This window comes from Manihot esculenta, chromosome 7, assembly GCF_001659605.2.
Source record: "Manihot esculenta cultivar AM560-2 chromosome 7, M.esculenta_v8, whole genome shotgun sequence".
NCBI lineage: Eukaryota > Viridiplantae > Streptophyta > Magnoliopsida > Malpighiales > Euphorbiaceae > Manihot > Manihot esculenta.
Genome location: NC_035167.2, coordinates 25,571,447 through 25,710,611, shown reverse-complemented (window position 1 = coordinate 25,710,611; position 139,165 = coordinate 25,571,447). Strand labels below are relative to the sequence as shown.

The 139,165-nt window shown below is 36.4% G+C and overlaps 2 protein-coding genes and 1 pseudogene across 4 annotated transcripts; 2 read left to right on the top strand and 1 right to left on the bottom strand.

Annotated features, from left to right (window-relative positions):
- The first annotated feature begins 27,208 nt into the window (after window positions 1-27,208).
- LOC110619364 lies at window positions 27,209-106,436 on the top strand (annotated as a pseudogene).
- On the top strand, window positions 34,589-36,711 carry LOC122723946. Of its 3 annotated transcripts, none has more exons than XR_006351146.1 (3): window positions 34,592-35,174; window positions 35,260-35,334; window positions 35,447-36,697. XR_006351146.1 is itself a non-coding variant. In XM_043958033.1 (2 exons), exon 2 carries the CDS (start codon window positions 35,635-35,637, stop codon window positions 36,229-36,231), a length of 597 nt encoding a protein of 198 aa, XP_043813968.1. In that variant the 5' UTR covers window positions 34,589-35,174; window positions 35,260-35,634; the 3' UTR covers window positions 36,232-36,711. The 3 variants fall into 3 exon arrangements, 1 of the variants encoding a protein (XP_043813968.1); XR_006351145.1 differs by having other exon boundaries at window positions 34,598-34,957; window positions 35,041-35,174; window positions 35,260-36,688; XM_043958033.1 differs by having other exon boundaries at window positions 34,589-35,174; window positions 35,260-36,711.
- A 23,751-nt stretch (window positions 106,437-130,187) lies between the features above and the next one.
- LOC110619672 (B3 domain-containing protein Os01g0234100) lies at window positions 130,188-135,004 on the bottom strand. Its single transcript, XM_021763210.2, has 7 exons — window positions 134,752-135,004; window positions 134,582-134,668; window positions 133,065-133,096; window positions 132,793-132,955; window positions 132,494-132,700; window positions 131,280-131,370; window positions 130,188-131,187 (listed from the first exon to the last, which is right to left on the bottom strand). Exons 1-7 carry the CDS (start codon window positions 134,857-134,859, stop codon window positions 130,442-130,444), a joined length of 1,434 nt encoding a protein of 477 aa, XP_021618902.1. The 5' UTR covers window positions 134,860-135,004; the 3' UTR covers window positions 130,188-130,441.
- Between the last annotated feature and the right edge of the window lie 4,161 nt (window positions 135,005-139,165).

The following is a 139,165-nucleotide window of genomic DNA, read 5'->3' as shown; positions in this document are numbered from 1 at the left end:
AGCAAACATAACACATAATCATATATACATGCATAACTCATCAAAACCACTATTTCTCACTTAACCATGCATCTCTCTCCCTTAACTTCCATAAACCCTTCAGACAACACATAAACAGGATCAAGAGCATTACTTACCTCCTGTAACAAGAAGCTGAACACTCTGAACGAAGAAAAACGGACCAACTTTCCTCAAACTCTCACACTCGCACAAACGGAGCTTTTGCTTCAAAACAGGCAAAACCTTGTGAACTATCAAAACACTCTGCATGAGCTGCTCAAACTCAGCAAATAAACCAGGGGAGACGTGGCCAACTTCTGGACATGATCTGGTGATCACACCTGTCCAAAACGCTGACTCAGGGATACCAAACTGCTGGCTAAGCAACTCAGCTTCGGCTGCCGAATCGCATGCAAAACCATGCAACATTCGGGGGCCGAACCTGAATTCGGAAGCCGAACATTGGGCACTTTCGGCGGCCGAACTTACCTTCGGCGGCCGAACTTGGCTCCTCTGCCTTGGTTCATTTCAACTCAAAACTCACTTCCATGAACCTTAACACATCATCACAAATCACATTACGGCGTAAAACATAAATATAGAATTCCGACACCCCGGATTCCACCAGACAACAGGAAGTCCGGTGCCGGATTCGAGCCGGGTATTACAATTGTCCTCAATATATAGGAAATATTAAAATGCAAAAGAAACTGAGTACTCCCCTGGGTGTGGTGTGCATGGTGCGATCCACTTGATCAAGACTCAAGTAATTGGGGAAGGAAAAAGAGTCCCAACTACATTGAGTAAAAAGTATAGCACGCCCTCTGATTTAGTCATAGCCCATCCTATTTTTTCCATGTACTCATGAAGTAACATGATTAGCTTCTCCTCTTTCAGATGAGGTGTGCCTCTAGCCCGTATGTTTGCATTTTTGTGCACTTCTAACTTCAATTCATATTTCTCCATAGCTAGCTGCAATTTAGTGCTGAATTCGGGCAAAACAAACTCTACCTTATCTGGAGGTTTGGGAAGGCATTGATCTGCATGGTCCTTTGGTTTAGGTGCTTGGAATACCATTTGTTCCTTGTGAGCATGGGCTGTTTGCATTGGATCCATGGCTGAATTGGTTTCAGTTTGCTCCTTCTGCGCAAAATTGGTCTGCAATTGAGGACTGGAAGGAGTTTCATGCAATGGAAGCTGAAGAGGTGCGATGGAAAATGTTGCAGGGCTGTCCTGTGATCCAAGTTGAGGTGGTTCGGTTGGAGTTCCTTCTGACTGCGCGAGATTGATCTGAAGAGGTTTGGTTGGCTCGCCTTTGTTCTGCGCATATTTGCAGTCCACCTGTTGGATGCAACAGTCAGTTTCTTTCAGTTCTGGCTCTTTCTGGCTCTCTTCCCTGCAAGGCTCATTGTTTAGTATATCATCTTGATTTATACAAAAAATATCTTTGCTCAAATAATTAATGACATCTAAACTATCAACAGGTTCTGTTTGACCAGGTTATTTGGACAAACAGTTTTCTGATTATTTCTCTTCAGCAGCTTGCTTTTGTACTTGTGAGCTTTCATCATCTGTCTCATCATCTTGAAACTCTTCCTCTCTTCTCAACATGTTTGCATTTGATGCGGTGGCAAATTGTTCCACCCGCTGTTGGAGGTTTTGTATAGAACTTGCCAATGTTTCCATCATCTTCTCAAGGCGCTGGTTTGTACTTGGAGGTTCTGGTTAGGCTTGATATCCTTGATAATCCTGGTAGTTGTTAGCCTCTGCATAACCGAAGTTTGGATAGGCTCCCCAACCTGGATTGTATGTATTATAGTATGGATCATGTCTTGGCTGTTCATAGAATCCTCCAAATGCATGAACTGGTTGGTCATTGAATCTCCCAAATGTATGTCTAGGCTGACTATTCCCATAAAGCATAGGACATTGATTAGTTAGGTATCCTACATATGCATAGGTCCCATATGGCCTTGGTGGCTGAAATGCTTGAACCTATTGAACTAGTCTTATGGCAAAATCTTTCATAAAAGATGTCAGTTCAGAAAGCTGAGAAGAAGTGTCAGGTGTACTTACCTCATTTACTCCTCTCTGCAGTTGCTTTTCTTCTCCATATTGCCTAGATGAGGCTGCAAGTGTAGAGATCAACTCTCTCATCTCTCTAAGTGTCTTGTCTGCAATGGATCCTCCACAAGCTACATCAATGAACTTCCTTTCTGATGAGAGCAATCCTCCATAGAAGAACTCTATGAGGGACTTATCTGACATGTCATGTTGTGGACAACCTGTACACAGTCTTTCAAACCTTTCCTAATAATCATATAAATCCTCAGTTGGTATCTGTCTTATGCTAGTGATTTCTCTTATTATGCCAATGGCTTTAGATGTTGGGAAATATTTGTTCAAAAAAGTTATAACCATATCATCCCAAGAAGTGATAGATCCAGGTGACAAATAAAATAACCAATCCTTAGCATAGTCATCTAGTGAAAAAGGGAAAGCTCTTAACTTAACATGATCTTCAGAAATACCTTGAGGTCTCATAGATGAATAGACAATATTGAACTCTTTCAAGTGCTTGTGTGGATTTTCATTTTGCAAACCTCTAAATTTAGGAAGAAGATGGATCAAACCTGTTTTCAGTTCAAAGGGAACTGTCAGAGGTGGATAGTTGATACAAAGTGGTGCTTGATCACCTATAGGTGTTGCCAACTCCCTCATGGTTCTTTCTCTTGGCATTGGAGCTCTATTTGCTGGATTTTCTTGAATTATTTGGTTATGGACAGCCTGTCCATTTTGGGCAGCATGTTGTGCATTAGGTTCAGCCATTGGTGCGGCTTGATGGTGCGGTTGGAGTGTTTCAGATGAAGCTTCTGCGTAGGGCACTCTTTCAAGTGCGATGGGGGCTTCTTCAGACCGAATGGCTAGCTTTCCTAATCTCCTGATGGTGCGTTCAATTTCCGGATTGTAAGACAGGGTGTCCCTACGTTCAGATCTGGTCATGAAAGAAAAATTAATAAGTTAGAACAATTCCCCGGCAACAGCGCAAATTTTTGACTCGCGGTTGTCGAAGCCGGTCAAAAACAACCTTTCTGGTTATCAACAATTTACAACTGCAGATAGTGGTGAAAGGATCGAATCCACAGGGAATTGAAAACTTACCTATTTTCCTTATCAAGACCAAGAGAATAAACTGAAACAAAAATAAACTGAAAGCAAAGTAAACTGAAACGAGATAAACTGAAAGCGAGATAAACTGAAAGCGAAATAAAAATAAATTGCAGTAAAAGTAAAATGGGGGGGTTTGAGATTGATTTGATTAACAAACTACTCAAAGCAATTAAAATAAGCGAATAATAAAATAAAAGAGAAATAAATAATAAGAAAGCTCTAGTTGAAGAATTGGATTCACTTCAGTTGTTGGGATTGATCATTGACACTTAGTTTCTTTTGATTGATTCAGTAGATTAGTTATGAAGATGGAAGACGCTTCTTACCATCATGTCTCTCATTATGATTAAACCAATTAGGGAACGTTCTCTAATTAATTACTAATTAACAAATTGCCAAGGAATGTCCTTGGACCTTAGGCATCAAACAATTGTTAATTGCATGAAGAAAGAGAGAGATCCAATCCTAACTACTCAAACGCATGAGATGTTGCTAGATCATACAATTTCCTTGATTTTTACACCAAGTGTTCTTATGTTTGAATAATCCAAGCAATTATGGACTTAAATCACCCAAACTAACATATTATTACCTTGCAATCAAGAATCAATTGGCCATATTGATCAAAACAACAAAGCAACAATGGAATTAAGCATGAGATTGTATGAATATTGAACAACAAAAGATAAACAATGTTTGATCAAGTCTCCCAATCCATAAAACAACTAAAGCATCACCTAATCTTCAACTAGAATAAAAGATTTCAGCCTCTCATGGCTGAAACAAAAACCAAAAATAAAAGAAAAGAAGAAAGGTAGAAGAAGAGATGTGAATCCCGTAGGTGTCTCCCAAGGGGAGTGTAAAGAGCATGCGGAGGCTCCTTATGTGTCTTTTTATAGTTGAAAAGTGTTGCCCTAGGTCATACTTGCTTCCTTATTAGTAAAGAGGCTGCCTAAGGTGCTGAAAAGGAAAGAATCGCGTTGCAAACTCTTCAGAAGGAAGGAGACGCGCGGCTTGCACTGAAGAAGGAAGGTGTGCGCGCGGCTTGGATTCAGAAGAGGAAGGAGAGGCGTGGCTTGAGCTTAGAAGGAAATAGGCATGTACCAAGGGATTTAGAAGAGGAAAGAGACGCGCCTTGGTCTTCAAAAGGCAGGTGGCATACACATGCTTTCAGAAGAGGCAGTGGAGCGCGGATCATTGATTGTGCAGAAGTGGAAAGATATCTGTCCTGTCTTTCCTTTTTAGGTAGAGCCTTCGTTTGAATTTTGAATGTTGAAATGCAGAAGAGGCAAGTGCGTCTTCATGAAATCTTGCTGCCTAAATAGGAAGATATGACTGCTGCAGTGTGTGCACATCTTTGAATAAGGAAAGAAAGATCTGCGATTTGAATCTCAAATAATCTTCTGACTGAGCTTTCCTTATTTGCTTTTACTTCTGCACTTTCCTTATTTGAAAACTTTCCTTATTTGAAAACTTTCCTTTTTTGACACTTTTCATATTTGACACTTTTTGGTAGTTTTAAGAGCATTTTCTCCACAATGTCTCTTTACACCTAATATCTGCAAAACATGATTAAAACCACAAAATTAGGTAGAAAAGGTGTAAATAAACATCAATAAGATTATGATAATATGGACTAAAATATGCTCTATCACATACTCACACCCAAACTTCCATCTCTCCTCTGATCATCCTCCACAGCTTCTCTCACATCCGCAGACATTCTACCCGGATCTGTTCTCCTCCTGTTTACATCAAAAGACCTTCTAGGGTCTCTTGATGTTTCTCCTCTGCTAGTTCTACTTGACTGTGCTCTTGGCAGAGCAGGGGGAAGGGCACCCATACCCTCATTCTCAGGTGGAGCTCCTATCAATCGTGCAGATCGACATGAGCCTCGCATTCTGTTTTTTGAAAAACAGCATATAACACATAAACATTAGCATCATATGGTTCGTGTGGATACACATGAACCCACATCACATACATAGCATATCATTAATGCACATGTATGATATCATGGCATTACACCTCATCATACTTTCATCAAGACAGGACTCTACATTCTATCCTAGTGGACATGATTTTTCCTATTGTGCTTACCCTTCTATGATATCTATGAGCCCGACACTCTCTAGGTTCGACCATACGAACCTAGGGCTATAATACCACTCTGTAACGACCCAGAAATCGGACCGCTACCGGCGCTAGGATTCAGATCGACTTAAGGTCGCCGAAACCCATAGCAAGTGTACTATACATCTTGTATACATGATAAAATCCCATACATGATCATACATTATCATAAAACTTAAACATTAATGAACCAAGGCCTGACCTGTGCATGTATCATAAACTGTAAACATAAAACCCACACTAGAGCCCTCATCAAATGCTCTAGTATGGTAAACATCACATGCCTCAAGCTTGGTTCAACATATCTCATCATTAAAAATTTTACATAAAGATCATGAACAACAGGGATTACAAAGGTAAAAACTAGGGCAAAGCACAATTCTAGTCCATTATACAATACATGTCCACAACTATTCTATTACATTAAACTATACCAGCTACTATGCCGACTTTCCGAGCTATCTTCGACCCTACAAACCTGGAGTTAGGGGAAAGGGATAAGCTACAAGAGCCTAGTGAGCAGAACATAAAAATAGTTTAATAAACATATGCTTATATGAAATGCGTCACAGCACAAACAAATCACAACAAAGATAGACTTGTCACCAGTAACCCTCTACATAATCCAATATGCCCGGCCCTCGACGGAGCTCCTCAGGACTTTCGCTTAAATATAACATAACATATCCATAAATGCCAGGAGCGTAGAATGGGCCTCGACCTGGACTTCCGTATCATATCATATCATAACCTGCTCGAGGGCTAGTGGGTCATCCAAAATCCATCCACATCAACAGTATATTATGCAATGCATCATATTCATGAATTCTAATGCAAACAACCTATTATATAACATGGCATTCGTGATGCATGAACATGCTCAAAAAGTTTGATTTCTTTAAAACAAGAGATTAGTTCAGTTCTACTCACCTCTGGCTGACACTTGACTTAAACTGGTGCAGTTACCTCACTGCAAGCCCCTACGATCTCCCTGGTCTGATCCTACACAGATGGACTCAAATGAGGGACCAAACATAACTATTACATGACTCTAAACAACATCCCAAACCCCCCTAAAACAACACAAAACATGCATACAAAATAAGCAAAGGAAGACTGGGCAGATGACTTTCGGCGGCAGGTTCGGCGGCCGAAGGTCCTCCATAGATCCGAAAGTCAGGCACTTTCGGGGGTAGGTTCGGCGGCCGAAGGTCCTCCATAGATCCGAAAGTCAGGGACTTTCGGGGGCGGGTTCGGCGGCTGAAATCCCTTTACAGATCCGAAAGTCCATGCTTTTGGGGGCAGGTTAGGCGGCCAAAAGGCTGCCTCCCATGCAGGTTCTGTAATACCCGGCTAGACTCCGGTATCGGAATTCCTACCGTCCGGTGGAATCTCGGATGTCGAAAACCTCTAGAAGGGTAAAACCATGTTTTCATAAAATGTTTTAAGGTATTTTATGGTTTTAAGCAAGAAAGGAATTGAGTTTTGAATGAAAAAGACCAAGGACGCATTTCCAGGTTCGGCCGCCGAACATTGGATAGTTTAGGGGGGCAAGTTAGGCTTCCGAAAGTTTCAAAGGTTCGGCCGCCGAACCTCATGTTCGGCCCCCGAACTTGCATGAGTTTTGGAAGAACTTTAGGCTGCCAAAAGGTGGTCTGGCAGCCCCTATAAAAGGGCTCCATGGCCGAAACGGGAGAGTTTTCTCCCCATTTTCGGCCACGGTGAGTTTCTGCTCTCCCTTGGTTGATCTTTGATGTTTTTCCTCTGATCTTTCATGTTTTAACAAGCTTTATGTTGATTTGAAGATATTTGAACAAAAAAAGAGCAAGTTTTGAAGCTTGGAGACCAAAGAGCTGATTTCTCCCCATCTCCAAGCTAGGATCGTCTCTCCTCTCGTTCTTCAAGAGGTAAGAGTAGATCCATAGTTCATTTCATGTTTTAAGCAAGTTTTATGAAGTTTCTTGGGGTAGAAATGCATGAGTAGGTTTATGGTGAGTTTTTGGTTAAATGTGTGTTTGTGAACAATGTATGTTGAATATGCATGTTTGATGTATTGTAGTTGGGGTTTAAGATAGTTTGAAGCCCCTAGGAGCTTATATGCTTGAGTATGCATGTTGTAGAATAGGAAAATGCATGATTGAATGAGTTGGGAGGCGTTTATGCATGAGAAAGGCTGGGTTCTGCCACTTTGGGAGGACCCAGGTTCGGCAGCCGAAGGCTCTTTCGGCCGCCGAACCTGCCTGTGGAGGCCAACTTTTGGCTGCCGAACCCTGCCCCCGAAAGTGCACTTTTGGCTTTGGAAGGGAGTTTCGGCCGCCGAAGGTGCCGCCGAACATGCATGAGTTTCGTCTCTGGAGGGAACCTTCGGCCGCCGAAAGTGCCGCCGAAGGTGCATGACTTTCGGCTCTGGAGGGCCTTTCGGCCGCCGAACCTGCCGCCGAAAGTGCCCTGTTCAGCCCTCTTTTGCATGATTTCTATGATTGTTTTATGGTGTTTTAGGGGGATTTTTGGGGAGTATTTTAGAGTCATGTTCATGGATGTTTGGTCCCTCATTTGAGTCCACTTGTGTAGGTTCGGACCCGAGGAACCGAGGACCCGAGGAACCGAGGACCCGAGGACCCCAGCAGTGAGTCAGCTGCTTCAGAGTCTTGGCAGAGCTAGCCTAAGGTGAGTAGAATGACTCTTTATGTTTCAAAGTAAATAAATTAGTTTTAGAGCATGTCTATGCATCACGAATGCTATGAGATATATTAGGTTGTTTGCATTAGAATTCTCGAATATGTTGCATTGCATAAAATGATGATGATGTGGATGGGTGTTGGATGATCCTTTAGTCCTCGTATGATATGATGTGATATGATATGGTATGGTATGGTATGGAAGTCCAGGTCGAGGCCCATTCTATGCCCCTGGCACTATGTTAAGAGAAAGACCAGGTCGAGGCCCATTCTACGCCCCTGGCATTATTGGAATGTTATGTTATGTTATGTTATGTTATGTTAAGAGAAAGACCAGGTCGAGGCCCATTCTACGCCCCTGGCACTGTTGGATATGTAGAGGACTATTGGTGACAAAACCATCCTTGATATGATTTGTCTGTGATGTGATGCATTCCATTTAGCATATGATTTAAATGTTTTATTATTCTGCTCACTGGGCTCTAGTAGCTCACCCCATTTCCCTAATCCCCCAAGGCTGCAGGTACGGGATAGACCAGGAGGTCAAGAAGAGTAAAGTCATGGTCATGTAATAGCTAGTGGTGGACATGATGAATATTGAAATGTAATGAATAGTATTAAGTAGATATGTAATGTAAAGATGTTATTGAGGATTTTAGTTGTGCTTGACCCTAGTTGGATGTTAATCACTTTGCTTGCATGATCTTTCAAATGTAATGGTTTAATGATGTTTTAAGTAAGCCAAACTCACTATATGTTATGTTACCCCATTGGAGCTTTGTTAAGGACTCCAGTGTGGGGTTGATGATTATGTATATGAATAGTGCATGCACATGTTGAGTTTGGTGAATGAATGAAAAGAAAAAGTTCAAAATTTTTATGTATGTGTTGATCATGTACAGGATTAAACAGGTTTTCAGGATGAATGTTTGGCTTGCTACGGGTCTCGGCGGCCTTAAGCCGATCTGGATCCTAGCGCCGGTAGCGTTCCGGTTTCCGGATCGTTACAGATTGGTATCAGAGCCCGAGGTTCATATGGTCGGACCTGGAGTGTCGGGCTCATAGATGTTTTAGAAGGTCAAGCACAATAGGAAGATCATGTCCACTAGGATAGGATGTAGAGTCCTGTCTTGAATGATGATGTGAAATGCCATGATTATACGGATGTGCATTAATGATATGCTATGTATGTGATGTATGTGATGCGGGTTCATGTGTTTGCACATGAACCATTTGATGCTAATGTTATGCTATGTGTGCTGTTTTTCAGTAAACAGGATGAGAGGAACTCATTGATCTGCACGATTGACTGGAGTACCACTGGAGGATGAGGGCATGAGTGCCCGTCCCCCTGCATTGCCAAGGGCAATGTCTAGCAGGTCTAGCAGGGAAAAAGCAGTGAGAGACCCTAGAAGGTCTTTAGATATGAACAGAAGCAGATCAGTAAGGGGAACAGTTCAGGGAGGAATGCCAGAGGATATGGGGGATGATATGGATGTGGATCAGAGGAGGGATGGCAGTCTTGGAGTGAGTATGTCGGAGGAGGGTATGGGAGAGTCCCAAGGAGGCACTCAGGCCTCGGGATTTGTTCAGCCACCCTAGTACCCACCATTTTCTCAAAATCCCGGGTATTCGATGGGAGGTACATCGGATTACCCTAGCTTTAACTCTTACCACTCCCGCATGCCATACCCACCTTTCTACCCACCATACCCACAGTACCCTATGTACCCACCCCCATCTTTCTACCCAGGTATAGCAAACCCTACCCCAAGGGATGCTGCACCTCCTCCACCAGCAGCAGCACCTACTATCCCAGAAACCCAAATGCCTAAACCTAGCTCATCTGGAGGGAGCAAGGTCAAGATGACTGACTACATGAAGCTGGGTGCTCCCCAGTATGAAACCGGTGATGACCCATTTGTGTATCTTGAGAGGGTCAGAACGATTACAGATGAGATAGGAGCTGATGACAGTAGAGCCATTCAGATGGCCGGGTTCACACTAAAATGCAAGAAGGCCCGTGAGTGGTTCAAGAACTATATGAACCTGAGATTGGACAGCCTATCATGGGAGGAGTTTGCAAATGAGTTTGCAGGATGGGCTTTCCCTGACAGTTCAAGGGAGTTGAAGATGATTGAATTTGAGCAGTTAAGGCAGTCAGATGAGATGAGTGTGGATGAGTATACAGACAGGTTCTTGGAGCTGTTGCAGTTTGCTGGGTAGAATCTGGATACAGATCAGAAGAAGTCAAGGAGGTATATCATGAGGCTCCATTCCAGGTATTCCTCTTTGATTCAGTCAGCAGAGAGGGAGAGTTTCCATGCCATTGTGGATATGGCTCGGAGGATGGAGGCTAGTGCAATCATCGAAGGGAAAGTTAAGCAGTCAGTAGCACAGCCTTCTGTTTCCAAGACCCCAGGTGGGGGAAGGTTAGACCCTTCTTCTCTGAGTGCAGCAGCTTCAGGCAGTAAAAAGTGGGGTAAGGCCAAGTCTAAGAAGAACAAGTTCTGGAGCAAGATCAAGTCAGGTCTGGGATTGGAAAGTGGCTCGAGCTCAGGTGCAGATAATGCAGTATGTAGGAAGTGTGGGAAGCCGCACAAAGGTGTATGTCTGGTTGGGACGACAGCCTGCTTCAGATGTGGGCAGGAGGGACACATGGCTCGGGAGTGTCCTAGAGCAGCTTTTATGGCACAGTCTCAGCAGACAGCTTCTGGTAGTATGGCTCAGCTAGCAGCTCCAGCCGCGACTCAGGCTAGTGGCAGAGGCAGAGGGAGAGGGGCAGCCTCTTCTTCAGCCGGTTTCAGAGGTGAACGTCCATCAACCCCAGCACGGATCTTCACCATGACACAGCAGGAGGCAAATGCATCAAACACTGTGGTGTCAGGTAATCTCATCATTGGTTGTTCAGATGTTTATGCCTTAATGGACCCTGGTGCATCTCATTCTTTCATTGCTCCGAGGGCCGTCGAGAGGTTGGGTTTGATGGTCTCTGGGTTAGAGTGTCCCCTATGGGTCAGTGGACCCAAGTGTGACCCGTCAGTGGCAGAGTCAGTCTGCCAGTGTAGTCCGGTCTTTATGGAGGGAAGATGCCTTTCTGCCGACCTTGTGGTTCTAGATTTGACAGATTTTGACGTCATTCTAGGGATGGATTGGCTATCTACCCATGGTGCTACCTTGGATTGCAGAGACAAGGTAGTCAAGTTCAGATGTCAGGATGGGTCAGAGGTTGTCTTCAGAGGAGACAGGGTTGAGTACACCTAGAGGTTTGATATTAGCCCTTCAGGCTCGTAGGCTACTCAGGAGGGGTTGTCAGGGTTTTCTGGCTCATGTGAGAGAGCTGGATAGTCATGTTAGAGAGCTCGCCTCAGTGCCCATGGTCAGTGAGTTCTTAGACGTTTTCCCAGACGAGCTGCCAGGTTTACCACCTGCTAGGGAGATAGAGTTCGAAATTGAGTTGATGCCTGGAACTAGACCGATCTCTATCCCTCCCTACAGGATGGCACCAGCAGAATTGAAGGAGCTTAAGGAGCAGTTGCAAAAGTTGGTAGATAGAGGCTTCATCCGACCGAGTACCTCACCTTGGGGTGCTCCAGTGCTATTTGTGAAAAAGAAGGATGGATCTCTCAGACTTTGTATCGACTACAGGCAGTTGAACAAGGTCACTACCAAGAATAAGTACCCGTTGCCAAGGATCGACGATCAATTTGACCAGCTAGCCGAAGCAGGTTGTTTCTCTAAGATAGATCTGAGATCGGGGTACCATCAGCTGATGATAAGAGAAGAGGATGTGCCGAAGACGGCATTCAGAACCAAATATGGGCACTATGAGTTCCTTGTGATGCCGTTCGGGTTAACCAACGCCCCTGCAGCATTCATGGATCTCATGAACAGAGTATTTAGCCAATACCTGGATCACTTTGTTATTGTCTTCATAGATGATATCTTAGTGTATTCCAGGAATGCAGAGGAGCATGCCCATCATCTGAGGTTGGTTTTGCAGACCTTGAGGGAACACGGCTTGTATGCCAAGTTCTCCAAGTGTGAGTTCTGGCTGAGGAGCATTTCATTCTTGGGGCATGTGGTGTCAGAAAATGGAATCGAGGTAGACCCCAAGAAGGTGGAAACTGTAGCTAACTGGTCTAGACCCACTACAGTGACAGAGATCAAGAGCTTCTTGGGTTTGGCAGGTTACTACAGGAGATTCGTTCAGGACTTCTCTAAGATTGCAGCTCCCATGACCAGACTAACTAAGAAGAACCAGAGGTTTGTGTGGACCGACCAGTGTGAAGAGAGCTTTGAGGAGCTAAAGAAGAGGTTGACTTTAGCACCGGTGTTAGCTCTGCCATCTAGTAATGAAGACTTCTCAGTGTATTGTGATGCGTCCTGAGTGGGACTGGATTGTGTGCTAATGCAGAATGAAAGGGTGATTGCTTATGCTTCTAGGCAGCTGAAGAAGCACGAGTTGAATTACCCTACACATGACCTTGAGATGGCAGCGGTAATCTTTGCACTCAAGATGTGGAGGCATTACCTTTATGGGGTAAAATGTGAGATCTTCACCGATCATAAAAGCCTGCAGTACATCCTGAGTCAGAGAGAGTTGAATTTAAGGCAGAGAAGATGGGTAGAACTGCTCAGTGACTATGATTGCAAGATCCAGTACTATCCGGGTAAGGCAAATGTTGTGGCAGACGCCTTAAGCCGGAAATCACTTGGCAGTTTGTCTCATATTTCGGCAGAGAGGAGGCCAATAGTGAGGGAATTCTTTGAGCTCATCAATGAAGGTCTACAGTTGGAGTTGTCTGGTACAGGTACTTTAATAGCCCAGATGAGAGTGGCACCTATGTTTCTGGAGCAGGTGGCTCAGAAACAGCACGAGGACCCAGAGTTAGTGAAGATTGCCAAGACTGTTCAGTCAGACAAGAACGAAGAGTTCAGATTTGACAGTAAGGGGATCCTCCACTATGGGAATAGATTGTGTGTACCAGATGACGTAGGTCTGAAGGGAGACATTATGAGAGAGGCTCATAATGCCAGATACAGCATTCACCCCGGAGCCACCAAGATGTATCAAGATCTGAAGAGGGTTTATTGGTGGCCAACTATGAAGAGAGAAGTGGCACAGTTCGTGTCAGCCTGCGAAGTATGTCAGAGGGTGAAGCTGGAACATCAGAAGCCGGCTAGAATGCTTAACCCACTACCTATTCGAGAGTGGAAATGGGAGAACATTGCTATGGATTTCATGGTGGGGTTACCGGCATCATCCAACAGGTTAGACTCCATATGGGTGATTGTGGACAGACTGACCAAATTTGCTCACTTCATCCCTGTCAGGAGTGGCTATTCTGTGGACAAGTTAGCGCAGGTGTATGTAGATGAAGTCGTCAGGCTATATGGGGTTCCTGTTTCAATAGTGTCTGATAGAGGGCCCCAGTTCACCTCCAGGTTTTGGCGGAATCTGCAGAACGCTATGGGTACCAGGTTGGATTTTAGCACTGTTTTCCATCCTCAGACGGACGGACAATCAGAGAGGACCATCCAAACAATAGAGGATATGCTCAGAATGTGTGTGCTGGATTTTGGCGGTTCTTGGAGGCAGCATCTACCTTTGGTGGAGTTTGCCTATAATAACAGCCATCATGCTAGCATCGGGATGGCTCCATATGAAGCTTTATATGGAAGGAAGTGCAGGTCGCCTGTCTGTTGGGAAGAAGTTGGAGAAAGGGCCTTGGCAGGTCCTGAGCTTGTAGAGATCACCAGCAGAGTGGTGCCCATAATCAGAGAAAGGATCAAGACTGCTGCAAGCAGGCAAAAGAGTTATGCAGATATCCGCAGAAGGCAAGTAGAGTTTCAGGAGGGGGATTTGGTATTGCTCAAGGTGTCTCCAATGAAAGGGGTGATTCGGTTCGGAAAGAAAGGTAAGCTAGCTCCACGATACATCAGACCCTTTGAGATCTTGCAAAAGATTGGGAATGTATCGTATAAGCTAGATTTACCTGCTTCAATGGAGAGAATCCATCCGGTTTTCCATATTTCTATGCTACGAAAGTTTGTGTCAGATCCGGGTAAGGTTCTTAGTGAGCCTGATATGGAGATCCAAAAGGATCTCACTTATGTTGAGCAGCCAGTACGGATCCTAGACACCCAGATCAGAAAGCTAAGGAACAAGGAGATCCCGATGGTGAAAGTCCTTTGGAATCACCACAACATCGAAGAGTGTACCTGGGAGACACGGGAGTCCATACTCCAGCAATATCCTCATCTCTTCTAAAGTGAGTTTTATGTGCTTTGTATGTATGTTCATGTTTTATGCTATGTTTTATGCTGTGATATGTTTGTTTAGTGAACATTCGGGGACGAATGTTCTTAAGGGGGGGAGAATGTAATACTCGGCTAGACTCCGGTATCGGAATTCCTACCGTCCAGTGGAATCTCGGATGTCGGAAATCTCTAGAAGGGTAAAACCATATTTTCATAAAATGTTTTAAGGTATTTTATGGTTTTAAGCAAGAAAGGAATTGAGTTTTGAATGAAAAAGGCCAAGGAGGCATTTCTAGGTTCGGCCGCCGAACCTCAAGTTCGGCCTCCGAACATTGGATAGTTTAGGGGGGCAAGTTAGGCTTCCGAAAGTTTCAAAGGTTCGGCCGCCGAACCTCATGTTCGACCGCCGAACTTGCATGAGTTTTGGAAGCACTTTAGGCTGCCAAAAGGTGGTCTGGCAGCCCCTATAAAAGGGCTCCATGGCCGAAACGGGCGAGTTTTCTTCCCATTTTCGGCCACGGTGATTTCCTGCTCTCCCTTGGTTGATCTTTGATGTTTTTTCTCTAATCTTTCATGTTTTAACAAGCTTTATGTTGATTTGAAGATATTTGAACAAAAAAAGAGCAAGTTTTGAAGCTTGGAGACCAAAGAGCTGATTTCTCCCCATCTCCGAGCTAGGATCGTCTCTCATCTCGTTCTTCAAGAGGTGAGAGTAGATCCATAGTTCATTTCATGTTTTAAGCAAGTTTTATGAAGTTTCTTGGGGTAGAAATGCATGTGTAGGTTTATGGTGAGTTTTTGGTTAAATGTGTGTTTGTGAACAATGTATGTTGAATATGCATGTTTGATGTATTGTAGTTGGGGTTTAAGATAGTTTGAAGCCCCTAGGAGCTTATATGCTTGAGTATGCATGTTGTAGAATAGGAAAATGCATGATTGAATGAGTTGGGAGGCGTTTATGCATGAGAAAGGCTGGGTTCTGCCACTTTGGGAGGACCCAAGTTCGGCAGCCGAAGGCTCTTTCGGCCGCCGAACCTGCCTGTGGAGGCCAACTTTTGGCTGCCGAACCCTGCCCCCGAAAGTGGACTTTCAGCTCTGGAAGGGAGTTTCGGCCGCCGAAGGTGCCGCCGAACATGCATGAGTTTCGTCTCTGGAGGGAACCTTCGGCCGCCGAAAGTGCCGCCGAAGGTGCATGACTTTCGGCTCTGGAGGGCCTTTCGGCCGCCGAACCTGCTGCCGAAAGTGCCCTGTTCAGCCCTCTTTTGCATGATTTCTATGATTGTTTTATGGTGTTTTAGGGGGGTTTTTGGGGAGTATTTTAGAGTCATGTTCATGGATGTTATGTAATACCCGGCTAGTCCCCGGTATCGGAATTCCTACGTTCCGGCGGAATCTGGATCCTAGTGCCGGTGATGGTCCGGTAAGCGGGCTGTTACATGTTTGGTCCATCATTTGAGTCCATCTGTGTAGGTTCGGACCCGAGGAACCGAGGACCCCAGCATTGAGTCAGCTGCTTCAGAGTCTTGTTAGAGCTAGCCTAAGGTGAGTAGAATGACTCTTTATGTTTCAAAGTAAATAAATCAGTTTTAGAGCATGTCCATGCATCACGAATGCCATGAGATATATTAGGTTGTTTGCATTAGAATTCACGAATATGTTGCATTGTATAATATGATGATGATGTGGATGGGTGTTGGATGATCCTTTAGTCCTCGTATGATATGATGTGATATGATATGGTATGGTATGGAAGTCCAGGTCGAGGCCCATTCTACGCCCCTGGCACTATGTTAAGAGAAAGACCAGGTCGAGGCCCATTCTACGCCCCTGGCATTATTGGAATGTTATGTTATGTTATGTTATGTTAAGAGAAAGACCAGGTCGAGGCCCATTCTACGCCCCTGGCACTGTTGGATATGTAGAGGACTATTGGTGACAAAACCATCCTTGATATGATTTGTCTGTGATGTGATGCATTCCATTTAGCATATGATTTAAATGTTTTATTATTCTGCTCACTGGGCTCTAGTAGCTCACCCCATTTCCCTAATCCCCCAGGGCTGCAGGTACGGGATAGACCAGGAGGTCAAGAAGAGTAAAGTCATGGTCATGTAATAGCTAGTGGTGGACATGATGAATATTGAAATGTAATGAATAGTATTAATTAGATATGTAATGTAAAGATGTTATTGAGGATTTTAGTTGTGCTTGAACCTAGTTGGATGTTAATCCCTTTGCTTGCATGATCTTTCAAATGTAATGGTTTAATGATGTTTTAAGTAAGCCAAACTCACTATATGTTATGTTATCCCATTGGAGCTTTGTTGAGGACTCCAGTGTGGGGTTGATGATTATGTATATGAATAGTGCATGCACATGTTGAGTTTGGTGAATGAATGAAAAGAAAAAGTTCAAAATTTTTATGTATGTGTTGATCATGTACGGGATTAAACATGTTTTCAGGATGAATGTTTGGCTTGCTATGGGTCTCGGCGGCCTTAAGCCGATATGGATCCTAGCGCCGGTGGTGGTCCAATTTCCGGGACGTTATAGGTTCGGCGGCCGAACCTTGCTTCAGCGGGCGAACCTGGGTTCTCCAGTGACTCGCGGTTGTCGAAGCCGGTCAAAAATAACCTTTCCGGTTATCAACAATATTACTACTGCAAATAGTGGTAAAGGATCGAATCCACAGAGATTTGAAAACTTATCTATTTTTCTCAACAAGACCAAGAGAATTAACTGAATGCGCAACTGAAAGCAAGTAACTGAAAGCGGAATAAAAATAAAGTGCAATAAAAGTAAAATGGGGGGTTTTGAGATTGATTTGATTAGCAACTACTGAAAGCAATTAAATAAGCAAAATAGAAAAATAAAAGGGAAATCAAATATGAGAAAGGTCTAGTTGAAGAGTTGGATCCACTTCAGTTGTTTGGCTTGATCATTGAAACTTATGTTCTTTAGATTGATTCAATAGATCAGTTATGGAGATGGAAAACGCTTCTCACACCATGTCTCTCCTTATGATTAAATCAATTAGGGAAAGTCCTCTAATTAATTACTAATTAACAAATTGCCAAGGAACGTCCTTGGGCCTTAGGTATAAAAACAATTGTTAATTGCATGAAGAGAAAGAGAGATCCAATCCTAGCTACTCAAATGCATGAGATGTTGCTAGATCATACAATTTCTTAGTTGTTACACCAAGTGTTCTTATGTTTGATCAATTCAAGCAATTACGGACTTAAAATTATCCAAACTAACAATTAATTACATTGCAATCAAGAATCAAGTGGCCAATTTGATCAAAACAACAAAGTAATAATAGATTCAAGTACCAAATTGTATGAATATTGAACAAACCAAAGACAAACAGTTTATGTTCAGATCTCACAATCCATAAAACAACCTTAGTTTCAACCAATTTTCAACTAGAATAAAAGGTTTCAGCCACTCATGGCTGAAACAAAAATCAAAAACAAAAGAAAAGAAAGAATAAGATGAACCGAAATTGAGAGGAGAAGGGAAGCTTGGTGTGCCGGCTCCTTCCTTGGCCGAATGGGAGAGTGTCTTCAATCTGCTGTGTGGCAGCACTTAAGGTCCTTTAAATATCATTTGTGTGTTGCCCTAGCTGATGCTTGCTGCCCAAGTTTGTCAAGATGCTGCCCAAAATGCTACCCAAGGATGGCTTGCACAAGTTGTGCCGCCCATGCACATGTGAAGTGGGGGAGGCGTGTGCTTGGTCTTCAAATGCAAGGAGTGGGTCCTTGCTCTTCACTTGCTGCCCATATGTCTTCAAGTTACTGCCCAAGCTGCCCAATTGGCTCCTTCACACTTTTCTTGCCGTCTATGCACAAATAAGAAAGGTGGAGCCTTTCTTTGCAATTTGAATTTTGAATGTGCAAAGTATGAGGTGGCAAGCATATGATCTTTGGATTTAGCTTCTTTAAATAGCTGGAATTTGAAATTCAAAATTTGAATATGAATCTTGAAGATTTGAAATTCAAAATACTTTCCTTATTTGGCTCTTCATTTATGGCAACTTGAGATTTGGCTTCTTGAATGTGGCAAAGACTTCTTGAATGTTTGAAATTTGAATTTCAAATTGGTTTGGCTGAATGTACTTTCCTTATTTGCCACTTTCCTTATTTAGCTTCACTTGATTTCAACTTGGCAGGCTTGCTCTCTTTTGCTCCAATTAAGGCAGTTTTAAGGGTATTTTCTCCAAAATGTCTCTTTACATCATTTTCTGTAAAATAATATCAAAAGCACTAAATTAAGAAGAAAACATGTAAATTGACATCAATAATATCATGATAAAATGGGCTAAATTATGCTCTATCACCCAGCTAGGCAGAACCCGATTCTGCCTTATACATTCAGCCTCCAAAACTCTCAAATCCTCACACCCAACTCCTCAAAAGCATGCATACTCACTCAAACATGCACAAGGGGTATAAAACTAGCCTAAACCACAACAAACAACTATAAAACATCACAAGAGCAAGCATTTATCATCAAAACTAACACAAACTCTAACACTTTAGATCTAACCAATTCATGCATTTTTAACCCTTAACCCTTTTTAAAACTTACTTAAAACATAGAAAAATGCAAGGATCTACACTTACCACTTGAAGATCTAAGGTAGATGCGACCCAAGCTTAGAGTTGAGGAGAAACGGTCTCCAAACTTTTAAAATCTTGGATTCAAGCTTAAAACTTCAAAAACAAGAGAAAACTCATGAATATTTTGAAGGAAAAACAACAAAATCAACAATGGGAGGGCAAGAACTCACCTTTGCCTAAAAACGGAGAGAGAAACTCTCCTATTTTCGAACTGGAAGCCTCTTCTAGATGGCTGACCAGACCACCTTCGGGGGCCGAAAAGAGAGCTCCTGCGGCAGCACCATGTTCAGCGGCCGAACCTGGTTTTTCTCCTCCAAAACATTTTTCTTCAAAACTTTTTTCTTTCTTTCTTAAAACCTTAAAATTTTCAAATTCATTTTATAAAAATCTTATTTTAACCTTCTAAGGGGATTTCAGCTTCGGAAATTCCGGATTCCAACGAGGATTCCATCGAAAGGTTGGAATTCCGACGCTGGAGCTTAGCCGGGTATTATAGCCGGCCACATCATCTCTGAATTCACAGGAAATACTATGTTTATCTTTATCCTTTTGCAATATAAAAGGAGAATTATCACATAAAAAAAGTACGATATCTCTAATACTATTCAAACTCTAAGTAATCCATTACATTCTCTCTATTTTCCAAAACATTGATTTGAGTGTCGGAGTGACTGCTATAGGCATCCGCTATCGCCTCACGTTTCCTCTCTTGCAAGTTCTAACCAATCGCAGCTTAATTCCATTTTGGTCACGTCATCAAACTAAACTCAGTGTCATAAAAAATTATCGTTAATAATAAAATTATAATACTATTATTACTAAATAAATTTATTAGTTACTATAATGCGTGGCTAAAATCTTTAGTGATATAAGTTATATCTTAAAACTTTTAACGATCATTTTTATCAACCATTTTCAGCAACTAACATTTGATCCGATAAACCAAATCTTTATAAGATTTATTTATAATATTATTATTTCATTATTTTAAAAATAATATTAACATATTAAGTTTTCCTTATAATAATTAAAATTCTAAAACTATTAAAAATAAATATTTAAATAATTAAAGCTCAAATAAAACTTTACAAATAATAATATTTATTATATTAAAAAATAATTATAAACAAAATAATTGATAATAACAAAATTAGTAATACCTTTCAAATCATAAATGATTAAATTTAAAATCTAATATTTTATGCAAAATAAAATAAAAAATGATTAAAGTTAATAATTAATATACTATTTATTTTACCTATAATTTATTTTATAATTATAATATAATAATTTTTTAAAAGATTATATATTCAACAATTATATTATATAAGAAACATTATTATATAAATAAAAGTTTTATAGTTTACTACACTATTATAATAATAAGTTGATTAAAGTAATATATATGTTTTTTTAATTTTATATTACGACAATTTTTTTAACTAATTTTGATTAAATATAGTCATGATAATTTAGTATTGTAATAATGTTTTATAAATGATTAAATTTTAAAATTAATAATTTTATATAAAATAAAAATATAAAATTATTAAGTTTAAAATTTTTATCACAATAGAATAAAGATAATCAGTAATAAACTATTTATTTTAGTTATAATTTATATATACTATACAAATAATAATATTTTTATTATATTAAAAATAATTATAAATAAAATAATTAATAACAAAAAAATTTATTGTATTTTTTTAAATTATAAATTACTAAATTTAAAATCAATAATTTTACGCAAAATAAAAATGACTAATTTTAATATTTATATTATAATAAAATAAATTTAATTATTAATAAAATATTTATTTTACGTATAATCTATTTTATAATTATATTTTAATATTTCTTTTTAAAAAGTGATACACTTAATAACATTATTTTACATGAAATATTATTATATAAATTAAAGTTTTATATTTTACTGTAATATTTATAATATTTTATCATAATTAATAAATTAACTAAAATAATATATTTTCTTAATTTTATATTATGATGATCTTTTTAATTAAATTTGATTGGATATAAATATGATAATTTGATATTATAATAATAGAATATAAAATTTCAGTCTTATAAATAACTAAATTTTAAAATAAATAATTTTATCTAAAATATAAAAATAAAATTATTAATTTTAAAATTTTTATCACATTAGAACATAGTTAATTAGTAATAAACTCTTTTAGTTTAATTATAATTGTACTATAATTTCTTAAAAAATCCTAATTTTATTAAATAAAAACATTATTATATAATTAAGAAAATTATATTTTACTATCATATTTATAATTAAAAATGGATATATATATTATGATTTTTTATCTAATTTGAATTATATGTAAAGTATAATCATAATATAGTTTAGTATTATAATAACAAAAGCTCAAAATTAATTAGCTATTCAAATAACATCTTATAATTAATTTTTTTTAATTATCTATAAAAAAATATAAAATTAATATTATTTATAAATATTTAATTTATATATTTTTAAATATAAACTTAAATTAATTTTATAATTTATATAAATATAAAGTTGTTAATCTTTATACTTAAATTATATTTAATTAATTTTATTATAATTTAAAATAAAATGTATTAAAAAAATAAAAGTAAAAAACTCTCTTTTTTTGTCTTAAAAACACAAATGGTTCATTTAACTTTTATATAAAATCATAAATTCAATAATAAAACCTATTAATAAAAATTAATGTATATCTAATCAAATGTAATTTATATTATAATGATATTATATAAAAGTAGAATTATATATAAAAATTAAATCATAAATATAATGAGTATAAACAAAAGTGTGAAATAAGTTGAAATAAAAAGATAATATATTATAGATCAATAGATATATTAATTTGATGAGAAAATTAAATTTGACCCCAAAATTAAAAAATATGAAATTTTAATTTTTTATCCAAATTTATCATTAATTATTATTAAAATACTAATAAACTTAAATAAAATAAAATAGATTGAATAGATTTTATATTTAAAATTTAAATAAGTGATAGTTTTATTTAGTTTTTTAATATCTATTTAAAAATAAATTTAAACTAAAAATTAAAATTTAATATTGTTGGCTCTGTTATATGGTAAATAGATAAATTTAGATTTTTAACTATATTAATTTATTTGGAGAAAATATAAAAGATTATATTCTTTCAGTATCATAATTTTTAATTTTTATCCTTTTATATATATTAAAAAATAATATTTTTTATTAATTTTATAATTATACCCATTTTAAAAATATTAAATTTTACTAAATATTAAAATTTATTTTGAGAAATTTTTTAAAAGTTAAATAAAATTAAATAAAATTATAATAATCGATTTATATATTATAGTAAAAAAATAGGAAAGTGAATAATAATTTCAAAATAATTAGAAAAGAAAAGATTGAACAACCATTATGAGATGGAGGTACTACAATTTTAGTCATTATTTAGAATTATTTGATTGTGGATAACATAATTCATGAAGTTTAAATTTTCAAGAAGTACCAAAATTTTATTTATTCGTTTGATAATTTTTTCTTAAATTTATGGAAAGTTAAAATATTAAATATTTTTTTCTTTGATATGAGAAAAATAAGTTATTTTTCATGATTTAATTAAATTAAATCCTATAATGTTCTTCTCTTAAAAAAATAATCTATTTTAACTATGTTAATAAAAATGAATTACCAACTGTATGTAATAGTTTTATATAAAAATGAGAAAAAAATATTACTTAATCTTTATAATATGAAAAATTCACTAGTTAATTTTTTAATTTTAAAAAATATATTAAAATATTTATAACATTTTAAAATGTCTATTAATTATTCTCTCTATTAATTTTGCCATTAAATATTTGATTATTATATTTTTATGATTTTAAAAAATTTATTAGTTAATTATTTAAATTTTTAAAAAATTTATTAATCAGTTCCTTTACATTAAAAACATTTTAAACCTTTTAAAATTGAGAGATTTATTATTTAATTTTTGGATATTACTATTATTAACAAGTTAGTACTTATATTTTTAAAAATCTATTAAAACGTTTTTATCTTTTATTTCTGTCAATAAAATAATATTCTTTTTTTCTATTTTTACTATTAAAAATATTACAAAAAATCAAGTTATTTTTTTTTCTTTTTATAGACGCCTCCTCTTCTTTGCTATTAAAAATATTTCTTCTATTTTTACTTATATCTTTATATTTTTTTATTAATAATGACAATATTCAAAAAATAAATAAGAGATTTTATTTAAAAGTAAAATTGAATTTAAATTTTATTTATTTATTTTTAACATAAAAAAAATCAAAAAATTATTTTATCGATAAAAAAAGAGATAAAAATATTTTAATAAATTTTTTAAAATATACAGACTGATTTGTTAATAATAATAATATTTATAGATTAAATAGTAAATTTTTTTTAAAAATATTTAACGGTTTAAAATAAATTAAAAAATTAATTAATTTTTTTTAAAATATTAAAAACGTTTGAATATATTTTTAAAATAAATTAATTAATTAGTGTTTTTTTATGTTTTAATATGTTTTTAAATTAAGAAAATTAATTAATAAATTTTTTTATATTATAAAAACTAAATATTATAAATAAAATGCATTAAAAAAAAACCTATCCAACCGTGTGTTCCAGAAAAGGTTACAAAGAGGTACCGAGGTCTCATTATTTTCATTAATTTGACGGCAGAATACGGATAGGAAAACCACAGCATTGTTCTTTTCACTCGCACGTGGATACTGACAAAGCACGGTTTTCTTTCTGATTCATCTTCTCTCGTTCACACTCACTATTGAGAAGCCAGAAGCAAAATCCAGTTTTATGGAGATCAAGCCAGGTTTATCAGCTCTTGTCACTGGTGGCGCCTCACCATTTCCGATTGGGGACAAGAGCCTCACAAAAGTAAAGATATTTCTTTGTCCAATGGACAATTGACCAAATTTAATTACTATGATTATCAAAGTGCTTGGGAACGAACGTTTCTAAAACAAAATGACCAAATGTCTATTTCATTTTTCTTTTATATCTCTGATGACTTTCCCTATCCAATACCTTATTGGTTCCATTATTGGTGGAATAAATTTGGTATAGATTCAAGTATTATACCTGAATCAGTTCACCTAGCCCATGATCAATTTTTTGATAATGCACAATTACCGGATCATATTATCACATCTCCTAAATGGCTTATTTATTCCCACCTTTTTCATATCCCATGGATTTATATGTCAGAATACCAAATAAAAGACCAAACCCTAGATAATTTTCAAATACCAAATCTAGTTCGCAAATACAAAATAAAATGGTGGACTAAAACCGATCCAAATAATTGTAGCCCAAAAGCTGTAGACCAATTTCTGTCCTCTCAACCGCAATATTGTAAAACCTTGAGCCCAATTCAAATTACCAAACAAGAAACATTCCTAGCTAGGAAACAACAAGTCATGGCCCAAATGGCCAAATGTACTTCAGAAGAAGAATATGACAAATTATTGGAAGAAATAAAAGAAACCAAAAGCTCTGTCTCTTCTCCTATAGATCTCTCCAACGACAATGATGATTTTTTCACACAAGCAGAGATATAAATGGCCCACACAGGACCCACAAGGCATATGATGTAAGCAACAAAGAGAAGAAGCATTTACCAGAAAAAGACAACAAGTGGCCGACAAAGAAAAAAGCGAAATGACAACAAGTGGCCGACAAAGAAAAAGAAAAAGAGAAAAAGACAAGTGACTCAACAAAGCACTGAAAGAAAAAGACAAAGCAGACAAAGAAAAAGAAAAGCAAAAAAGACAAGTGACTCGACAAAGCACTACTAGCAAAAGGCAAAGCCAACTCACGGACCGCTCAACCAAAATGAAGAAAAATTTGAAGTCCGTTGCCTATATAAGGCACTCTCATACTCAAAGAAGGACACACCGAAATTCACAAAGAAATTTCTCTCTCTATGTACTTAATGCTTTTAGCTTATTTTTCAATTTGTAAGGAGTTCCAAGTTTACTACAACTGGAACGTAGCAGTTTATGTTTAAACAAAGTTTGTAAGTAAGTAATTTGTATTTGTATTTTGTATTAATAATATTTGTATTATACAATTGCTACTGTATAAGTCCGTGTTGACGGCAAACCATTCTCTCTCTCTACGTTTATCATTCTGAGTTAATTCTGGGCTTCCAGGTTAACAGTGCAGGAACCCTGACCAATAAGTATGTTCTGTGCTTGCAGTTCAAACTGATCTGGCACAACAGAAACCATGAACATTGAAATAGGAATATTTTATTGTCATATTTATGATCAATTTTATATTTTATATTATTGTTATGATTGTAAAAGTTGGTATACTATTGACATTATTGATCCTTATTGTACTCTTGATATTTTATAACTTTAAATCAAATAATGGAATATGTAATTTTAATTTATGTTTATGAATTAGATAATGGATATGTTACTGAATACCATGTGTATTATGGAGTGTCTCTTTATATACTTTACCATTCTTTATTAGAAATTATAATATATCATCAATAAAATGAGATTTATAATAAGCGCATTAGAACAATTAAGTTTAATAGACTTAACAAATAAAGGTGAAGTAGAAATTTTTAGACATTGCTTAGTAAGACAAGGAACACATATGTATGAATGGCATATAACAAACCATAACAATTTTTGTGATTGTAGGGAAACACAAAGAACACTAGACTTATTTAATTGCATTATAGCCTACTTAGACCAATTATTAAGAGATAATAATTTTTAAATCAGAGAAATATTTAAATCATACCTGGGATCGAAATTATGGTATCAGAGCCATTGAAGAATCTAGCTATTTTACACTATTCAAATTAAGTTTTAGGGTTGTAACTGTGTCACGAAAGCCATAAGTCAGGCAGAAGAGTGTAAGACCTGCAGTGCGAGTAGAGAAGGAAGTGTATGTGAAAACCCTAGGATTTAATATGAATATGTTTAGAAGAACTAGATCTTCTAGGTCTAGACAACCAGATGACGAACTCATAAATGACTTAAATATTAATACAGATAATAGTAAAACAATTTTATCTAGAGAAAGTATTTGGAATAATCAACAATTAACAAATTGGAAACCTCCCAAAACACCAATAGATACAATATATAAAACAGGTATATTAGATTTTAAATCAACCAGAGCGATTAAAACAAAAGAAAAAGTAGTACCTTTATATTCTGAAAATCAATCTATGAGTCTATTAAGTAAAAAGACTATATTAAAATATATTAATCAAGGATATAGATTCATGCATATAGGATTAGTACAAATTGCCATCAAACCATTAACAGTAGAAGGATTAAATACTAGTATGCATGTAGCATTAAGAGACTGTAGACATCTTAATTACAAAGATTCTTTACTAGGATTATTTGAAACTAGTTTAACAAATGGACTAATATATTCAAACTGTTTCCCTAATTTTACAATTTCATTAACTGACCCTCATATAATGAAAATATTGACATTAGACATATTAACACATAATTATAATATGTTAAAAGGATCCCATATTTATGAAGTATTTTATCGACTAAATTATAAAATCATGAACACAGGATTATGTCCTAATGCCATTGATCATAATAGACAAACAGGAGAAACAATTTTTTGGGAAATTGATCAAACCAAAGCTAATATAAATATACCAAAGGCGATACAATGGAAAGATGTCAATCTACCAGAAACATGGAAATATCCAGTCAAAACAATGCCAAGCTTACCTGCTAAAGAAAATACAGAAATAGATTATATTATTCAAAATAATGATGGAACAGTAGAATTAAAATTTAAAAGATCTAATTCTTTTAGACAAACCACTCCTAGTATATATCAACCATCTAGACATTCCTTAGAATCTTCCCGTAGAAGACATACCATAGATATACAGACAGATACAAGTATCTCTGAGGACTCCACTATTCCACATTACCCAGGACCTTTTGTAGGAGAAACTTTTGGAACTAAACCAATAGAGGATACATTTGATCAACATACAAAACCTCAACATACAACATAAGGTATCAAAATACAAGAAGGTGTTTTTAGACAATGCCAATTTAGTCAACCATATGAAGATAGTAATTTTTCTATTAATACCTTAACCCAGACCTTTACACTAGACAAAGACCAAATTCAAGCTGACTATATGTCAGATACAAACCGGGGGAAACGAGACATATTTTTACAAACCTATTCCAGAAAAGATGGTTGACCTGAATTGAATTTTAACTGGGAAATGTTATGATTTGTGGGGTTTTGTTAATGCTGATTTTGGCTTTGAAATTTGGTTGATATGACTTGGAGTGGGTGCGTGGTATTTAAGTTGAGATCAAAATCTCTTTGCATATTTATAATTGAAATTTATGATTGCAACTTCAAAGGCATTTACGTCAATGCAATTGCTGCAGGCTATAAATTGCTTTCTCCATGATTATGAATTTCTCGCATTGTATTGTGTGCTGTGAATAGATCCTACCTTTATAGCCGTACATGCTTGAGAAAAAGAAAGATGCAATTAATAACTTTAAGGATACGTGGAACCATGATATTTTGTTATACGTGGAATATTTTCAACTCTATGATCGAGATAGGAATTATTTACCTTGGTTATTTGGTGGTGATCTACATGTAGGGAAAGTGCTCAGTTTAGCACTTGGGGTGAAGGGAGTATTTGTGACAGTAGTTGATTTCTCAGATGAGAAGGGGAAGGAAGTTGCATCCCTTATTGAGAAACAGAATGCCAAATTCCATTCCAAGTTGGAATTTCCAACTGCTATGTTTGTTAGATGTGATGTGGCAAACTCAAGTAAGTTTTACCACTAATTCATCTTTTATATTTTTCAATTTCATTTATGGAAGCTAGCTTTGCCTTTGAGCTTGATGATTGTAGTGAATGATTTAATGTATTTCAATAGAGAAAAGTGATACATGTTTATATACAAGTATTCCTGTAATTATGCTAACTAAATAGGAAGGTAAATCCTTAAAAATTAATCTAACTAATTAGTAAGGGACTATCTACCATATTATAGTTGGCTTCCTATAATACTCCCTCTCAAACTAAAAGCCCTACAATACTTGATAATAACAAATTATCAAATTAAAAGCCCTATGGTACTTAATAATAATTAGGAAGTTTATCCTAATCTTAACACGATAACTAGAAGTTTATCTTATTCTATACAAGGCCTATTGGACAAAAAGGATCACAATTTTGCGTTTAGGCATGATTATAGCCAAAATTTTTAATTTTGAATGACAAAATCTCAACTTTTAATTTTGTTACAATTATAGCCAATATATAAGATAATTTATGAAATTGGACAGAAAAGTCTAAAATTTTAAGTTTAATCATAATTATAGGTAAAACTTTCAATATTATACTTAAATTTTTTAACCTTTTTTACAATTATGACTAATCAATTTTAAATTATGTGTTGTTGATTTACCCTTTTAAATATTTAGTTAAAATCTATATAACCGATTCTTTAACCTTAATTAACCACATATGTTAAAAACACTTAAATCTTATTATTCCAATCCCCAACTCTTATCATCTAATTAACTATATATCTTAAATCACACTACTTTTATTGTCCTTATCCCTAATTTAAACTTTAAAATCCCTAATTTAAAATTAGTTAGACTTAGAAATTCATTCAAAATGAAGATTTCATATTTCAAGTTATTAAATTTAGATTAGGTCTAACTCACTCGAAGAGCTAGGTCTGACTTAAATGTAACATGATATCAGAGCTTCTCCATCTGATGTTAGGCCGCCCTTTAAGTATTTCAGTCTCTATCCTACATCGGTTTGGGATAGGGGGCATGTGCCATGATTTTAAATTGTGGCCACGTTCGCGGTCGCAGTTGCAGGTAAGGGAAATAGGTTTGTAACAACTGTAACATAACAGTAACGACCTTGCCCTACGCAAATTTTTTAAAATAATTTGCAAAGTTTATAAAATGAATTAATATTGATAGATATAAGTTAGAATAATATAAACCACTATATAATAGATATAAATGCATCAAATGTATACTATATAACTTAGGTTAAACATCATTGGAACAAACTAATGAAATGAAATTAAGTAATACACCATAAATTAATTATAAAAACCTATACCTTAATTTATTTATAATAACTAACATAGGTATTATAACTTGTTCTAAATATAAACTACATTTACCATTAGCCATTAACAACTAACTAATAAAACTTGAGCGTAAAATTTTATGTAAGGTATCTTATAATTAATTTAATGAAATAGATTTCTGAGTATAATTTAAAATAAGAAAAAGTCATACTATTTTATATATTGGGTAAACTAATAATTCAAACTATAATTTTAACTCAAAACTGACATCAAAATGTTCTTTAATCAATAAAAATATACAAAAAAGTAAATTATAAAAATAAAAGCAAAAAAAGAAAAATAAACTCATCTTTTAGAAAAAAGATACTAAGGAATGGAGTAGTTTATATGGATCTAAGCTTATAAAAGAAAAATATAGGAATAAATGAGTTGTTTGAGAGGAAAGAAAAGAGATTTTGAAAGAAAAGGGCTCTTAAATTGCTGGATCTCAATGGAATCTCAAAATACATTATGTTTGCCATGTAAAAAAGGATTGAATTATTGGTGATGGCCGTTATCTTTACTAAACATTTGGTAACAACCGTTATGTTACATAATGACCGTAACAGCCGTTACATATGCAAATCACCGTTACATATACAAATCAAAGGGGCCTTTAAATAACAAGGTAATCGGTAATAGCCACCCTCCATTTTTCGTTACGTAACATAACGTAACAGATTGTTATTTAAAACCATGTCATGTGCTCCTTATAAGGTTTGGAGCACTTACACCTAATCCAAATTTAAGATGGTACTAGAGTCTCCCCATCCGATGTTGGGTCTCTTTTAAATATTTCACGCATTAATTAATTACTAAGTGTGAGAAGAGTGTGCTGAATCCCACATCAGTTTGAGTTTGGGATCATGTGCCCCATAGTTTTTAAAGGTTCAAGGCGCACTAAGGCATCAAGGGGTCCTGGAGCCTAGGCACAAGGTTGCAAGGCACAGGTGCACGCCTGAACAACGCAAGTCGCAAAAATAAAAAAATATTAAGAGTGAATCCCGCCATCTGAATGGCTCTGCTATCATTGGCCCCTAACTCATCCGCTATTATCTTCACTGCCTTGATATATTCAAACGGGTTATCACCCGTTTTATACTTAGGAGCATCCAACTTCAGCTAGTCCGTCATTTTCACCTTGTTCCCTGCTGATGGGTTAGGTTTGGGTGGTTTGATTTTAGAAATTTCTGGTTCTGCTGGGGAGGAGGTGGTGCAGCATTCCCTGGATTAGGGTTTGCTAGATTCTGGTAATAAAGGGGTGGAGGTGAAAACATGAGATAAGGTGGATATGGTGGGTAATAGGGAGGATAGGGCATGTGTGAGGGGTACGGGTGGTAGCTAGAGAAATCCGATGGGCCTCCCATTGGATACCCGTATCCCTGTGGGTAGGGTTGGTACTGAGGTGGGTAAGCAAAACCCGAGGCCTGAGCGCCTCCTTCAAATTCTCCCACACCCTCTCTTGAAAAACTCACACCCAGACTTCCGTCTCTTCTTTGATCATCCGCCACTGTCTCCCTAATATCCGCATATATCCTTCCTGGATCTGTTCTTCTTCTCTTTACATCAAAAGACCTTCTGGGGTCCCTTGACGTCTCACCTCTATTAGTCCTACTCGACCGTGCTCTTGACGGAGCAGTAGGAGGAAGGGCATCCATGCCCTCATTTTCAGGTGGAACTCCGGTCAATCGTGCAGATCGACGTGAGCCTCGCATCCTGTCTTTTGAAAAAACAACATTTATAACATACACATTAGCATCATATGGTTCATGTGGACAACCATGAACCCACATTATATACATAACATATCATCAATGCACATGCATATTATCATGGCATTAAACATCATCATACTTTCATCAGACAGAACTCTACATTCTATCCTAGTGGACATGATTTTTCCTAATGTGCTTGCCCTTCTATAACATCTATGAGCCCAACACTCTCTAGGTCCGACCATATGAACCTAGGGCTCTGATACCACTCTGTAACGACCCAGAAATCAGACCGCTACCTGCGCTAGGGTTCAGATCGACTTAAGGTCGCCGAAACCCATAGCAAGCCTACTATACAACCTGTGTACCTGATAAAATCCCATACATGATCATACATTATATCAAAAACTTGAACATTCCATGAAACCAAGCTCAACCTGTACATGTATCAAAACCATGGTTTCAAATAACGGCCGTTACGTAACGTAACGGCCGTTATTTACAGGTAACGAAGGCTGCCGTGGCCGTTAAGGCCGTTAAATAACGGCGAGAGAAAAATGTTGCCGTAACGGCCGTTATGGCCGTTACGCAACGGTAACGACCGTTACCGGCCGTTACTTTACTTTATATCAGAATCTTGCATTATTGTCCAGCAGCCAGCAGCTCAGGAATCTTGCATAGTTTGTCCAGCAGCTCCAGCCTCCAGCCTGTGCTTCACGTGAAAAATCTCTACCTTTTCTACTTCTTTTTATTCTTTAGTCTTTACTTTAGTTTCTCTTGAACTTCCATCCAGCACTTTGAATCTCTCCAGCAGGCAGCACTTCTTCTCCATTTCCTCCAGCCTCCAGTCCAGCAGGCAGCACTTCTTCTCCTCCATTTCCTCCAGCCTCCAGCAGGCAGCAGCAACACTTCTCCTCCATTTCAGTTCTTCTTCTTCCATAGTTTTTTTCTTCCATAATCCATACTTATTTCCAGCCTCCATTGAGGTAAGTTACTGTTTAAAATTTATGAATTTTATGTTTATTTGATATATTTGTACTTATTATTAAGTTATATAATTTAATTTTAATTATACCTTTTAATTTCATGAACTTTACAAGTTATAACTTACAAGTTACAACATACAAGTTACTTTATTATAATATATTTTTTGTTTACACATTAATTTGAATTTAATTTAAGTTGCACATTAATTTGATAATATATTTTTTATTTTACAGTATATTATTTGATAATTTGAAAATGCCGAGAGGGGAATCTGATAAACCAAGTCAAGATATTGGATGGAATTTTGCTACTCCTACGGGAAAAAAAGGAGAAATGACCTGTAATTTTTGTGGTAAAAAAATAACCGAGGGGATAACTCGCTTGAAGCAGCATTTGGCAAATATACCAGGGCAAGTTGCTAGTTGTCAAAAAGTTTCTGCACAAGTAAAAAAAGACATGGGTAATATGTTGAGAGGTTTTGAAGCTGCAAAAAGGGATAAAGCAAAGAGGGCAAGGGAGTTGGAAGATGAAATCATGAAGATGACAGAAGTTGAGGGTTCAGAAATTGCGAGGCGCGAAAGCATGCTGCAGTTTGATGAAGATGCTTATAGAAGGAGAGCTTCTCATTATGAAAGTGGTGGGAGTAGCCATCAAGCTCCTCCTCGCTCGGGAATTAGTCGTTCAGCGACCGTTCATCATGTCCACATTCTATCTACTACATACAACTGACTTCAATACTCTTGCTGACCTCCTGGTCTACCCTGTACCTGCAAACCTGGGGAATTTGGGAGAGGGGTGAGCTACTAGAGCCCAGTGAGCAGAATCATAAGGCATTTAAAACACATGCTATCATGGAATGCATCACATCACAACTAATCATATCAAGGATGAATTTGTCACCATATAGCCCTCTACATAGTCCAATCATGCCAGGGGCGTAGTGCAGGCCACATCTGGTCTTTCTCTTATACATAACATAACATACATAATCCATGGTGCCGGGGGCGTAGTGCAGGCCACTTCCGGTCTTTCTCTTACATAGTGCCAGGGGCGTAGTGCAGGCACGCCTGGACTTCCATATCATATCATCATGTCATAACATATGAGGGCTAGTGGATCATTCAACGTTCATCCACATCAACAACATATTATGCAATGCAACATATTCGTGAATTCTAATGCAAACATCCTAATATATCTCATGGCATTCATGATGCGTGAATCATGCTAAAACTTTCATTTAATTTAATTTAAAGCATCAAGTTTAGTTCCACTCACCTCTGGCCGAAGCTCTACTGACTCAGAAGCAGCTGACTCACTGCTGAGGTCCTCGGTTCCTCGGGTCCGAACCTACACAGGTGGACTCAAATGAGGGACCAAACAACTAGAACATAACTCTAAATACATCCCCCAAAAACCCCTTAAAACATCATGAAACAACCATAGAAGAACATGCAAGGGAAGGCTGGACAGGGCACTTTCGGCGGCAGGTTCGGCGGCCGAAAGTCCCTCCAGAGCCGAAAGTCAGGCAGGTTCGGCGGCACCTTCGGCGGCCGAAACTCCCAGACAGAGGCGAAACTCATGCATGTTCGGCGGCACTTTCGGCGGCCGAAACTCCCAGACAGAGACGAAAGTCTCCTTTCAGGGGCAAGCTTCGGCAGCCGAAGGCTGCTTCCACAAGAGGGTTCGGCGGCCGAAAGTCCCTTCGGCTGCCGAACCTGATTTCTCCCAAAGGGCAGAAACTTGGTTCAAACATGCACAAATGCCTCCAAACTCATACCATCATGCATTTAGCTCAACCAAAACATGCATACAAGCTCCTAGGGGTCACAAACTACCTTAAACCCCAACTACAACACATCAAACATACATTACAAGCCACATTGCTCAAAAACTCATCAAAAACCCATAAACTCAACATAAGCTTACTCATGCATTTTCTACCCCATGAACTTGCATAAAACTTGTTCAAAACATAATGTAAGCTAGAGATCGACTCTTACCTCTTGAAGATCGAGAGAGAGACGACCTAAAACTCGGAGGTGGGAGAGATTGGGTTCTTGAACCTCCAAGCTCCAAAACTTTGCTCAAAAGCTCAAATCTTCAAAACAAAGTTAAAACAAATGAAAAACTTGAAAGATCTAGAGGAAAAACATCAAAGATCGATGAGGGACGGCGGAGAGCTCACCTTGGCCGAAAATGGGGAAAAAGCTCGCCCGTTTTCGGCTAAGGGACCCTTTTATAGTGGCTGTCCAGGCCACGTTTGGGGGCCGAATGTGCCTCCGCATGCATGCCATGTTCGGCGGCCGAACCTGGGCTCCCCTCACTTATGCCTTCGGGGGCCTAAGGCTCACCCGAAATGCATGCATGTTCGGCGGCCGAACCTGAGCTTTCCTCCAAGGTTGTTTTTATTCAAAACTCATTTCCTCTTTACTTAAAATCATCAAAAACATTAAAACATTTCATGAAAACATGGTTTTACCCTTTTAGAGGTCTCCTGACATCCGAGATTCCACCGGACGGTAGGAATTCCGATACCGGAGTCTAGCCGGGTATTACAAAGTTGATGGAGAAGTTTCCAAATTTGTATTGGACAGCATGCAGTGCACATTGCATTGATTTAGTTTTAGAAGATTTTGGAAAGAGGAAGAATATAAAGACCGTCATTGAGCAGGGAAAAGTTATCACCCAATTTATTTACAATCATAATTGGGTGGAAAATTACATGAAGAAATTTACTGATGGTCGAGATATAATTCGCCCCGGGATTACTAGATTTGCAACTAATTTTATTGCATTGGAGATCTTCTTCGATGTAGAACGGGGTTAAGAAACATGTTTGAATCCGAGCAATGGGTAGGAAGTAAATATGGCCAGGCTACCAGTGGACTAGCTTATGAAGCTAAGAAAATTGTTCTTAGCTTGGATAGAGAGGGAAGAAATTTTTGGGAGAAAGCCGAGCAAATTATGAAAATCCAAGAGCCATTGCTTAAAGTGTTGAGATTAGTGGATGGTGACGAAAAACCAACAATGGAATTTATATATGAAGCAATGGAATGAGCAAAATTGGCCATTAAGCAAAATTCCAGAAGTTACATAGACTACTGGAAAATTATTGATGCTCGTTGGAATTTTCAATTACATCATGATTTGCATGCGGCTGGTAAGAAGCACATAAACTTAATACTTAATACTTTAATAATTTCTATATCTTATAAATTTTAATAATATTTTTATGATTTGCAGGATATTTTTTGAATCCTCAATATCAGTATGGTCCACACGATATTGGAAATGATAGTGAAATTATGGCAGGCCTTAAAAATGTTATTCAAAGGCTAGAGAGTGATTTGGTAAATCAAGCCCATGCATTGAACCAAGTATATAATATATAGCTAACTTGAATAATTTCAATAAACAATTTTAGTAGTATAATAAAGCAAATAATTTTTTTTATTGGTGTAGACACAACTTTATAAGCATAAAATGGAGAGTTTTGGTCCGCCTTAGCACAAAAAGCCATTAAATTCACTGATCCAGGTAAAAATATAAGATTTACACATTATGTTATATTTTTAGTGTTCTAAAATATAAAATCAAATATTTGAGAAAATAACCTATATTATTAAAATTATTATATGTTTTAATGCAGCTGAATGGTAGATACATTATGGTGAAAGTGCTCCTGAACTACAAAGAATTGCAGTAACAGTGTTGAGTCAAACCACTTCTGCATCTAATTGTGAAAGAAATTGGAGCACTTTTTCACTTATACATACAAAGACGAGGAACAGATTACGGTATCAAAAATTGCATGCACTCGTCTTTGTTCACTACAATATGCGGCTGAAGTTGAGGAATTTGAGCAGAGAGAGTCGGCATGAGCTAGAAAAGAGTTATAATCCAATTAATTTGGATTACATTTTCGAGGAAGATGATCCACTAAATCCTTGGTTGGAGGAAAGGGAAAATCCTGCACTTGATGGTGAAGAAAATCCTTGGCTAGAGGAGGATGAGTCCGCTCCATCACAATCACAACAAGTTAATGCTCCAACTCATGGACATAATATTGGAGGCAGTTGTGATGCTGAACCTGAAGATTCTTTTATACTATCTAGTTCCAGTGATGATGATGATGGTGGTAGTGGTCAGGGTGGAAGAGGTGAAGGTTGTGGAGCTATTAGTTCATTACAATCACATGATGATCCCTCTTCATATCAGAGGCATAGTCCATCTCCAGCTCCAGCTCCAACTTTGCAACATACATATCACAGATCCCGTGGTTCTGGTGGTAGCAGTGATAAGGGAAAAGGTGTTGCACATGGAGAGTGTTTTATGGATGCATATAATTATGGATATGGGACTTATGGTGCAAGTGAATCTTCAATGGAAGCAACCTCTACTAGTGATTATGGATATAGAGGAAATTTTCAATGAGATTACTCAAATCCATATCCATATCAGCCTCCTCCATCGTATTCTGATTTATCTTTGTCAGAGCAATCATTCTCCCGCACTCAAACCCAGTCCAATCCTAGTGATCAATTTGGTATGGGTTCATTCTTCAGCTTTGATCCATCACAATACTATCAATATCATCAAGATCAAAACTCTCAATCACAAGATGAAGGTGGTGGATCTACTCAAGAACCTGCTAGACGCTCATTCTAGTTGTAATTGAGGTAAGTTACTACATATAGTGTTTAAAATTTATGTATTTTATGTTTATTCAATATATTTGTACTTGTTTATAAGTTGTATAACTTAATTTTCGTTATATCTTTCAATATATTTTAATTTCATGAACTTCACAAATTTTCTAAAAAAATTTGCACCGCGACAGGCCGTAACCGTTACGTTATGACCGTTACAGGCCTGTTTCCGTTACCCGCGACCGCGACCGCGAACGCGGTCGCGACCGCAATTTGAAACCATGATCAAAACTGTAAACATAAAACCCATACTAGAGCCCTCATCAAATGCTCTAGTATGGTAAACATCACATGCCTCAAGCTTGGTTCAAACATAACTCATAATTAAAACTTTTACATAAAGATCATGTTAATAGGGATTACAAGGACAAAAACTAGAACAAAGCACAATTCTAATCCATTAAACAATACATGTCCACAACTATACTATTACATTTGTCTATACCAGCTACTATACCGACTTCCCGAGCTATCTTTGACCCTGCAAACCTGGGGTTAGGGGAAAGGGATAAGTTATAAGAGCCTAGTGAGCAGAACATAAAAACAGTGTAATAAACATATGCTCGTATGAAATGCGTCACAACACAAACAATTCACATTAAAATGGACTTGTCACCAGTAACCCTCTACATATTCCAATAGTGCCCGGCCCTCGACGGAGCTCCTCAAGACTTCCTCTTAAACATAACATAACATATCCAAAATGCCAGGGGCGTAGAATGGGCCTCACCTGGACTTTCCCTTACATATTGCCAAGGGTGTAGAATGGGCCTCACCTGGACTTCTGTATCGTATCATATCATATCATCTCGTGGGCTAGTGGGTTATCCAATATCCATCCACATCAACAGTAAATTATGCAATGCATCATATTCGTGAATTCTAATGCAAACATCCTAATATATAAACATGGCATTCGTAATGCATGAACATACTTAAAAAGTTTGGTTACTTTAAAACAATAAATTAATTCAGTTCTACTCACCTCTGACTGATGCTCGCCTAAACTGACGCAGTTATCTTACTGCAGGCGTCTACGGTCTCCCAGGTCCGATCCTACACAGATGGACTCAAATGAGGGACCAAACATAACTATTACATGACTTTAAACAACTCCCCCAAAACCCCCTAAAACAATAAAAAAAACATGTACACAAAATAAGCAAAGGAAGGCTGGGCAGGGGACTTTCGGCGGCCAAAGGTCCCTCACAGATCCAAAAGTCAGGGACTTTCGGGGGCAGGTTAAGCGGCCAAAAGGCTGCCTTCACAAGCAGGTTCGGCGGCTGAACCTGGGTTCTCCAGCAAGGCAGAACTCGATTCTGCCCTATGTACACAGCCACCCAACTCTCCGATCCTCACACCTAACAACACAAACACATGCATACTCACTCATCATCATGGTTTCAAATCGCAGTCGTGGCCGCGTTCGCGGTTGCGGGTATCGAAAACAAGCATGTAACGGTCATAACGTAACGGTAACGGCCTGTCGCGGCGCAAATTTTTTTAGAAAAATTTGTAAAGTCTATGAAATTAAAATATATTGAAAGATATAACGAAAATTAAGTTATACAACTTATAAACAAGTACAAATATATTGAATAAACATAAAATACATAAATTTTAAACATTATATGTAGTAACTTACCTCAATTACCACCAGAATGAGCGTCTAGCAGGTTCTTGAGTAGATCCACCACCTTCATCTTATGATTGAGAGCTTTGATCTTGATGATATTGATAATATTGTGATGGATCAAAGCTGAAGAATAAACCCATACCAAATTGATCACTAGGATTGGACTGGGTTTGAGTGTGGGAGAATGATTGCTCTGACAAAGATAAATCAGAATACGATGGAGGAGGCTGATATGGATATGGATTTGAGTAATCCCATTGAAAATTTCCTCTATATCCATAATCACTAGTAGAGGTTGCTTCCATTGAAGATTCACTTGCACCATAAGTCCCATATCCATAATTATCTGCATCCATAGAACACTCTCCATGTGCAACACCTTTTCCCTTATCACTGCTACCACCAGAACCACGGGATCTGTGATATGTATGTTGCAAAGTTGGAGCTGGAGCTGGAGATGGAGATGGAGATGGACTATGCCTATGATATGAAGAGGGTTCATCATGTGATTGTAATGAACTAGTAGCTCCACGACCTTCACCTCTTCCACCCTGACCACTACCACCATCATCATCATCATCACTGGAACTAGATAGTATAAAAGAATCTTCAGGTTCAGCATCACCACTGCCTCCAATATTATGTCCATGAGTTGGAGCATTAACTTGTGATTGTGATGGAGCGGGGTCATCCTCCTCTAGCCAAGGATTTTCTTCACCATCAAGTATAGGATTTTCCCTTTCCTCCAACCAAGGATTTAGTGGATCATCTTCCTCGAAAATGTAATCCAAATTAATCGGATTATAACTCTTTTCTAGCTCATGCTGACTCTTTCTGCTCAAATTCCTCAACTTCAGCCACATATTGTAGTGAACAAAGATGAGTGCATGCAATTTTTGATACCGTAATCTGTTCCTCGTCTTTGTATGTATAAGTGAAAAAGTGCTCCAATTTCTTTCACAATTAGATGCAAAAGTGGTTTGACTCAACACTGTTACTGCAATTCTTTGTAGTTCAGGAGCACTTTCACCATAATGTATCCACCATTCAGCTGCATTAAAACATATAATAATTTTAATAATATAGTTAGTTTCTCAAATATTTGATTTTATATTTTAGAACACTAAAAATATAATATAATGTGTAAATCTTATATTTTTACCTGGATCAGTGAATTTAATGGCTTTTTGTGCTAAGACGGACCCAAAACTCTCCATTTTATGCTTATAAAGTTGTGTCTACACCAATAAAAAAAATTATTTGCTTTATTATACCACTAAAATTGTTTATTAAAATTATTCAAGTTAGCTATATATTATATACTTGCTTGGTTCAATGCATGGGCTTGATTTACCAAATCACTCTATAGCCTTTGAATAACATTTTTAAGGCCTGCCATAATTTCACTATCATTTCCAATATCGTGTGGACCATACTGATATTGAGGATTCAAAAATATCCTGCAAATCATAAAAATATTATTAAAATTTATAAGATATAGAAATTATTAAAGTATTAAGTATTAAGTTTATGTGCTTCTTACCAGCCGCATGCAAATCATGATGTAATTGAAAATTCCAACGAGCATCAATAATTTTCCAATAGTCTATGTAACTTCTGGAATTTTGCTTAATGGCCAATTTTGCTCTTTCCATTGTTTCATATATAAATCCCATTGTTGGTTTTTTATCACCATCCACTAATCTCAACACTTTAAGCAATGGCTCTTGGATTTTCATAATCTGCTCGGCTTTCTTCCAAAAATTTCTTCCCTCTCTATCCAAGCTAAGAATAATTTTCTTAGCTTCATAAGCTGGTCCACTGGTAGCCTGGCCATATTTACTTCCTACCCATTGCTCGGATTCAAACATGTTTCTTAACCCCGTTCTACATCGAAGAAGACTCTCCAATGCAATAAAATTAGTTGCAAATCTAGTAATCCCGGGGCGAATTATATCTCGACCATCAGTAAATTTCTTCATGTAATTTTCCACCCAATTATGATTGTAAATAAATTGGGTGATAACTTTTCCTTGCTCAATGACGGCCTTTATATTCTTCCTCTTTCCAAAATCTTTTAAAATTAAATCAATGCAATGTGCACTGCATGCTGTCCAATACAAATTTGGAAACTTATCCGTCAACTTTTTGCCACCAGATTTAATAGCAGCTTCATTATCAGTCACCACTTGGACAATTTTGCTTGGGCCAATTTCTTCAACCACCTCTTTCATGATCTTGAAGTAATATTCTCCATCTTTTCGTTCAACATTACTTGCATCTATGGATTTATAGAACACTGTTCCACGAGGAGAGTAGACTAGAAAATTAATTATACTTATTCTGGTTGGTCCGCTCCATCCATCACACATAATGGTAACTCCTCTTTCATTCCACATGCCCTCAAATGAAGCAATATATTTCTTCATTTCTTTGTATTCATTTTTCAAATATACTTCAGAGATCTCATATGCTGAAGGTGGTGATACATTAGGTCCCACTTCAGTGGCCGTTCTGAGTAATGGCTTTGTCCATGGTGACTCAACCACACTAAAAGGTAATCTGTTGTGGATAACAAAATTACCAAAGGCTTTAAGCAACTTTTCTTTCTGCGACTTAAGCCATTTGGTTTTAATCTTTGTTTGTTTCAGACTTCTGTTCTTTTCTATTTCAATTTTAGCTGCTGCTAATCTAGAAGCAGGTGTTGATGTTTGCTCAAGATTTTCTATTTCAATTTTAGCTGCTGCTAATCTAGAAGCAGTTGTTGATGTTTGCTCGACAAATCTTGATGCTTCTCTACCTCTTTCACGAACGGTTGCTGAATGACTAATTCCCGAGCGAGGAGGAGCTTGATGGCTACTCCCACCACTTTCATAATGAGAAGCCCTCCTTCTATAAGCATCTTCATCAAACTGCCGCATGCTTTCGCGTCTCGCAATTTCTAGTTCAATATCTTCTTCGTCTGAATCTGAACCCTCAACTTCTGTCATCTTTATGATTTCATCTTCCAACTCCCTTGCCCTCTTTGCTTTATCCCTTTTTGCAGCTTCAAAACCCCTCAACATATTTCCCATGTCTTTTTTTACTTGCACAGAAACTTTTTGACAACCAGCAACTTGCCCTGGTATATTTGCCAAATGCTGCTTCAAGCGAGTTATCCCCCCAGTTATTTTTTTACCACAAAAATTACAGGTCATTTCTCCTTTTTTTCCCGTAGGAGTGGCAAAATTCCATCCAATATCTTGATTTGATTTATCAGATCCCCCTCTCGGCATTTTCAAATTATCAAATAATATACTGTAAAATAAAAAATATATTATCAAATTAATGTGCAACTTAAATTAAATTCAAATTAATGTGTAAACAAAAAATATATTATAATAAAGTAACTTGTATGCTGTAACTTGTAAGTTATAACTTGTAAAGTTCATGAAATTAAAAGGTATAATTAAAATTAAATTATATAACTTAATAATAAGTACAAATATATCAAATAAACATAAAATTCATAAATTTTAAACAGTAACTTACCTCAATGGAGGCTGGAAATAAGTATGGATTATGGAAGAAAAAAGCTATGGAAGAAGAAGAACTGAAATGGAGGAGAAGTGCTGCTGCTGCCTGCTGGAGGCTGGAGGAAATGGAGGAGAAGAAGTGCTGCCTGCTGGACTGGAGGCTGGAGGAAATGGAGAAGAAGTGCTGCCTGCTGGAGAGACTCAAAGTGCTGGATGGAAGAGAGACTAAAGTAAAGACTAAAGAATAAAAAGAAGTAGAAAAGGTAGAGATTTTTCACGTGAAGTGAAGCACAGGCTGGATGGAGCTGCTGGACAAACTCTGCAAGATTCCTGGAGCTGCTGGAGCTGGACAATAATGCAAGATTCTGATATAAAGTAAAGTAACGGCCGTTACGGCTGTTACATAACGGTCGGTAACGGCCGTAACGGCCGTTACGGCCACATTTTTTACTTGCCGTTCTTTAACGGCCGTAACGGCCACGGGAGCCTTCGTTACCTGTAAATAACGTAACGGCCGTTATTTGAAACCATGCTCATCATGCATAATGGGCATAAAAACTAGCCTAATCCCCAACAAGCAACAACAAAAACACAAGAGGGAGCATTTATCATCAAAACTAACACAAACCCTAAAACTTTAGATCTAACCATTTCATGCATTATTAACCCTTAATCCCTTCTTAAAACTTATTTAAAATATAGTAAAAACAAAGATCTAGATTTACCTCTTGGAGATCTAAGGGTGACAGCAACTCCAACTTGGAGATGAGGTAAAAGGTCTCCGGAGGTCTCCAAGGTTTAAAAACTTGGATTCAAGCTCAAATCTTCAAATACAAAAGGAAACTCGTGAACTTTCTAAGAGATTTGAAGGAAAAACAACAAGAACAACAAAGGGAGGGTAAGGACTCACCTCTGCCCGAAAATGGAGAGAAAACTCTCTCATTTTTGGGCTGAAGGCCTCTTATAGGTGGCTAGATAAACCACCTTCGGGGGCCAAAAGGGAAGGTCCCGCGGCAGCGCCACCTTCGGCAGCCGAACCTGGGGCTTTCCTTCAAAACTCTTTTCTTTCTTTTAATTCCATAACACAAAAACCAAACAATAAAACCATAAAATTCATTTTACGAAAACCTTATTGTACCCTTCTAGAGAGGTTTTAGCTTCGAGATTCTGGTCCCCAACGGAGATTCCGTCGGAAGATTGGAATTCCGTCACCAGAACTTAGCCGGGTATTACAAAGGCTCTATAGGATAAAGACAAAGAATTATAAAAGAGAAAATCAGAAATAGAGTGTTTAGTGCAAAATCTAACTCCTTTTCTTTGAGCAATTGGTTTATTTATATCATCAATGGACTCAAGGGTCAGAGATAACTCACCAGATGGATGAAAAAAAGAAGATTATTGACACTAAGAAGGTTGCACAATGGCTTTTTTTGTTTCTGTTTATTTACTTCCGACAAACAGTTAGCTGATATGTTTACCAAGCGACTCAATAATAAAACCTATCATACTTGGATTTGCATGTGTGGTATCTATGCACCAACTTGAAACGGAGTGTTGACTAATGTAGAGAATTCCTAATTAGGAGGATTCAGTCACTATTTGAGCAGATTTTTAGGATTCTATTTATGTTTGATTAGAGGGACTTTATTTGTAATTAGGTGTGTTGTAAATATTTCTATTTAGGTGTTGATGTTTTTGTATAAATACCCAAAGTTTGTAAAGATCTAATTAATTGGAATAGAATATGAAATTTCTCTCAAAATTCTTCACAAATTAGGGATTAAAATAATAAGAGTTGAGTGCTTTTAGGGTATATATTTAATTACGGTTAAAGAACTGGTTGTATAGATTTAACTAAATATTTAAAAGGGTAAATAAATAATACATGACATGACACTTGTATTAATTTAAAAATTGATTAAAATTATTTTAAGGGTTGGATATAATTGTAAAAAAAAAGTTAAAAATATTTAGGTATAATATTGAAAATTTTGGCTATAATCATGATTTAACTAAAGTTTTAGACTTTTTTGTTGACAACTTATCTTAGAGATCGACTATAATTATAATAAATTTACAAGACGAGGCTTGTCATCCAAAATTGAAAGTTTGGCTATAATCATGATTAAATGCAAAGTTGTAGTCTTTTCTGACAAATAGCCCTCTAAACAATAATAAAGATTGATAGTAATTAAAAAGTTTATCCTAATCTAAATGATAATTAACAATAATTAGAAAGTTTATCATAATCTAAATACTAATAAAGATCAATAATAATCAATCAGAAAATTTATCCCAAAACAGACCACGTAAACAGAAATTTGATCTTTAGCTATCTCAAATATTGAGGGAGGCTTCCAAGAAAGCTTATTACAACTATTTGCTCTGGTTGACCTTGTTGAGTTTTCACATCCGGATTAAAGGATATCAAAACATTAAGTTTCATATAAACTCTTTTAAAATCTATTAAAGAGGCAGAAAGTATCCAACCTTGTTTTTGAGCATGATAAAATGCCTAACGTGGCACATAAATGCTGGAAATATTCCCTTACCATAATATAGGAACTCCAAATAATTCATCAATTCATTAAAAAATTCTCAATGATTAATTAAGCTAATTACCTCAATGTTAATGGAGTTGCAGATTTGTATGAATAACTGGGCACCTTTCCTCATTCAAGTTTGTTTTGTATCATTTGTGAGTGGATCCTTGATGAGGTGATTATCCATATTAATGCTCTGTAGATAAACCTAAACTGTCTTGCTCCAATCTATATAAGTAGGAATTAAGTTTGTGTTCCTTAGTTGTAGTCACCATCAGAATCACATTCTCACTGAATGTAGGAAAAGAACTCTCTGAATCTGAGTTCCAAAATACCTTAAAATCAAATCAAAGAAGGAATCCACAAAGGAGGTATCAAAACCCAAAACAGACTATGTGAACAGTACCAATGAACAATGAACAGTAATGCTGAACAGTACCGTGAATAGTACCGAAGCCTTAAAAAATGGAATGTCTGATATTGTATAGCGAACATATTTGATATATTTCAATAGTGAAAAGTGATACATATTTACATATAAGTATTCCTCCAATTATGCTGACAAAATAGGAATATAAATCCCTCAAATTGAGCAAACTAATTAGGCAGATAATAACTACAATATTATAGTTGACTTCCTATAACAATTATTTACAAGGCTCCTCATTCTATCTATTCAGTAGGAAAAGTGCTGTCATTTTGTTAAATAATACTGAAATGTCATAAAAAGGATCTGAGGAATATTGCAGTCTTGCAAAGAAGCAACCAAACAATACTTAATATTACTTACTTACAGCTGAAATGCATAAATTCTGGTTTTTTAATTTCTCTTACTCATTTGAACAACAAATATAGTGATTGGGAGTGAGATGATACCACTTCAGAGTTTCTATTTTTATGCTGTGAACAGGAGATTTAACAGCTGCTTTTGAGAAGCATGTAGCAACATATGGATGACTAGATATCTGTATCAATAGTGCTGGTATAATTAGTTCAATACCTTTCTACAAGGATCAAAATGATAGTACTCATTCATGGAGGCATACTGTTCAAGTGAACCTGGTTGCTGTTATTGATTGCACTCGGCTTGCGGTACCGTATGCTTATATTTGACTTTATTTTCTTCAAATAGATTTATTCAGGTTCCAAACAAATAAATATGTTGCAGTCTTGGAGAATTAAGTGTTGAAAAGTTAGAATATGAGAGTTGTATATACTTTCTAAGAAGTTTCTAGGCCACATAAATTCCTCAGTTTGTTTCGAAACTTATCAAACTTTGACTGGTCTTTGGGTTTGAGGATCCAGAATTGTAAAGGCCTAAAATATAAAATATAAGTAGCATTTTTAATATTTTAGCAGTGAAACTTGAGATCACTTTTGTGTGGTAATTGTTATCATTGTCGATAATTGTTCAGTATTTAAGGTCCTACATGCACCCTCCTGTGAGGTCATCTTGAAACTTCTCTGTACAAGTTAAATGTATCACATGCTAGAAGTAGGATCAACATTTATTGTGAGATATTAGATTCCAAATTAGAAAAAAAGGAAGATAAAAGTAAAAGGTTTGGGAGACGGATGAGAATGGACAATCTTGCTGAAGAATTTTTACTTTTCCTTTTTAGCGAGCACAAGCTTCTGTGAAACTATAATTATCTACAATTCCTGAACAGATAAAAGCTATGAAAGCTGCACAAAAGCCTGGAGTCATTATAAATCTGGGATCTGCTTCAGGTCTTTATCCTATGATTAACGATCCTATCTACTCTGCCTCTAAAGGTGTGCTGCTTCTCTGTCTCTTCTTGTTGCTGATTTCTTCCAAATGTTCTTGTTTGTTCTTCATACTTTTTTTGACCTATGAAACAACCTTTCATGCACAAAACTGTGAACATGATTTATATCTGAATAAAACCTCTTTGAATGTTCAGATACTTGCAATATATTTTTTTCCTAAAAATTTCCTCAGGCGGTGTTGTTATGTTTACTAGATCACTTGTTCCATACAAACATCAAGGTATTCGCATTAATGTGCTTTGTCCTGAGGTAAGCCTATATGATAGCTTGTGATTTTGTTTGTAGTGCCAACTTTTAATGTTTTATCTATAAAATTTTTGGAGGAAATCAAATTAGCATATTTGACATGACCTAGTGATGCAGTGAGAGTTTAAGACAATTAGATCTCAACAATTAGGGATAAAAATAGGGTTGATACTTGATAGTAGTGAGAGTTTAAGTTTCTGTATAGGACTGATAAAAATTAAAAAAAATCTGTTGTTGCTTTATGTTGGCATTGTCAATTTCTCTAAATTGATTTTAGTCCTCCTGATACTTTCTTTGTGAACTTTTATTTATGATCTTGGAATCAACAATGACTCAACACATTCCAATTTTCATCTCGAATCCTCTATGTGGGGCTTGTACTTGTTGTTTCATTTGCCTTAAATGTCGGATGCAGTTTGTTGAAACTGAGATGGGATTATCAGTGGATGCCAAATTTGTTGATAGGGTGGGAGGCTTTGTTCCTATGCAAATGGTAGTTAAAGGTATACTTTATGGCAAACCTTTTCTACATTCATATAATTCTGTCCTATGACATTTTTTTGTGTGATTTCTTAGTGATGTAGAACAAGAAGAGCAAGGGATGAAGAGAAACAAATCCTCAAGCACAAAGAGAAATAAATCCTCAAAAACTCTTATTAATTCTGATAATAACCACAATAATCAAATCTAAATATGTACAGATCGTAGGCCCTGTTGGAACCAAGGTAGTTAAAAGCATAAGTTACACAAAGCGATGTATGATGTATCACCCCTTCACTAAGAGTGCAAAGCATAAAAGAAGTGCTTGCTTTGTTGAAGGAAGCATAAATAAAAAAACTCATAATTGCCATTTGTTCTCATAAAAAAAAACTCATAAAAAAACTCCTAAAGAGAATTAAGCTCAGAGCTGAAAAGAACATGAGATTTGGCAATCTCACATTGTGGATGGAGATTGGCCAAAAAACTGATAATTGCCATTTGTTCTCTATGAGTCTGTTGCTTCTTAATATCAACATTGAAGGGCAACAAAATATTTAACTCCTCATATAGTTTCTTAAATTTCATGAAGTGATCTGTTAGTGATTTGCCCCCTTTATTAGCACCCCTTTATCAGATTGACACACATCATAAATTTAGAATATGTTCTCTTTGCCAAAATATAAAAATTCCAAATATTTCATTAGTTCTTTCACAAGTTCATAATGATCAACTAAACCCATAGTTACTGAATTCTCTCAACTCTTCTATGAACCGTGTTCTAGATACTTCGTACTGAAATACAATACTTCTCCATTCTATATCAATGGGGTGGGAAACACGATTTGAGAGACCAAAATAGAGATTTCAACAAGAAATAAAAAGATGGATGGGCTATAACAAAGGAAAAATAAAAAGAAGAAAATATATTTTAAAATATTTTTAGTGAGATACAAATAATAGATTTAAACATTAGTAGAATAGGTGACAATATTAACTTGAGAGTATAAGTTACTATTTTATTAGTTAAACTTTAAAATATTCTCAGAAAATATAAATATTATCAGCTATCAGTCATATATTTAATTATGTAACCATTATATTATATTGCATAAACATAATTTACATGCCCCAAATTAAATTGGCGCACCAGGTAAATGTACCGCTAGTCGAATTAGCATACCTATTAAGCCTACCCCTACGTGCATGGTTGTGAAAGGCGTGCCTCAGGCGCAAGGTGCACAAGGCTCCAACGGCAGCTTGAAAGCCTTCCAGGCAGGCAATGTCGCAAAGGTGCACTAGGCGCGCCTCTGTGTTCCAAGCCCGATCAATCCCAGTTCAGCAAATGTCAGGGAGAAAGAAAATTGAGTGCCCGGCTAGTGGCTACTCTTCTTCTTCTTCTTCTTCTTCTTCTTCACGTTTGTTACTGACCATCATGGTGTCATGTTGCCCATTTTTCCATGGTTTGGTTTTTGGATCTCGACAGTTCATGCATGTCCCTTTTTATGCTTAATTTCTTTCTGATATTGAAAATGAAAAATAATTTATTTATATTTTATATGATTAGAACTTTAGGTATTTTAATTTTTTAACTAAAAATTTATTATTATTATTATCTTTAAATTATAAATTGGAATTTGATATTGCAAAATATGTTCTGAAAATATTAGGGTAAATTAAATTTATATGATTAGCATTGAATTAATTATCATATTGTTTAAACTTAATAAAAAATACAATTAAATAAATATAATTTGTAATCAAGTTTTATCATATCACTAAACTTTTGTAATTACGAAAGTAGATACTGTTAAATTTGGGCCAGGCCTAACTCACTCCAAAAGCTAGCTCAAGAGGGAGGAGTGCCTGTAGCCCATATAAAGGGCACATTACCCTTTCCACAACCGATGTGGGATTCAACACACCCCTTCACGCCCAGAATTTTTACTGGTGCGTGGCACATTTATGGGGCGCCCAACATCGGATGGGGAGGCTCTGATACCATGTTAAATTTGGGCCAGGCCTAACTCACTCCAAAAGCTAGCTCAAGAGGGAGGAGTGCCTATAGCCCATATAAGGGGCACATTACCCTTTCCACAACCGATGTGGGATTCAACAGATACATTTAAATGATTATCTAATATTATTTAAATTATGATAAATTATTCATATTTTTTTTCATTTATTTTAATTTTGCGCCTCTCATCGTTCAGGCGCACGCTGCACCTTGCACCTAGGCTCTAGGACCTCTTTGCGTCTTAGTGTGCCTTGAGCCTTTAATAACTATGCCTACATGTACTGCATATTGGTACCACAACTTGAAGAGTATCGCGATTTAGGTAACTATGACTAAACCATCCTCCTCACTATCAATTGAATTCATAATTTGCAAGAGCAAATGAGCATCAAGTTTGTGTACTATTATCAATGGGAGGATTTTCAGTTAAATGGTCATCCTTTTCAATGCTTACGAAAATAAACTATAATTTTCTGATTCCACTATAAATAATTAGACCCTTTCATCTTATGCTCAGTAATTTTAATCAGGTGTGGGAATAATTTCAGTGACATGAGTCTTACTATTAGAAATCATTGCAACCAAAACTAGCATATGAAAAATATTCACTTCACAAAAATGCTTCTTAATAACATATAGCATTAAAACCCTAAAACAATAAAATACTAATCAATACTGGCTAAGAATTCTAACGAAACTTAAGTTAGGAAAATGACTGTGCGGTTGTCGAAGCCGGTCAAAAATAACATTTTTGGTTAGCAACAATTTTACAACTGCAGATAGTGGCAAAAAGATCGAATCCACAGGGAATTGATACTTACCTATTTTCCTTATCAAGACTAAGTCAATAAACTGAAAGTAAAATAAAAAGGGGGGTTTTGAGATTGATTGAATTAAACTAATACTGAAAGCAATAAAATAAAGCAAATAATTAAAGTAAAGGAATTCAAATATGAGAAAAGCTCTAGTTGAAGAATTGGATCCACTTCAGTTGTTGGGATTGATAATTGATACTTAGGTTCCTTTGTTTGATTCAATAAATTAGTTATGGAGATGAAAGACGCTTCTCACCACCATATCCCTCCTTAAGCATAAATCAATTAGGGAACGTCCTCTAATTAATTACTAATCAACAAGTTGCCAAGGAACGTCCTTGGGCTTTTGGCATCTAACAACTGTCAATTGCATTAAGAAATAGAGAGACCTAATTCTAGCTATCCAAACGCATGGTGATATTGCTAGATCATGCAATTTCCTTAGTTTTTACACCAAGGGTTACTTATGTTTGAATAATCCAAGCAATTGCGGACTTAAAACTATCTAAACTAACAAATTATTACCTTGCAATCAAGAATCAATTGGCCTTATTGATCTAAATAACAAAGCAACAATGGAATTAAGCATGAAATTGCATAAATATTGAAAAACAAAAGATAAACAATGTATGTTCAGATCTCTCAATCCATAGAACAACTAAAGTTTCACTTAATCTTCAACTAGGAAAAGGGTTTCAACCACTCATGGCTGAAACAAAACCAAAAAATAAAGAAAGGAAGAAGAAGAGATGGTGGCCGGCGGTCTTGGAGTGAAGGAGGGGAGCTTGCGCGAATCTGAAATGGGAAGAAGTTAAGCCGGCGCTTGTTGATGCTCTTATATAGGCGTGCGGCTTGCTTGATCCCAAAGTAAGAGGAGAAGAGTGTTGCCCTAAGTTTCCTTGTGAGGTGGAGCCTCCTTTTGAATTTCGAATTTTGAATTTTGAATGCTTGAGAGGCAAGTACATCTTCTTGAGATTTGACTTCCTGAATAGGCAGAACTGAATGCTGAGGTGTCTTCACATTTTAAATAAGGGAAGGAAGATTTGAAATTTGAATTTCAAATTAATCTGCTGACTGCGCTTTCCTTATTTATCTTCGCTATTGCACTTTCCTTATTTACTGCACTTTCCTTATTTGACACTTTCCTTATTTGGCTTCACTTGAGCTGCAACTTCACTTGGGCAAACTACTTGTTCTCTTTTATCCTCTTTTAGGCAGTTTTAAGAGTATTTTCTCCAAATTACCTCTTTACACCATTTTCTGCAAAATAAGATCAAAACCACAAAATTAGGCAGAAAAAGTGTAAATTAACATTAATAACCTCATGATAAAATGGTCTAAATTTGGACTGATCAGAAAATAATAAGAAACCTAATAATAACAGAATTACTAAATAACAGAACTCTAAAAATTCTCATTCTTACATGTATGTATTCCTAGTTTAATCCTCTTCCACTACTACATCTCTTACACTTGTACTTTATCATTTTTTTTTTAATTCTTGATTTTCTTAGACTAATATTGCGTGTTAGTTATGTTCTTTGAACATGTAATGATATTTTTGTTATAATATGTGGTAACCAATGATTCTTGAACGTCCTTTGTTTCATTTCAAAGTTACAAATGCTTGTATGCATTTGTAGGTGCTTTTGAGCTCATTACCAATGATAATAAAGCTGGTGCTTGTTTATGGATAACAAACCGTAGAGGTATGGAGTATTGGCCCACTCCCACAGAAGAAGCAAAATACTTGGTCCGTTCTTCAGCTTCCAGGAAAAGGATGTCTTTTAAGGCCCTAGTGAATGTCCAACTTCCTCAGAGTTTTGAAAAGATGTGAGAAAATTTGTTTTAAACTTCTTACTTTTATCTTTTTTTTATTGGAGATTTTTGTTTGTTAGACATAAATCAAACTCAATTTGTGGTAGTTGGGTATTAATCTTTCATTTCATGCAAACTAGGCACAGAAATCACTCATTCTCAAATGATGTGTCCCTTTGTGGTTGCACTTGAGGCTTTCTTTATTGGATAATATATTAATCCAAATCTAGTCTTTTCCAAATAACTGCCATGCTTAAAGCACAACTTCTATTCTGATTTTATAGCCTTTTACCATTATTTTAAAGCAAATGTTGGCAAAATGAATGAGAAGGTGAGGTAAGGAACATGAGGGTTGTATAGGATAACCTAACAAAGTACCCTTTTTTTTTCTTCCAAAAGAGATCAGTAAAAGCAAAGGTGATAAGAAAACGAGAGTTAACATAGCAGTTGTAGAATGATAGAGTTGGGAACCATTTGAAATGTAAATAGAGAGTTTGTAAAAGACAACTGAAACTTGTATTTCTATCATAATGGCAGAAAGCCTTTCAACTACAATGAGAGTTTTGAAATGTAAAAGAACAAGGAACAAGAAGAAAAATGGTTGACAAACAACCCCAGGAAACTCTTCCCGTACTAGCACTAGTCCCAGCAATAGCTGAAAGGAAATAAGAACAAGCATGCCGAATAATAGCCTCTATATATAATAGATTGGATCCCTTTCTGATGGCATTCCCAGATGGCAAGACCACAACATTTTTCTCTAATTGATTAATTTCTTTGCTAACCTCCTCCCGCTGTATATCTCTAGAACCTTTCCCTCTTTCTCTTTCTTCCAGCTTATATCCTTTTATTTGTTTTGGGCCTAATTTCATAGCTTTAGTACTCCTTGCTATGTTGCTAAGAATGTACAACAAATGGAACAAATGATATAAAAGCATTTGATTGTTTATTGTGTTTACAAACTCTATTCAGAGTTTTGCACCATGTCTACTATTTAACAGTATGCGTGGTTATACAGTTATGGGATTCAAGAATATTTCAATAGCAAATGTAATTAACAACCACCTGTAGGGCAAAGTCTCTTGTGTGGAGCTGAGGGTTGATCGTATTTTTATTGAGGAAGAGTATTTCAGCAAACAAGAGTTACAATCAATGCCCAATACCCAATAATACTGCTGTCTCAATAGCAAAGGAAAAAGAAAATACAAAGCAGAATAATAAAGAGAAATGGATTAGAACAGCCCCAAGGAGACCACTCTTGTTCGGAACATTCTTCTCTATCCCAAAAGGAAGCTTTTGCCTTATTTTCCAAGATGGCAGGAACTCTTCTTTCCCGTCCTTTAATATTGGAGAAGATTCTTTCTTAACTCTCAGTAACCACCATGTGACAGGTGTCCTTGTCTCACCCTTTTCTGCAGCAGCCAAACCCCATGCAGTAGATATTCCTTTTCCCTTGCCCCGACCTTTCTTCCTTCTGGAATACACCTTCAAAGGCTGATGTGTCCTGCCAGCTCCCTCTATTTCCACAGTGTTGGTTCAATATTAATGTAGAATCAGATGGAAAATTGCAATCAAATTAATTTCAATCAAACCAATACTTTTGCATATGAAGCCAAACCAAACCTAAAATAGAGAAAATTATTTGGCTTCTATTCTTTCACCCATTGTTTTGTCTCTTTAAATAAAATAAAGAAAACCATAATTAAATGGAAAAAGAAAAGACTAATAATTATGGCTGTTATTTGGAAAAATAAGGATTAACAACAAAAAATTTATTTAAAGAAATGAGATAATGGGTAAGACCGTAAGAGCGTAGGAACCAAACAATTCTATCTTTATTTATATTACTGTTTACTGTTTGAGTTGGTGTATTATATGGGCAAAATTGAAACTAAAATATTATCTGAGGACATTCTTCTTTTTTAAAATGATTTTTTTTAGTTTTAAGTAGTGAACTGAAATGCAAATCAAATATTCTAATACAGTTCAGTGCAGTCTAATATGTTATATTGTTGTTTTGATATAGTATATCTTTACTGCTATTGTTGGAAGGTATGGTCTTATTATTTTGAAGAATTAGATACATTTGCCTCACAATCTCTACTTCATAACATTCTCTCTCATTGAAATCATGCCTGTGATTCATCTAAATTTGAACCATCTTACATTATCATGAGGGTAAATGGTGTGTCCTTAACTGTTTTGGAATGTTGCTTACTAATATATGTCTGATTTCCTCCTTAGAGTCGTCCATACCTTGAGTCACAATTTCCGCAACGCTACCTGCATTATACGTGCACCATTGAGATTACCCATTGAAGCAAATCATGTTCTTGTGAAAGTCATTTATGCTGGTGTAAATGCAAGTGATGTAAGTTTAATAAAAAGATTAAGTTCAATAATTTTACTCAACCCTTTTGTCCTTTATCTCTTATTTTGTTCTCATCTATGTTGCATAAAGTCTAATATGGAATTCCTTTTTGGTTTTTAGAGAAGAACTAATTAATTGGTTCACTGCATGATAGTTGTGGCCAACCAATGGGCTGAGTTTAATCGGAAGTCAGAACTAGAACCATAGGGCCTCCCTGGTTCTTAGTTTCAGTTTGGTCCTAGTTTGATTGAATCCCACAGTTGGATTTTTTCTCAAAATTTTATTTTCTACGGAGAAATTTTTGTTTTGGCCCAGAAGCTAGCCAACTAGTTATGCTTTCTTTGAACCTGGTTTTGGTATGGGCTAGTTATGGTTCTAAACCGGTCCTTGGCCAACTGGATCTACTATTGTACATTGTATAGTCAGTTGCCTCCTGTAATAATGCGTGTCAAGATACTTTGTCCGTTCTGACTTTGTACTTGCATGGGTAGTTGTAGCTGTCTTTTAATCTTTGATCCTTGATAGTTAGTAGATTCATTATCAGCTAATGATTCTGTTCTTTTGTTGGTCACAGAAGTTTTTGTCACCTAGATATTTGTTAATTTGGAAACTGTGCTTGTTTACACACACACACACACACATGCACGCACGCATGCAGAGACACGTGTTCTCATGACAACTATATAGTTTGGGATGTTCTCTAGTTCATCATAAGAATGTGACCTTTTAAGTCAATGTCTTAAGCACAACTGGTGACTGTCCTGATTGTAGTTTGATTGAGGAGTAAGTTGAGAATGGCCATAGAATCCTGTCCAAATTTCTGATGCTCTCAGCAGTGTCTTTGGCTCATTTTGTGGATCCTCCTGCCACACTTTTAATTTCTAATTGGACTTCAACTAGTCCCGTTGGCCTATATTTTGGCCTTTTTAGTATTGTTAGAAGAGTTGAGCATATAAATGAAATTCCTATAAAAAATTTATAGTAATTCTGAACTTGTCCATCTATGTTTGTTAAACCATTTGAAACTTCCGACCACTAGATTAGGGTATTATTAGAGAAAAACTGTTAATTGACAGAAAAGAAAGGCTGTTTTTATGATAAAAGTTGTAAAGAAAGGACAAATATGCGGAAGGGTATTTTCACATCCCATTTTCACTGTTATCATGCATAACCATACCAAGGTTTTTCTTTCTTATGGTGCAATTTATATGATTAGTTTATCTCTGGATCTATACATACATATGCTGTGTGTTTTTGACAGACGATATGAATTTGTAAGCAGGTAAACTTTAGCTCAGGACGATATTTTACTGGCAACAACAAAGACATTGGTTCTCGTCTTCCATGTGATGCTGGTTTCGAGGTGCATAAAACATTACAATAATGCAATTTGATCATGTTGACATTCTCCGGTTGGTAATGGGTTTGGTAATCATAAAGATAAAACTATTGCTACTTTAGATATCTAGTGGATGATCATGTCTCTTATTCTATTTTTTTAAAAAAAATTTCTCCCATTTTGTTTTCTGTTTTCCCTTCCAGGCTGTTGGAATAATTGCTGCGATGGGGGATTCTGTTCGGGACTTGAAAGTTGGCACTCCTGCTGCAATTATGACTTTTGGGAGTTATGCTGAATTCACCGTGGTATACCATCCGTGAAAGGAATCATTTTAATGACTGGATAGAGTTGCTTCTCTGTCTGCCTCATCTTTTTCAACCAAGCTATTCGTGAGCTACTCGAGGCTCGACTCGATAAAAGCTCGACCGAGTTCGGCTCGTTTTTTAAACGAGCCGAGCTCGAACTCAATTTTGAGGCTCGTCACCTAAACGAGCTGAGTTTGAGCTAATAGTATTCGGCTCGTTAAGGCTCACGAGCTGGCTCGTGTTTAGGCTCGCGAGCTGGCTCGTTGAGCAGGCTCGTTGAGCAGGCTCGCGAGCTGGCTCGTTGAGAAGGCTCGCGAGCTGGCTCGTTGAGAAGGCTCGCGAGCTGACTCGTTGAGAAGGCTCGCGAGCAGACTTGTTAAATAGGCTCATGAGTAATATTGTTTAAATAAATTGGTCAACTAATTCATTAAATAAATTTATGAACAAGTTCATATATTATTAAAAAAATAAAAATAATTATAAAATTATAAAATTTAAACTATTATAAATACTTGAAATTTATACTATTGAAAATTACAAATAATTAAGATTAATTATTATAATTAGTATTCTTTAAAATTAAATTATAAAAATCTTTTGTATATAATTATAATAATAAGATTCCATAAAATTAATGTATAATCACAAATAATTAATATTAATTATTATAATAAATATTCTTTAAAATTATAGTATTACATGATAAATTGAGTTGTAAAAATTATATACATTTTAAAATTAAAGTATAATTATAAAAAAATTTTGTATATAATTAAGCATACAATATAAAATATGATAATAATTATTAAAGTATATTAATAATAATTAATTAAGTAAACAATGTATATAATCAAGTATTATTAATTAAAAGTTTTAACTAAGTATCAAAGCATTATTGATTAAAAATAATAATTATCAATAAGAATTTTCGATTTTTGACATTTCGTTTTCAAATTTCATCTTAACAAAGTATTATTGATTAAAAGTTTTAACTTAAAAAAATCTAATCAGTCCTATATCAATACTATAAATAATTAAAAATCACATTTTTAGAAATTATAAATAATAATAAGTACTTTTTAATATTATTATTCAAGTAGTATTACCTGATAAATTGAATTGTAAAATTAGATACTTTTTAAAATTAAAGTATAATTATAAAAATCTTTTTTAAACTAGATACTACTGTAAATATTTAATTAATCATTATTAATATATTTATATAATTATTACTAAAAAATTTATAATTTTAATTAAAATAATATAATTTTAAATGAAATACTCTAATTATATAAAAAGAATATTTTTATAATCCATTAATTAAATTATGTAATTAATTAATTATAAATAAATACATTTTCATTAAAATTGAATAGTTTTAATCAAAATTACGTAGTTTTGTGTAACTAATAATAACCTAACTAATCATATAACCTAATAATATTAGTTTTAACCAAAATTAATATTATTATTTAATCAATTCAAACTTCTGATGCTGCCGCACACCATCCCACCACTCACCTTTTCGCATGCCAACACCATCCCACCACTTACCTTCCACTCACCTTTTCGCATGCCAAACACACCATCCCACCACTCACCTTTTCGCATGCCAACACCATCCCACCACTGACCTTCTACTGCATGCCAATCACAGCCTCACCTTCTGCCGCATGCCAATCACAGAGCCTTCTAAGACCCATCACATTACTGGAGGATATTGTTGAATCCATAGCTCCACCGCCGATCGCCATCGCTGAGCCACATCCTGCCATTCCGTTGATCAGAAAGTGAAATTTCCTTGAACTCAGTCCACACTTTTGAAGTCCGCTTCCTTTTTTTCAGACAAAATGGACTTTCCTCATCTTCTTTTTCTTTATTTTGATTTGATTCATCAACATTTGTAGTGGCATCATCCATGGCTGGACTTGTAGATGAATCTTGAGTAGAAAGAAAAATAACAGAAGGCACTTGATCAATAGGAGTACTTAATTCATTCGAATTTACGTTTGACATTCTGTTAAAAAAAACTACATGTTAATTTTATTAAATACACAAATCTATTTTACAATAATGTATCATATCAATCATGTATTCATAATTAATGAACATATAATAAATATAAATGATTCAAATTAATAGAAATAATTTTATCCAAATGGTATACAAACAAGTTAGTAGAAGGACAGTAGGAATCTTGAAAATAAAATACTTTAATATATATAATATAAAAAAAAATATGCCTGTGAGTCTTGTTTAGGATAATTAACACACGACCAAAACAAGAAACAAACCCTACCCAAATTTTCCAATTTTAGGAAAAGTTGTTATAGAGAATTTCACTCTCTTTTTTCCTACAGGGCATTAAGAAAACATTCTTCTAATGGATTTGCTATCTTTTATAAAAAAAAAAAAGGGTCTTGAGACTAACTTCATATCTGTTCTGATAGTAAGGCTAACCTAATTTCATATATGTTGAATGCACTGCTTATTTTATTGTTACAAAAGCTCCTATCCTATCAGGGTAAAAGTATGGAGATTATTTATCAAAAAATTTTATTCTATTGCGATTAATATGTTATATTAAAGTTGTAGAAAATTAAAAAATCAGATACTAATAATAATAATGATCATAAATTAAAAAAATCAAATGCAAATTATAACAATAAAGATAATTATATTTACATTAGAAACAGTGAAGGCAGAATGTATTCATTGCAAGCACCAACTTGGAGTGTGCAAAACTGGTGCCACAACACACTTGCTTAGACATTTAAAGAGTTGCCTAAGAAGGAAGGTGAATTTGAAAGGGCAACAACAACTCAACATCACAACAACCATAGCTGAGACAGATCGTGCTTCTTTAGCTGTCTAGAAGCATAAGCGATCACCCTCTCATTCTGCATTAGTACACAACCCAGTCCCACACGGGACGCATCACAAAAGACTGTAAAGTCCTCATCACTAAATGGCAGAGCTAAAACTGGTGCTGAAGTCAACCTCTTCTTAAGCTCTTCAAAACTCTCTTCGCACTGGTCGGTCCACACAAACTTCTGATTCTTCCTGGTTAGTCTGGTCAGAGGAGCTGCTATCTTTGAGAAGTCCTGAACGAACCTCCTGTAGTAACCTGCCAAACCCAAGAAACTTCTAATCTCTGTCACTGAAGTGGGTCTAGGCCAGTTAGCCACAGTTTCTGTCTTCTTGGGGTCCACCTCAATCCCATTCTCTGACACAACATGCCCCAAGAATGAAATGCTCCTCAGCCAGAACTCACACTTAGAGAACTTGGCATACAAGCCATGTTCCCTTAAAGTCTGCAGAACCAACCTCAGATGATGGGCATGCTCCTCTGCGTTCCTGGAATACACTAAGATATCATCTATGAAGACAATAACGAAGTGATCCAGGTATTGACTAAATACTCTGTTCATGAGATCCATGAATGCTGCAGGGGCGTTGGTTAACCCAAACGGCATCACAAGGAACTCAAAATGCCCATATCTGGTCCTGAAAGCTGTCTTTGGCACATCTTCATCCCTTATCCTTAGCTGATGGTACCCCGATCTTAGATCTATTTTGGAGAAACAACCCACTCCTGCTAGCTGGTCGAATAGATCATCGATCCTTGGCAGAGGGTACCTATTTTTGGTAGTGACTTTGTTCAACTGCCTGTAGTCGATACAAAGTCTGAGGGACCCATCCTTCTTTCTCACAAACAAGACCGGAGCACCCCAAGGTGAGGTACTCTGTCGGATGAAGCCCCTTTCTACCAGCTCCTGCAATTGCTCTTTCAACTCCTTCAACTCGGCTGGGGCCATCCTGTAGGGAGGGATAGAGATCGGTCTAGTTCCAGGCACCAACTCTATCTCGAACTCTATCTCCCTAGCAGGTGGTAAGCCTGGAAGCTCGTCTGGAAAGACATCCAGAAACTCTCTGACAACTGGCACCGAGGCTGGCTTCCTGACCTGACTACTAAGCTCTCTCACATGAGCCAAATAACCCTGACATCCCTTCCTAAGCAACCTACGAGCCTGAAGAGCTGATATCAGACCTCTAGGTGTACCCCTCTTGTCTCCTCTGAAGACGACCTCCGACCCGTTCTGATCTCTGAACCTGACTACCTTGTCCCTGCAGTCCAAGGTAGCACCATGGGTAGATAGCCAATCCATCCCTAGAATGACGTCAAAGTCTGTCAAATCTAGAACCACAAGGTCGGCGGAGAGGCATCTTCCCTCAACAAAAACTAGACTGTACTGGCAGACTGACACTGCCACTGACGGGTCACACTTGGGTCCACTGACCCATAGGGGACACTCTAACCCAGAGACTATCAGACCCAACCTCTCAACGGCTCTCGGAGCAATAAATGAATGAGATGCACCCGGGTCCATTAATGCATACACATCAGAACACCCAATGACGAGATTACCTGACACCACGGTGTTAGATGTGTTAGCCTCCAGCTGAGTCATGGTGAATATCATGGCTGGAGCTGATGGACCTTCATCTCGGGAACCAGAAGAAGAGGCTGCCCCTCTCCCTCTACCTCTGCCACTGCCCTGAGTTGTGGCTGGAGCTGCTGGCTGTGCCACACTACCAGAAGCTGTCTGCTGGGGCTGGCCCATAAAAGGTGCTCTAGGACACTCCCGTGCTATGTGTCCCTCCTGTCCACATCTGAAACATGTATTAGTCCCAGCTCGACACACTCCCCTGTGCGGCCTTCCACATCTCTGGCATTCTGTACCATCTGAGCCTGAACTCGAGCCACCGCCAAAACCCAGACCGGATTTCAACTTATTCCAAAACTTATTCTTTTTCGGCTTCTTGGTGGTGTTATCCCACCTCTTCTTACTTGAGCTCTGAGAAGAGAGACCTGGCCCTCCTCTGCCTGGGGTCTTAACCCCTGAAGACTGGGTCACTGACTGCTTCACTGACCCCTCAACTATAGCACTTGCCTCCATCCTTCGAGCCATATCCACCACAGTGTGGAAACTTTCCCTCTCAACTGACTGAATTAACGAGGAGTACCTAGAATGCAGCTTCATAACATACCTCTTGGCTTTCTTCGTATCTGAATCTAGAGCTTGCCCTGAAAAAGGCAATAGCTCCAAGAATTTATCCGTGAACTCCTCTACACTCATGTGCTCTGTCTGCCTCAGTTGCTCAAACTCAATCATCTTCAGTTCTCTGGAACCACCAAGGCACCCGTACCAGACAACTCCATCTGTAGACCTTCCTCGATGAGCTTGTAAAACTCCTTCACCACTGGCCTCCTCTCTGCCGACATGTGGGATAAACTGCCGAGTGATTTCCGGCTTAAGGCGTCTGCCACAACATTCGCCTTACCCGGATGGTACTGAATCTTGCAATCATAGTCACTCAGCAGCTCTACCCATCTCCTCTGTCTCAAGTTCAAGTCTCTTTGACTCAGGATGTACTGCAGGCTTTTATGATCTGTAAAGATCTCACATTTAACCCCATAGAGGTAGTGCCTCCACATCTTGAGTGCAAAGATTACTGCTGCCATCTCCAGGTCATGTGTGGGGTAATTATATTGGATAAAAGCTTTTTCCTCTATCGAACAAAAGCCCCTCAACATAATGCACAAAACTATTTACTGCCATCACTAAAGCCAAATAATTAATCTATCAACCATACTTTTATTTGTAATATTAGACCCTTCAGTCCTAATTATGAATACTACTTAGTTCAGAAATAATATATATATATATATATATATATATAAGATTTATGCTATCTAGACTTCTACCTATTAAGGAATAGGTCTCATAGTTAAAAAAGACTATAGTCATAAATCTAGCAATCTCCTTTCAATAACACACACAGATAGCCACAGTTTTTTTTATTTATTTATTTTTGTTTCCGTTTTTGAGATGCTTTACTCATCATATGAACTATGTTGGATGAGCTTTTCTTTCCATGACCCCATTGATGTGATGACTCTTTAAACTTATGTTGAATCAATTGCAGTGGGTTATATTCATGCTTGAGAATTGCCTTTTGAATTGAATCTTTGAGTTTGCCATGGTGAAAAATATATTGATGACCCTCAATTGATTGAGAATAAATTAAAGTTGTGTGAATGAACTTAATGTGACTTGATTTAGCGATTCTGTGCAAAATTTTAAATATGACCATGCAAAAGTAAGAGAAGTCATTGCTCATATGATTCTTGTTCATGAGTTGTCATTCAGCTTTGTAGAGTATGAGGTTTTCAATTTGTTAATGAGAACCGCAACTCCATATTATCAGAAGGTTAGTCGTGCAACTGCAAGGAAAGATTGTTTTTCTGCGTATGAAATTGAGAAGAAGAAAGTGAAAGCATTACTGAAGGACACTGACAAGGTTAGTGTGACCACGGATTTATGGAAGTCTGGGCAGCACATTTCATACATGGTTGTTACTGCCCATTTTGTGGACTCTGAATGGAAGTTACAAAAATGTACTTTGAATTTTTGTGATGTCCCACCACCTCATACAGGTGTTGTTATATGTGATGTGCTACAAAAATGCTTAGTTGAATGGGGCATCGAAGATAAGGTATGGACTATTAGTGTTGATAATGCCAGTTATAATGATGTTGCTGTTAGGATGTTGAAGGATAATCTTGCTTACAAGAATAGTCTTGCACTTCATGGTAAATTATTTCATGTGAGATGTTGTGCACATATTTTGAATTTATTGGTACAAGATGGTTTGTCTGAGATTGCAGATATAATTAAAAATGTGCGTGAAAGTGTAAAACATCTTGTTGCTTCTGAGTCTCGCCGTTTAATTTTTAGTGAAATTGCAAAACAATTGAAATTACCTTCCAAGAAGCTTCTTTTAGATTGTGGCACAAGGTGGAATGCAACTTATTTCATGTTATCAGCTGCTTTGGAGTTTAAAGATGTCTTCCCTCGATATCAGCAAAGAGATTCAAGTTATACATATTTGCCTAGTGAGGATGATTGGCAAAAGGTTAAGGAAGTGTGTTCTTTTCTTGAAGAATTTAATGAAGTTACCAATGTTATTTCAGGTACTGAATATCCAACTTCAAATTTATTTCTTCATGAACTTCATTCAATAAAAAAATTATTAGATGAAGCACATGAAAATGGGAATATTTATATGAAAGTCATGGTTGGTAAGATGAAATGTAAATTTGATAAGTATTGGGGTGATTGTAATTTGTTGATTTCTCTAGCAGCTATATTAGATCCAAGAAATAAGATGAAATTGATTGAATGGAGTTTTCCAGAAATATATTCTGAGTTTGATTCTGATGAGCATATTACAACTGTGATGGAGACATTGCACATGCTTTATAATGAGTATGTAGATGCTCATAAAACAAAAAGTATTGGATCAGAAATTAGTTGTAACAGCCCGGCCCTTCTCGCACGGCACTGTTACCACTCACGGCCCAGGGCTATCCCTCGCCTGGCCTCTTGCCACCTCGGGCTTTCCACTGGCGTCGTGAGCAGCTCTTAACATCCCTTCACCCTCACGGGTTCCAGGCAGGATTTGTCCCCTTGGGTTCTCGTCAAACGCATCCTTCCCCAAGTGGATTTGGCCCAAATTTCCCTTAGGAAATTAGGTCGCCTCCCCCACTGCTCGAACCCTTGACCTCCCACTTTAAGGGAATAGTCTGGTGAGAGTGAGTACCAGTTGTGCCATTGGAACAATTGGTACTCACTCTCACCAGACTATTCCCTTAAAGTGGGAGGTCAAGGGTTCGAGCAGTGGGGGAGGCGACCTAATTTCCTAAGGGAAATTTGGGCCAAATCCACTTGGGAAAGATGCGTTTGACGAGAACCCAAGGGGACAAATCCTGCCTGGAACCCGTGAGGGTGAAGGGATGTTAAGAGCTGCTCACGACGCCAGTGGAAAGCCCGAGGTGGCAAGAGGCCAGGCGAGGGATAGCCCTGGGCCGTGAGTGGTAACAGTGCCGTGCGAGAAGGGCCGGGCTGTTACATAAAAAGGCGCCTTTTTATGTAACAGCCCGGCCCCTTTCGACCGGCCCTGTTACCGTTCACACCCAGGGCTATCCCTCGCCTGGCCTCTTGCCACCTCGGGCTTTCCACTGGCGTATGAACAGCTCTTAACATCCCTTCACCCTCACGGGTTCCAGGCAGGATTTGTCCCTCGGGGGAGCCATTACGGCCCGCCCTAGCCCGAGTGGATTTGGCCCAATTCCTTCCTCTGGGAATTAGGTCGCCTCCCCCACTGCTCGAACCCTTGACCTCCCACTTTAAGGGAATAGTCTGGTGAGAGTGAGTACCAATTGTTCCAATGGCACAATTGGTACTCACTCTCACCAGACTATTCCCTTAAAGTGGGAGGTCAAGGGTTCGAGCAGTGGGGGAGGCGACCTAATTCCCAGAGGAAGGAATTGGGCCAAATCCACTCGGGCTAGGGCGGGCCGTAATGGCTCCCCCGAGGGACAAATCCTGCCTGGAACCCGTGAGGGTGAAGGGATGTTAAGAGCTGTTCATACGCCAGTGGAAAGCACGAGGTGGCAAGAGGCCAGGCGAGGGATAGCCCTGGGTGTGAACGGTAACAGGGCCGGTCGAAAGGGGCCGGGCTGTTACATAAAAATTTGGACCATTTCTCGATTTGTGCGTGTCATCCTTGCGCAGGCTAGGGCGGGCCGTAATGGCTCCCCCGAGGGACAAATCCTGCCTGGAACCCGTGAGGGTGAAGGGATGTTAAGAGCTGCTCACGACGCCAGTGGAAAGCCCGAGGTGGCAAGAGGCCAGGCGAGGGATAGCCCTGGGTGTGAACGGTAACAGGGCCGGTCGAAAGGGGCCGGGCTGTTACATAAAAATTTGGACCATTTCTCGATTTGTGCGTGTCATCCTTGCGCAGGCTAGGGCGGGCCGTAATGGCTCCCCCGAGGGACAAATCCTGCCTGGAACCCGTGAGGGTGAAGGGATGTTAAGAGCTGCTCACGACGCCAGTGGAAAGCCCGAGGTGGCAAGAGGCCAGGCGAGGGATAGCCCTGGGTGTGAACGGTAACAGGGCCGGTCGAAAGGGGCCGGGCTGTTACATAAAAAGGCGCCTTTTTATGTAACAGCCCGGCCCTTCTCGCACGGCACTGTTACCGCTCACGGCCCAGGGCTATCCCTCGCCTGGCCTCTTGCCACCTCGGGCTTTCCCCTGGCGTCGTGAGCAGCTCTTAACATCCCTTCACCCTCACGGGTTCCAGGCAGGATTTGTCCCCTTGGGTTCTCGTCAAACGCATCCTTCCCCAAGTGGATTTGGCCCAAATTTCCCTTAGGAAATTAGGTCGCCTCCCCCACTGCTCGAACCCTTGACCTCCCACTTTAAGGGAATAGTCTGGTGAGAGTGAGTACCAATTGTTCCAATGGCACAATTGGTACTCACTCTCACCAGACTATTCCCTTAAAGTGGGAGGTCAAGGGTTCGAGCAGTGGGGGAGGCGACCTAATTCCCAGAGGAAGGAATTGGGCCAAATCCACTCGGGCTAGGGTGGGCCATAATGGCTCCCCCGAGGGACAAATCCTGCCTGGAACCCGTGAGGGTGAAGGGATGTTAAGAGCTGTTCATACGCCAGTGGAAAGCCCGAGGTGGCAAGAGGCCAGGCGAGGGATAGCCCTGGGTGTGAACGGTAACAGGGCCGGTCGAAAGGGGCCGGGCTGTTACATTAGTAGTGGTGAAACTCAAAAAGAAGGATCTAGTTGTATTATAAGTGGAAAAGGGAAAATCAGAGGAAGAGCACAATTTTATAGCTATATTAGGAATGTTGATTGTGTGATTGAGCAACCAAAGTCTGAATTAGATGTGTATTTGGAAGAAGGTGTTCATATTTGTCAAGATGATTCTAACTTTGATGCCTTAGAATGGTGGAAGATGAACAACATGAAATTGAGGATATTATCAAAGATGGCTCGTGATATACTATCAATTCCTATAACAACTGTTGCTTCAGAATCTGCTTTTAGTGCTGGAGGTAGAATTATTGATCCACATAGAGCATCATTGGGAGCAGATACTGTTCAAGTTTTAACTTGTGGAGCTGATTGGTTGCGAGCATTTTATAGCATCAAGAGAAAAAAGAAGGTAAGTTCAATAACACATTATTATTTTTATTTTCAAATAATAATATGTAATTAACTTTTTTTATTCTTTTATTATTATTAAAGGATAAAGATGATATTCAAGAGGTCATGCTACCTTAGTGGTTGGATCCTTAACATTCAACTTTGTTGTTATAATTATTTTTCACGTACAAATTAATTTATTTTTTTATTTTTTTAATTTATAGTACTAATTAGATAATGACACATTTTGTTTATGTTGCTAATAGAGTTTTTTTTTTTTTTTGGTGTTATTTGAAGGTTATATGGACGTTGAAGTTGAAATTCAAGTTAACTAGTTGAACAAGTATGAAGATAATTATGAAGATAATTAAATTATATTAGCTTGTTTCAACTGTTGGAAGTTGGAATCAACTTTATTCGTTTGATATTAAACTTTGTGTGTAATTTTATTATGTTGTTGAATTTATATTTATTTGTGTTATTTTAGTTATGAATTGTGTTATGTAATTTTTTTTATGCGCACTCTCTTTTTTTATATTATTTAAATTAATGATGATTAAAAACTGATTAAAGTGTAATTATTAATTCGAGCTCGAGCCTGAACTCGAGTTCAAACCGAACTTTTTTTGAGCTCGATCTCGAGCTTTTTTAACGAGTTTCTTAATCGAACTTTTCGAGTTCGAGCTCGAGTTTTATTAACGAGCTTCTTAATCGAGCTTTTCGAGCTCGAGCTCGAATTAGGCTCGTTATTAAACTGAACGAGCTTTTCACGAGTCGAGCTCGAATCGAGCTCGATTATAATATTTAATTCTCGAGTCGAGCTCGAATCAAATATTAGAGCTCGAGTCGAGCTGGAGCTCGAACTCGAGCTTCCAAACTTTTTTAATAAACGAGCTTGAGCTTTACAAAGCTCAGCTCGGCTCGGCTCGATTACACCCCTATTTTTCGTTACTTTCTACTTTATTGTGAAATTTAATATACAACAATCAGTTTATGAATAAAGGATGATGTACACTGTTCAGGTTCCAGCAAAACACATCCTTCCTGTGCCAAGACCAGATCCTGAAGTTGTTGCAATGCTTACTTCAGGATTAACAGCATCAATTGCTCTAGAAAAGGTTTTATGCATGTGCTAATCTGGGGGTTCAGCTACATTTTCTTTAATATATATTTGAAAGCATTTACCTATCATTTGAAGACTATATTGTATTTCTTCTATTGCTATTTTTCTGTTTTGGAACCTTAGGCTGGACAGATGGAATCTGGAAAAGTAGTTCTTGTTACAGCTGCTGCAGGAGGGACTGGGCAATTCGCTGTCCAGGTTAACTTTTAGCGCTTCTTTGATAAATGATGTTACTATGTCTTTTGCTCATCACAGGTTGTTCCTCAATGATTTCATCTCATTTATTTACCAATATTATTAATCCGTTATTATGTCACATTGCTTCTCTGCTTGTTATATAAATGAGCTTGTTATATAAATGAGTTTTACATTTAGTAATAATCTTAATGGATGTGAAAATAAGCAAGCTTAAAATGGGAATCTCTGTTTGTTAAGATAGTAGATATAAATGAAATATCACAGTACTTTTTTTCACAACAGATGGCATAACTAATGCAGCATTTAATATTTCACTAGAGAATAATCATTGTAGATCATTGTTAAGGGTGTTCATAAGTTGAATAAACCCAAGCAATCCAACCAATTTAACCCGAAATAGCAATCCAATGTTTAAACACAACATTGGATTGGATTGAGTCATTTACAATGGATTTTTCCTCTTATTCAATCGGCTAAGAATTATTAACTCTTCACTCGATTGAAGAGATTCTAATAATCACATGCCACAATGTTGATGTCAAAATGAGTCTTCCTAAAGACAAATCTATTTGAGACCTACCAAAGAAAGAGCAGCACTTCATTGCTTGGTGTCACATAGTTAACCTAGTGATTAGTAATTTAAGTATAAAAAAAATACAATATGTGACCCAATTAAATAGCTAGTAGAAAAAAATATTTAGAACTAATTCCATTTATATATTAATAAAATTAATAATTTATTTTATATAATTTATATGTATATGTAATTCTATTTCCTATATAACTATCGGAAACTAAGCAAAATAAGCAGCATTCACGGATTGAAAATAATAGTTGTTCTTTTTGGCTTTTTTATTTCCCAGCTTGTAGACGGACATGGATTTCATATTGGTCTGGGTGATAAGTTGTTTAGTTCTCGATTATTTTTGTTATGATTTATTATTCCTTATGTGTTCAATCTTCAATTATTTTTTTCTTTTTCCATTTTCACATTGGAAGCAAGTACATTTTTTGAACTATTAAATGTGCAGCTTGCAAAGCTGGCGGGAAATAAAGTAGTTGCAACTTGTGGAGGTAAGGAAAAGGCAGTACTCTTGAAAGAATTGGGAGTTGACAGAGTCATAGATTATAAAGTTGAAAATATCAAAACTGTACGTGCCCATGATTTCTAAATTTTCTTCTTTCATTTAGTTTTGTTTTCATGTTATAATGTGTAAATGGGGTGGCAGGTTGAGTTTCAGGTCATGAGAATTATTGGCTCAAAAATTAACCAATTCATTTGAGATATCCAAATTGTAACAACTTCATTTCTGTTTACTAAAATAATCAATCTCTTACTTCTTTATGTGACTCTTAAAGAATCTAAATAATGTTTTGTTGGATATCTAAATTATACAGTAAAAGGGATTTGGGTAAATTTCAAACATACGAAGGCCTTTAACTTTAGTAACAAGCAAATGTGGTTGTGCTCTGCAGCAGCCATGTATAACTATTTTTTACATAAATAAATCAGATTATACATACATATACACTCAAGAAAAAGGGTTTGGAAGTGAGGTGTGATGTGTGATTGAGTCTTAGAGGAAGGGACAGGGAATAAGTGGCACTCTTGTCCAAAAAGAGTAAAATAATATTTTTTTTTTATTTTTTTCTTTATAAAAGGCTTATAGGAGCTATGGCATGGTTATTGTTATGATATAAATAAAGTCATTTAAAGTTATTTTAATAAAAAATAATAATTAGTATAAATATAATAATTAATTAGTTAAAATAAATTAAATGAATAACTAAATAAATATAAAATGAATAAATGATTAGATAAGTCAGGCTTATGAAGTTAAAATATTAAAATTAATTGTAATTAAAAAAATTGAAAAATGGAAAGAATATTTAAAGAAAGTGTTTGAATGTGTGATGGAATCATGGATGAATTGAAACACCAAATCAATGGTAATCTTGTGAAAAAATAATCAATATAAAAAATAATAAAAAAAGAAAAAAAAATCACTATTTTTGGAACTATAACAATAACCACACATGATTTTAGTTATATATAAAAAAAATGGAAAAAGAAAGTAAAACATAGGGTGTTCAGGAATGGAATGAGATGGGGTTGAGTCATACTAAGAAGAGAGTAATGGGTAGACTGACACTCTTGTGCAAAAGAGTAACCAATATTAAAATAAATATCTTAGAGGAGCCAAAGTCATAATTACTGATACAATATAAGCAGTTCATTTAAAGTTATTTTATTAAAAAAATAGTTAGTATCAGTTTAATATTTAAGTAGTTTAATAAATTGAATAAACAATTAAATAAATATAAATAATTGAATGATTATATAGGTCATATTTAAATGGTTAAAGAATTAAAATAAATTGAAACATTTTTTTAAAAAGTTAAAAAAAGAAAGAAAAAAGTTGTTTGACCGCATGATGAAGTCATTGATAAAATTCATTCATTGAATGAGTTGGTACTTTTATGTATGAAGTATACAAAGAAAAAAAATTTTAAATTAAAATTAAAAAGAAAAAGAAAAAAAAGAAAAAAAAAATCATTGCTACTGTAATAGTGATAATGTTTATGTTTCAGTATAATAACGTAGGATTAGACTCATTGGGGTGTAATCCTGAAATTTTTTCTCTGTACTTTTTAGTAGTATATTGTAGAGTTTTGGGGAATACTTTAGACTTTCAGCTCTAGCAGGTTCTAAAGAAGGAATTTCCCAATGGCATTGACATCATCTACGAATCTGTTGGTGGTGACATGTTTGACTTGTGTCTGAATGCTTTAGCAGTCCATGGACGACTTATTGTGATTGGAATGATTTCACAGGTAATTTTTCCTTCACAAACTTCCTAGACGATTGGCATTTGAGTTTTTTTTTTTTTTTTTTTTTTTTTTTCTAAATATTCTCCTTTGTTTCTCTTGCAAATTTTAGGTTTCCTTACATTTTCATAAGAGAATTACCAGTTTGGCATTTTTTTGTGCAGAAAACTAATATTTTTATGTGATTTAATTTCTAAAATCATGTTTATGGAATTTGATGGACAACTATGTGAAAATCAAGGGGTCAACAAATTGATGAATGTCCTTATTCAACATTGAAAAAAGAGTATATGATCAACCTGAGATTATTATAATATTGCATTTAACTACTTTATTTGTGTATTTGATCTTCTTTTTTAGTATCAAGGAGAATATGGATGGATGCCATTAAATTACACTGGACTCTGCGAGAAGATTTTAGCTAAAAGCCAAACTGTGGTATGTACCTTTTATACTATGTGTAATAAGATAAGGAATAATTGGACAATTTCAGTATATTTCTCCGTTGAAGTAAGTGTATATATATAAAGATTACAAGGTCTTGTTAAATACAACTCTTAAGAATCCTCTATCAATCAATTAGCCTATAATTATGTAATCTCCTATGATTATGCAAATTATGTTCACACTCTAACACTCCCCTTCAAGTTGGATAATAGATGTTTATCATGTCGAACTTGTTAGGAAGATATTCTATTCGAAGCCCATTTAAAGTTTTGGTGAGTAGATCACCCAATTGCTCTCCTGTCTTCACATAATTGGTGGAGATTAAATTTTCTTGAATCTTCTCACGGATGAAATGACAATCAACTTCAATATGCTTAGTCCGTTCGTGGTATACTGGATTGGAAGCAATGTGAAGAGCAGCCTAATTATCACACCAAGTTTCGCGGGTAACGCAACATCCATACCAACTTCCTTCAGCAGATGATTTATCCATAAAATCTCACAAGTGGATTGAGCCATGACCTTGTATTCTGATTCGGCGCTAGATTTGGATACCACAGTTTGCTTCTTACTTTTCCAAGACACTCGGTTTCCTCTAACAAATACACAGTAGCTTATAGTCGACTTTCTATCACTTTTGGATCCCGCCCAGTCAGTATCAGAAAAACACTTAAGTGCAGTATGCCCATGATTTCTATAGAGTATACCGAGTCCAGAAGTCCCTTTTAGATAACGTAAAATTTGTTCTAGAGCGGTCTATCACCATAGGTGCAGAAACGAACTGGCTTACAACACTTACTGCAAAAACAATATCTGGCTGAGTTATCACCATAAAATAGTTTAGCTTTCCAACCAAGCTCCTGTACCTCTCTGGATCATCATAAGGGTCTCCGTCATCCTTTGTAAGTAGGGTTGTAATCAAACCGAGCCGAATCGAGCCGAGCCGAGCTTTGATAAGCTCAGGCTCGATTAGAAAATAAATTTAAAAACTTGAGTTCGAGCTCGAGCTCGACTCGAGCTTCATTTACAAGCTTGACTCGAGCTTCATTTACAAACTCGAGCTCGGTTCAAGCTCGATTCGTAATAAGCTCGTTTATCACATTAACGAGCCAACTCAAACTCCACTCAAATAGCTCAAATTTGAGCTCGATTATATTATAAACAAGCTCAATATAATTCAAATTCATTTAAATTATAAACAAATTTAATTTAAAAATAAAATTTAAATTATAAGGTCATTAAGAGACTTTTAAATTAAATTTTTTTTATTTAGTTGAAGTCTCTCAAATCCAAAACTAATGAAAAAGAATGTAGAAGGGTTGTCCTTTTATAGAGAAGCCACAATCCTCCATATCCCTTCAACTTTTGATGTGGGATTGGTGTTGGCGAACGAGCATGTTCATGAGCTTGTTCGCGAGCCTGTTCATGAGTCAGTTCGCGAGCCTATTCACGAGTCAGCTCGCGAGCTTGTTTATAAACTTGAAAACGAGCCGAGCTCGCGAGCCTAAACGAGCTGAATACTGCTAAGCTTAAGCTCGTCTCATTTTAGCTTGTCTCGTTTAGAAAACGAGCTGAGCCCAATCGAGCTTTTATCGAGTCGAGCCGAGCCTCGAATAGCTCACGAATAGTTTGGTTCGTTTACACCCCTATTTGTAAGACATATATTAGGAATCATTGGTGTGCTACATGGTTTGGCTCCCATTTTCCCAGTTTTTGCAATTAAGTCAATGACGTACTTCCTTTGAGATAGGAAAATTCTCCCTTTTACTTCTCAAGACTTTGACTCCTAAGAAATACTTAATGTAACGACCCGAAAAATCCGGACCGCTACCGGCGCTAGGATCCAGATCGGCATAAGGCCGCCGGGACCCGTAGCAAGCCTAACATAACCTGTAAACATGTTTAATCCCATACATGATCAACCAAATACATAAAAATTAAAACTTTTCTTCATACATACTGTCATCAACTAACTCAACCTGTGCGTACTCTGAACATATACATAACATAATCCCTCTGTGGGATTTCATCAAGCCTCAAGGCAAAACAACCTGTGTTGAGTTAGTTTACATAAACATCATAACATAAGATCATGTACATACAAAAGGGATTAACAATATACTATGGTCAAGCACAACTCTATCCTCAATAACCTCATTACATAACATACTGAATATTTTTACATTTCATCATAATACAATTGTCATGTCCACAATCTACTATTACATACATATGACTTTTTCTCTTCTTGTCTTCTCTATCTATCCCGTACCTGCAAGCCTGGGGGTTAGGGGAGAGGGGTGAGCTAGATGCCCAGTGAGTAGAACTATAAAAAGAATATTTAAAACATGCTGTCATGAAATGTGTCACTGCACAACAAATCACACCACGGATGGACTGATTCAAAAATCCCTCAGCTCCATGCCCGGCCCTATTATGGGCACCACAGGACTTCGTATTGCCCGGCCCTATTATGGGCACCACAAGACTTTGTAACTCGGAGCTATTGCCCGGCCCTATTATGGGCACCACAGGACTTCGTATTCAGAGGCTAATGAATCATCCTAATGTCCATCCACAATCATCTATCACAACAATGCAATACGGCATATTCGTGAATTCTAATGCAAACATCCTATAGTATAATCATGATGCATGAAGCATGATAAAAACCTTCAATTTCTTAATTTAAAAGATTAAGTTCAGTTCCACTCACCTCTGGCTGACTCTGACAAACTCTGTAGCAGCTGGCTCACTGCTGGGGTCCTTGGTTCCTCGGGTCCGAACCTACACAGGTGGACTCCAATGAGGGACCAAACATACATAAACATAACTCTAATATATCCCCCAAAACCCCCCCTAAAATATCATGAAAACATCATATGAAAATATGCATGAAATGGCTGAATAGGGCACTTTCGGCGGCACCTTCGGCGGCCGAAAGTGCCAGACAGAGACGAAAGTCTCTGTTCGGGGGCAACTTCGGCAGCCGAAAGGCCTGCCTCCCCAGCCATGTTCGGCGGCCGAAAGTACCTTCGGCTGCCGAACCTGGTTTCTGCCAAAGGGCAGAAACTTGGCTCCCTTTGCACATTTCGCCTCCAAACCATCCAAACATGCATATTTTTCAACCAAAGCATGCATACAAGTTCCTAGGGGCCTCAAACATGCATATACCCCATCTACAACACTTCAATCACACACAATCAAGCTACATTGTTCAAAATCACAACATACACCCATAAACCTAACCATGAACTAAACATGCATTCTACCCCATAGATCTTACTCAAAGCTTGTTTAAAACATAAAAAGAGTTCAAGATCGACCCTTACCTCTTGAAGAAACGAGAGGAAAACTGTAATACCCGGCTAGACTCCGGTATCGAAATTCCTACCGTCCGGTGGAATTTGGGTGTCGGAAACCTCTAGAAGGGTAAAAGCATGTTTTTCCAAATTGTTTTCATGTATTTTAATGTGTTAAGTATGATTTTAAACAAGTTGTTGCATGAAAATTCTTTAAGGAAAAACCCAGGTTCGGCCGCCGAAACTCACTTTCGGCCGCCGAACTTGCATGGACTTTGGGAGGCACGTTAGGCCCCCGAAAGTCTAAGTGAGGGAAGTGCAGGTTCGGCCGCCGAACCTTATGATTCGGCCGCCGAACATTGCATGGATACGGAGGCACATTCGGCCCCCGAACGTGGCCTGGCCAGCCACATATAAAAGGGTCCCCTTGGTCCGCACGGGCGAGCTTTTTCTCTCCCATTGTCGGCCAAGGTGAGTCTCCACCGTTCCTCCCTCGATCTTGAGTGTTTCCTCTAGATCTTTCATGGTTTTAACAAGGTTTCATCTTGCTTTGAAGTTTTTGAGCTTTTGAATCGAGTTTTGAGCAAGTTTTGAGCTTGGAGGCCCAAGGAGCTAGATTTCTCCCAACTCCAAGTTAGATCGCCTCTACTCTCGATCTTCAAGAGGTAAGAGTCGATCTTGAACTCTTGTAATGTTTTAAATAAGTTTCATGCAAGATTCATGGGATTAAAGGCATGTTTAGTTCATGTGTAGGTTTATGGGTTTATGTTGTGATTTTGAGCAATGTAGCTTGATTGTGTATGAATGAAGTGTTGTAGATGGGGTATATGCATGTTTGAGACCCCTAGGAACTTGTATGTGTGTTTTGGTTGAGAAATATGCATGATTTATGGTTTTGGGAGGCAGGAGGTTCATTTGAACCAAGTTTCTGCCGTTTGGCAGAAACCAGGTTCGGCAGCCGAAGGGAGTTTCGGCCGCCGAACCCCTCTTGTGGAGGCAGCTTTCGGCTGCCGAAGGTGCCCCCGAAAAGAGACTTTCGTCTCTGTCTGGCACTTTCGGCCGCCGAAGGTGCCGCCGAACCTAGCTGAGTTTCGTCTCTGTCCAGGACTTTCGGCCGCCGAAGGTGCCGCCGAAGGTGCCCTGTTCAGCCATTTCATGCATATTTTCTGTGATGTTTTCATGATGTTTTAGGGGGTTTTTGGGGGATATATTAATGTTATGTTTGTATATGTTTGGTCCCTCATTGGAGTCCACCTGTGTAGGTTCGGACCCGAGGAACCGAGGACCCCAGCAGTGAGTGAGCTGCTTCAGTGTCTGGTCAGAGCTAGCCAGAGGTGAGTGGAAACAAGCTTAATGTTTTAAATCAAGCAATTAAATGTTTTGAGCATGTTTCATGCATCATGATGACATGTAATAGGCAGATTGCATTAGTTCACGAATATGTCGCATTGCATTTTATTTTGTGGTTGTGGGTGAATGCTGTATGATCCAATTAGTCCACGAGACTTAATATATGTTATGACAGGAAGACCAGGACCCCATGCTACGGCCTGGCACTAGACTTAATATATGATATGACAGGAAGACCAGGACCCCATGCTACGGCCTGGCACGAGACTTAATATATGATATGACAGGAAGACCAGGACCCCATGCTACGGCCTGGCACGAGACTTAATATATGATATGACAGGAAGACCAGGACCCCATGCTACGGCCTGGCACGAGACTATGTTGAGACTAATTGGTGACAGATTCACCCTTGATGTGAATTGTCTGTGATATGATGCATTTCATGAAAGCATGAACTTTAATAAAATGTTTTTAGTTTCTGCTCACTGGGCTTTTAGCTCACCCCTCTCCCCTAACCCCCAGGTTTGCAGGTACGGGATTGATAGAGAAGAAAAGAAGAGAAAAGTCATATGTATGTAATAGCTAGAGTATGTGGACATGACAAATGATAAGAATGTAATGTAAAGTCTGAAACAGTTATGTTTATGTAACTATGTTATTGAGGATAGAGTTGTGCTTGACCATAGTATATGTAAATCCCTTGGTATGTACATGATCTTATTTTATGATGTATGTGTGAACCAACTCAACACAGTATATATATTGCCATTGAGGCTTTGATGAAATCCCACAGAGGGATTAATGTTTATGTATATGATGAACACAGTGCATGCACAGGTTGAGTTTGGTGTACGAAGAAAAAGAAAAGTTTTTTAATTCTTATGTATGTTTGTTGATCATGTATGGGATTAAACAGGTAAACAGGATGTATGTAGGCTTGCTACGGGTTCCGGCGGCCTTAAGCCGACCTGAATCCTAGCGCCGGTAGCGGTCCGGATTTCCGGGGCGTTACAGAGTGGTATCAGAGCCCTAGGTTCATATGGTCGGACCTAGAGTGTCGGGCTCATAGAGGTTATAGAAGGTCAAGCACAATAGGAAAAAGTCATGTCCACTAGGATAGGATGTAGAGTCCTGTCTTGCATGATGATGTGAAATGCCATGATAATATGCATGTGCATTAATGATATGCTATGATATGTGATGCGGGTTCATGTGTGCTCACATGAACCATATGATGCTAATGTTTGAGCTATATGTGCTGTTTTCAGAAAACAGGATGAGAGGAACCCGTCGATCTGCGCGATTGACTGGAATGCCACCTCAGGACGAGGGCACTGATGCCCGTCCTTCAACATTGCCTAGGGCAATGTCAAGTAGGTCCAACAGGGACCGAGCAGTGAGAGACCCTAGAAGGTCTTTAGATCTGGGAAGAAGCAGATCAGTCAGAGGAACAGTACAGGGAGGTATGTCAGAGGATATGGGGGATCAGATGGATGTTGATCAAAGGAGGGATGGCAGTTTGGGCGTCAGTATGTCAGAAGAGGGTATGGGAGAATCCCAAGGAGGCACACAGGCCTCGGGATTTGTTCAGCCACCTCACTATCCGCCCTACACCCAAAATCCCGGGTATTCGATGGGAGGTACATCGGATTACCCTAGTTTTAACCCTTACCCCACGCAGATGCCATACCCACCATACTACCCACCATATCCACAGTACCCAATGTACCCACCTCCACCATACTATCCAAATCCAGCAAACCCTACCCCTGGGGATGCTGTACCTCCACCACCACCAGCACCTACATGCCCAGATACCCAGATACCTCAGCCTAGCTCATCTGGGGGAAGTAAGGCTAAAATGACAGATTACATGAAGTTGGGTGCTCCCCAGTTTGAGTCAGGTGATGACCCGTTTGTATATTTGGAGAAGGTCAAGATGATCACAGAGGAGATTGGGGCTGATGATAGTAGAGCCATTCAGATGGCTGGTTTCACCTTGAAATGCAAAAAGGCCCGTGAGTGGTTCAAAAACTATGTGAAGCCGAGGGTGGATAGCCTATCATGGGAGGAGTTCGCTAATGAATTTGCAGGATGGGCTTTTCCTGATAGTTCAAGGGAATTGAAGATGATAGAATTCGAGCAGTTGAGGCAAACTGATGACATGAGTGTAGACGAATATACTGACAGGTTTATGGAGTTGCTGCCATTTGCTGGGCAAGACCTTAGCACAGACCAGAAGAAGTCGAGGAGGTATATCATGAAGCTCCATCCCAGGTATTCCTCCTTGGTACAGTCAGCAGATAGAGAGAGTTTTCACGCCATAGTAGACATGGCTAGGAGAATGGAGGCCAGTGCCATCGTTCAGGGGACAGTCAAACAGACAGTGGCACAAGCTTCTGGTTCTAAAACTCCGGGTGGGGGAAGGTTAGATCCCTCTACCTTGAGTGCAGCAGCTTCAGGCAGTAAGAGATGGGGTAAGCCCAAGGGTAAGAAGAATAAGTTCTGGAACAAGGTCAAGTCTAGTCTGGGATTTGGCAGTGGTTCTAGTTCTGGGGCAGATAATGCAGCTTGTGCGAAGTGTGGTAGGCCACACAAGGGTTTATGCCGGTATGGGACGACGACCTGCTACAGATGCGGGCAAGAGGGGCATATGTCATGGCAATGCCCTAAAACAGTTCCTATGGCACAGACACAGCAGACAGCTTCAGGAAGTGTGGCACAGCCAGTAGCTCCAACTGCTACCCAGGCCAGTGGCAGAGGCAGAGGGAGAGGGTCAGCCTCTTCTTCAGCAGGGTTCAGAGGTGAAGGTCCATCAGCTCCAGCCAGGATCTTCACCATGACGCAGCAGGAGGCTAACACGTCCAACACCGTGGTGTCAGGTAATCTCATCATTGGGTGTTCTGATGTGTATGCATTAATGGACCCGGGTGCATCTCACTCTTTTATTGCACCGAGAGCCGTTCAGAGGTTAGGATTGATGGTCTCTGGGTTAGAGTGTCCCCTATGGGTCAGTGGACCCAAGTGTGACCCGTCAGTGGCAGAGGCAGTCTGCCAATGTAGTCCAGTTTTTATAGAGGGAAGATGCTTGTCCGCCGACCTTGTGGTTCTAGATTTGACAGACTTTGACGTCATTCTAGGGATGGATTGGCTATCTACCCATGGTGCTACCTTGGACTGCAGGGACAAGGTAGTTAAGTTCAGATGTCAGGATGGGTCAGAGGTCGTCTTCAGAGGAGACAAGAGGGGTACGCCTAGAGGACTGATATCAGCTCTTCAGGCTCGTAGGTTGCTTAGGAGGGGATGTCAGGGGTTTCTAGCTCATGTGAGGGAGTTGGACAGTCAGGTTAGAGAGCCCGCCTCAGTGCCAGTGGTCAATGAGTTTTTAGATGTTTTCCCAGACGAGCTTCCAGGACTACCACCTGCAAGGGAGATAGAGTTTGAAATAGAGCTGATGCCTGGAACTAGGCCTATCTCTATCCCTCCCTACAGGATGGCACCAGCCGAGATGAAAGAGTTGAAAGAACAGTTGCAGGAACTGGTAGACAAGGGTTTCATCCGACCAAGTACCTCACCTTGGGGTGCTCCAGTACTCTTTGTGAAGAAAAAGGATGGATCCCTCAGGCTTTGTATCGACTACAGGCAGTTGAACAAAGTCACCATCAAGAATAAGTACCCATTGCCAAGGATCGACGATCTATTCGACCAGCTAGCAGGAGCGGGTTGTTTCTCCAAAATAGATCTGAGATCTGGGTACCATCAGCTGAGGATAAGGGAAGAAGACATACCAAGGACAGCTTTCAGGACCAGATATGGGCACTATGAGTTCCTTGTAATGCCGTTTGGGTTAACTAACGCCCCTGCAGCATTCATGGACCTCATGAACAGAGTATTCAGACCATACCTGGATCACTTCGTTATTGTCTTCATAGATGATATCTTAGTGTATTCCAGGAATGCAGAGGAGCATGCCCATCATCTGAGGATTGTATTACAGACCTTGAGGGAACATGGCTTGTATGCCAAGTTCTCCAAGTGTGAGTTCTGGTTGAGGAGCATCTCTTTCTTGGGGCATGTAGTGTCAGAGAATGGAATAGAGGTAGACCCCAAGAAGGTAGAGGCTGTGACTAACTGGCCTAGACCCACTACAGTGACAGAGATAAGAAGTTTCTTGGGTTTGGCTGGTTATTACAGGAGGTTCGTACAGGACTTCTCTAAGATTGCAGCTCCTTTAACCAGATTGACCAGAAAGAATCAGAGGTTCGAGTGGACCGATCGGTGTGAAGAAAGCTTTGAGGAGCTCAAGGAGAGGTTGACTTCAGCACCAGTGTTAGCTCTGCCAACCAGCAATGAGGACTTCACAGTGTTCTGTGATGCATCCAGAGTAGGCTTGGGTTGTGTGTTGATGCAGAATGGTAGGGTGATCGCTTATGCTTCTAGACAGCTAAAGAGGCATGAGATGAATTACCCCACACACGATCTGGAGATGGCAGCGGTTATCTTTGCCCTCAAGATGTGGAGGCATTACCTCTATGGGGTAAAATGTGAGATCTTCACAGATCATAAGAGCCTGCAGCACATCTTGAGTCAGAGAGATTTGAACTTGAGGCAGAGGAGATGGGTAGAACTGCTCAGTGACTATGATTGTAAGATACAATACCATCCGGGTAAGGCTAATGTAGTAGCTGATGCCTTAAGCCGGAAATCACTTGGCAGTCTATCCCACATCACGGCAGAGAGGAGACCGGTGGTGAAGGAATTTTATAAGCTCATTGAGGAAGGTCTACAGATGGAGTTGTCTGGTACAGGTGCCTTGGTTGCTCAGATGAAAGTGACACCCGTGTTTCTGGAGCAGGTGGCTCAGAAACAGCATGAGGACCCAGAGTTAGTGAAGATTGCCAGGACTGTTCAGTCAGGCAAAGACAGTGAGTTCAGATTTGACAATAGGGGGATCCTCCGCTATGGGAGTCGATTATGTGTACCAGATGACATTGGGCTAAAAGGAGACATTATGAGAGAGGCTCATAATGCAAGATACAGCATTCACCCTGGAGCCACCAAGATGTATCAAGATCTGAAGAGAGTGTATTGGTGGCCAGCTATGAAGAGGGAAGTGGCACAATTCGTGTCAGCCTGCGAAATATGTCAGAGGGTGAAGCTGGAACATCAGAAGCCGGCTGGAATGCTTAACCCGCTACCTATTCCAGAATGGAAATGGGAGAATATAGCTATGGACTTTGTAGTGGGGTTACCGGCAACATCCAACAGACTAGACTCCATATGGGTGATTGTGGACAGACTCACCAAATCTGCTCACTTCATTCCTGTTAGGAGCAACTACTCTGTGGATAAGTTAGCGCAGGTGTATGTTGAGGAGATTGTCAGACTACATGGGGTCCCGGTATCTATAGTGTCAGATAGAGGGCCCCAGTTCACATCCAGGTTTTGGCGGAGTCTGCAGAGTGCTATGGGTACTAGGTTGGATTTCAGCACTGCCTTCCATCCACAGACAGACGGACAGTCAGAGAGGACCATCCAGACCATAGAAGATATGCTCAGAATGTGTGTGCTAGATTTTGGCGGTTCTTGGAAGCAACATCTACCTTTGGTGGAGTTCGCCTACAATAACAGCTATCATGCTAGCATAGGGATGGCTCCATATGAAGCTTTATATGGAAGGAAGTGCAGGTCACCTGTTTGCTGGGAGGAAGTTGGAGAAAGGGCCTTGGCAGGGCCTGAGCTAGTAGAGATCACCAGCCGGATGGTGCCCATGATCAGAGAAAGGATAAAGACTGCCACCAGCAGGCAGAAAAGCTATGCAGACATCCGCAGGAAACAGGTAGAGTTTCAAGAGGGGGATCTAGTATTGCTTAAGGTGTCTCCGATGAAAGGGGTGGTTCGGTTTGGTAAGAAGGGTAAGCTAGCTCCGCGGTACATCGGACCCTTTGAGGTCTTGCAAAAAGTTGGGAATGTATCGTACAAGCTGGACTTGCCTGCTTCTATAGAGAGAATCCATCCGGTTTTTCATGTTTCCATGTTGAGGAAGTTCGTGTCAGATCCGGGCAAGGTTCTTAGCGAGCCTGATGTGGAGATCCAAGAGGATCTCACTTATGTTGAACAGCCAGTGCGGATTCTTGACACTCAGATCAGAAAGTTGAGGAACAAGGAAATCCCGATGGTGAAAGTCCTTTGGAACCACCACAATTTGGAAGAATGCACTTGGGAGACCCGGGAGTCCATGCTCCAGCAGTACCCCCACCTCTTCTAAGGTTAGTTTAGATGCGTTCCATGTGCTATATGTGTGTGTGTTATGTTTATGCTATGCATGTATTAGTTGAGGAACATTCGGGGACGAATGTTCTTAAGGGGGGGAGAATGTAATACCCGGCTAGACTCCGGTATCGAAATTCCTACCGTCCGGTGGAATTTGGGTGTCGGAAACCTCTAGAAGGGTAAAAGCATGTTTTTCCAAATTGTTTTCATGTATTTTAATGTGTTAAGTATGATTTTAAACAAGTTGTTGCATGAAAATTCTTTAAGGAAAAACCCAGGTTCGGCCGCCGAAACTCACTTTCGGCCGCCGAACTTGCATGGACTTTGGGAGGCACGTTAGGCCCCCGAAAGTCTAAGTGAGGGAAGTGCAGGTTCGGCCGCCGAACCTTATGATTCGGCCGCCGAACATTGCATGGATACGGAGGCACATTCGGCCCCCGAACGTGGCCTGGCCAGCCACATATAAAAGGGTCCCCTTGGTCCGCACGGGCGAGCTTTTTCTCTCCCATTGTCGGCCAAGGTGAGTCTCCACCGTTCCTCCCTCGATCTTGAGTGTTTCCTCTAGATCTTTCATGGTTTTAACAAGGTTTCATCTTGCTTTGAAGTTTTTGAGCTTTTGAATCGAGTTTTGAGCAAGTTTTGAGCTTGGAGGCCCAAGGAGCTAGATTTCTCCCAACTCCAAGTTAGATCGCCTCTACTCTCGATCTTCAAGAGGTAAGAGTCGATCTTGAACTCTTGTAATGTTTTAAATAAGTTTCATGCAAGATTCATGGGATTAAAGGCATGTTTAGTTCATGTGTAGGTTTATGGGTTTATGTTGTGATTTTGAGCAATGTAGCTTGATTGTGTATGAATGAAGTGTTGTAGATGGGGTATATGCATGTTTGAGACCCCTAGGAACTTGTATGTGTGTTTTGGTTGAGAAATATGCATGATTTATGGTTTTGGGAGGCAGGAGGTTCATTTGAACCAAGTTTCTGCCGTTTGGCAGAAACCAGGTTCGGCAGCCGAAGGGAGTTTCGGCCGCCGAACCCCTCTTGTGGAGGCAGCTTTCGGCTGCCGAAGGTGCCCCCGAAAAGAGACTTTCGTCTCTGTCTGGCACTTTCGGCCGCCGAAGGTGCCGCCGAACCTAGCTGAGTTTCGTCTCTGTCCAGGACTTTCGGCCGCCGAAGGTGCCGCCGAAGGTGCCCTGTTCAGCCATTTCATGCATATTTTCTGTGATGTTTTCATGATGTTTTAGGGGGTTTTTGGGGGATATATTAATGTTATGTTTGTATATGTTTGGTCCCTCATTGGAGTCCACCTGTGTAGGTTCGGACCCGAGGAACCGAGGACCCCAGCAGTGAGTGAGCTGCTTCAGTGTCTGGTCAGAGCTAGCCAGAGGTGAGTGGAAACAAGCTTAATGTTTTAAATCAAGCAATTAAATGTTTTGAGCATGTTTCATGCATCATGATGACATGTAATAGGCAGATTGCATTAGTTCACGAATATGTCGCATTGCATTTTATTTTGTGGTTGTGGGTGAATGCTGTATGATCCAATTAGTCCACGAGACTTAATATATGTTATGACAGGAAGACCAGGACCCCATGCTACGGCCTGGCACGAGACTTAATATATGATATGACAGGAAGACCAGGACCCCATGCTACGGCCTGGCACGAGACTTAATATATGATATGACAGGAAGACCAGGACCCCATGCTACGGCCTGGCACGAGACTTAATATATGATATGACAGGAAGACCAGGACCCCATGCTACGGCCTGGCACGAGACTATGTTGAGACTAATTGGTGACAGATTCACCCTTGATGTGAATTGTCTGTGATATGATGCATTTCATGAAAGCATGAACTTTAATAAAATGTTTTTAGTTTCTGCTCACTGGGCTTTTAGCTCACCCCTCTCCCCTAACCCCCAGGTTTGCAGGTACGGGATTGATAGAGAAGAAAAGAAGAGAAAAGTCATATGTATGTAATAGCTAGAGTATGTGGACATGACAAATGATAAGAATGTAATGTAAAGTCTGAAACAGTTATGTTTATGTAACTATGTTATTGAGGATAGAGTTGTGCTTGACCATAGTATATGTAAATCCCTTGGTATGTACATGATCTTATTTTATGATGTATGTGTGAACCAACTCAACACAGTATATATATTGCCATTGAGGCTTTGATGAAATCCCACAGAGGGATTAATGTTTATGTATATGATGAACACAGTGCATGCACAGGTTGAGTTTGGTGTACGAAGAAAAAGAAAAGTTTTTAATTCTTATGTATGTTTGTTGATCATGTATGGGATTAAACAGGTAAACAGGATGTATGTAGGCTTGCTACGGGTTCCGGCGGCCTTAAGCCGACCTGAATCCTAGCGCCGGTAGCGGTCCGGATTTTCGGGGCGTTACAAAAACGACCTTGACTCGAAGATGGGAGGATTGAGCTCCTTGAACCTCAAAGTTCCAAAACGTGCTTAAAACTTGTAAATCTTCAAAACAAATGTTATAAACTTGTAAAAATCATGGAAAAAGGAAGGAAAATCTCAAGATTGATGAAAGATGGCGGAGAGCTCACCTTGGCCGAAATGGGGAGAAAAAGCTCGCCCGTTTTCGGCTAAGGGACCCTTTTATAGTGGCTGGCCAGGCCACGTTCGGGGGCCGAATGTGCCTCCGCATCCATGCAATGTTCGGCGGCCGAACATAAGGTTCGGCGGCCGAACCTGCACTTCCCTCACTCATGCTTTCGGGGGCCTAACGTGCCTCCAAACGCATGCATGTTCGGCGGCCGAACTTAACTTTCGGCGGCCGAACCTGGGTTTTCCTCCAAAGATTTTTCATGTAAAAACTCATTAAATTTCATACTTAAAACATTAAAAACATGAAAACATTTTATAAAAACATGCTTTTACCCTTCTAGAGGTTTCCGACATCCAAATTCCACCGGACGGTAGGAATTCCGATACCGGAGTCTAGCCGGGTATTACACTTAAGTTGACCCAAGTCTTTGGTATGAAAACTCGTATACAAGTAGTTTTTGAGAGAAGAGATCCATTTACTATCATTCTCTATAATGACAATATCATCAACATATACAATAAGGAGAATAATACCAATATCTGAGTTTCTATAAAAGACTGAATGGTCACACTTGCTTTTTTCCGACCTAAATTTTTGAACAACTTCACTGAACTTGCCAAACCGTGCACGGGGACTCTGCTTCAAACCATACAAAGATTTCTTCAAATGCCAGACTTTCCCATACTTCCTCTGAGCAACAAACCCTGGTGGTTGCTCCATATACACCTCCTCTTGGAGGTCACCATGTAAAAATGCATTCTTGATATCTAACTGGTGTAAAGACCAATGCTGAGAAGCAACTAGGGAGATGAACAAGCGAACTGACGTCATTTTTGCCTCAGGTGAAAAAGTGTCAGAATAGTCAACACCATAGGTTTGGGCATAACCTTTGGCGACAAGACGGGTCTTAAGCCTCGCTATGGAACCATCCGGATTGACTTTGATGGCAAAAACCCATTTATAGCCCACAACCTTCTTGTCAGAGGGTAAATCAACTAGTTCCCAAATATGATTTTCATCTAGAGCCTTGGTCTCCTCAAACATTACATCACGCCATCTAGAATGAGTCAGGGCCTCTTTAACTGCCTTAGGCAAAGAAATGGAATTTAGAGAGACAATTAAGGAGGTAGAAGAAGGAGACAGGTGATCATAAGATAGAAAGTTAGCAATAGAATAGGTAGACTTACATTGTCGTTTACGTTTACAAAGACTAATGGGGAGGTCAAGGTCACTCGGTGGTGGATCCAATGGTAAAGAAGATTCTGGTGCAGGACATGTATCATTAGGTATTGGTCTCCGAGAGTAAACTTAAACAACTGATGGTTTAATAGGAGGTTGAGTACTAGGAGGAATATTACCATCAAATTGTACAGTAGAAGGCATACTCGAAGAGGTCCCACTATCAGATATGATTCTATAAATGAGCACTCATTGTCCTCCTCTTGATCAGGAAAGGTTTGTGCAACAAGATAAAAAGGAATTTGCTCGGAAAATGCTACATCTGTTGAGATCAGATATTTGTTGAGGTTTGGAGAGTAACAATGATACCCCTTCTGAAGGCGAGAATATCCAAAAAAAATACACTTCAAAGCTTTAGAATCAAGTTTAGTCACATGAGGTTTGACATCCTGAACATAGCAAGTGCTGCCAAACAGTCGTGGTTCAAGAAGGAATAATAGTTTCTTAGGAAAGAGAACATTATAAGGAGTATTACCGTTTAGTACTGTGGAGGGTATGCGATTAATGAGAAAGGATGCAGTAGAGATAACATCGGTCCAAAATTGCTTAAGAACTTGCATTTGAAACAACAGAGCTCGAGCAGTCTCAAGGAGATGTCGATTCTTCCTTTCAGCTACCCCATTTTGAGCGGGTGTATCAACACATGACGATTGGTGAAGAATACCATGTTGAGTCATATAAGCCTAGAATGATTCTGACATATATTTTTTAGCATTGTCGCTCCGTAAAATTTGCACAGAAACATTAAATTGATTATTGATTTCAGCACAAAAGGCAGAAAAATGAGAAAACACTTCCGAACAATGCTTCATAAAATAAATCCAAGTCATTCTAGAGTAATCATCCACAAAAGTGATAAAATATCTGAATCCAGTCTTAGATTCAACCGGACATGAGCTCCAAACATCTGAATGAACTAATTCAAAAGCAGAGTCAGCTCGTTTATTGACTTCAGGACTTAAAGAGCTTCGATGATGTTTTGCAAAATGACATGACACACATTTCAGTAAAGATACTTCATGAAATTGAGGGCATAGCTTTTTCAAAACCGGTAAAAAAGGGTGTCCCAACAGACAATGTGCTTCAAACAGAGATACAACACTGGAGCAGGCAACAGACCGAGGCATCCATGCATCCAAAATGTAGAGACCCCCAAATACATGTCCTTTACTAATAATCTGCTTCGTCACAAGATCCTGAATGGGACAATGATCAGAAAAAAAGGAAACACAACAATTTAGGTCTTTAGTAAGTTTACTTACAGAGATTAAATTAAAAGCAAGATTAGGTAATGTTGACTTATTTAACTAATCCTAGCTGATTCTAGAGATTTGATTTGATATGATTAGAATCCTTAATTATCTCTGTAATTATTATTTGATTATTTACTTCCTGTTTAGATATGATTCTCTGTGTATAAATAGTCATGTAGACCAATTGTAAAGATTAAGAGTGAAATACAAAAATACTCAAAATTTTCCCAAAATTTTCCCAAAATTCTTCATGGTATCAGAGCTTTTTCCTGATTTTTTGGGTCCAAATTCAATTTTTCATTTTTAGGGTTTCAAAACCCTAGATCTACCAATTTTGGTACTAACCCATCTAGGAGCCTCTTTTTCTCTCACCGCCGGCACCAGGAGAACCGCAGGACTGCCGTTGGCCGATCTACCAGCTCCGACGTCGGAAAAGCCTGCGCGTGAGGCTCACGCGCCACCCCTTCCCGGCGCGTGACCCGTCGCTTCCCGGCGCGTGATCCATCGTCTGTCACTGTTTCGCCGCTCAAATCACTCCGGCGACGATTCCGACCATCTTTCCGGCTCTCCCGTGCTGTTACCCGGTCTTTTGGTGAATCAATTGGGCTTTCTTGTGTGTACAACCTTGGGTACCTCCTATTCTTTCACTGTTCATAAATCTTTACTATGGCAGAAGGTAAAAGGGTCTCGATTCCTAACTCTGATAATCCTTCCTTGCAAATTAGTCCTATAAAACTTGATGGAACCAATTATCTTGCTTGGTCAAGGTCTTGTTTGTTGTTTATCAAGGCTAGAGGACTGCAGGGTTATGTCACTGGTAATAAAAAGCAACCTGATGAGAGTGATCCAGATTTCCCTCAATGGGACTCGGATAATTGTCTTGTTATGACATGGTTACTGAACTCTATGCAACCTCATATCTCTAAGTCCTATTTGTTAATTGATACTGCTGCAAAGATATGGAAAGCTTTGTCCTTAACTTATTCCAAGATTGGGAATGATGCCTAAATTTATGATATTCGGAATAAGATTCATGGTACTAAGCAAGGAGAAATGACTATCTCTCAATTTTATTCTGAGTTATGTGGCTTATGGCAGGAGCTTGATTACTATCAAGACTTCCAGGCAGATTGCACTGGAGATGCAGTCAAATTTCGAAAAATGATTGAAAAGGAGCGGGTCTATGATTTTCTTGCAGGGTTGAATAACGAATATGATCCAATTCGGGTCCAAGTGTTGGGAAGAAATCCTTTTCCTTCTTTAGAAGAGGCCCATGCCCATGTTCAACAAGAGGAAAGTCGTCAACATGCTATGCTCCATACTGCACCAGTTGAAAAGGCTGGGTTGACTACCAGTTTGAGCACACCACAGCCTCCTACTTCTGAGAAAGATCACTTACACTGTGACTATTGTGGGAAACCAAGGCATACCAAAGAGACTTGTTGGAAGTTACATGGTCGTCCCACTAGAGGTCGTGGAGGAAAACGAGGTACCTCTAGAAATCAAGCTAAGTTAGCAGAAACTGTGGAGGAGCCCTTTAAGGAGACAACAACGACTGAGTTCCTTTCCCCTAATGAACTTCAGAGTCTTAAGCGCCTCTTGTCTCATATTGACACCTCTTCATCCTCTGGTGCTACATCTAACTTTGTAAAGTCAGGTAATGCTTCCTCTTTTAATAATGTTCCATGGATTATCGATTCTGGTGCGAATAGACATATGACAGGCTCTTATAAAGGCTTTCTCAATTATTCTCCTTCTCTAACCAAAGATAGTGTCAGAATTGCTGATGGCTCTTTTACTCCCATATCCGGAACAGGTTCTGTTATTTGCACATCCAACATTAAATTATCATCTGTCCTTCATGTTCCCCACTTTCCTGTCAACCTTTTATCTGTCAGTGCTATCACCAATGCTCTTAACTGTAAAATTGAATTCTTTCCTGATCATTGTGTTATTCAGGATCTTTGCACAGGGAAGATGATTGGCAATGGTGGGCTGCATGATGGCTTATACATGTTGGAGGGTGATCCGGCTTCTTCGATATCTCAAGCCTGTTTTGGAGAAAATAAGGATGTCAATCAGGAAATAATACAGTGGCATCGGCGGTTAGGGCATCCATCATTTTTTGTTTTAGAAAAACTTTATTCTGATTTGTTTGCTAAAGCCCAGTTTGGCTCTTTATGTTGTGATGCTTGTGAGTATGCTAAACACACTAGAACATCCTATCCTTTGAGTCATAATAAAAGTCAAATTCCTTTTGCAACTATTCATTCTGATGTTTGGGGGCCTACTCAAATGGTCTCCTTATCTGGTAATCGATGGTTTGTCACCTTTATTGATTGTTGCACTCGAATGACTTGGGTCTATTTGATTAAAGCTAAAAGTGATGTCTTTTTTTGTTTTCAATCCTTTCATAAGATGGTTTGTACTCAATTTGATACTAAGGTGAAAATTTTGAGAACTGACAATGGAAGAGAATACATGGATAGTAGCTTTTCTGCTTGTTTGGAGAGTAATGGGATAATACACCAGACTAGTTGTCCTTATACTAGTGCTCAAAATGGCGTTGCTGAGAGGAAAAATAGACATCTATTGGAGGTAGCTCGATCTCTTATGTTCACCATGAATCTACCCAAAACATATTGGGGAGATGCAATTCTTACATCTGCTTATCTTATCAATAGAATGCCTCTCAAGACCCTTGACTTTATGAGTCCTTTGACGGCTCTACAAGGGAAGAATTCATACGTTGTTCCACCAAAAGTATTTGGGTGTGTTTGCTTTGTCCATACTAGGATGGCAGGAAAACTGGATCCCAAGGCCCTTAAATGTGTGTTTGTTGGGTATTCTCCAACACAGAAGGGATACAAGTGTTATCATCCTCCCTCTAGGAAATACTTCGTTAGTATGGATGTTACCTTCCGAGAAACTGAATCCTACTTCAATACCACCCACTCACCTCTTCAGGGGGAGAATAATGAGCAAGAAGAGGTGATCCTGAATTCTGTGATTCTGAATGATATGGTTCAACTAGAAAGTTTGAGTTCTAGTAGACAGGGGGAGATGTCCAATTAGGGAGAGAGAACTGGTCGTTTGAACAAGCCAGATTTGAGAAGGTATTCAAGGAGAGATAAGGCAGAAGAAGCCATTATGCAGTCTACTCAAAGTCAAGAATCTTCTCCTAGTGAGTTACCCACAACTCTTTCTTCTGGTGAGTTACCCACAACTCTTGAATGTTTCAATGACTTAGATAAACCTATTGCACAAAGAAAAGGGGTCAGATCTTGCACTAAACACCCTATTTCTAACTTTGTTTCTTATGAATCTTTATCTCCTTCCTATAGAGCCTTTGCCTTGTCTATTTCCTCTGTGTCTATTCCACAGGATTGGAAGAAAGCTCTTGCAGATCCTAAATGGAAGAAAGCAATGATTGAAGAGATGAAAACATTGGCTAAAAATGAGACTTGGCAGCTTGTCACTCTCCCACCTGAGAAGAAACTCGTTGGCTGTAAATGGGTGTTCACAGTGAAACACAAAGCTGATGGCACAATTGAACGGTTTAAGGCCAGATTGGTTGCTAAAGGATTCACCCAAACCTATGGAGTGGATTACCAAGAGACATTTGCCCCAGTTGCAAAAATGAACTCAATCAGAGTTTTCTTATCTTGCGCAGCCAACTTGGACTGGGACTTGCAACAGTTTGATGTGAAGAATGCTTTCCTCCATGGAGATTTAGAGGAAGAAGTGTTCATGGAAATTCCTCTTGGGTTCGCTGATGAGAAGACACAAGGAAAGGTGTGCAGGTTAAAAAAGGCTTTGTATGGGCTAAAAGAATCTCCCAGAGCTTGGTTTGACAGGTTTAGCAGAGCCATGATGTCCTTTGGTTACCAACAAAGCAATGCTGATCACACTCTGTTTATCAAACATCATAAGGGTAAGATCACCCCTCTTATTGTGTATGTTGATGATATAGTGGTGACAGGTGATGACAAAGAGGAAATGGCTCAACTAAAGAGGTTGTTGGCCCAGGAATTTGAAATCAAAGATCTGGGAAAACTGCAATATTTTCTAGGTATTGAGGTGGCTAGATCAGAAAAAGGAATTTTCATCTCCCAAAGAAAGTACATTCTGGATCTTTTGGAAGAAACTGGTATGATGGGGTGTAAACCAGCAGAATCTCCCATTGAAAGTAATCACAAGCTGAAAGCAGGAACTGGTGAGTCCGTGGATATTGGAAGATATCAGAGATTGGTAGGTAGGTTGATTTATCTCTCACACACTCGACCGGATATAGCCTGTGCTGTTAGTTTAGTCAGCCAATTCATGCATGACCCTCGCGAGACTCATATGCAAGCTGTACTTCGCATCTTGAGATACCTAAAGTTTGCGCCAGGGAAAGGGCTTCTTTACTCCAAACATGGTCATCTCCGAATTGAAACTTTTACAGATGCAGATTGGGCAGGATCTCTCGATGACAGGAGATCCACCTCTGGCTACTGCACAGTTGTGGGGGGAACCTTGTCACCTGGAGGAGCAAAAAACAAAGTTTTGTTGCTCGGTCAAGTGCGGAAGCAGAATACAGAGCAATGGCCCAAGGAGTATGTGAACTCTTATGGTTACAGAAGTTATTGGAAGAGTTGAGATTGTCCGAGAGAGACAAGATAACTTTGTATTGTGACAATAAAGCTGCTATAAGTATAGCACAAAATCCAGTCCAACATTACCGAACCAAGCACATTGAAATTGATCGGCACTTCATTAAAGAAAAATTAACAGACGGTGTCTTGAGCCTAGTTCATGTGACTTCTACGGGGCAACTTGCGGATGTGTTTACTAAAGGGCTTAACAACAAGATCTACCATAATCTGATTTGCAAGTTGGGCATGTGTGACATCTTTGCACCAACTTGAGGGGGAGTGTTGACTTATTTAACTAATCCTAGCTAATTCTAGAGATTTGATTTGATATGATTAGGATCCTTAATTATCTCTGTAATTATTATTTGATTATTTACTTCCTGTTTAGATATGATTCTCTGTGTATAAATAGTCATGTAGACCAATTGTAAAGATTAAGAGTGAAATACAAAACTTAGCACAGATAATAGGGTGATAGAAGGAGTAGGTTTAACAGTCCCAGAACCCTCAACATTGTAGCTTAACTCATCAACTATAATAACAGGAGAAGGTGCTTTATGAGATCGAAAGCTAGTAGAAATATGAGGATTATCTGTCATGTGATCCGTGATACCAGAATCAATGACCCATTTATATGAAGAGGAAATAAGATACATTTTACCTGTCTCAGCCGCTACTGAAGACGTTAGGATAATTTTAATAATATGGGTCTTACTGTCAGAAACCATTTCAATCAAGACCCTATACTCCTATATCTTCGAACGAATTAAAGGAAGATAACAAAACCTAACCCAGTGAACAGTAACCCAATGAACAGTACTCGACGTGAACAGTATCAAAAACGTCTCCCCCCAATACTCAAATGGCAAACGAACCACAGATTTGACAAGGGGGCTACAAGGCGATTCCGGCGTCCTCCCTAAGTGGGCGATGAGAGACAAATATTATTCTAGATGGGTAATCCAAAAGAACAGGAGCCCTAAGTCTCCAAAAAAAAAATTTAAAACTCGACGGAAGAGAAAAAATTAAATATCTACGGGAATGGCTCTAATACTATGTAATAAGATAAGGAATAATTGGGCCATTTCATTATAATTCTCCATTGAAATAAGTGTGTATATGTACAGATTACAAGGCCTTGTTAAGACAACTCCTAAGAATCCTCTATCAATCAATTAGCCTATGATTATGTAATCCCCTATGATTATGTAATCCCCTATGATTATGTTCACACTCTAACACTATGGATGTACTTTCATCATGTACTGCCCTTCTATTACTCTTATATACTGAAATCTCTATTATATCTAGACTCTTGATATAATTTTGATACTCCCATGTCATTAACCTTGTAAGCTATGGGTATCTTTATTGGCTCTCTTCCTTTCTCTTTCTCTATCTCTCGCTCTCTCTCCATGTTAGAATATAGAAGAAGAGAGGATTTGTGAACTTGAAAGCTTGATTGGGATTTATAGTGTAATGGTAAATAGCCCAATAAGCTTTGTGTTCTAACTCAACAAGGTGACAAGTTTTTCCATAGATCAGACGATACAGGGACATCCATATAAGTGTCTTATATGTTGTCCGATATGCCCATAGAGTATCATCAAGGCGCAAACTCCAGTCTTTTCTGTGTGGATTTATTGTTTTTTCCAGGGTAGCCTTGATTTCTTTGTTTGAGATTTCAGCTTACCCATTTGTCTGTGGGTGATAGGCAATGGATGTGTTGTGAAGTATATGATATTTCTTGAAAAGAGTTTCCACCACTTTGTTACAGAAGTGTGTCCCTCGGTCGCTTTTAATTGCTTTATTGGCATAGATTGGTTTGGATGTCTTGTCTCTAGTAAAACTATAGTGTGATAATCAGATTGCCCTTCATATTGCCTCCAATCTAATATATCATGAGCGTACCAAGCACATCGAAATTGACTGTCACTTCCTCCGAAAAAATATTTAAGAAAATATAATTTCTACTGGATATGTGAAACCAAGAGAACAATTTTAACAGGGCCTCGAATAAAATATCTTTGTAACAAGTTGAATATGATTAATATTGTAATATACACATGTCTAAACCTACCCCCTACATATCCTATATTTTATTCATTAGCGTACCGCATACCACAAGTCGAGAGCACCATGACAATCCAGGTGGTAACTTGGTTCCAATTACAAGGAAAAAGGAAGAGAGTTTGTATTTCTTGCATTCACTACTTGTTAGTTCCTGAAGTAACCCCCTTCCATAAATGAAAGGGAACAGATAAAGAGTAGGGCGCAATTTATTTATTGGATGAAGCATATGAATATGATGTTGACCTTTCCCCTTTTGGTTGATCTGGTTGTTTTAATGCCAATGGTTGCAGGCTGGTTTTTTTCTAATTCAATATGATCACCTATGGCAACGACATCTGGACAGACTATTTGATCTTTTCTCTATGGGAAAGCTTAAGGTGATGCTTTCACTCTGTTTTATGCACTTTTTGCATAAAGCTTAGGTAGCTTGGTAATATTTTCTTCTATTTTTAATTGAGATTGGCACAGGTTACATTTTTGTTTCTTTTTCACAATTTTTGGTTAGTGGACTATGGGGAGTTGAAAATATGCTAGTATCATTGCTTGCCTCTATTCCACTATCCAAAAATTTATGCATAAAATTTGAAGTGTTGTAATGATACTAGTGCCTCTTATGCTCGACCCAAAAGTGAATATAATAATGATATAACGCATATGGTAATGTAATTTTTCTTTTTACTTATTTCGAGAGTACAAATTCAAACATGATTAATGTTTCCAAGGCCTAGGGCTTAGACTTAGTAGAGAAACAAAGAAGAAATAGAGAGAAGAGATTGGAATGAATTGCTCACAATTATAGCCTAATCTTTACAATCTTAATCACAATATTAACACACGGATTGCAAATAAACAACTTGCACTCTGGCTCTCCCCTTTAACCTAGAGCATGCATACCATATTATCCTAGCTTGTTATAGAAGTAAATAATTCAATGATCTCTAAGAGATCTAACGAGGATAACGGTTGATTGGTTGTTTGACTTGAGGAAACTAGCAGCAAGGCATCTTGATATCTTTTATATGATGAAGTGACAACCCACTTATATGTGCATTGTCCTTTGTTGAAATGTTGGATTAGAAGCAATATGTAGTGTTGCTTAATCATGACATATCTACTTCATGTGTTTGAAATCTCTACACTTCAATTCTTGAAGAAGTTGTTTCAACTAGATAATCTCACATGTCACTAAAGCCATGACGTGATATTTTGCTTTTGTACTTGACTTAATAATATCGTCTTACTTTTTACTTCTCTAGGATATTAAATTTCTCCAAATCCTAAAGTAGATCCTTCATCTGAAGGAGCTAACTCAATCTGCACTAGAATATCCAATAATTTCCTAATAACCCCTGGCTTAATATGAAATCTGTGCTATAGAGCTCATTTGATATTCTGGAGAATGCAGATTGCATATTGTTGGACCTAAATGTCCTAATCCTTGTTTTGATGATTAATAAACAATTGATGTGCTACTAATTATCTTCAAAGGTGTTTGTATTGAGCTTGCAGGTTCCCTATTGAAATAAATGAAATTGCTTCAATCACAAAAGTGAAAAGTGCCAATTATGGAAGCATACCACAAGAAAGGGATAAGAAATTATTTTTGTTTATGCCTTGTTAAATTCTATTCATTGTGAATTTCAAGTAATTGATTGTGATGGCTCAAGGGTTCTTTCATTTCTAAAAGTTCTTTTAAATATGGCCACTTTTTAAAAAGTACTTGACTTTCAGGGACCAAAATGAAATTTTCCAAAAGAAGTGATTTTGAAATTATTTTTCATCAAAATGAAAGATCTAAAAATATAGGTTGCAAAAGTTCAAACGGTTTGAAAAAAGGATTTTTACAGCCTAAGTTATGATTTTTCAAAGATTTAAAGAATTATTTTTTTGCCCCCCTAAAGTCATCTTTCGGCTTCCGAAAGTCAGGGACAGAAACGAAAGTCCCCTATGTTCGGCCGCCGAACATTGACTTTCGGCCGCCGAAGGTGGGTTTTCAACCAGCCCCCTAAGTGTAACCTTCGGCTTCCGAAAGTGAGGGACAGAAACGAAAGTCCCCTATGTTCGGCCGCCGAACATTGACTTTCGGCCGCCGAAGGTGGGTTTTCAACCAGCCCCCTAAGTGTAACCTTCGGCTTCCGAAAGTGAGGGACAGAGACGAAAGTCCCACACCTTCGGCCGCCGAACATTTAACCTTCGGCCGCCGAAAGTGTGTTTTGGGTCTGCCTCCGAAGCCTAAAGTTTGGCTTCCGAAAGTGAGGAACAGAAACGAAAGTCCACCATGTTCGGCCGCCGAACATTGAGTTTAGGCCGCCGAAAGTTCAGTTTTAAAGGAATAGTTTCTTCGCCCCAAATGGTTCGGCCGCCGAACTCTAAGCTTAGGCCGCCGAACCTGAGTTTTTCTGGGCACGGTATAACGGTTATTTCTGAACATAAACGGCTCTATTTGCATTTAATGCACCCCCAACGGCCATATTTATGAATGAACTATAAATACAACTTGTTTTTGTTGTTGTGAGGTTACAACAACCATCTAAGCAAATATTTATTGAGATTACAGCATTTTTTATTCTCTCTCTCTCAAAACCTTGAGCCAAAGCATTGATTTCTTGAAAGCTTGTTTTGAGTTGTAATTGGTTGGCTTTTCTGAGTGAGTAAAGGTTGATTGAGAGATTCTGTTGTTGTGAGTGTGGCATTGAGCAAAGAATTGCTCTTGAGTGGAAAAAGAGATTTGTAAAGAGCAAAGGCTTGCTCTAAGATTGTAAGGGTTTTGATCTTCACCCAAAGAAGATTTGATAGTGGAGTTGAACTCTCAAGTGGAGCTTGAGGAGAGGACGTAGGCTTGGATAGCTGAACCTCTATAAATCTTTGTGTTGATTTTTCTCTTCCCTATTCTCTTCTAATTTCTTGTCTTTGCCATTAAATTTTTTATAAACCCAATTCACCCCCCCTCTTGGGTTGCCTCAAGGGACAACAAGTGGTATCAGAGCTAAGTCTCCCTTTCTTGAAGATATAATTATCTTGGAGTAAAGATCAAATGGCAGCCCTCAATTCTCAAGAAGGTCAATCGGTTGTGAGACCACCTTTCTTTGATGGAAATGACTTTCTATATTGGAAAAATAGAATGTATTATTTCCTTAAATCGGAAGGAGTTGATTTGTGGGACATTGTAGAGAATGGGCCTTTCTTTCCCACAAGATTCATTGATGGAAACCAAGAGCAAAAACCTAAGAGTGAATGGAGTGAGCTCGAGAAGAGAAGGGTAGCCCTCAATGACAAAGCCATTCACATCTTGTTTTGTGCTCTTAGTAGAAGTGAGTACAACAAAGTATGCATGAAGTCCACCGCCAAGGAAATTTGGGATGCTTTGGTTGTCACTCATGAAGGTACCAATCAAGTCAAGGAAAACAAGATGGAATCCCTCATCTATCAATATGAGTTGTTCAAGATGAAATCCGATGAAACTATTAGCCAAATGTATGATAGGTTCATTGAGATCATTGGAGGGATGAAATCTCTTGGGAAGACATTCACAAATGAAGAGTTGGTGAAGAAAATCCTAAGATGTCTACCTAAAGAATGGCTACCAAAGGTAACTTCCTTAAAGGATGCCAAAGACTTGACCAAAGTGCAATTGGATGAACTCTTGGGGAATCTCATTGACTATGAGATGACTCTAAAGAGAGAGCAAGTGGAGGAACCTAGCAAGATGAAAAAGAACATCGCTCTAAGGGTAGCCTCCGAAGATACTAGTGAGGAAGAAGAAGAAATAAGTGAGGAAGAATTGGCCTTGGTAACTAGGAGAATAAGGAAGTTGCTTCTCCAAAATAAAAGGTTCATCCCAAGGAAGAATTTTAGAAAGGAAAAGGGTGAATCAAGCAAAAAGGAAGTAGTCATTTGCTATGAATGTAATAAGCCGGGTCACTACAAAGTGGATTGTCCCAAGTTGAAGAAGCCTATCAAGAAGTTCAAGAAGAAGGCCTTCAAAGCAACATGGGATGAGTCAAGTGATTCCGAAGAAGAGGAGGTTGGTGATGAAATTGCCAACATGTGCTTCATGGCTCTAGAGGAAAGCTCCGATGAGGTAACTACTCTTGATGACTTTACTTTAAATGATGATGATGTTGAGTTTTCATATGATGAACTTGTAGGTGCTTTAAAATTGATGAATGATGAGCTTGAAAAGAGTCATAGGAAAAATAAAATTTTGAAATGTGAGTTAGCTAGCTTTAAAAAGGAAAGTGAGAACTCACCTAAGGAACCTTTACCCTCAAATGATTCTTTACAAAAATCCTTAGATGAGCTCTCACTAGAAAATAAAAATTTGAAAAATGAAATCCTTGAGTTGAAAAATTCTCTTTCAAAATTTTTAAAAGGCAAGGACAAACTTGATGAGATTTTAGACTCTCAAAGGTCTCCTAGCATCAAGTATGGCCTTGGCTATGACAAATCAACTCAAGCAAATTTTTCTAAAACCGTTTTTGTTAAAGCTACCAACTCACATGAACCTAAGGTTTCTAGCTCAAATGGAAATGTGCCTAAAGTTTCTAGTAGCAATATGTCTATGAGGAATGCACCTACAAGGAATGCACATGTACACCAATCCACTAGTTACAACACTCATATAAGACACACACCTAGGCAATTTGCATATAAGAGAAATGATCATTATAGAACACACACTTCTAGTTCACAAAATCACCACTCTAATCATATCTCTTGCTCACATGCTTTTAATAAGCAAAGGAGAAATGGACACATGAGAACTCAAACACACTCACTCACCTATGGACCTAGAGTAAGAAGGTTCAATGGTCATTGTCACTATTGTGGCAAGTTTGGTCACACCAACTATAAGTGCTCTATTAGAAAATTGCATCTTGGATATGGTAGCATATGGAAATTGGATAGTGGAATGACTAACCCCCAAGGACCCAAGTACATTTGGGTACCTAAAAGTGTTTGAATTCTTTCTTTTAGGTGTGCTTGAAATCCTCAAAAATTGAAAGCAAATGGTATCTAGATAGTGGATGTTCAAGACACATGACCGGAAACTCAAATCACTTCATCTCTCTTGAAAAGAAAGATGGAAGTGGACAAGTAACCTTTGGAGACAATGGAAAAGGTAAAATTGTTGGTATAGGTAAAGTTGGTAAGGAAAACTCTCCTATTCTTGATAAAGTTCTATTAGTTGATGGTTTGAAGCATAATTTGTTAAGTGTGAGTCAATTATGTGATAAAGGTTGTAGAGTTATCTTTGAGCCAAAATCATGTTTTGTGTCTAGAATGTCGGATAACAAAATATTGTTTGTTGGTGAAAGAGTTGAGAATATTTATCTTATTGACTTACAAGCTATGACTAACCAAGATATGAAGTGCTTTGTGTCTATTAGTGATAACTCTTGGATTTGGCATAGAAGGCTTTCTCATGCTAGCATGGATCTCCTCAAAAATTTGAGCAAAGATGAGCTAGTTGATGGTCTTCCAAAGATCAAATATGAAAAGGACAAAGTATGTGATACATGTCAAATGGGTAAGCAAGTTAAGAGTTCATTTAAAGCTATTAATAAGGTAATCTCTTCTAGACCTTTGCAACTCTTGCATATGGATTTATTTGGTCCAACTAGAGTAGCTAGTCTTGGTGGCATGCATTATGGGTTTGTTATAGTTGATGACTACTCTAGGTATACTTGGGTTGTGTTCCTTGCTCATAAGGATGATTGTTTTGATGCTTTTAAAAGTTTTACAAAGAAAGTTCAAAATGAAAAGGGTTTTCAAATTTCTTCTATAAGGAGTGATCATGGTAGAGAATTTGAAAATGAAAAATTTGAAACTTTTTGCAATAAGTTAGGGATCACTCATAATTTTTCATCTCCTAGGACTCCCCAACAAAATGGTGTTGTTGAAAGAAAAAATAGAACTCTTTTAGATATGGGGAGGACTATGTTAAGAGAATATAATTTACCTACTTATTTTTGGGCGGAAGCCATAAATACGGCTTGTTATGTTTCAAATAGAGTTTTAATTAGACCTCTCTTAAATAAGACTCCTTATGAGCTTTGGAATGGAAGGAAACCTAGAGTTAGTTATTTTAGAGTTTTTGGTTGTAAATGCTTCATATTAAACAATAAGGATAATCTAGGCAAATTTGACTCCAAAACCGATGAAGGTATCTTCTTGGGATACTCTATCTCTAGTAAATCATATAGAGTATTCAATAAAAGAACCTTGATAGTTGAAGAGTCAATGCATGTTGTTTTTGATGAATCTAATCCCTTTGCTCCTAGAAAGGAGGTCTCTTGTGATGATGATCTTGTAGGTAACCTTGATGAGTTGACCTTTGAAGATCCTCAACCTCATGGAGATCAAAGTCAACCCAAGGAGGACTCAATAGAGGCAAAGGAAGATGAAGTTGGACTTCAAGAGCAACAAATGCAAATTACACAAAGTCAAGGAGTCCAACATGACTTGCCAAGGGATTGGGCCTACAAGAAAGATCATCCCAAGGATCAAATAATTGGTGATACATCACAAGGGGTAACTACTAGATCTTCTATTAGACATGTATGTAATAATATTGCATTCATATCTCATATAGAACCAAAGTCTATAGATGAGGCTATTAGTGATGAGAATTGGGTTCTTGCTATGCAAGAAGAACTCAACCAATTTGAAAGAAACAAGGTTTGGACCTTAGTGTCTAGACCAAAACATCACCCCACTATAGGCACCAAATGGGTGTTTAGGAATAAGCTTGATGAAGATGGCAATATCATTAGAAACAAAGCTAGGTTGGTAGCTAAAGGCTATAACCAAGAGGAGGGCATAGACTATGATGAAACTTTTGCCCCCGTAGCTAGATTAGAAGCCATTAGAATCTTGCTTGCATATGCATCATACATGAATTTTAATCTCTTTCAAATGGATGTGAAAAGTGCCTTTTTAAATGGTTTTATTGAGGAGGAGGTTTATGTTGAGCAACCTCCGGGGTTTGAAAATCATGAATTTCCAAATCATGTTTTTAAATTGTCCAAAGCTTTATATGGTTTAAAACAAGCTCCTAGAGCTTGGTATGAAAGACTAAGTAATTTTCTGTTGCTCTGTATATGCTGTTAGATGAATTATTTTACTGTTAGCTGGGTATCAATATGCTGTTAGCTGGATTATTTTACTGATTAGCTGGATTCATATATAAAAACTGTTAATATTTTTAGTTCTGAATATGGATGTGGTGCAATAACAGTTATATGACTAGTTTGTGTTACTGTGGTTTATGGATTGAGTTTTGTGATAATGAATTGCTTATGGGTTGGTATTTTATTTTCTGTTTGTTTCTTTCATTGCCTCTTTAGCTGCTGTGTTTTAGAATGGGTAGAAAATCCACAGCCCGTAGGCACCCATATTTTAGAGGTCAATCCAGTAGAGCTCCTAGGTCTCCCTCCCCAGACCATCCTGCCTCACCACCCTTTGAGTTCCCTGTAGTTAGAGAGCAGGATCCAGCTTTTGAGCCTTTTTCTCTCAGGTTTGTTCATCCTGGGAGAACAATCCATGATAATAGTGTTCAGCTTTTTCGCACTCAGGGTTTCCTACAGCCCTTCATTGTTCAGGAATGGGACCACCTTCTTATCACTCCAGCAGACACCCATCCTAGGATTGTTAGGGAGTTCTATGCTAACCTACACACCTTTACCCGTCACACTCCCCCTCACCTAGTCAGTTTTGTAAATGGTCAGAGGGTTTACATCACTCCTGACATCATTGCTCGTCACCTAGGTATCCCCAACTCTGGGGCTGTTGTATCCACCACTCATAAGTGGATTACTGGTGAGGTCTCTTCCCTTCACCAGACTAGGGTCATTTCAGGAGACGTAGATCGTGCGGAGCCCTCTAGGCTTAAGGCCTGTGACCTCAACACTCTCCCCAAAGTTGTTCACCACATAGTCACCTATGAGATTCTCCCTAGATCGGGTCATAGGACTGCACTCTCCTACTCTGACATGTTTGTAGTGTCTTGTCTGCTAGAGGGTCGACCCCTTAACCTGCCACATATTATGATTCACTCTATAGCAGACTCCCTTAGGCTGAGTCGAGGCTGTCTCCCCTTTGGTCATCATCTTACTCTTCTTCTCCGAGCCCTAGGTGTTGACCCAGGTACCGAGTCGGCCTTACCTCTGTCTAGTGAGTACACCCCCTATACTGAGGCTACCCTCCACCACATGGGTTTGACTAGGAGAGGCAATGAATTTTATAATTCTAGGAGAGATTTTGCAGCTCGCAGAGCAGCACATGCAGCAGCACAGGCACATGATGGTTCTGATGAGGAGTCAGATGATGCTTCTCCTGCTGATCTTGAGACAGAGCGAGCTCCCAGAGGCGACACTAGTACCGGGCGGTCCACCGAGCAGGGTACATCTTCTCGAACTGCATCTGATCTGTATGATGCCATGGGTCGTCTGGAGTTGCAGGTTGCTCAGATGTCTGATCGCCAGACTCAGATATCTGATCGCCAGACTCAGATGGAGCAGCAGTTAGCACGACTTACAGACCAGCAGCAGACCATGATCGAGCAGCAGAGTCAGATTTTACGCTTCCTTCAGCAGTCATCTGGAGTGCCACCTCCTCAGCCTCCTCAGTGATATATTTTGTTGTTTATGTAGTTGCTTTTGTTCTTTCCCGTTTGATATTGTGATATTTTTTTGTTTTTGATGATGTCAAAAGGGGGAGAATGGATGGTATTTTTTATGTACATATTTGATGATATTGGCTATATTTGGTTATTACCTTGGATTGTGAATATTGTGTGTATTCATTTGAGATGCATTCCTTGTTAGCACTCATTCATTCATATAGGATCCATTGCATCTCATTGCATTGAGTCAAAACCTCCCTTATGTGCCTTCTCTCATTTTAAATATGGCATAAATTATTTTTGACAGGGGGAGCACATTAAGGGGGAGAAATTTTTAAAATACACACACTACACTTATGATTATTATTCTAATGTTTACCAATTGTTTGTCATCATCAAAAAGGGGGAGATTGTTGGACCTAAATGTCCTAATCCTTGTTTTGATGATTAATAAACAATTGATGTGCTACTAATTATCTTCAAAGGTGTTTGTATTGAGCTTGCAGGTTCCCTATTGAAATAAATGAAATTGCTTCAATCACAAAAGTGAAAAGTGCCAATTATGGAAGCATACCACAAGAAAGGGATAAGAAATTATTTTTGTTTATGCCTTGTTAAATTCTATTCATTGTGAATTTCAAGTAATTGATTGTGATGGCTCAAGGGTTCTTTCATTTCTAAAAGTTCTTTTAAATATGGCCACTTTTTAAAAAGTACTTGACTTTCAGGGACCAAAATGAAATTTTCCAAAAGAAGTGATTTTGAAATTATTTTTCATCAAAATGAAAGATCTAAAAATATAGGTTGCAAAAGTTCAAACGGTTTGAAAAAAGGATTTTTACAGCCTAAGTTATGATTTTTCAAAGATTTAAAGAATTATTTTTTTGCCCCCCTAAAGTCATCTTTCGGCTTCCGAAAGTCAGGGACAGAAACGAAAGTCCCCTATGTTCGGCCGCCGAACATTGACTTTCGGCCGCCGAAGGTGGGTTTTCAACCAGCCCCCTAAGTGTAACCTTCGGCTTCCGAAAGTGAGGGACAGAAACGAAAGTCCCCTATGTTCGGCCGCCGAACATTGACTTTCGGCCGCCGAAGGTGGGTTTTCAACCAGCCCCCTAAGTGTAACCTTCGGCTTCCGAAAGTGAGGGACAGAGACGAAAGTCCCACACCTTCGGCCGCCGAACATTTAACCTTCGGCCGCCAAAAGTGTGTTTTGGGTCTGCCTCCGAAGCCTAAAGTTTGGCTTCCGAAAGTGAGGAACAGAAACGAAAGTCCACCATGTTCGGCCGCCGAACATTGAGTTTAGGCCGCCGAAAGTTCAGTTTTAAAGGAATAGTTTCTTCGCCCCAAATGGTTCGGCCGCCGAACTCTAAGCTTAGGCCGCCGAACCTGAGTTTTTCTGGGCACGGTATAACGGTTATTTCTGAACATAAACGGCTCTATTTGCATTTAATGCACCCCCAACGGCCATATTTATGAATGAACTATAAATACAACTTGTTTTTGTTGTTGTGAGGTTACAACAACCATCTAAGCAAATATTTATTGAGATTACAGCATTTTTTATTCTCTCTCTCTCAAAACCTTGAGCCAAAGCATTGATTTCTTGAAAGCTTGTTTTGAGTTGTAATTGGTTGGCTTTTCTGAGTGAGTAAAGGTTGATTGAGAGATTCTGTTGTTGTGAGTGTGGCATTGAGCAAAGAATTGCTCTTGAGTGGAAAAAGAGATTTGTAAAGAGCAAAGGCTTGCTCTAAGATTGTAAGGGTTTTGATCTTCACCCAAAGAAGATTTGATAGTGGAGTTGAACTCTCAAGTGGAGCTTGAGGAGAGGACGTAGGCTTGGATAGCTGAACCTCTATAAATCTTTGTGTTGATTTTTCTCTTCCCTATTCTCTTCTAATTTCTTGTCTTTGCCATTAAATTTTTTATAAACCCAATTCACCCCCCCTCTTGGGTTGCCTCAAGGGACAACACATATTACTGTCCCATACTGGCCAGTAAATGGAAGATGGAGCTCTGAAATATCGACTAATCAAACTAATAGTGAAAGAAATATATGGTGGAGCATTTGGGTTTTCCTAGAACATCTATCAAGGGCTCCTCCTGTCGAGGAATAAGTTTTAACACTCAGATTCATGGGAATATCTAGATATTTTCAACAAGTATACCAAGGATATTTACTATATCATAACAATGTTGGATTATGTTTCTTTCTCCAGCGTTAATGGAATAATTTTATTTTTTTTTGTATTTACAATGATTTGGTACAGGGATATATATATATACACACTATTATCCTATTTAAAATAGGAATGTAATCCTTATGATTATGCATAATTATAATCTTTGAACTAAAAGAAATACAATCATATGCACTTATAACTTTTTCAAGGATGAGAGTTACATGGGGAGACACATCTAATGGATTTTGACTGCAGTTTGTCTTTGCCTAGTGCTCGATTGTGAACAAAGCATATTCTACCATATCCACGTAGAAGAAGAGGTAAGAACTTTGTTTTGGAAACAGGAAAGAATGGGAACTCTTATGTTACAAAACAAGAGAATGGAAATGACTAATTAACATGCATTAAGAATAGCATTGCCCAAAAAATGTCAATTCTCAATTTTGTTAAGAAGGGATGGAGGGGTGGGAGATGATTTAGGAGCATAAAGGTTGGAAGAACCTCAAATAATTTGGTAAAGTTTGTGAAATGAAAAGAATGGAAATGTCTTTAAAAACATTACATCAGTTGATATGAAACATTTATTTGTAGCTGGGAAAAAGCACTTATAACATTATTAAGGATGAGAGTTTCATGGGAGCATTTAATGGATTTTGGCTCAAGTTTGTCTCTGCCTGGTGCTCGATTGTGAACAAAGCATATACAACTATATGCACATAGAAGAAGCGGGTAACAACTTTGTTTTGGAAACAGTAAAGAATGGGACTCTTATGTGCAAAACAAGAGTATACATATGGCTAATTAACATGCATTGAGAATAGCATTGCCCAAAATATGTCGATTTTGTTAATAAGTATTTGCACAGAAAGATTGATGAATGATTCCTTAATAAGACATGAAAGTTTGAAATGGTGTAGAAAACTATACCCATGCATTGTCACTACTAATACACTGATGTTAACAACCAAATTAATTATGAATCTCAGGACGAAAGTTTTTGAAGATTGATAAAAATTTATAATGATTTTTCATGAAAAATTAACCAAGAACAACAAAAATAATCATTAATTAGAAAGCTATGTTTAAACCAACACAACTAAGACCCTAAGTTTGGATGAACGTTTTCAAATGCTTGTGTAGCTCAACTATTGCTCACTTTAATAAAAGTTTATTTCTCAAGCTGGCATGACTCTTATTCTAAAGGTTATACTCCCTCCATTCCTTACCGTCTCTTATTCTAAAGGTTATACACCCCCTCACGCTCAGAATTTTTACTGGTGCGTGACACATTTATGGGGCACCCAACATCGAATGGGGAGGCTCTGATACCATGTTAAATTTGGATCAGGCTTAACTCACCCCAAAAGCTAACTCAAGAGGGAGGAGTTCCTATAGCCCATATAAAGGGCACATTACCCCTTTCCACAACCGATGTGGGATTCAACAACCTTATTAATATTAGTCAATGCAATTAATAAATTATGTGAAATTTAACATTTCATAAATGGGCATTTTAGTAAAGTATTAGCCTGATTAATTTATTCTAATCATTACCTTAATTTTAGTGAACTTAGCAAAAGGAACACTTGTTAAGGAATGGAGGGAATAATTTGGAGTATTTGGATATCATTTTCTATATTGCACTGATACTTGGATGACTTAAACAGTTATAGGAAATAGTGGAAGGCAACTGGAGGTGCTAGAGTGGGGTGGTGATGTAGTCCTTCTGACTTATGTCCTATGTTAATCATTTTCCCTCCACCTTGGTTCTGCAGAAGAACAGAATTAGTTATGAATGGGACAAAATAATTAAGCTATTTGGTTAATTTGCTGATGGAGATCATAACGGATGGACATTCTGGGCAAACAATACGGAGTTAGGAATTGAGGGAAGATGATGTACCTTCTCTACCCTTTTAACCACAATCTTTGAACCATTGGCTAAAGTAGGGTCAGAAAGAGATGAAGAAACCGAGACGGGAAAAAGATTTTTATTACCGGAGATGTGATTGAAGGCACCAGAATCAAGGAGCCACAGAGACAGAGTTGAGCAAGAACTGCCAGCTTGGGTAGGCAATGGATAAAGATGACCTTTATTTGTCTTGATATTGTAGAAATTGTTTATAGTCAACTCTAGAAGTGAGAATTTTCCTTTCAAATGTAAATTTAAGCATGGACATACTATAAATTGTCTTTTATCTTTTTTTGTTTGTTTGTTTCTTCTTCTTCCTCTGACATTGTTGGTTGCATATTCATTTTATGTCATGCACAATAATCAAGAGTAATCTAGACATGAACCAGTCGTATCTAACCTTCTCTTATTGAATTGTAACAGATTTTGATCGACCCAAAAAGATTTCTTGGAGTCCAGTCTGTTGCAGATGCTGTCGAGTATCTTCACTCGGGTAAAAGTGTTGGCAAGGTATTGTTCAGTTTGTATTGCATCTTCATCTTCTTCACATCCATTAATTCTTTCAGAAAATTCTGAGGTACAAATTTTACAGGTGGTTGTTTGCATCGATCCAACATTCAGCGAACAGATGGCGAAACTATGAGCTTCTGTTTGTGAATCACCCTTTGTGGACATGGTTCCCATTTGGCTGCAAATCAATGTTTATGCACTTTGACCAGGAGATTCAACTCTATCATTTGCAGCTTATCAAGCAAGGAGTCTTGAAAAAGTCCACAGTGAAAATACATAAAGGAAAAGAAAGCCATGAATAAATTAAAAATAAAAAATAAAGTGGGCAGATTTGTTATACATATTAAATTAGTGAATACTAATAGTAATGTTCTAAGTGAAATGGCCTCTAATAATATTCTCAGCATAGTGCATCACTTGAAGCTTCTCTCGGAGAAATAACATTCCCTTCATTTAGCGCGAATAATTTTAGAAGAAAAAAATTTAAATGAATTTTTACAGAATTTATAAAAATAATATCTATGATTGGAAATTTTTCAAGTTGAAAAAAATTGAATTCTTTTAAGTAAGATAATTGCAAGAAATGAAATTAATTGAATTAAATTATTGTAAAATTTTTATTTTCAAATAGAGGAATTATGTTTGAGGAGTGATTATTTTTTAATATTCCATATGTAATAGTTTTATTTTTAATCACTTTTTGGATAAATTTCTTAACAGGTATGTTTTTGTAATTTCATGTGTCAATGTTGTACATTGTCTTTATTCAATTCTCTAGAATTTGAATATAGATTACGGGAATGTAATAGACTTATTATAGAATAAAAAATGCTTCATGGATCGATTTTATCCAAATCGAATTCAAATGGTACTTGTCAACTAATAAATTTATCCTTCTAGTTTACAACTTCTCTAGTTCTAAATTTAAATTTTATTCTCCTTATTAAATATGCACTAGTAACCAATGAATGTTTAATGCTATTTACGAGGCTCAGTAAAAAAGTTAGATTGCATGTTTATTCACATTGAAATGAAAAAGAATCGTGGAAACGTGATTAAGGTCTATTAATTGACTTTAACAAAGTAGATTGTTCAATCAAGATAACTCCATTAATTAATATATACTAAATATTAAAGTTCATACTCTTAACAAATATTTCATTGAAAGGACATTGGAATTCAACAAACATTGAAAGTAAAATACAATAACTAATAGCATAGCTCCAATTAAGTAAACTTATTTTAATTGCTCGTGTGAATTGATTTAATATCTAATCTCCAGTCAATTTAAGTGATATAATTTTAATGGAATAAAATCAAATAATTAGTGCCGTACGTCCAATCAAGTAAATTGGTTATATGAATTGATTTAATTTCTAGGTAGTATGTCCAATTTATTTAAGAATAAATAAAGTTTAAAATGTTTTTAATCGACCATGACCAAATAACTATCGTAAGTCCAATTAAGTAAATTCAAATCCAATTAGATATTGGCATTTAATTCAAAATAAATTTTCTTGAAATAAACTATAATTCTATTAAGACTCTTTTTTTTTAATTCATGAATTAAACTTTTTAATTAATTAATTATATTAGTCCTTGAGCCACATTAAGTGGGTCTAGAAATGTGTATTGAAATTTACACGAGTCTATTAATAATGTTTTAAACAAAACACTTATTAATGACCCAATAAGAAAATACCAAAGTGTCATTTGTCCAAATTTCATCGTGTGCGATCTTGTAGGACTATTCAATGTTAGCAATTGATTTTTAAGGTTCATAAATTATAATTGGTCTCTAACAAAACATTATAATTACTCAAATTGAATAGTTATGAATTTGCTCAGAAAATCACCGTACTAGTGAACTAGTACAATCATTTGCCATAAAATATCATAATTTGCATAAGATATCATCCTTACTCATTGCTAAATCATTTTTCTTGACCTATTAGTGATACTGAATCAATCAAACTATGATAACTCTTATCATACAACTTGGGTGTAGCCACACTTTTCTCAGTTTCACTAGTCAAGTGGCAGATGATATTTTCCCTTTTTTCGAGAGAGACAAATCCCTTCACTTCTCTCATGTTGCATAGCATGAATCGTGGCATACCCAATCATACCTGTACTTGCCAACCCATTTATGAGCGTGTTAGGTGTAAGTCAAAGCATACAATGACTTATCTAAGCATCTATAGAGATTTTCAGTCTAAGGACTTTAGTACAAGTATCACTAGAAAGATACTTATGACTTTCAATCATGTAGTGTTCTCATAAGTGGACTGTTTTCAAATACAACGTTTTTAACTTGTATTTATGTTTTCTTATTGATATCCACTATCCTATGACTCATAAAACATGATCATCTCACAAAGATCATACTAGCCTTAGTTCAATGTCACTCTCATGACAAAGATTGACTAGGGAAGTTTAGAATATTGTTCTTTAAAATTTCAAGGTTTTACTATCAAATGCCTCACACTTGATAACTTGAACAGACCCAATATTCAAGAATGTTTTATCAATTTAATATGCACAGTAATAAATAAAGTGATAAAAACAAATGTCTCATCTTTATTTATTGTAGATAAAATATCTTTATAATGTACTTGGGACTAGGGCTTACACTAACATGTATGTAGTAAACATTTGTGAGTGCTATGTATTCTCCATTTTCACATTAAGATATATGGTTCTGCGGCCACAAATATTCACGACAGATCCATCACCAATCCTCACCTTGCCATGGATAGTTTCATCAAGTTCAGCAAAGTTCTTCTTGTAATCCGTCATATGGTTGCTTGGACCACCGTCAAGGTGCCATACACCGCTCTCATACTCCTCCTCACTCCCAAACTTGGGTTTAACCTTCTCTTCATTTAACATAACTTCAATTGATGCCGGCTCATCAAAATGCACTAACTCACATGCCTCAGCCATTAGTAGTGCAAGCTCATTATCATCTTATTTTTCAGCAAGATGAGCTTTCTCTTCCTTCTTATTTGCCTCGTAATTAGATGCAAAGTGCCCAAGCTCATTGCAATTGAAACACCATACCTTCTTTATATCAAATTTCTGAGAGCACCAATTCTCATCGTTGTCACGTCCTCATCCACGATGTGCTTTGATCCACCACGGCCACGGCCACGTCTGCATCCACGAGCACTACCACTATCACGCCCACCGGCATGTTCTCTGGGTGATCAAGCTCCCGAGCTCATCGCATTCTTGCGTGCCTTCCACTCCCCATGTGTCAGGAGTACATGCTTACCCCCTTTCATGTTGCGGCCATGTAGGCATTCCTCATGAGCTTTAAGTGAACCAATCACTTCCTCCATTATCTTGCTCTTCGAGTCACCAAACTCCTCGATTGTAAAGGCAATTTGGATGAATTTCTGCAATACCACACGCAACATCTTCTTCACTATGTACTCCTCGTCTACTTTTTTACCAAGGCCGCACAGCTTGTTGACGACGGTAGACACCCTGCTAGTGGAATCATCGACGGCTTCATCATCGTCCATGCAAAGGCTCTCAAACTCCTATCTTAGAGTTTATGCTTTTGCCTCCTTTACATGAGCCACACCGAGGTGCATGGTTTTCAAGGAATTTTACATATCCTTCGTGGTCTTCTTCTCTCCAAGTTGCAGCAGCGTCTCCTCAGTGATCCCTTGATAGATTGCCGCCAACACCATCTTATCTTTGTGTGGTTCAACAAGATTGTCGGAAACAACAGCCTCCCACACGCCTTGAGCCTCCATGTACACCTCCATTTTTATCATCCATCCCGAATAGTTGCTCTTGGTGAGCAACAGGTACTAGAGGGTAACACTCCCTTCTTGCGACATCATCCTCCGCGATGCCGCCGTGCCGGTCAGATTGCTGCTGCCGGTCCTAGCAGAGCTCGATGTCTAATTGCTTCTTCTTGGCATGTACTGAGGCATACAAGAGCGAGGCTTTGATACCAAATGTCAAGTGAAAAAACACACGCAAACACTGTAGACACAAACAATAGACACACGAATATGAGGAAGAAGATGAACAGGGATACTCAGTTTTTGGTGCAGTAACTGCATACACCGTTTTTCTCATACTGATTTTGTTATTCAGCAAAAGAAGATTAAATATAAAAAAAATGTCATACAATGCTCCTAAACTCACGCCACATTCCTGTAGACTCAGCTCCAACTCCATAACTAACCAACTCATAAAGCACTTAACGGGGTTTTTGCTTTTTCAAGTTAAAAAAAAAAAAAAATTTCTCAAATCCTGATTCGGTAAAAAATTTTTCCCGGATGAAGGTGAAATTTGACTCTACCGCACTTTAAAAGTGCGGTAGAGCTTACCGCACTTTCAAAGTGCGGTAAGAAAAAATAATTAAAAAAAAATATTTAAATGCATTACCGCGCCTCTAAGGCGCGGTAATGCATGAGTGCGGCTCTGCCGCACTCAATCAACGGAAAAATATAAATTTAATTTTTATTTAATTAATTTTATTTATTTAATTATATATTAAATTTATAAAATATAATTATAAAAATTATATTAATATTATTATAAATATTAATTATTTTAATTTATTTATAATAAAATATTATATTTTCATATTTATTATTTTTATTACAGTTAATTTATAAATATTTATAAGTTATAAAAATTATAAAAAATTAAAATTTATTTTATTTCATATTTTTTCATGTCAAAATATTTTATAAATAAAAAAAAAGGTGATGTCTATATAATACAAGAGAATATTTATTCAACTTTAATATTATTTTTTGACCTTATTATTTGTATATATATTAATTTATTTTTATTATATTACTGTTTCTAAATATTTAAATGTATTTTTTTATTTAATTTTTTATACTTTCTACGTTGATAAATATGATTAATAAAATAAATTATATATATTATTAGCATTAATTAATATATTTTTTTGAATTGGAGATTGAGAATTGAGTAAAACATGAGACCTCTAATTTCTTAAATTTATTTAAATATACATACTATCAGATTAAGTACCTGAATATTATATTAATATATTTATATATATTCTTAGCATTAATTAAATTATATAAATTAATAAAATAAAATAGTAAATATGATAAATATAATATTATATTATAAATAATTTAAATTAATTAATATTAATATTACTATCATTTTTATAACTATATTTTATAAATTTAATATAAAGTTAATTAAATTAATAAAATATAATATAATAATTAATTAAATAAAAATTAATTAATATTAATATAATTTTTATAACTATAATTTATAAATTTAATATATAATTAATTAAATTAATAAAATATAATAATTAATTAAATAAAATTTTATTAATTAATATTAATATAATTATATTTTATAAATTTAATATATAATTAAATAAATAAAATTAATTAAATAAAAATTAAATTTATATTTTTAAATTCATTGAGTGCTGCTCTCATGCATTACCGCGCCTTTGAGGCGCAGTCATATATTTAAATAATTTTTTTTTAATTATTCTTTCTTACTGCATTTTTAAAGTGCGGTAAGTTCTATCGCACTTTGAAAGTGTGGTAGAGTCAAATTTTACCCTGATTCGAGAAAAAATTTTTTCCACACTAAAATTTGAAAAATTTTTTTTTTTTTAATTTGAAAAAGCAAAAAGCCCGCACTTAATAGAGTCATATACAACGAAAAATAACAAACTAATGCAATATGTAAACATGTAACTAAAATAACAATTAGCAATAAAATTAAATACTACAATTATAGTCCAGGATCATATATGCATTTCTGAGTTGTCAAGATAAAAAAAAATTACCAAAGGAAAATATCATCTTTAAATGACAATTAAATATTTAATAATCATATTTAGCATTCAAATGTCAAACTGGAAAACAAGAAATAACATTGAGATGATTATTCAGTATATGGCACAGAAATCATTGGTAATTCCTAATAATCTGCAATACAAATAGAAGAGATACACAATAAGACTTATTAACAAAAATTATCACGCAAGGGCGCGAAACCCATTCACATACACACACAGAGACTTCCTTATAGCTAACAGGGGTGGGTCTTGCCTGCAAATGAGACACTCCTTACTGGTACCAACTAGGTTGATGGTCGAGGAACCCATGGTTTCACCTGCTTCATCTAGGTAGGTGTCGTACGATATGTAAACCATTATCTGCATGCATACCAATTAAACAACACATAATCCACAGATATTCACTTACTGGAGAAGTCTTAGGACTAGTACGGATATCAACAACGAGCTTTTGCAAGTTAAGCTCTTCCATTCTCTTCTTGTTCTTTTTTTTTTTTTTTTCTCCTCTTTCAGCGGATTTGATTATATTTGGAGTTGGCTACCGCCATTTTTCTTTCTCCTTCTTCTTCGGTTTAACAATTCAAAGACCGATTGAATTGAAAGCAGGGAACGTATGGGTAGGAGGTGAACTGAAGAACCCAGAAATGGAAGATGACCGTTGGGTTCTGGTCTTTTTATCAAAAGCGGTCAAAGGAAAATATTTAGTCAAACGAGGTGGAGAAAATTTTATGGAAGGTCACTTTAGTGGTAATGATAAAAGAAACTGATTTTGTTGGTTTTTTTATTTTAAAAAATATATTAAAAATTTTAAAAAGTTTGTTCATTAATTTAATGATTAAATATTATAAAAAATTTTAAAATATATGTAATAAAGAAAGATTAAATAATAGATTTTTTATAAAATTAATGAGTAACTAATAAGTCTTTTTAAAGTATAAAAATTAAACAATAAAATATTTAACAAATAAAATTAATGATAGTACTAATTAATAAATTTTTTAAAATATTAAACTATTTTAATATATTTTTAAAAATGGAGAGCCTAATTGAATTAATCTATAATATAGGGAATAAAAAATATATACTCACATTATTTTATAATTTTTATTCATATTTGTTTTGTTATCTTAAATTTATTATATGTTTTCTTTTAGCGGATTATAATTTTATTTTATTTTTAAAAATTATTTAAAATATTTTTTAATATTTAATAAAATTTAATATATTTAGAATGAGTATACTCGAAAAGTTAACAAAAAAAAATTATAATTTTTAATATGTGTAAAAAAGTAAAGTGTATAAAAAATTATAATACGAATGAGTAATAAAGTTATAAAATTTATTTAATAATATTATTTATAATTTTTAATAAAATAATATTTTATTGTAAAATTATTATTCAAAATTATAATAACTAAATAATATATAATTTAAAATTATAAAAATTAAATAATACATCGAGTTAAAAATTTTAGTGCTACCTACAAAGTTTCATGATTCAGAGTGTCTTTTATTCTTTCAATTTATCCGATACATAGTAATATAAGAGTAGTTAAATAAGAAAGCTAGCCATTGAAGTTGTGCAAAAATGACTTCTCAGCGCAAGAGATATGAACATGATGGCTTGAATATTACAAGAAAGATAACATGTATAATAAGTATTTTATCAAATTATCCATCAATTGTCTTTAAAATAATTAAAATATCCTTAAATTTATAATATCATCTGATTATTGGATTACGTTAAAATTAATATTTATATTCCCAGATTTTTTAAATATAAATAGTTTATTTCCTATATCCTAATTTTATCAAATTGAAAAGTAATATTGTTTAGAGAGGGACTTATACTAAATTTATATAATATTATATAATAAATTAATAAATATATAAATTAATAAATATAATAAATTAAATAAATATAATATAATTTATTATATTATATTTTTATTTTTTTATTTTATTTTTTATATTAATTTATATTAATTAAAATATTATATAATTATACTAAGTATATTATAAATTAATATATAATATATAAAGGGTATAGACTTCTAATTTGATAAAATCATAATAAAAAATTAAAATATTGAATTGTAAAAATAGAGATATATATTAATGATATATAATAATTTATTTTAAAATATTATTTATATTTTTGATGTGATATAATAACCGTTCAAAGTAAGTTATGAACTGTTGTCATAAAATATGCTCATGTGGTAAGAGTCTGATAAACTGTTACGTGGTTCCACCTATTAAAAGGAAGATCCGGACATCATAGCACTTTCACCAAGACTCACCTTCTCCTGTGCAGAACGAGACTTCACGGAAAGTTATCGTTAGTGGATACAATCCAGTAGATCCTCATTATACCTATAATCATGGGATTTCTTATTCATTAGCCAATACTAGTCGGATTTCCAAGAGATTTAATAACCAACTCCACCTTCTTACAATATAAAAGCTTATATGCATAGAGATTAAGGTACACATGTTTACACATTCATTCTGAATTCTAAACAATTCATTATATTCACCCATTCTATTAGTTTACTGACTTGAGCATTGAAGTGACTGCTCTTAGGTGCCAACAACCTCACATCTTTTCTTTTGCAGATTGACCAATTGCAGCTCACTTCTATTTGCAATCACATCATTTTGTTTCATTATCAGAAAATCCATTAAATTCTTCCTGTTCATTTGAATTAAAACCGGTCTTCTATTCACTTTCTCTTAAAAATACACTTTTCTTTTTTCCTATTCTCCAAATGGCTGATAATTCATGAGCTGCTGTAAAGTCTACTGCCAATAAAGGGGTCATCATTACTTCCACCCTCGGTAGTGGATAAAACACGCCCTCTATGGTCAATGAGGTAGACCTTAATATCTGAAGACCTCAATATCTGAATAATGAGCAAATGGTTTAGTACATTAAAAAACTATAGGTAACTCTAGAGAAATATAAGGCTCAGGAGGAGACCTTATTCATGACTCCCAAGATAAGGGAGGAAGCTTCCATCGAGACCTTAAAGACTCAGACGAAAGCAATCTGAAAGCAATCCAGAGGGAATGCTAAGCCGGAGGACGATGAGTCATTAGACGAGGCTCCAAAAGATGTCGACTGGAAGCTGATCTGAGCTGTACAAAGCTATCAGAAGGAGAAGGAGGAAGAGCATGGCCTGGACAATGCTTTTCCCTTGTCGGAAGATCCTAGCAGAAACTTTCCCTACCAAGTTCAAGCTGCCAAGCTTAGACAAATATGACGGAACAGCTGATCCTAGGAGTCACTTGGCGATCTTCAAGACAAATATGCAACTTCAAAACGTCAACGACTTTGTGTTGTGTCGGGTATTTCCATCTACACTCATAGTTTAGCTCAGAAATAGTACCAACATCTGAGCTCAAGTTCTATTCATAATTTTACGTAGTTTGTCATGTTGTTTAAGTCTAGATTTATTACCTGCATACCTTCTAAAAAACTCTCCTCTAACTTATGAAAGATTCAACAAGGAGAGGATGAGTCTTTAAGGAGTTTCACTTCATATTTCAATACTGAAGCGATACAGGTAGAAGAATTAAATCACGAATGTAACATTCTCTGGGCCCATACCAGTGAATATTGTCTGCTTTGGGTCAAGGGATTGGTACCCTTTCTTCCCTCATGGTTTTGTTTCCGGGTTAAGGGATTGGTTACCCTTTCTTCCCAAAACGGGTCCACTAGGATATTCAGGGCATGCCCTTATAAGGCCCTGCCCCTTCTAACCTCTTTCCGATGTGGGATACCTTTGATCCACCTATATAGGGTTCCTTCCCCCCATACAGGTCTGAGCGTCCTCACTCAGCACACCGTACTCATGAGGCCCAGGCTCTGATACCAATTGTAACGTCCTCTGGGCCCACACCAGTGAATATTATCTGCTTTGGGTCAAAGGATTGGCACCCTTTCTTCCCTCACGATTTTCTTTTCGGGTCAAAGGATTGGTTACCCTTTCTTCCCAAAACGCGTCCACTGGGGTATTTAGGGCATGCCCTTATAAGGCCCTGCCCCTTCTAACCTCTTTCCGATGTGGGATACCTTTGATCCACCTATATAGGGTTCCTTCCCCCCATACAGGTCTGAGTATCCTCGCTCAGCACACCGTACTTATGAGGTCTAGACTTTGACACCAATTGTAACATCCTCTAGGCCTACACCAGTGAATATTGTCCGCTTTGGGTTAAGGGATTAGCACCCTTTCTTCCCTCACGGTTTTGTTTCTGGGTCAAGGGATTGATTACTCTTTCTTCCCAAAATGCGTCCACTGGGGTATCTAGGGCATGCCCTTATAAGGCCCTGCCCCTTCTAACCTCTTTCTGATGTGGGATACCTTTGATCCACCTACATAGGGTTCCTTCCCCCCATACAGGCCTGAGCATCCTCGCTCTGGTTTTCTATGTTTCCATGTTATGAAAGTTCGTGTCAGATTCGGGCAAGGTTCTTAATGAACCTGATGTAGAGATCCTAGGAGATCTCGCCTATGTTGAGCAACCAGTGCGGATCATAGACACTCAAATCAGAAAGTTGAGAAACAAGAAAATCGCGATGGTGAAAGTCCTTTGGAATCACCACAACATGGAAGAGTGCACCTGGAAGACCCGGGAGTCCATACTCCAGCAATACCCCTATCTCTTTTAAAGTAAGTATCTTATGCTTTTATGTGTGTTTTTTATGTTTATGTTTGCTTTGTTGAACATTCGGGGACGAATATTCTTAAGGGGGAAATAATGTAATACCCGGCTAGACTCCGGCGTCAGAATTTCAATCTTCTGACGAAATCTCCGTTGGAATCCTGAATCTCGAAGCTGGAATCTCCTTAGGAAGGGTAAAATAAGATTTTTATAAAATAAATTTTGAAAATTTTGAAGTTTTAAGAAAGAAAGAAAAGAGTTTTGAAGAAAATAGTTTTGGGAGGGAAAAACCAGGTTCGGCCGCCGAAGGTGGTGCCGCCACGGGACCTCCCCTTTTGGCTCCCGAAGGTGGTTTTGTCCAGCCACCTATAAGAGGCCTTTAGCCCGAAAATGGGAGAGCTTTCTCTCCATTTTCGGGCAGAGGTAGGTCCATGCCCTCCCATTATGATTTTTGTTGTTTTTCCCTCAAATCTCTTAGGAAATTCATGAGTTTCCTTTTGTTTTTGAAGATTTGAGCTTGGATCCAAGTTTTGAAACCTTGGAGACCTCCGGAGACCGTTTTACCTCATCTCCACGTTGGGATTGCTGTCACCTTTAGATCTCCAAGAGGTAACCCTAGATCCATGCTTTTCTTATATTTTAATCAAGTTTTAAGAAGGAGTAAAGGGTTAAAAATGTATGAAATGGTTAGATCTAGAGTTATAGGGTTAGAGTTGGGTTTTTAATAAATGTTTGCTCTTATGAGTTTTTATTGTTGTTTGTTGGGAAATAGACTAGTTTCTATGTCCCTTATGCATGTTTGAGTGAGTATGCATGTTTTTGAGAAGTTTGGTCTGAGGATTGGAGAGTTGGGTGGTTGTATGCATAGGGCAGAATCGGGTTCTGCCTTGCTGGGGAACTCAGGTTCGGCCGCCGAAGGAAGGTTCGACCGTCGAACCTACTTATGGAGGCAGCCTTTTGGCCATCTAACCTGCCCTCGAAAGCATGGACTTTTGGATCTGTGAAGGGCTTAGGCCGCTGAACTTGCCTCCAAAAGTCCCTGACTTTTGGATCTGTGAGGGACTGTCGGCCGCTAAACCTACCGCCGAAAGTCCCCTGCCCAGCCTTCCTTTGCTTGTTTTATGTGTATGTTTTGGTATGTTTAAGGGAGTTTTTTAGGGAGTTCTTTAGAGTCATGTAATAGTTATGTTTGGTCCCTCATTTGAGTCCATCTATGTAGGATCGGACCTGAGAGACCGTAGAGGCCTTCAGTGAGTTAGCTGCGTCATTGTTAGGCAAGCGTCAGCTAGAGGTGAGTAGAACTAAACTAATCTATTGTTTTAAAGTAATCAAACTTTTTAAGTATGTTCATGCATCACGAATGCCATGTTTGTGTATTAGGTTGTTTTGCATTAGAATTCACGAATATGATGCATTGCATAATTTACAGTTGATGTGGATAGATATTGGATGACCCACTAGCCCTCGAGATGATATGATATGATACGGCACGGAAGTCCAGGTGAGGCCCATTCTACGCCCTTGGCAATATGTAAGGGAAAGTCCAGGTGAGACCCATTCTACGCCCCTGACATTTTGGATATGTTATGTTATGTTTAAGCAAAAGTCCTGAGGAGCTCCGTCGAGGGCCGGGCACATTGGAATATGTAGAGGGTTACTGGTGACAAGTACATCTTTATGTGAATTGTTTGTGATGTGACACATTTCATATGAGCATATGTTTATTAAACTGTTTTTATTTTCTGCTCACTAGGCTATTGTAGCTTATCCCTTTCCCCTAACCCCAGGTTTGCAGGGTCAAAGATAGCTCAGGAAGTCAGCATAGTAGTTAGTATAGTTTGATGTAATAGAATAGTTGTGGACATGTATTGTATAATGGATTAGAATTGTCCTTTGCCCTAGTTTTTATCTTTGTAATCCCTGTTAACATGATCCTTATGTAAAAGTTTTAAATTATGAGTTATGTTGAACCAAGCTTGAGGCATGTGATGTTAACCATACTAGAGCATTTGATGAGTGCTCTAGTATGGGTTTTATATTTTTAGTATGATACATGTACAAGTTGAGGTTGGTTTTATGAAATGTTTAAGTTTTTGTGATAATGTATGATCATGTATGGGATTTTACCAGGTACACAGGATATATAGTAGGCTTGCTACAGGTTCCGGCGATCTTAAGTCGATCTGAATCCTAGCACCGGTAGTGGTCCGATTTCCGGGTCGTTACAACGAAATAGCATGTGAGGTACTAAAAAAAGGAACTTGTAACATCAAGTTAATGGATTTGTTGATCAAGAATCCCGCCGCTGCCTATTAGCAGCTAATGGATAAAGCTCAAAAATATATAAGGCTTGATGATGAGGCCTAAGTGCTGAGGAAAAATAAGAGGACGAGTCAAACAAAGAGGCGAAGGTATGAAGGAGACTACAGGAACTATCCAGTGTCCCGAGAAATGGACGACCGAGGTAAGTATAAGAATTACACTCCATTGAATGACTCACGGACACACATTTGAATGTAGATCAGGAAAAACGATAAAGAGGTCAAATGGCCTTCTAAGCTCAATCCTAAGAAAGCCAGCAGACGAGACAGAACTAAATATTTTCGTTTCTATGAAGATCATGGGTATACAATGGAGGAATATTGACAACTGAAAGATGAAATTGAGAGATTAATGAGGAACGACACGCTTTGAAAATTTGCTAGAAAGGACAAAGAAGAGAGGAGGTCCGAGCCTGAGGTAAGAACCCTTGAAAATATCCTTAATAGTGAACTTGTGGGAATTATACATGTGATTACAGGATGACCTAATAATGATAAGGGAAAGAACAAGCGCGTCGCGAAAGACATCTTGTCTGTAGAGTAGGAACCTTAGGCAAAACAGGAGATAAAGTTCAAACCTGCACATAAGGCGACGGGATTTTTTCACAGTGACCATTAGTATCAATATCCAACTAAACAGGTATGACGTCAGGCGGGTCTTGGTCGACACAAGTAGCTTTATCAATCTCATCACTCTAGATGTTTTTAATAAGTTAGGTTTAGATAAGAACAACCTTGTTAAGGTCTTCTACCCATTAGTAGAATTAGGGGATAAAACTGTGGCAGTACTGGGCACCATTAATCTCCTTCCCGTGCTGGATGATGAGAAGCACAAACGGGAGTTGTATGTATAGTTTATAGTGGTAGACATTCCACTCGCCTACAATGTAACACTCGATCGCCCAGTCTTAAACTGTCATGGGATAGTTATTAACATTGCTACTATGTGTCTAAAACTACTGACTCTAAAAGGATTACCTGTTATTCAAGGCAGTAAGAAGTACAAGAATGCTGCAGACACTCCACAAAGAGCTTCGGAAAGGCAACGATACCCATCGATCTGTTAAAAAACTAGACTCTCACATAAAATCAGAGCTAGCAGACCATTGGAAGAAGTCTAGCTAGAAACAGATAAAATGGTATGATTCAGAACTGCATTAAATGGTGAAGTAAATAGGACTATAAACAAACCAAACTATTCGTGATCTATTCGAGACTCGACTCGATAAAAACTTGACCGAGCTTGGCTTGTTTTCTAAATAAACTAAGTTCGAACTCAATTTTTAGTCTCATTTATTAGACGAGTTAAACTTGAATTCAATAGTATTCGACTCGTTAAAACTCACGAGCTGACTCGTTAAGGTTCATGAGCTGGCTTGTTAAGAGACTCATGAGCAGACTCGTTAAGAGACTCGTCGACTAGACTCATTAAGAGACTCGTGAATGAGCTTGTTAAGCGGCTCACAAGCTAAATTAATTTATAAGGCTCATAAAGTATTTAATAATACTCTCATTTATAAACTCATTAAATAAGGACATTAGAAAATATATGTTTATAAAACATAATTATTATATAATTTTATTTTAAATTTATAATAAAAAATAAGTTAATTCTATCACTATATGTAGGAACCTCCTACAAATTTAATATATGAGATAAAAATACATTCTTAAATTAAAATAATAAATATTACTAATAAATATTAAGTAATATCATAAATATTTTTTAATTGAAAAAGTTATAAATACTTTATTTTTAATATTTATTTATTTTATATATTTTCAATTTAATTTTATTTTTAAATATTAAATAATATTAAATTATATAACCATATATATTGTTAATTTATATATCTCTATTCTTTAATATGTAACTATATTATTAGTTTATATATTTATCTTTTGGTATATATCTTTCTAAATAGATACTTTCTTTCAACTATTAAATCTTTTAATAAGTTATTGTTATTATTATTACTTTTATATATTTATACATGTATTTAGTATGATTATTCTCATATTTTATATTATCTATTTAATTTTATAAATTAATATTTTTATATTATTTAAATATAAATTATTATATTGATAAAACTTGAGTATAATGTATATATATAATTATATAATTTAAGTTCATTATACTTATATTAATATATTTATTTTATGTAATATTTTATATTTGTATTATATGTATAATATTTTTTGTATAATACAAAATAATTTAATATAAATCATATATTTAAATAAAAATAAAAAATAATATATGAATCATTAATGATAATATATTAATAAATTTTAAATAAAAATTTTAATTAAAATTGATGGGTGTTGAATCTGTCAATTTAAAATTTACTTTCTTTCTCTTAATTGGTAAGAATTTGCAGATAGGATGAGTGAGTTTCGATCCTACAGAGATCTCAATTCTATTTAATTTAAATGACCAATTTGAAATAGAAAAATAGTTTGATACGAAAAGTGAGAAGAATGAGAATTTTTTTATAAAAGTAGTTGTATCTTGGGCAAATCAATAAAAATAAACTTAAAAGAAAATATAATAATAAACGATGCATTTAAAACTTGAGAAACAAATAAATAGTTAAAACTTTCAGTTGAAAGAAATCAAATTGAGGTGTTTTGCAGTTGATCATTAGTTAGAAAAATAATTCATATTATTATCTATTGTTTGGTTATAGTGTTGAAACACGCGAATCTCACTAATTCTTTCTTATGAATAAATTAATCTGCTTCCTCCTACTCCATTCTCGTAAAAACGGAGAATACCACAGTTAGTATATGAAAATATCATGATTAGATAATTATAGTAACACAAGCACATCAACAAGCAACCAAGCACAGAGATTTATTGAATGGGCTACTTATTTTATTCCATGGGCAAAATAGTCATTACACAGTCATGTCAACGATCTATTCCCAACTTGCAGACAGGGGGAATGCCTGCAAGAAGAGAAGGCACAATCCAGGGACTCAACAAGCCTACGGTGGCCAGTCGGACCCAGCCCTTACTGGTGGCCAACTAGTCACTCCCCCCTAAAGAGGCTTAAGAACAAGTAGAACTATGGTGGGAGGAGACATGTGTTTGAATTAATTCCTAGTTGACTAACGACCCCAACACACGGGTAGATTTAATTAATCAACTGCATTAAGGGAGAGAACTCAAACTTGATCAATAAAAACACGCGTTTTATTTAAATTAAATCTACCGATTTCTTAATATAAATTAATATGTTAATTGCTATTTTTTATTAATCCAATTAAATAATTACGAATTTAATTAGATCTCTAAATTTAATGTTGGAGCCTTTATATAGGTACAAAAAGATAAAACTTGATATTTTAAAATAAAATCTACTATTTCCATCTTATTTTTATTATAATCTTATCTCTATTCTAATCTGATTGAGTTAGATTCAATTTGACTCCACTTGAAGCTGATCTTATCCTTAAGTGGCAAAATCTATCTTTATCTCCCCATCGCCTTGAGTTACAGATTTGGTCAATATTGTAACCTTCGGTGCAAAAATCCTTTAATTCAGCATTTTTTTGTCTCTTTTCTCGACTTCTATTCATAAACATATCAAAATTAAATTCGAATTAAAATTAAATATCTATATCAAAATTATAGTAAAATCATAAAATTAAATAAGAAAAAAATTATGAATTTTGTAACTCATTAAAAATTATGTAATTTAAATAGAATCTCTCTCCCTCACTTATATAAACTATTTATATATTTATTATATATATTTCAATTAATTTAGTATAAAATATAGTATAAATATTTAAATAAATAATGATTGAATTTAGTATTATATCATTGATCTTATATTAAATGTATTTTATATAATTAATTAAAAATAAATAATAAAAAAATAAAAGGATTTAAATATTAAAATCTAAATGATAAAAAAAATATAAAAAAGTTTAATCGATTGTATACTAATAAATAATAATTAATGTTATAAATAATTAGTATTTGAATAATAAATAATATTTAATATTATAAATAAATAAATATTAAAATATTAAAATCTAAATAATAAAATTTAATGTATAAATAATTAGTATTTGAATAATAAATAATATTTAATGTTATAAATAAATAAATATTAAAATATTAAAATTTAAATAATAAAAAAAGGATTTAAATATTAAAATTTAAATGATAAAAAGGTAAAAAAAATAAAAAAATTTAATCAATCTAAATAATAGAAAAATAAAAAGATTTAAATATTAAAATTTAAATGATTAAAGAAAAATAAAATGATTTAAATATTGAAAAAAAAATTTAATCGATTGTTGTTGCTGGGATTTGAACCCAAAACTTTAAGAAAGCCATCATCACTGGACTAAAATTGTCTTTTGTTTACTTGCTATGCGTTATATTACAAATACATATACCGATTAAGAGTTATTGAACCAAACGCCCGGTAAAACTCATCCACGGATAAAAATTTTCCTTTAGTTTAAATTAAAATTTTAGTTATAAAAGATTTTAATTAAATTCTATTTAGTTTTAATAAAATTTCCTTTTGATTTTTTAGTTTAAAAATTTAAGGTTTAAAAATTTAAATTAATTACCTTAAACTAAATGACTTTATTAACAAGTAAAATTCTAATTCAAGTCTGTTTTCAAATTTTTTTAACGAGTTTCTTATTCGAATTTTTCTAAACTCGAGTTTGAATTTTGTTAATGAACTTCTTAACTGAGCCTTTTTTGTTCAAATTCAAATTAATCTCGTTATTATACTAAATGAGTTTTTCATAAATCGAATCTTTAGAAGTAAAGCATAAATTAATAGAAAATGCAGAGTGATCACTTTTATTTGGTCACCAGAAAATATAACAAGTGTTGGTCCGAAGCTTATCATTCATAAGTTTTATTGACGAAATAATAAAAAGAAAAGAAACTTATACCGAAAAGATAGAATTGATAAAGGAGGTAGCTCGCCAATATAGAACCGGTTAATACCACTAGTGTTAGAAGGTACAATCCATTAGTACTAATATATCTGCCGACCCCTTTAATAACTTCCACATAAAATAATATTATTACTATTTAGGTTGTCATTAGACAATCAAACATTATCTCACATTATTTTATATATAAATTTATTATAACTTGATAGTTAATCGCATAAACTAATAATAATTTTGTATACGCAAATCTTTGTTTAATATAGAAAATATTTTTTTCACTGCACACATATTTATAATCTGCTTAGATTCTAATTATACATATCTATCCTAATGTATAACAGAGTAATCATTTTCTAATATATATTTCATAGTTCAAAAAACACAAATAGATAAATAAATATCTTCACAAATAATATAAAATATAAAAATAAAATATTTTAAACCTGGTTACAATATTTATTTTCAAATAAAAAAATAATCAAAATCTTACATGCAAGAAAATTTTTATTAATTCTGAAAAATAAACTTAAATATTGTTACATGTATTATAAATATTTATTATTAATTCACGTATCTAAATTAAATTTGTATTTAATAGCTAATAAAATAATTTTAATTTTAAATAATATATCAAACTAAATAATTACAATATTTAAAATCGTACATTTTTTTCGAATGAATTCTCTAGATATTTAAAGAATAACTACAAAAATAAAAAAAAAAATCTTTAGAGTTGATAGAGCCAATAACTTCTACACATAAAAAATGGTTTAAAATATTGATATGTAAAATCATAAAAAGCACATCAATATAAAATAATATAATATATAAAACTATGTATGTGGAAAATTTTAATAACCACGATAAAAAAAATTAATAATGAAAATTTTAACTATTATAACTAAAATAAGAAAATAACATAATACATTAGCCTACTTTATAATAATAATATCTGAGATAACATAATTTTGTCATTGATGACTATGAAATTTATAAATATTTTTATTAACATTTTTTATTTAAAAAACACATACTATGTTTATATATTTAAAATGTCTAACATAAATAAACCACCTAAAAATATATATGAATAATCATTAACATTGCAAATATTAAATAAAAATAATATTAGATATATATAAAAATATATAAATAATAACTAATAAATTAACTCACATAAATAAAATAACTAACTTTGTTGAGGATTGAGAGAGTTGTGGCATGAAGAGAGTTAGGAAATTTTAAGAGAATAATTTTGAAGAGAGTTGTGAGATTGATACTGATTAAGAAGATAATTGATACAATGAGGGGTAAGACTTAAGAGTTTAAAGAGAGTGAAGGCTTTAAGTTTGACTCGGTTTGTTTACACCCCTATTTAAGAGTTCAGAGAAAGCGAGGAATTTAAGAGTTTAGAGAGACGGTATTAAGAGTTGAAAGAGTTGGGAGTGAATATTTAGAGAATATTTAAAATTTGAAATTTTGGAAATTTTGAACATTTTAAAAATATAAAAATAAAAATATTGGAGTTTAATGCAAAGATTTCTTACAATTGAAACGAGGATTGCCAATTATCTCAGTGTCAATGTTTGCTCTATCTATCAGTTTGATATGATTTGAGAGAAAAAGAAAAAAAAAAAAAGAAAAAGAAAAGAGAGAATCATAAGAAGAAGAAGAAATAGTACAGTCGAGGACCTTCGGTTTTGGATCTTAGTTTTCATCGTTTTCGTTTGAGTTTTTTGTTGCTTTTCTAACCTTCTTGTTTTTCTCTCTTTGCTGTTAGTTTGTTTTTTTAGTTTGTTACCACCATCCTTCCCCGAATCCTTCGGCGTGACGGATGTGCTGGCGGTTTATTTTCTTTTCTTTCTTTTGTTTGTTGTTTTGTTGTTTATTTTGTGTGTTTCTAGATCCTCGGTGTTGATCTTGTAAGGGATTCACTATTTTCTGGATCTGTTTCAATAGGACTTCGATTGGTGCTTCTAGTGTGAAGGATAGTTGTTTGCGTGATATCGGTATTCCTGGGATCACATCAAAATGTCCGATGGTCACGCTCCCATCGGCCATCATCGGCTGGGCTCTGTGATGTCTCCTCCCTCGGTCGCCTCTGTCGGTGGATGACTCTTGATATTAAAGGCTTGTTACTTGCTTGTGTGTGTTGCAGTTCGTTGCCTCTGTTCTTCTCGCTTCTATGCTCTTGCATGCCTTCTGCAATGGTGTTTTGTGTGATTGGTGCCGCTCCGGTGGTGTCGGTGCATGTCGCCCACTGTCGTATTTTTGTGTGGTCCTTTTCTATAGGTTCGCTTGCTTGTTCCGGTCTCAACTCCAGCGTTAGGAAATCGTGTCAACGAGTCATTGTTTATTGGTGGAATTGGTGGACTTGCAGATGATAGCTAGCGCACGTGGCTAGACCATTCGATTTTGTTTTTACTTTTATTTTGATTTTGATTTTGGTTTGTGCTTGTTTTGGTTTTGATTCTTTTGATTTGATTTTCCTTTTAGTTTGGCCTTTATTTTCTGTAGCCTCTCTTGTATCTATGGGCCTTGCATAAATGCAATCTATTTAGCACCTTGCATAAATGCAATCTATTTAACATTGGTAAAAAAAAAAAAAAAAGATCTCTTACAATTATTAGAGAGGAGCCAAACCAAATGCATCTTTGACAAGCGTTTGCTACCGGCTATTGCTATTTAGTAAATTCTCTGCCAAATGGCATATTTGGTCTGGATCAAAAAATCTTTGCCCAGACAAAAACTTCTTTTTAATAGGCCGTTAGTGTGACATGCGACAGGTTATGCCGCTAAGGTGTAAATGAATCAAACAGTTCATGAGCTACTTGAGATTCGGCTAAATAAAAGTTGAACCGGACTCTATTCGATTTCTAAAGGATCCAAGCTTGAACTTAATTCTGAGACTTATTTAGTAAACAAGTCAAACTTGAGCTCTATAGTATTCGACTTGTTAAGTCTCATAAGCTCGACTCATTTCCGAGTTCATAAATCTCCCGAACAAACTCGTGAATAGTCTCATTAAACAGACCAAGATTAATATCATAAGACAACTAAACTCAAAACCAATATATATTTTTATGAGCCAAACTTAAGTTTTTTAAAATTTAGCTCTACATAGTTTAATTATACTCTTACTTGTAGATATTCAGATCATTAAGATTTAAGAGTTTGTTGTTTACAAGTTTGCGAGCTAATTTGTATATATATTTAATTAAAATTATTTAGTTTTAAATTAAAACTCATTATACAATAAAATAAAGTGAACTATTCGAGACTAAACTCAATAAAAACTGGTCTTATCTAAATTTATTTATTAAACAAATCAAACTTGAGATTATTAATATTCATTCGAATTTGAAATGAGTAAAACTCCAATTCGACTCGATCTTAAAAAGATTTTAATAAACTAACTCGACTCGATTTATTTATACCTCTAATGCCGTCAATTAGACTAAGCTACCACCTCTTGGATTTTGCTAAATAGACAAATTCACTCTTATTTAACAAATATTTTTTCTCCACTCCCTAATAATTTTTTTTAACTCAATTCTTTTTAGTAAAATAGATGAATTGTATTTCCTTAATTTATATTGAAGAATTATTTATAAGCATTCTAAAATATTATTTAAAAAAATTATTATTTAATATTTATGATATGGAGAAATTTATTAATAAGTTAATTTTTTAATTTTAAAAATATATTAAAACATATCTAAAATTTTAAAAAATCTAGTAGTCAATAATTAAAGCTTGGATATCGTTGGATAATATATTTCCCTGCAAGTAGAAATTCATAAGTTTAATACAGGTAATGAGATCTGAAGGCAACTGAGCCATGAGAGCATTGAGATGAAAATCAAGAATATGGAGTTCAATAAGATTGGAGAAAATGCAAGCAAAGAGTTGGCTAGAGAGGCCACTACAGGGAGGTGGAGGACAGCGAAGTGATTCACATAAAACACTTGCCCAAGAAAAAGGGGTGGTCATCGACTGAGAAGTGGAGAGAAAAGGAGAGCAGTCTGGTTATGGTTAGCGATGAGATCTAGTTTAGTAAAAGAAAGGAAGATTAGGAGAACAAAGATAAAACATGAGAGATTTTTAACAATACTTCGTGAAGTTTATGAGATAGGGTTGAGATGATAATTTTTTATTACAATATTAAAACCTCGTTCACTTCCGAAAAAATTTTCGGAATGTACGTTATATCCTTCGTATGAGTGAGTAGAGGTAACATAGCGGTAACATGTTGTATTCAGTTCAGTAGAGGTAACATGTTATATCAGTTCAAATTAAAAAAATTAATTGAATTAAATTAATTTAAAAATTCAGTTTGATTTTTTATATATTTCAGTTCGATTTGATTTTTAATTTTAAAAATTTCAATTATTTTGATTCGGTTCAATTTTGATCAGAAAAAAAAGAAAAAAATCAAAAAAATCAAAAAATTAAATCGAACCGATTAATAATAATATATATTATTTTTAATAATATAGAGATTAAATCATATTAAGGTTAAAATATTCTAATTGAATTTTAAAATACTAAAAATATTGTGTAAAAATAAAAAAAAATAAAAATTCAAATTGATTAAATCAAATCGAATCGAACCGAATCAGATCGATTCAGTTCGATTCGATTTTTTATCAAAATTAGTTCGATTCGATTTTTATAAATACTCAAATTATAATTTTTAATTTATTCGATTCGATTTGATTTTGAATCAAACTAATCGTTGGATTAAGTTGGCTTGAATTCGCTGTATAATGACATAGTGAGTTTATAATAGTGTCATATATATTTAACAGAAAAACAGCAGCTCAAACTGTGTAATATATAATAGTGTCATATATATTTAACAGAAGTCAAGCAGTAGATCAATTGAGGTGTTCCAGGTTGTCTTATGATTATTAGAACTTGGTAACACAATTAAATTTCAATCAAGTAGTGTACATAATAACGTTTTGACTGCTTCCTCATTGCATTATAGCTCAAATGGGTAGAGCATTACAAAGCCCATCAAAGACCAATTTACAGATAAACACAAAGAACCCAACTCATAATCCACAATCCAGACCCAATTAGGCGCAGCAAACGGCTGATTTTGGTTTGAAATCTATGGTTTGATCTAGTTTGACAGATTGAAATGGAATCAGCCTGGTTTTTAATGGCTCGAAATAGTTTTATGTTTCACGAGTCCGATTTTAGATGGTTATGGTTACGATTGTTTACCGTTCTAGTTCCAGTTAAAACTCAAATTCTAAACAGATAGAACTCAATTTTAATCCGGAAAAAATTGAAAGTAAAAAAAAAGATAAAATTAAATATAAATATTAAATATTATTAAATTCATAATTAAATAAATTAATTAATTGTATAAAAAGTGCAGATGTATTATAAAAATTATATTTAACTGTAAATAATATTTTTTTTAAAGTAAAAAATTTTAAATTATTTAATACAACATGATAAATTGACATTTGGCAAACTTATCAAATTAACACATCTAGACAAGGGTTTGATATTACAAAGAAATCAAGAATTGAGATTAGTGGTTAGAAAGTTAATAAAACTAATAGTTGATTTGGGTGAGTTAAGAGGGTGAGTTAAGGTTTTTGGAGGTGATTTCAATATAAAATTTTTTAAAAAAGTTAAATGATGTCGAATTAGAGTTGATTCAGAGATATACATATTTTAATCGTCCTGACACTCTTTTTTCTATATTCCATCATATTAATGGTGGATAATCGATAAATAAATATAAAGCCGGTTAGCCTATACTCCATCCTTTTGTCTATATCCTATTCTATAGCATGCACATTTATGAAAATCAAATTGTATTTGATTTTCTCCGCCTTTATTAAGGTCAAATTCTTTAATTACTATTTTTTTGTTATTAAAGATCTGTCAAACCTAGTTACTATTTTCTAGTTACTAAAGATCTATGAAACCATGTTACTTTATCAAGGGCGAATTCCTTAATTACTATTTTTTAGTTATTAAACATCTGTCGAACCTAATTACTATTTCCAAACCTATTAAAGATCTGTGAAACCATGTTATTTTATCAAGGTCAAATTCTTTAATTACTATTTTTTAGTTATTAAACATCTGTCGAACCTAATTACTATTTCCGAACCTAATTACTATTTCTTAGTTACTAAATATCTGTCGAACTGTGAACACGTGTTTTGATTGAAATGTATTTTATATATTGTATGTTATCACGATATAATTTTATTTAATAATTTATTTTAAAATTTTAAAATCAAATTAAACCATTAATTAAAACCAGTTGGTTTTGATTTGGTTCAAAAGAGTTCTCTACCTGATTTAACAATCGAAATCCCAATTGACATTTGACCGAATAGGTTCCAATCCAGTTCACTATCTGAGGTAGATCGTGGCCACACCTAGGTCCTAATTTCAAGAAAAATAATAATAATTCAGCCTCCTAAGATAATTCACATTAATATGATGAATCAAAATGGTAAGAACTCATGAACCCATATAGCCCACAGTATCTCCTCTGCTACTTGATATATAACACATGACTATAACTAATTTAATGACAATGAATTACAATACTCCTACACCTATTACATTAGTACTTTGTCAGGATAAGAAATGCTTCCCCTTCATCTATTTCTTCTTCGAACATAAGCTTGAGTTCCTCAGGAAACCATTTTGCTACCATGGAGCATTTACTGCTTCCTGAAACATCCTCTCATGCCTCTCTGCATTCACCTTCAGAGCCTCTATCTCAGCATCTAGCCTTTCCCTTTCCTCTTTCAATTCCATAAGCTTCGATTCAAGACTTCTCATCTCATCATCTATACGAGCTTGTTCTAATCTATATTCTCTACACTCTGATTCAACTGCCTGTTCTGATTCTGCAGCAAGGTTCATTAGTCGGCTCAACCGAGATCGTAAAAAGCCAACGCTCATACCCAGAAGCTCAAAGCCTTTTAGAGTCTTGTCCCAAACCGCAAAATCTGCAAGAGAGCTGGTAAGGTTGGAAGCTTTGATGGCCTCTGAAATATTAACAGTTTCAATTATTATTTCTGCTGCCAATTTATAATTAATACTCTTGAGAAGATTGTCATGCAGAAATGATCCTTGTGAGCAGCATAACTCGTAGTACTTAGTCCTTTGTTGATAAGAGAGCTCAGATTCTAAAGCCAGACCATTGATGAGAATGCTGAAACTTTCAATGCTTCCCACATCCTTAAAATCAACAGCAGATCCTGAAGATGTGACAACTTCCGACGTTTTCAAGCTGTGGTCTTCAGTGTCATTCTCAGTTTTAGTTGCTATAGGCTCTTCATTCAAAACCATTAGGCTTTTCTCCTGGTTATTATTCTGCAGGTCTGCTGGAGGAAGCTCCAAATGCTTGCGCTTTTTATGCTCTTGTATGTCCTCCTCAGCTTGATTTTCTATCATTTGGCCAAGAAAATGAACAAACTTGATTCGGTAACTTTGTGGTATAATTTACAGATTGTAAAGCAACAAAAGAAAGAACACATACCTGTGGTGATTTGTTTTTCAGGAGTATCCACTTTCTGAATATCTAACTTCCCATTAGCTTTGGCTGAAACAGTTGCCCGCACAATGTACACCTATAAGAATGATACTCCAGGTGACTAATGATACTCGGTGACTAATGCAGTAAACAACCTATAGAAAATAGTAACCACTTGTAGCAATACAAACAAAAGGAGGACAATGCATTTCATATTTCAGTCACAGATATGATTTAGATTTTGTAGGAGATTTTCGGACATCCAATCCGACCAACTCTATTAGGACGTGTTTGTATAGTGTATAATCAGATTTGGCACGATTCATTTCTGAAAATTAATACCCATGACGGATTCGGGTTTTAGATTTGGGACGATTCATTTCTGAAAATTAATACCCATGACGGATTCGGGTTTTATATATGGGGTACCTATTACACGAATATATTTATATAAATAATTAATTTGATATAAAATATAGACTTTATGTAAATTAAAAGGGTTTAGGTATTATTCAGTTAATAATAATGGAGTTTGGGACGAGTTCAGGTTGGGTAGGATGATTTTTATGGGTACCCCATCTGCAGTATGTGGGCAACACCTCTACATGAACAAACTAGATGAATCAATTTTTGCTTCCATTTTCCATGAATCAGGCAATACCTCTATATGCACAAATTTCTCAGTATGTGGTATATGTATGTTTGTGCAAACAAAGGGCGACTTCTTTCAGCATCATGTGAACAAGGCAACTTAAAAGTAGAATTTCCTCCACAAATTTTGAGAAAGCAAAAGGGGAAAGGATTTTGATTCAGCTCAGCGAACGCTTTAATTATAACAGTGTTTAATCATCCAATTGAACTGCTATTTGATTCTCTTTATATTTCCATTTTGGTGATTACTGCAATGTAAAGCAATGGGCTAAATTCCATTATCTAGAAGAGGTTCCTTGGCATGTTTCCTCTAGGTTCTCCATGCAATGAATTGCTTCAAAACCTATGTTTCATTACAAAGAAGATCATAATTGTAGGTCCCACATTTGCAACCTGGAGGGGTAGGTGAAGGGGAAGGGGAAGAGATGTATGAATCACTTTGTTCAATAATGGCCTTTGAAGCTATTAGAATGCTTCTTCCTGATCATTTTATTTCTGAAAGTTTTACTACACCAAATGGCATTGGCAATTAAAAAATAGAAAGAGCAAATGAAAGCAGTTGACGGTACCTTAAACTTTAAAGGTTTGACTAAATGGAAAACAAGGACATCACCCTCATGCAACTCGTGTGCAGCGCAGAATGCTTTCCATCCACCACTCAGTGCTGTCCTTTCTGAAATATAATTTATTACGTATTCTTCTCCATTTTCGGTTTCCAAGAAAACCGAGGTATCATGCTTTGGCAAATGTAGTTTGCAAAATCGCATAGGAAGATGCTGTCATTAAAAAAGTTGAACATATAAAGGTGTGCAAACTGCAAACACAAGATGGCATCTTATTCTCAAATTTAGGACAGAATCAGGATTACCATCCAAAATCCAACAGTAACATTTGAGCGAACCAAAGCCTTGGCAAAGCTAGGTAATGAAGCTTCTAAACTTCCCAGAATCTCTTCTGCCCGCTCCATAGCAGAAGACTTAGATTCAGAGCCATCATAGAAATCATTGACCACAGCCCTCTTTTGTTTGTAGCTTTATCACCATATGAGGAAAAAGTAATCAGTACAAGAAGCTAATCTGACTCAGTTCTTATCACTTGAATTTGAATATAAGTACGAAACACTTGAACAAAATCCCTGACCTTGTAGACTTGCTGAATTTATCACATAAGCCCTGCTCAAGAAATCACAAAGTTTTCTTTCCCAATTAAATTCATCACTCAAACAAGTATCTAATACTAAATCAATTGCAGTAGACAAGGATCTAAAAGATCATTTATGCATGATAAACAGCAAAGCAACTAATTAAGTTTGTATTTGAAACTAACATGCTTTTTATGAGTAAAATAACACAAAAAACACAAAAGCAAACTGAGGGACCACTCCAGTCCACTACTAGTTGTTGAACAACCATATCAATGGCATATATTAGATGAAAATCAAAATGGATCTCTTCACAGCCCTAAAATATATCAGAAAAAAAGTATAAAAATATATGTAAAACAAACAAAATTTAAAGCCACCACTGAATCGGTTGGGCTGCTAAGCACAGTGGGAACTCCATAGGTCTCTACTTTGTAGTTCCCCACATTTTGCACTGAAGGATTGTGCTATTACAACCGAACAAAGTCCATCCCAAACTTCAAACCCTCTCATTTCACTGAAAGATTCAGTATAATGAGGATGCTTTCGAAAATGACACCAAGACAAGAGTTCAGCTATCCCAAACAAAAATTCAAACATGAAAGCTACATAGAGTAAAAATTGGAACGAAAGGAACTGACCACCTAAAAAGGACTACTAAACCTAGAGAAATTGTGAGTTGTCCCAAATTGGGAATACCTGTTTGCTGCTAGAGCTAAAGTTAATGCAGACTCTTCCCCTCTAATGAGTCAGGAACAGGATTAGAAAGGATTTCAGGTTCAAAGTTAGTGTTACATATAAGAGAGAAGAAGTGGCAAAAGATTGATGAGGAGGCATTAGAAAGGCAGGAAAGGGGTTAATAGTTAGCTGAAGAAGTTAGGTTGTTGTCAAGTAACTGAATTAGTTACTAGCAGTTGTTGAGTCTCCTATATAACTCAGATATCATCTCTTGTATTGGTATTCCAAGAATTATCAAATATTAATCAGTCTGCTTTCTTCTAATCTCTCTCTCTCTCTCTCTCTCTCTCTCTCTAATTCTCTCTATTCTGCATTTCTCCCCTTTCTTTCTCTCCCCTCTCTTCTATTTCTCTCCCCTTTTCCTCTCTTTCTGACTTGTTAGGGATCCAATCCTTAACAATTAGATTCAGTGTTTTCTCCCTGATGGATAATTTGCTGTGGAAATGAAAATTTATTACAGGGTTTCTCCTAACCAAGCTTAAAAATCAAATTTGATTAGAAAACAAAGTTAAGAAGAAAAAGGAAAAAGAAACCCTAAAAATAAAACAACAATAGCAAGCAGCTGAGACAAGCACAAAAATGAATATATAGAGAGAGTACTCCATACAAGTGTTTCGCCCATCCAAAATTGGTAACTTCTAAGCTAATAAACAACAAGTAAACAGGGTTTAACCAAAAAGTATTCTCCGATTAATGAAAAAGTAGAAAATTTTTCACAACATACGAAGCAAAATAGCAAGTGGAAGAAAAGGGAATAGAAGAAAGAGTTAGCTCTCACAAGTTCAGTGCCGCTATTAGGTTCTGGAGACTCCTCATGGATCTGGGTCAGTTTTGCCTTGGACCCTCGTGACTTTCTTTTCTTAGTCTGGCAATGAATAACACAGATTCGCAGAGATCAACAAGCATAATCAGACATGCAAGAAGAGAAAGAAACAGAGAGAAACAGACCCTGGGATAGGAATAAATGGTGCTTTGTGTTGAAAGAGGAGAAGACTCAGAAGCAGAAGCAGCAGCAGGAGCAGGAGTAGTGGCTCCTTCTTCTTCTCTGGCATCCATGAAGTAAAACGTTAGGACAGGGTTCTCTCTCTCTCTCTTTTTCCTTCTATGCTTTCCCGCAGTTATTTCAAGTTGCTGTCCGCGACAACTTTAGTGAAGCAAACTGAAGGAAAACAGCAAATGGTCTTTCAAAATTTCGTCAATAAATCTTCTCTAATAATTATTTTTTAATTTATTATATCATTTAATTTCTCTTTCTTTCTTGTATGGTATATTTTCACATGAATTAAAACAACTAATTTTATAAAAGGGAAAAACGTGAGGGAAGTTTTTCCCTCTCGGCATCCTTGTTGAGAAATCAAGTTTATCCACAGTTATTGTAGATAATTGGTCCACTAGTATAAAATGTCTAAATTACCCTTCGAGATAAAATTTTCTTCTATTTTACTTTTTTTTATGTTAATTTTTTTCCAACTATATTATTTAATGTTTTTTATTTTACATTCTCTTTTATGTTAATTTTTCTCCGATTATATTATCTACTTTTTAGATAATAATAATAAATAAAGTTTTCATTTTAATATATAAAAAACAAAAATAAATAAATAAATTTTTTTCACACTCATTTTATTTATCCACGTTGAAGAAAATATTTGTATCCTTATATTCTTCTGCTACATTTTTTTCCATCACTCAAAAATAGAAGGATCGATCATGCTCAGCTATATAAGGAGATATACTGATTAATCCGTCCACAGCAATAGCAGTACAGTAAGACATGTTCTCTTTGATATTTTCGGACATAATCAAAACCAAAGTATAAATAAAGGCTAAAGTGGAGATGAGTTAAGCTACGGCAAAAATGAAGATGGAGATAAAGCTGAGATAGTAGAATTAGATTCTGATGAGAATGAAGTAGATGAGTTATCTGATGTTGATGCATCTCGCGAAGGCAACAACAATATTTTTAATAAAATTCAGTTAGTAGGAAGAGATCAATGTTGGCATATATTATGAGAGTATTGATATTCTATTTTATGCCTATCTTTCTTATGCTAGGAACAAAGAATTTAGCGTGGCTAAAAAGTTTGTTTCGAAAGGCAACGGTAATGTACAAAAGTATAAGATAATTAGCTGTGATAGGAGAAAACAAATCTTATGTTGAATCATATTTGAAAAGAATAAATTATCTTGCACGCCTAATTGCAATTTTAAGAAGTAATGGCTACTGGTAGGTGACTAAATTACAGACAGAATACAACCATGAGTTGGACCCTCAACATGTCTATATTCATTAAGGTAAACAAGAGTCTACCTCCAGTCATAAAAAGAAGGCCGGAAGCACATGACATTGCTGGAATAAGGCTAAGCAAAAGTGTTAGACTTCATGAAGTGCAAGCTGATGTTAGTGTATTTGCCCTAGGCCATTATCTTGGACCTTTTTGTATGTCATTTTGTTTATTAATAAAAGAGATTTTATTATCATTATTATTTGTTTGCATGTTACATAATAATAATTACATTTCTGATTACTTATTATAATGATGATAATAATAAAATATGACTAGTATGATTATTGATTGATAATTATGAGATGATTATGTGTATGTTAATATAAATCAATAATCATAGATACTTATTAGAGAACAAAGTATTTGATGGACCCACATTGAGATCACTACATGGGTTATTGTCATAAGTGACTTGAGATAGTTATGTTTTAATTCTTTGACTTAAGATTGTCATAATTATATTTTAATCTCAAGATAGTTATGTTTTAATTCTTTGATTTGAAATTGTTATAGTTTTCAACATAAGAATTGTTATGTTTTGACATAACCAAACATTGTTTTTAATTGGATAATCATAAATGTTATGATTGAATATAATAGAAATTATGTAGAGGATATTGAACAATCAAGATAGAATTTGTCCCTCTCTTTGAGAGAGATATCTTCTAGGACCCTCGATAAGTGAGACTGCGAAATGTATGGTCGTGCTCAAATGAATTGATAATGTGATCAATATCATTTAGTTTATTAGTCTACTTAGAGATCGAGAAATCATGAGTTTGAACATTATAAGTTTGACATTGATAATGACTTATGTTCAAACTAGATATCGTATGACAAAAGAATTAATACATGTTCTGTTTATTAGATTTTATTAGACAATCTCAAGTCATAATTTCTTACTAGAGGCTGCTTATGATTTATGGGTCTTGCGGGACTGGGCCTATTGCCAATTAATATGAGCCTATTAGGTCACACGCAAAAAAACATCATTGATGTGCTATGTCATATTAATGGGCTAAAAACCCATTAGTATAATTAATAATAATAAAGATGTTATTATTAATCGTTTGACTTGAGATTGTCATAATTTTCAACATAAGGACTGTTATATTTTGACATAACCAAACATGATCTTTAATCAGATAATCATAATCTATACAAATATAGTGGCATTTCATCTTCCTCCAAAATTACATCTCAGTACCTTCTTCCTTCTCTTTCATCAGCTAACTCTATCGCGCTTCTCTTCTATTAGCAAACTCTATCGTCCTTCTCTTCCTTCTCTTCCATTAGCAGATTTTATCATCATTCTCTTCCTTCTTCCTTATCTTCCATTAGCCAACTCTATCATCATCCAAAATGAGTGATAGAATTTTTGAATTTTTTCGTAGGGTTACTCCTGAAAAATTAATATTAGTATGTCTTTTAATTTTATAGTTAATTTTATTCTTTCGCTTACATAATGGAATTAAATGTGTGCTAATTACTCAAGTTGAATATTCAATCTGTTATAGATAAACATTAGAATTGTATAAACTAAAATTTCTCTGTTTTATTATTTTGTGAACAAAGCACATTCTTTTATACGTTATCTAGAAATTAGAAAGAACATTTGCAGAGCATGTCATTATATATATGAATGGTATGAAAGAATATGCATGGAAAGTATTATATTCCAGAAAATCGATAATCAACATCCATCTGTGTGCTATCTCGAAGAAGATATCAATGAAATATTAAAATGGTACAATGTACAATCTTTATGGATATTGAGCTTCAATTTTATCTCCTATGAATATTTGAATGTTCGTAAATTTATGGAATAAGATCATAATTTAATGCTAGTATATGCAAAGCTCCTCCTCCACTTGTTTATATCAACTTGTATCTACATCAATGAAATAAAAATAAGATATCATTAATATGTCTCATAATGGAGAAGAAGAAGAAGAGAAACGAGAAGATAACGATGATGGCAGCTCTAGCAGCAGAGAGGATAATAATCTTGATAGTTAAGCATATAAGTTATATGCACAATAAAATAGTTATAGTTATTATTATTATTATTATTCAAAGCTTGATACGCTTAATTGTATCTTTTATATTATTTTTTAGTTAATTTGGAAGTTATACAACTAAGGCCAGAAAATCCAAGATTTTTATGTTCAATAAATAAGTAGAATTTTAAGTACAAAGTAATAAGTTATGATTACTTTTGATTATATTTTATTGGCATGTTTAATTTATTCTTACTTTATTTTTATTTGTTTCATGTAACATAATATTTCTGTACAATTTCTTAGAAATCATGTTGAAGATAAAAGGAATATGGCAACAATTTATAGTAATGAGAAATAAATGTACTGGAGGTGTCAGTATGTGCCTAGATTGAATACTAGAGGAGTTATGAACAAAGGAAGATTTGAGAGTGGATGGCTTCAATTTGTTGCTGCACATGGGTAGAGGATAACAGATACAGTTGAGTTTATGCTTACAGCAAATGCTCTTTGGAATCTTCAGTTTTATGCCACCATCCATAGGCGAAGAAGATGATTCTTACTCCATCTAATAGTTGTGTGACAATAAAATATGATGTTTATTTAATAAGATGTTTATGTTTATATATATTTTGGGCAAATTTGGAATAATATATATATTTATCTATATATATTTTGATATTATATATTGGATAAAATTTATTTTATAAATTTTTCTTTTTTTTATGCTATTAACATATTTATTGTATAAGGATTATACATATACTATTCACTATCTTTGTGAACACTCCAAATATATTAATCAACATGCCATTAGAGGTTAAGTTAGATATGATAATAATAACTACTAAAAGATTAGATCAACAGAAAAATAATGTCAATATATTAAAGTCATCAAAATCATGCGTACCTTCTCATGCAATTAAACTTTATCAACTTCATTATGAAAATTGTATTATCAGAACACAACTAACATACATACTTTCCAACGATACTTAGCATTTCATACATGATAGATATATAACTTGTTATATAATAAAACTTTTCCAACTGATCATTTAAGAATACATCAAT

What these genes read in the sequence shown, in the direction of transcription:
- LOC122723946 (XM_043958033.1), top strand. Translation starts at nt 35,635, where the DNA reads ATGCGGCTGAAGTTGAGGAATTTGAGCAGAGAGAGTCGGCATGAGCTA.
- LOC110619672 (XM_021763210.2), bottom strand. Translation starts at nt 134,859, where the DNA reads ATGGATGCCAGAGAAGAAGAAGGAGCCACTACTCCTGCTCCTGCTGCT. An exon ending in CTAATAGCGGCACTGAACTT is followed by an intron (nt 133,097 to 134,581) that starts GTGAGAGCTAAC and finishes TTTCTTGAGCAG; the next exon opens with GGCTTATGTGATAAATTCAG. An exon ending in AAATTCAGCAAGTCTACAAG is followed by an intron (nt 132,956 to 133,064) that starts GTCAGGGATTTT and finishes ATGGTGATAAAG; the next exon opens with CTACAAACAAAAGAGGGCTG.